Here is a 144,179-nt window from a genome sequence, read left to right on the forward strand (position 1 = left end):
AGCTTCCTGGCGTGGTGGGAACCAGGCGATGCTCCCTCCTGACTGAGTTTCATTAACTTGACGGCAGGAGCCAAAGCTCTGGTATTATACACACACACACACACACACACACACACACACACACACACACACACACACACACACACACACACACACACACACACACACACACACACACACACACACACACACACACGCGCACAACCACACACAAACAGAATAAAATATCAGACTCCACCATGCCACCATATACCCAAAATTGAATCATTTTAAAGGGGGTGGTATTAGTTACAGTAGACCAACCATAATTTAATGTTTCGGCAGTGTGTCCAATATTTTGGGTCACATGGTTAGATATTACTCTTGAGTGGATGTGATTTAGACATCAAATGGAACCAACCTTAAAGGGTTTTCCCACCTCACAGACGTGATTTCCCCTTATTTGAAGTTATCTATCAACTCTCAAGACTAAAGTAGATTACTTACTCATGAAGAGATAAACATATATTGCCACTTCAGGTCTTAAAACTACAAGAGCACATGTCAAGTTCTCAAGGACTGCAGTCGCTGACGGTTTCCACCCTTGCCTTTCATGTAATCGGGCGCAACTTTGGTTTTAGAAGTGGGGGGACATGCATTTGTATTTTTGGGGCTGATAAACACTCCAAACAGCCTACCCGACCGATTGGAGGCATCCACATGGTCCTAAAGCACACAATTGCATCGTTTTGTATCACATTCCAATGATAAAACTGGAGGAGGGGATGGACAAAAAGGCCATTTCAGAATGTGGAGGTGGACATGTCCCCCCGTCCCCAGTGAAAGTTGCGCTCCTGTATGTAATCAATAACTTAATTCATACCCAGGTGACCAGGTAAGTGAAATCTATGGCCAGTCATTGACATCAATTGATATATTTAGTGCCAAGGAGAAACAATAAGGATTTGCACATCTGATGTACTGTTGGCAGAGCCCCACCTGTTTTGAGCGTCACCTGTTAGCTCCGACTTAGAAAATACCCTTTGAACGGTCATCCAACTCGGAATTTCAAGTCAGGAAGATCACTGACGTCATGATTCGACCTTGTTTATTTTCGAGTTCCCAGTTGTCTTGAAAGCACCATAAATCCAGAGAATGCCAGACTTTGATGAAAAAGTCTGATGACAAAATTTGCCCACAAGGCCCGCCACGACACCTTCCTGTTCAAATGAGGTTGTGAGTCCCAAAAAATGTCTTGCATGCTGTTGCAAAATTATGTAATGTGCCAGGGAGATATGTATACTGTAGCTAAGAAAATAATACTAAGTGTATGTTGTGTAGTAAGCTGTCAGAAGCCCATTTGCCTTACCCTAATAATTTGGTTGCATTCCCGCTCTTAACTTAGCCTATTGTTCTGTCTTGGTATGTAGCCTTTAGAGAAATGTCATCATCTAATATTGTAAGAGCTTTCATTGTCTGCTTATATGCCCCTTTTATTTATCCTACAGTTCCTACTTGGTGTACAGGGAAAATACTGTATGAATGGCCCATGTTCTGAATTATGTTGCTGTATATTTGAAAAGGGCTGAAGAAACAGTAATATTGACTACCTCTGTCCTAGATCGCTCATTAATGTCTTAATCGAAATTACAGATTGCCTCTTGTCCGCTCTTCGTTTCCTTATGCCATAGTTTTTACATCTCAATTGTCAGTAGAAACCACATTTGTTTAAGCAAGTCAGCCATATCAGCTAGGCAGTAAATGAGGCTGAATTACCTGCTTCGCTGCCAGACAAGGCTCTGCTGATAGCCAGGTGTAGCAGTAGTAAGGATTCACTCCATGATGCCTGAATGAAAGCTCTGCTGTTGGGACAGCTTTATGTAGGCCCTAACAGTTTGTGGGCACCATTTGTAACTGTTTAAGGGCAATTCATGTATTGTTTAGTGTTGTGTTGTGTAGTGGCTTAGCTGGCATGCATAAAAAAAAGTTTGCCACACCAAGATGTACATGCTAAAATCACCACTGTGTACAGAAGTTCTCTGTCAGGTCTCTGGTCAAGTGTGAAGGCGTTACATTTGAGCCTCATGTACAGTCGTGGCCAAAAGTTTTGAGAATGACACAAAAATATTAATTTTCATGAAGTCTGCTGCCTTAGTTTGTATGATGGCAAATTGCATATACTCCAGAATGTTATGAAGTGATCAGATGAATTGCAATTAATTGCAAAGTCCCTCTTTGCCATGCAAATGAACTGAATCCCCCAATTCCACTGCATTTCAACCCTGCCACAAAAGAACCAGCTGACATCATGTCAGTGATTCTCTCATTAACACAGGTGTGAGTATTGACGAGGACAAGGCTGGAGATCATTCTGTCATGCTGATTGAGTTTGAATAACAGACTGGAAGCTTCAAAAGGAGCTGCCAGTAAGATTGCACCTGTATCAATCATTTATCGGATCATCAAGAACTTCAAGGAGAGCGGTTCAATTGTTGTGAAGAAGGCTTCAGGGCACCCAAGAAAGTCCAGCAAGCGCAAGGACCCTCTCCTAAAGTTGATTCAGCTGCGGGATCGGGGCACCACCAATACAGAGCTTGCTCAGGAATGGCAGCAGGCAGGTGTGAGTGCATCTGCATGCACAGTGAGGCGAAGACTTTTGGAGGATGGCCTGGTGTCAAGAAGGGCAGCAAAGAAGCCACTTCTCTCCAGGAAAAACAGCAGGGACAGACTGATATTCTGCAAAAGGTACAGGGATTGAACTGCTGAGAACTGGGGTAAAGTCATTTTCTGTGATGAATCCCCTTTCCGATTGTTTGGGGCATCTGGAAAAAAGCTTGTCCGGAGAAGACAAGGTGAGCGCTACCATCAGTCCTGTGTCATGCCAACAGTAAAGCATCCTGAGACCATTCATGTGTGGGGTTGCTTCTCAGCCAAGGGAGTGGGCTCACTCACATTTTTGTCTAAGAACACAGCCATGAATAAAGAATGGTACCAACACATCCTCCGAGAACAACTTCTCCCAACCATCCAGGAACAGTTTGGTGATGAACAATGCCTTTTCCAGCATGATGGAGCACCTTGCTATATGACAAAAGTGATAACTAAGTGGCTCGGGGAACAAAACATTGATATTTTGGGTCCATGGCCAGGAAACTCCCCAGACCTGAATCCCATTGAGAACTTGTGGTCAATCCTCAAGAGCGGGTGGACAAACAGAAACCCACAAATTCTGACAAACTCCAAGCATTGATTATGCAAGAATGGGCTGCCATCAGTCAGGATGTGGCCCAGAAGTTAATTGACAGCATGCCAGCAACACTACAAATATTGACTCTTTGCATCGACTTCATGTAATTGTCAATAAAAATCCTTTGACACTTATGAAATGCTTGTAATTATACTTCAGTATCCATAGTAACATCTGACAAAAATATCTACAGACACTGAAACAGCAAACTTTGTGAAAATTAATATTTGTGTAATTCTCAAAACTCTTGGCCACAACTGTAGGCCTTATGACCCAAGCTATTAAACATGCTCTCATAGTACATGATTAACATTTAGGGGTGACATTTTTGTGTGATGCGTGTTGATAGAGGTCATACAACACACACATACAGTATATGCCGACCTTCCAAGTCTGACTTACAGTCATACAGCATTGTCATACTCACTCATAGCTTTACATTCTGACTAATATGTCAGGACCCGGTTACGAACCCGGGTCTCCGGAGTGAGAAACAGTCACTTAACCAACTGAGCCACGAATAGTCGGCAGAACCCAGAAGATGAGGCAGACATAGCAGTACTTGAGACAGTGTATTTAATGAAGTAAAAAAGTGAAGTCCTTCAGGAAAACATGTAACTCCACAACCTCAAAAGGAATTCCACAAGAACAAAGGTAATCCTCCAAGACAAAAAGGTAAATCCACAAGGTGGTAGGTATAGCATAAAAAGCCTCAAAAGATACTCAAAAATAAATAAACAAGAAAAAAAACAGAATTCCACAAGAGAGTCCACCGGGATCAACAAGAGTCCACAGAATACTAGGGCTGGGTGCTAACATACAAACACAGAGTAAATAACTGAGGAAAACTAAGGGTTTAAATACAATCAGGGGAAACGAGGCACAGGTGCAAATAATAATGGGGATCAAGGGAAAACAAAATGTCAAAAAGCACAATGGGGGCATCTAGTGACCAAAAACCGGAACAACCCTGGCCAAATCCTGACAGAATCCCCCCCCCTAGGAACGGCTCCTGACGTTCCTACCAGCTCTCTCGGGGTGGAGGGCCCTGAAATGACGAATGAGGTCAGGGTCCAGTATGTCTTTGGCAGGAACCCAGGAGCGCTCCTCGGGACCGTAGCCTTCCCAGTCCACCAGATACTGCCAGGACCGCTGCACCCGGCGGGAATCCAGTATCCGATGGACGGTATAAGCCGGCTGGCCTCCAATGACACGAGGCGGAGGGGGAGGTCTGTCTGCCGGGACAGGGGGAGAAAAAACAACAGGTTTTAATAAGGAAATGTGAAACGTGGGATTAATCTTAAGGGATCTGGGTAAATGTAGGCGATAAGAAACAGGGTTAACTCTCCTGGCAACCTTAAAGGGACCGATGTATTTTTGGGACAGCTTGCGAGACTCCACCCGTAGTGGTAAGTCTCTTGTGGAGAGCCAGACTCTCTGGCCGGGGCGCAGGGTAGGCCCGTGACGGCGACGTCTGTTGGCTTGTTGTTGGTACCTCTGTGAGGAACGCATAAGATTAAGACGGGTCTTCTTCCACATAAGCCGACAGCGTCTGACGAACTTCAAGGCTGAAGGCACTCTGACTTCTGCCTCCTGGTCCGGGAACAATGGAGGGGCATAGCCAAACTGACACTCGTGCGGGGACATACCAGTGGAGGAGGAGCGCAAGGTGTTGTGCGCGTATTCGGCCCAAACAATGAAGGACGACCATGTGGACAGGTTGTTACGAGTCATACATCGGAGGGTGGTTTCCAGCTCTTGATTCATCCTCTCTGTTTGGCCGTTGGACTCCGGATGGTACCCTAAAGATAGACTGGCAGAAGCCCCCATGAGTTGGCAGAAGGCCTTCCAAAACCTTGAGGCGAACTGGGGACCTCTGTCAGAAACCATATCTTGAGGAATGCCGAAGACTCGGAACACATGATTAATTACCAACTCAGCCGTTTCCTTGGCAGAAGGTAACTTAGTCAGAGGGCCGCCTTTGAAAACCTGTCGATTATGACTAGGATAGTAGTATTGCCATGGGATGGAGGAAGGCCAGTAATAAAGTCCAATGAGATATGGGACCAGGGTCTGTGGGGAACAGGTAAAGGGTGAAGGAGTCCTTGAGGGTGGAGGTGAGAAGATTTGCCCTGGCAGCACACGGGGCAGGCATTGACGAAAGTGGCAACGTCTTCTCTTATGGTAGGCCACCAGAACTTACGCTGGATGAACTCCAAGGTGCGACCTACGCCCGGGTGACAGGTGAGGCGAGAGGAGTGCCCCCACAGAAGGACCTGAGTCCTCACTGCCTTGGGGACAAACAACCGATTGGCAGGACCTCCTTTCAGATCCGGTTCGATAGCTTGAGCTTGTCTCACGGTATCCTCAACTTGCCACGAGATCGGAGCCACGATCTTAGCAGCAGGAAGGACAGGCATGTCCGTGTCATCTCGAATGGCAGGAGCGTAGACTCGGGACAGGGCATCCAGTTTGAGATTCTTCGACCCGGGCCGATAGGTGAGGATAAACTGGAATCGATTGAAGAAAAGAGACCATCTAGCTTGTCTAGAGTTCAACCGCTTCGCCTGCTGGATATACTCCAGATTTTTGTGGTCCGTAAGCACTTGAAACGGGTGAGAAGCCCCCTCGAGCCAGTGTCTCCATTCCTTCAATGCCATCTTAACTGCTAGGAGTTCACGATCCCCCACATCGTAGTTCCTCTCAGCCAGGGTAAGCCAGTGTGAGAAGAAAGCTCACGGATGAAGCTTCTTGTCTTCACCCCTCTGAGACAGGACAGCTCCAACACCAACCTCTGAGGCGTCTACCTCTACCACAAACGGTTCATCCGTAGTCGGTAGTATCAGGATGGGAGCAGAGAGGACGCGCTGCTTGAGTCCTTGGAAGGCCGTCTCAGCTTCTCTTCCCCACAAAAACCTTGCATTGCCACCCTTGGTTAAAGCTGAGAGAGGGGCTGCCACCAAGCTGAAGTTCTTGATGAACTTGCGGTAAAAGTTTGTGAAGCCCAGGAAACGCTGAACTTCCTTAACGGATTTGGGGGTGGGCCAATCCGCTACCGCCCCTACCTTCCTGAGGTCCATTTGGACTCGACCGGGTTCCACTACAAATCCCAGGAATTGTACTCGGGATGAATGGAATTCACATTTTTCCGGCTTAACGTACAGATGGCTGTCTAGGAGGCGTTTGAGTACTTGTCTGACATGCTTTGTGTGTTCTTGAAGAGAGCTCGAAAAGATGAGGATGTCATCCAAGTAAACGAACACAAATATGTTAAGCATATCCCTAAGCACATCGTTTATGAGCGCTTGGAACACCGCTGGGGCGTTGGTCAGGCCGAAGGGCATCACCAAGTATTCATAGTGACCAGTCGGCGTGTTGAAAGCGGTCTTCCACTCGTCACCAGGTCTGATCCGCACAAGATGGTATGCGTTCCGCAGGTCAAGCTTAGTGAAAACAACTGCTTCCTGGAGCAGCTCGAAGGCTGTGGCCATAAGGGATTTACATTTTGACTAATAATTGCAGCTTTACATTCTGGCTAATAATCACAGCTTTACATTCTGACTAATACCCACAGCTTTACATTCTGACTAATACTCACAGCTTTACATTCTGACTAATAGTCACAGCTTTACATTCTGACTAATACTCACAGCTTTACATTCTGGCTAATAATCACAGCTTTACATTCTGACTAATACTCACAGCTTTACATTCTGACTAATACTCACAGCTTTACATTCTGACTAATAGTCACAGCTTTACATTCTGACTAATACTCACAGCTTTACATTCTGACTAATAGTCAATACATGGTAAGTTTATACATTAACGAGTGAAAGGGTGTTTCTTTGGACAAATGTAATGGGGATTTACAACAGTAGGAAGGATGTTTGTAATTTCAGATGGCTGAAGTAGGTATCTCTCTAAATTAGTGAAACCTTAAGTGCACTTTTGATAAATGTGTTTTTGGAGGGGAAACACACACTGCCCGTGGGTTGCTCCCTAGCCGGCCTTTTAGACCATCTAGATCAGGGGTGTCAAAACATACGGCCTGCGGGTGGTTTGAGTAAAACAAATACAAATAATAATAATAATATATATCAAAACAAATCAAATGTTATTTGTCACATGCGCCGAATACAACAGGTCTCGACCTTACAGTGAAATGCTCACTTACAAGACCTTAAATAACAATGCAGTTATAAAAAGTTACAACTAAATAAAAAAGAATAAGAAATAAAAGTAACAAATCATTATAAAGCAGCAGTAAAATAACAATAGCAAGGCTATAAACAAGGGGTACCGGTACAGAGACAATGCGCGGGGCGAGGTAATTGAGGTAATATGTACATGTAGGTATAGTTATTAAAGTGACTAAGCATAGATAATAACTGAGGGTAGCAGCAGCTTAAAGGAGGGGGAGGCAATGCAAATAGTCTGGGTAGCCATTTGATTAGATGTTCAGGAATCTTATGGCTTGGGGGTAGAAGCTGTTATGAAGCCTCTTGGACTTAGACTTGGCGCTCCCGTACCACTTGCCATGCGGTAGCAGAGCGAACAGTCTATGACTAGGGTGGCTGGAGTCTTTGACAATTTTTAGGGCCTTCCTTTGACACCACCTGGTATAGAGGTCCTGGATGGCAGGAAGCTTGGCCCCAGTGATGTACTGGGCCGTACGCACTACCCTCTGTAGTACCTTGCGGTCAGAGGCCGAGCAGTTGCCATACCAGGCAGTGATACAACCAGTCAGGATGCTCTCAATGGTGCAGCTGTAGAACCTTTTGCATAATCTGTGGAGCTGTTAGGGCAGTATGCAAATTGGAGTGGGTCTAAGATTTCTGGGATAACTATGGATAGAGTGCTGTCTTTTTCAAATATTTACAGTAAATATAACACATTTTCTGTGCTGCCCATTGAAGAACGAATGCGGCCCCCGTGCAAAATGAGTTTGACACCCCTGCTCTAGATGGAGGGGGCCCTGGGGGCTCTGCGGAGCCAGTGGAGGGTAACCAGGTTTCAACCCAGGCAGGTTCACCCACTCTGCAGACAGACAGCCCACATCAAGCCAGCGCCCTCCACAGATCCATCTTCCTCTGACACTTCATTTAGACTGCATTAATGTGGAATTAGAGCCCATTATGGGCTATTGGCATATCCTGTCAGTTGTATAGTACCAGTGGTTATCCTCCTCCTCTCCTGAGAGGGAGAGAGGGAGAGGGGGGGGGGGCGAGAGAGAGAGAGAGAGAAGGGGAGGGAGGAAGGGAGAGGGAGAGGGAGAGAGAGAGAGAGAGAGAGAGAGAGAGAGAGAGAGAGAGAGAGAGAGAGAGAGAGAGAGAGAGAGAGAGAGAGAGAGAGAGAGAGAGAGAGAGAGAGGGAGAGGCCAAACTGATTTTGAATAGGACCAGATAAAGCGTTTTCAGCCCTATAGCCACAAAGCTGCAGTGGTGATTAGATTTCTCTCTCTCATTCATCCTCAGTCATCAGTATTGCTAATCAACTAAAGGAATGCGTAGGTTTTTTTCCGCCATCTGCTTTAGTCGTCACAGAATCAAAAGAGATCATAAGGACCAACAGAACCGTTTGTACAGACATCAGCTCTATATGGCGGGCGATAAAGTTAGAAATCTGTTTTTTTGAATAGTCACCTAATTATCAAAACTCAGAGGTGGACTGTAAAAAGCCTGCTGAGTGCCTATACTATACGGCTTAATCCAGATCACTCACTACCCCTATTCACATGGGCTTACTGTATCTGCTGATAAAAGGTGAAGTAAGAACTTGGGTCCAAGTAGCGAACAGCGTTTGGTAAGGAGTGTTTGCGTGTTGTGTTTACATTCAGATGAGATCAGATCGGCTTATGAAGACACACAGTGTGCGAGAGTCACTTTGCTCCACTGAGACGTGTTTAACACCTGTCCACCAAATGTCGTGCACAACTTTGACCTCTGAGAGTCAGGGGCAGACAAACACAGAAATATCACACACGATCTGGCTCACTCTTTCATATCTATACTTAAATACATACATACAGTACCCACACACACAACATCCATGCATGCACTGTAATACTACTCCCACTCAACTCCTCATCAAGGAAATTCACACAATACTATCATTTCCATTATCAAGGGATCCATTCCTCTGCCACCATTACCCTTCCAGACTCTGGCATGAGAAGTTATTCCAAGTGGATATCAGTGTTAGAGCTGTCCATGATGTCTGAGGAGTCGATCATTGAATAGGAGTAGGGTCAGCCCTCGTCCGTCATCCCCTCCCGCCCTCGTCGCACCCCCAACTGTCTCAGGGGAGTTCATGGCGAGGGCCCCCACTGCGCCTCCCTCACTGACCAGGCTGCTGAGAGGCACAAAGATACCCTTAAGGAGCTTTGCGCTCTGGAGGAAACGTAATCTTTTTTAACGCCATCTCTGAATAGAGAATGGAGCTTGGGTAGAGGGAGGAGCCGGCTACAGAGTATCTCCCAGCCCACATGGCAGCCCAGCCCCAAATCTGAATACCTGAGCCATGGCAAAGAAGCTGAGACACTCCCGACACCAGCATAGGAATTAGCCCTCCGACAGACTGTGTTAAATCCCAACTCTTCCCCCTCCGCTCTACGCTCTCACCTAACCATAGATACTACGCCCCCCCCCCCCCTTCCTCTCTGCACGGTACATGTCCATTGGGTTTGGGGCCTGAGAGACAGAGGGTGAGAGACAGAGAGAGAGACACGCAGACAGACACAGACACCACAGACAGAATTTAAAATAAATAAATAAAGCGAGAGAGAAAGAGAGAGGAAGAGAGATAGAAAAAGAAAGAGGGAAAGAAAGAAAGAAAGTGAAGAGCTTTCATTTAAACTGTTACTGTGATGTAGATGATAGCCATTACTTCCCAGCTTAATTGTTCCTATTGAAGACACTCATTGTGCGTCCATCACCAGAGTCATTCCTCATCATGTCTTGGTTTGGCGACAAATTCAGCAGCAGAGGACAGACACAAAGAAGACATGCGGCATATAAAGAAAGAATCTCTCGTGACAGACTTGTGCAAAAAATCTCTGAGCCCATTATATTTGTTGGGAGGTGTGACAGATTACCGGCGAGGCGGACTCTTTAGTGATGAGAGGTAGAGAACCCTCTTTACCCAAACACTTTAGGAGCAGTGCTCTGACATGCTCCTTTAGCACCCGGTCAGAAGACTATTCACAAAGCAAACACAGTCAAGGGCTTCTCTCCACAAGTCAGGCCCTGCCTGGTTGGACGAGGCCACAGTGTCCCCCAACCCAACCCACCCATGTCCCCGTCTCCAGTATCTATGCTGCAATAGTCTATATCTGGTGTAATTCTCCTGTCTTATCTGGTGTCCTGTGCGCATTTAAGTACACTCCCTCTGACTCTCTCCCTCTCTCCCTCCCCTCCCGGAGGACCTGAGCACTAGGATCATGCCTCAGAACTACCTGGCCTGATGACTCCTAGCTTTCCCCAGTCCACCTAGTTGTGCTGCTGCTCCAGTTGCAACTGTTCTGCCCCCAGTTAGGGATCACTGACCTGTTCAACGGATATGTTACCTTGACCCAGACCTGCTGTTTTTAACTCTTTCTCTCTGCCGCACCTGCTGTCTCAACCTCTGAATGCTCAGCTATGAAAAGCCAACTGACATTTACTCCTGAGGTACTGACCTTTTGCATCCTCTACAACCACTGATTATTATTTGATCCTGCTGGTCATCTATGAACATTTGAACATCTTGAAGAACAAAAATGGCCATGTACTCTTATAATCTCCAACCAGCATAGCCATAAGAGGACTGGCCACCACTCAGAGCCTGGTTCCTCTCTAGGTTTCTTCCTAGTTTCCTGCCTTTCTAGGGAGTATTTCCTAGCCACTGTGCTTCTAAATCTGCATTGCTTTCTGTTTGGGGTTATAGGGTGGGTTTCTGTATAGCACTTTGTGAAATCTGCTGATGTAAAAAGGGCTTTATAAGTACATTTGATTGCTTGATTGATAAACCTCCCTGAAAAGTATTTAACCAACGTTGAAGAGCCACAAGAAAACAAGATGTGGGCAAACCTAACAGACCCCTAGTACAAAGCCCTGACCATGGTATTTTTTTGTCTATATAAATATAAAGGAAAACTTCATCCAAAGACAATCTTTTGGTATTTGTTTCATTAGTCCATTGTTGACATAATCCCAAAATATTTCTCGTCAGCAATCTAGTTTTAAAGATATGTAACTTTCAAAACACAAAAATCATGATGCAAAATGCATTAGACAGGGATGATTTTTGTGTTTTGAAAGTTGCATATCTTAAAACTTGATTACTGACAAGAAAGGAAAATGGGACAATGTCAACTAACTAAACTAATGTTAGTTAACTAACTAAACATATACCAAAAGATGGAATTTTTCATTAGCAGGAGTAAAGAGAGTGAAGGCGTGAAAGGAGATGCCGAGCTGTATTTCATGCTCAAAGTGTACACAATTATAAAAGCAATTTCTTTAAAAATGTAGAAGAAGAACATTGTAGGTTAATGTGTTGCCTTGTGGAATTCATGATGTGTCGGTCACAATACAAATGTGACAATTGTAACTTATTTTGTGTTTTGTTACCTACAGTGATCTACGGTGGCCCTAAGGAGCAAAGTAGTTTCTTGCAATTAAGATGACTTAATCCATCTCTTCAAAAACTGTCCACGTAAATGAAACATAAAGTATTATATCGTATCATATCATGTCATACTTCGTACCTTGTATCTCACATTGTGTCATATCTTTGGGCCCGTCAGACAATCAACAGAACTGATTCCATACTAGCTGGCTTATATTGCTTTCTTGGCTAGTGTAATAAATTACATTGAAGGTGATGTGAGTGTGTTTTTTGGGGGTTCCATGTAGAGCTCTCAGTAGAAAGAGTTCCACATGGAACCAAAAAGGTTCTAACTGGAACCAAAAGGGGTTCTTCAAAGGGTTATCCTATGAGGACAGCCGAAGAACCCTTTTTAGGTTCTAGACAGAACCTACAGTAAGAGTGGTAAAAGTGTGAGCGAAAAGGTGCCTCTTCAAATAATTTGCAAATGATTGAACCTTTTACTGCAGTGGGCTAAATCAGGGTCAAATCAAATCAAATCAAATCAAATTTATTTATATAGCCCTTCGTACATCAGCTGATATCTCAAAGTGCTGTACAGAAACCCAGCCTAAAACCCCAAACAGCAAACAATGCATGTGTAAAAGCACGGTGGCTAGGAAAAAACTCCCTAGAAAGGCCAAAACCTAGGAAGAAACCTAGAGAGGAACCGGGCTATGTGGGGTGGCCAGTCCTCTTCTGGCTGTGCCGGGTAGAGATTATAACAGAAAATGACCAAGATGTTCAAATGTTCATAAATGACCAGCATGGTCAAATAATAATAAGGCAGAACAGTTGAAACTGGAGCAGCAGCACAGTCAGGTGGACTGGGGACAGCAAGGAGCCATCATGTCAGGTAGTCCTGGGGCACGGTCCTAGGGCTCAGGTCCTCCGAGAGAGAGAAAGAAAGAGAGAATTAGAGAGAGCATATGTGGGGTGGCCAGTCCTCTTCTGGCTGTGCCGGGTGGAGATTATAACAGAACGTGGCCAAGATGTTCAAATGTTCATAAATGACCAGCATGGTTGAATAATAGTAAGGCAGAACAGTTGAAACTGGAGCAGGAGCATGGCCAGGTGGACTGGGGACAGCAAGGAGTCCTCATGTCAGGTAGTCCTGGGACATGGTCCTAGGGCCCAGGCCAGTTGAAACTGGAGCAGCAGCATGGCCAGGTGGACTGGGGACAGCAAGGAGTCATCATGTCAGGTAGTCCTGGGGCATGGTTCTAGGGCTCAGGTCCTCCGAGAGAGAGAAAGAAGGAGAGAAGGAGAGAATTAGAGAACGCACACTTAGATTTACACAGGACACCGAATAGGACAGGAGAAGTACTCCAGATAAACAAACTGACCCTAGCCCCCCGACACATAAACTACTGCAGCATAAATACTGGAGGCTGAGACAGGAGGGGTCAGGAGACACTGTGGCCCCATCCGAGGACACCCCCCGGACAGGGCCAAACAGGAAGGATATAACCCCACCCACTTTGCCAAAGCACAGCCCCCACACCACTAGAGGGAAATCTACAACCACCAACTTACCATCCTGAGACAAGGCCGAGTATAGCCCACAAAGATCTCCGACACGGTACAACCCAAAGGGGGGGGGGGGGAAACCCAGACAGGCCGACCACAACAGTGAATCAACCCACCCAGGTGACGCACCCCCCCCAGGGACGGCACGAGAGAGCCCCAGCAAGCCAGTGACTCAGCCCCCGTAACAGGGTTAGAGGCAGAGAATCCCACATAGAGTGTTTCTTGGTAGTCTTAAAAAATCTACTTTGAAACAAAAAGTATAATTACATACATGGTTATGGGCTTAAAAAAAAAAGTAGAAATATATTCAGATTTGAGATTGCCTCCCTATATTACACTTTATAAACATCACAGAAGACTTAAATATCACAAAACCGTTTGACACAGAAACACTGGATTTTCTGCATTTAAAAAAATATATATGTTAATTATTTGTGAAATTATGAACAATATAAATAACATTCCACCCACTAGGTTATTTGACTGCAGGGAAGGGCTACATCTCATTAATAATATACATTGGGGGGGATGCTGCAAAGAGCTGAGGTGTGTCCCAAATGGCACCCTATTCTGTATATAGTGCACTACTTTGGGTCAAAATCTCTATGTAGAGAATAGGGTACTATTTGGGACTCAGACCTGTAGTCAGAGTGAGAACTATTTCAGCTGAGCTGACATGGCTGGCGTAGATCACAGAGAAGCTCTCTCTCTCTTTCTCTCTTATAGAAGAGATTAATTGTGAATGGGCAATTATACCTGTATATAAATTTAGGATCTTAATTTGATCATTTTATTATACACGGCAGGAAATGCAAACTTGTAGTATATTTGACATTTTAAAAGGCTTCTCGTGTTTGTAATTTCCACTTAGAAATTTCTGACGTGATTTGCACAAACAAAAACTTGATCAAACCCTAAACAAATGTTAATTAATTCTAATCTACATAATAATTCATATTACCTGTTGCTGCAGGATTATTTTCCTGCTGTAGCAAACTGTCTCAAATGAAGATCCTACATCTGTAGGCTTATATAACATCTTATAAACTGATAAACAAGAGCACAATGAAAGGCGCTGATTGCTTAGAGTCCTATTTATGATTCAGTGTGAAAATGATGCTCATTGTATTGGTGGTGGAGTTGGTGGGGGGGATAATCACACAGTTAAGAAAAACAGTTCACTGAGAAATTACTCCATATACTTTTTGTTTTACTCCACCTCTAACCGTATGTAATGAAATTCACAGACCGCTGCCCAGTCTTACAACTGTGTAGTACAGTTGTGGACAAAAGTTTTGAGAATGACAGAAATATTAATTTTCACAAAGTTTGCTGTTTCAGTGTCTGTAGATATTTTTGTCAGATGTTACTATGGAAACCGAAGTAATTACAAGCATTTCATAAGTGTCAAAGGCTTTTATTGACAATTACATAAAGTTGATGCAAAGAGTCAATATTTGCAGTGTTGACATTTATTTTTCAAGACCTCTGCAATCTGCCCTGGCATGCTGTCAATGAACTTCTGGGCCACATCCTGACTGATGGCAGCCCATTCTTGCATAATCAAAGCTTGGAGTTTGTCAGAATTTGTGGGTTTTTGGTTGTCCACCCGCCTCTTGAGTATTGACCACAAGTTCTCAATGGGATTAAGGTCTGGGGAGTTTCCTGGCCATGGACCCAAAATATCAATATTTTGTTCCCCGAGCCACTTAGTTATCGCTTTTGTCATATAGCAAGGTGCTCCATCATGCTGAAAAAGGCATTGTTCGTCACCAAACTGTTCCTGGATGGTTGGGAGAAGCTGCTCTCAGAGGATGTGTCGGTACCATTCTTTATTCATGGCTGTGTTCTTAGGCAAAATTGTGAGTAAGCCCACTCCCTTGACTGAGAAGCAACCCCACACATGAATGGTCTTAGGATGCTTTACTGTTGGCATGACACAGGACTGATGGTATCGCTCACCTTGTCTTCTCCGGACAAGCTTTTTTTCTAGATGCCCCAAACAATTGGAAAGGGGATTCATCAGAGAAAATGACTTTACCCAATCCTCAACAGTCCAATCCCTGTACCTTTTGCAGAATATCAGTCTGTCCCTGATGTTTTTCCTGGAGAGAAGTGGCTTCTTTGCTGCCCTTCTTGACACCAGGCCATCCTCCAAAAGTCTTCGCCTCACTGTGCATGCAGATGCACTCACAAATGCCTGCTGCCATTCCTGAGCAATCTCTGTACTGATGGTGCCCTGATCCCGCAGCTGAATCACCTTTAGGAGACGGTCCTGGCACTTGCTGGACTTTCTTGGGCGCCCTGAAGCCTTCTTCACAACAATTGAACCACTCTCCTTGAAGTTCTTGATGATCCGATAAATGGTTGATTTAGGTGCAATCTTACTGGCAGCAATATCCTTGCATGTGAAGCCCTTTTGCTCAAAGCAATGATGACAGCATGTGTTTCCTTGCAGGTAACCATGATTGACAGAGGAAGAACAATGATTCCAAGCACCACCCTCCTTTTGAAGCTTCCAGTCTGTTATTCAAACTCAGTCAGCATGACAGAGTGATCTCCAGCCTTGTCCTCGTCAACACTCACACCTGTGTTAACGAGAGAATCACTGACATGATGTCAGCTGGTCCTTTTGTGGCAGGGATGAAATGCAGTGGAAATGTTTTTGGGGGATTCAGTTCATATTCATGGCAAATAGGGACTTTGCAATTAATTGCAATTCATCTGATCACTCTTCAAAACATTCTGGAGTATATGCAAATCGCCATCATACAAACTGAGGCAGCAAACTTCGTGAAAATTCATATTTGTGTCATTCTCAAAACTTTTGGCCACGACTGTACATGAGGCTCAAATGTAACGCCTTCACACTTGACCAGAGACCTGACAGAGAGCTTCTGTGATGTGTTGTGTGATGGACATCTCCCCTTTGCCACTTTGTGTCAACTGTGTCAACCGTGTTCTATTCTCCCCAGGGAATGAGCCCAGGGAAGAAACCTCTGTCACCACTCTGACACTATTATTTTAGATTGGGACTTAAGACGACATTTCAACAGGGAAAACAGGATAAAAGGAGGGGTCAGTAATTCAGAATTTCATTTAGCCATTCATCCCTCTGTGGAATCGCCTTGATTGGAATTAAATGTTGTTGCGTGTGTGCATGCGTGAGTGTTTGTGTGTGTATGTATGTGTGAGTGAGGAGGGTTGGAGGGGGGAATATTGGACCCCCTTTTATAAAATCCCTCGCCTCTCTAGCCTGCCTGATGGGCTCTCAAATACATTCCTCTTGAGCCTGGAGCAGAATTAGATACATTTGTTATATAATCAAATGTGAAATACAATGTCGTTTATGGTGAAAGGGGCCAGGGACTTTATTCGAGAAGGAAGGGGAGATATAATTGACTTTTTTCTCTCTCTCCCAGCAGCTCTAACCAGCCTCTTACTGCTTTCATGTCGTTTAGATGAGGGGTTAATAAGGCAGAGCGTTGAAGAGATTATGATCCGGTTGGGCAACTCAAGGAGGGGTAAGAGGGGTGGAGTTTAAAGCTTCTGAGAAAGGGTCAGGGGGTGAAAATAAGGGTGGTGGTGTGAGGTGTATAACTCTAGGATGTGGTACGTACAACCCTAGGCTGGTGGGGTGTATAACACTAGGATGTGGTACGTACAACCCTAGGCTGGTGGGGTGTACAACTCTAGGCTGGTGGGGTGTACAACTCTAGGCTGGTGGGGTGTACAACTCTACGCTGGTGGGGTGTACAACTCTAGGCTGGTGGGGTGTACAACTCTAGGCTGGTGGGGTGTATAACACTAGGATGTGGTACATACAACAGCTAGGCTGGTGGGGTGTACAACACTAGGCTGGTGGGGTGTATAACACTAGGCTGGTGGGGTGTATAACACTAGGATGTGGTACGTACAACAGCTAGGCTGGTGGGGTGTATAACACTAGGATGTGGTACATTAAACAGCTAGGCTGGTGGGGTGTATAACACTAGGATGTGGTACGTTAAACAGCTAGGCTGGTGGGGTGTATAACACTAGGCTGTTGGGGTGTATAACACTAGGCTGGTGGCGTGTATAACAATAGGCTGGTGGGGTCTATAACACTAGGCTGGTGGGGTGTATAACACTAGGCTGTTGGGGTGTATAACACTAGGCTGGTGGCGTGTATAACAATAGGCTGGTGGGGTCTATAACACTAGGCTGGTGGGGTGTATAACACTAGGCTGTTGGGGTGTATAACACTAGGCTGGTGGGGTGTATAACACTAGGCTGTTGGGGTGTATAACACTAGATACCAGAGTATCTTCTTCCATATGTTTGGGGAGTCTCCTACATGCCTTTTGGCAAACACAAAAGGCTTATTTTTTTCTTGAACCTCTCTGGGATATGTGGGACAGTAGCGTCTCACTTGGCCAAAAGCCAGAGAAAATGCAGAGCGCCAAATTCAAATAAATGACTATAAAAATCTAACTTTCATGAAATCACACATACAAGATAGCAAATTAAAGCTACACTTGTTGTGAATCCAGCCAACATGTCAGATTTCAAAAAGGCTTTTTTTTTGCTATTATCTGAGGATAGAACCATAGTAAACAAAGAGAGAAAAGCATATTTCAACCCTGCAGGCGCGACACAAAACGCATAAATAAAAATATAATTCATGCCTTACCTTTGACGAGCTTCTTTTGTTGGCACTGTCCCATAAACATCATGAATGGTCATTTTGTTTGATTAATTCCATCGATATATATCCAAAATGTCCATTTATTTGGCGCGTCTGATCCAGAAAAACACTGGTTCCAACTTGCGCAACGTGACTACAAAATATCTCAAAAGTTACCTGTAAACTTTGCCAAAACATCTCAAACTCATTTTCTAGTACAACTTTAGGTATTTGTTAAAGTAAATAATCGATAAAATTGAAGACGGGATGATCTTCATTACACTCAGGAAAAACCTCAACCAATTTCTAAAGACTGTTGACATCCAGTGGAAGCGATAGGAACGGCAAGAAGGTCCCTTAGAAATCTGGATTCCCAATGAAAACCCATTGAAATGAGTGACCTCAAAAAATAAAATCTGAATGGTTTGTCCTCGGGTTTTCGCCTGCTAAATAAGTTCTGTTATACTCACAGACATGATTCAAACAGTTTTAGAAACATCAGAGTATTTTCTATTCAAATCTACTAATATAATGCACATCTTATCTTCTGTGGATGAGTAGCAGGCAGTTGAATTTGGGCATGCATTTCATCCGGACGTGAAAATACTGCCCCCTGTCACCAAGATGTTAAAGCAATGGCTTTTTTCTGGCCACTCTTCCGTAAAGCCCAGCTCTGTGGAGTGTACGGCTTAAATTGGTCCAATGGACAGATACCCCAATCGCTGCTGTGGAGCTTTGCAGCTCCTTCAGGGTTATCTTTGGTCTCTTTGTTGCCTCTCTGATTAATGCTCTCCTTAGCTCTGTGGGAAGCTAATCAACTGATCATTAATTAATAAATAAGTAAACAAAGATATCAATTATTCATTAGCTCTGCCTACCCCTACTGTGTGTGTGTGCGTGCGTGCGTGCGTGTGTGTGCGTGTGTGCGTGTGTGCGTGTGTTGGAGGCACTATCTAAGGAGGGGGTCCCCAGTGATGATCTGACAGGCCAACCACAGTCCCTTTACATGGCCAGATGGGCCCAGTAAGACTCCTTTCAGTCTCAAGCCAGGCAAAGTGTGTGTGGTTTAAGTGGTTCGATTAGGGGTGGAGAGCAGTTGGGTACAGCCAGAGATTGGTGCAATGGGGGTAGCTACAGTAGCTTTAGCTGAGCTGACAATATCAGCAAATGCCTAATGATCCTAGCTGCTATCTTATGTTGGACGAGGTTTATGCACAGAAGCATACATGATTGATAGAGTTTCCAGATTGTGGTGGTATAGAATTGCATGTTGAAGAATTGTAGGATCTCTGTATTCTGCTAACATACACATACTGTAGAATTATTCTTGCAATCAACTTGAATCCACACATTACAATGGATGTAGACTACTTTTCCAAGGTTACGTTTGTCCCTGTTTCCAGTGATCATTACAATGGATGTAAACTACTTTTCCAAGGTTACCTTTGTCCCGGTTTCCGGTGATCATTACAATGGATGTAAACTACTTTTCCAAGGTTACCTTTGTCCCGGTTTCCGGTGATCATTACAATGGATGTAAACTACTTTTCCAAGGTTAAGTTTGTCCCGGTTTCCGGTGATCATTACAATGAATGTAGACTACATTCTCTAGGCTACCTTTGTCCCGGTTTCTGGTGATCCGTTACTATGAATGTAGACTGCATTTCCTAGGTTACATTTGTACCTGTTTCTGGTGATCCACTTGAGCAGGTATCCAGGTGAAGTGGCTGGTCTAGAGGTCCCTGTGGAGAGACTGCTGCCAACAGGCTAACTCTGCTATTCCCCAGAGGTATACGCAATGCTGTCAGAGGTACGCAGCAGATTTGAAATGGAAAATGGAAAAGAAAATGAAAAGGCCTGATTGTGACGCTAGAGGAAAGGTCAAGTGGTCACCAAATCAATAGGTTTCTTCCACTTGGGGTCTAGATTTTCCAACTGGGCTGTACATTTGGGTGATGTTTTTTTCTCGACTGAGTAGCCTCGCTTCACTGCCAAAAATAAAATGAAACCATCTAGTGTTCAGCGAAATAACAACACAATGTCAAATACAGGTAGCCTCGTCAAATAATTAACATCCAATCACATTAACCGTTACTCTCTCACGGGAATTCCACTAACGGTCCGTATGTAGCCAAACGTACAGTAGATGCTGCTCATTCCGTTTCCTCGAAAATTGATAAATGGTTTTAAAAAAGTAAGGCCCACGTCCATAGAGACACATACCAGCTCTACTGGTAGTAGTGCTACACCTGCCCCTGTTGACATCACAAGTTGTTCTGCTTCCACGAGCACATCCAATGCTAGCATCAGTAATTATACATTTGTTGTTAGCCCAGCTAGCATGGACACTGACAGTTGTGAATCTGATGTAGCCGAAGAGCTACTGACCCCTTAACCAGGAAAGCACCGAACAACAGGCAGGGACGTTGGACCATCAAAGAGGCGCAAATATGATGAGAACCACATTGATTTGGGGTTCACTTATATTGGGAGTAATGCCTTTCCTCAGCCACAGTGGGTTGGTTATATGTGCAAAAGTACTATCTCACAACTCGAAAAAACCTTCACTCTTGTGCAGACATTTAGAAATGATTTGAAAAATAAGTCACGGGAGTTTTAGTAAGACATGTATAAAAGCAACCGATACTGTTAATAAGAAGGGGCCAGAAGTGTCTTATATGGTGAGCTACCGAGTGGATAGGACAGGCAAACACCATACCATTGTGGAGGACTTAATTCTTCATGCTGGGACAATGCTGGAGGAAAAGGCCAAAAAACCTTCATCAAACAACACATCAGTGACATGGCAGGTGTCACATCCTGACCATAGAGAGATCTTATTTTCTAAGGTAGAGTAGGTTAGGCTGTGACTGAGGGGTTAGTCTAGTTTATTATTTCTATGTGGGGTTCTAGGTTTGTTTTTTTATGTTGGTGATTGATTCCCAATTAGAGGCAGCTGGTAATCATTGTCTCTAATTGGGGATCATATTTAAGCAGCTGTTTTTCCCACTTGTGTTTATGGGATATTGTTTTGAGTTAGTACACGTAGCATCTCTGTTGTCACGGTTCGGGGGTTTGAACTTGCAACCTTCCGGTTACTAGTCCAACGCTCTAACCACTAGGCTACGCTGCTGCCCCAATTTCTGATGAGCAAGTAAGGTTTTATATGTAAACAGGGGTGCCAACAGCGATTTTGGACCCCATAAAAAGATACCACATTGGGCCCCACCACCACAGGCCACATCAACCCTGCTCAGTGTCTGTAACCACACACTTGCAGAACCCACACACACCTGCAGAACCCACACACACCTGCAGAACTCCAGAAGTTTTAAATAAGTATACCTTTGCAGGCTTGCAACTCTCTTGTAGTCCAATATCTACTGTACGATATTTACTGACAGTGAGCTGTGAAAATATAACACCGTGCAGACATGCATGCAATATTCTGCATACAGTGGAATTCACTATTTGATGCAAGACTGATATGAAATGTGCTAAAGGCCATCTTTTACAGTCTAAATGTCTACATGTAATTTTAACAGAAAAATGATTGAAAATTCTCTTACCATTAATGAATAACTTAAAATAAATATAACTTAAATATACATGAACCTCTTTAACCTCAATTAACATGATCATCTATAGAATGATATAACAAACAAAATAATAAAATCAGCAGCAGACTTTTGAACTAGGTATACATACCAACTAGAAAATAAGCAGCTGTAAAAGTGGAAATGGAAAATGGAAAAGGAAATGAAAAGGCCTGATTGTGACGCTAGAGGAAAGGTCAAGTGGTCACCAAATCAATAGGTTTCTTCCACTTGGGGTCATGATTGTGCACAGCAAATTGTATGGCAATCCATGCATTACTTTGAGATAAATATTTTTCTCAGTCTGCTCTCAGCCTGTGGGCATCATGTGTGTAGTGATCCAATATCCATAGCCATGTCATTTAACAGTTGTCACTGGCCCTTGATCAGCCTTACTCACCAAGAGCCCAGCGCCGAACCCTCTTGCTAGCAGTCACTGATCAAGTCTTTCATGTCCCGCTTTCCAGCTAACTGACTTTCAATGGACAGCATGGCAAGACTGCAAAGCCTGTCCTGACAACTCTCTTGCCACCTGCAGTCACAGCCAGTGTGCAAAATATACGTAAAGCAATGCACACTTCTCACAAAATGCTATGCAGCTGCATCTTACAATTTACATTCAGGAGACCAAAAGGGGTGACAAGTTAGGGGGGAAAGTGGCAGAATATACAGTGTTCAGGTGTCTTACTTCATTATGAACCTCAGGTGTCAGATCTCTGGAATACTTCATGATCAGTGGTTGGCACACAGAAGGGACTTTATCCTGACTAATCTGCCCAACTTTCAGAACAGCAGAACATTCTTCTACAATTTTTGCAGTGGTGTAGAACCTAGTGTCCAAGTCCCTTCTGACGTCCATATCAGTAAAAAACACTGTGTTTTCCGAAACACCATTGCTGCACTGTCCTGAGCTGTCTCCTCTTGAGAGGTCTCATCATGGAATCTCTTCCTTTTCCTCTGGAGGCTGTGTTCCTTGCTAAATTGACGTGCAGCATCCACTACAGCCTGGGATTTAGAACTGGCCATGACCAGGAGTCCCATATGGCGGCGCATAATTGGCCCAGGGTCGTCCGGGTTAGGGAAGTTTTGGCCGGAGGGAATTTACTTGGCTCATCAAGCAACTCCTTGTGGTGGGCCAGGTGTCTGCAGGCTGACTTCAGTCGTCAGTTGAACGGTGTTTCCTCCGACACATTGTTGCAGCTGGCTTCCGGGTTCAGCAAGTGGGTGTTAAGAAGCGTGACTTTGGCAGGTTATGTTTCGGGGGACTCGCCATTGCCTCTCCTGAGCCCATTGGGGAGTTGCAGCGATGAGACAAGATAGTAATCACGAAATTAGAGAGAAAAAAGGGGTAACAATTACAACAACCCCCCCCCAAAAAAATGTTTTACTAATAATATATCCCTTATGTTCCTTCCATAATACACTGTACAGTGAAGCTTATAGGGGTTTGGACAGCTTCAAATAGTTATGTTCTGTGGCTGATTGTAGGCAGTGGCGATTTTAGCATGTACATTGTAGTGGGAAAAAACAAGTGGGATGCATGCCAGCAAAACCACTACACTACACAACACAACACTAAACAATACATTAATTGCACTAAAATGGTGACTAACTGTGCCCACAAACTGGGCCTACATAAAGCTGTCCCAGCAGCAGTCCCAACATCTTACCACTGTCAAGTCAGCGAAGCCTCGTCTGCCAGCGAAACAGTTAATTCAGCCTCATTTACTGCCTTTAAAAAAACATAGCTGATATGGCTGACTTGCTTAAACAAATGTGGTTTCTAATGACAGTTGAGATGTACAAGCTATGGCATAAGTGGACGAGAAGAGGATAAGAGGCAATCCGTAATTTCGATGAAGACTTTAATGAGAAAGCTGATGGATGTACTCAATATAACTATTTCCTTAGCACTTTTGAAATGTACAGCAACAGAATTCAGAACATGAGCCGTTCTTACAGTGTTCTCCCTGTACACCAAGTCAGAACCGTGGGATAAATAATGGTGGCATATAAAAGCAGACAGTGAAAGCTCTTACAATATTCGATGATTTCATTTCTTTAAAACAGGATATAGGCTACATGTGCACCACTAACTCAGAACAGTAGGCAAAATTACTTACTTCTGTCAATCTTTACTAACGGCATGGCTTTGACTGAAGCCACAATATAGCAGGGGGTGTAAAGCCTATAACACATACGTTTTTCCAGCAGCAGACGATGATCAATAATCAATCAAAAGCCGGACTGAAGAGTAACAAGACAGCCCACACAATTTTTTTATCATCAATTTCTCTCATCCAATCGTTAGTAATTTGTGTAAGTGCTGTGCTTGTTGAATGTCCTTCCCCAGAAGCGTGTTGAAAGTCTGTAAAATAACATTGTATCTGGTCAAACACAATGTTTTCCAAAACCTTACTAAGGGTTGGTAACAGGTTGATTAGACAGCTATTTGAGTCAGTAAAGGGGACTTTACTATTATTAGGTAGCGGAAGGACTTTTGCTTCCCTCCAGGCCTGAGGGTATGCACTTTCTAGTAGGCTTAAATTGAAGGTGTGGCAATATCATCAGCTATTATCCTCAGTAATTTTCCATCCAAGATGTCAGACCCCCGTGGCTTGTCATTGTTGATAGACAACACTACTTTTTTTACCTCTTCCACACTCACTTCACGGAATTCAAAATTACAACGCTTGTCTTTCATAATTTGGTAAGATATACTTGGATGTGTAGTGTCAGCGTTTGTTGCAGGCATGTCATGCCTAAATTTGCTCATCTTGCCAATTAAAAAATCATTAAAGTAGTTGGTAATATCAGTCGGTTTTGTGATGAATGAGCCATCTGATTCAATGAATGATGGAGCTGATGGAGCTGAGATGAGGTTCAATTCTCTAAATGTCTTGGACAAGATGACTCACTGATGCTGTAAAGCACTTTTGATCAGATTTAGCAACAATAGCCAGATTTTGAGGGCTGAGAGGTAGTTGGGTAGGTGGTATTATATTATTATATTATTATTATAATATTATTATCACACCAGTTTTGTCCCATTCCTTCAATTTAGAAAATACTTTCCAAGTGCTCCCAAATCCGATAAAAGAGTAGGAGAAAATCAACTTTCCCACGTAAATGTTCTCAGCGTTATGACGCTGACATGCTCACAGAAAGGATCATGTCCGGATGGCTTTGGTGAGACTATGTGGGAGTTGGAGGTGTAAACTCACCCTTAACTTTTTGAGGATGTGAGGATCTATGAGGATCTATGAGGATGCTTTAGAGAACTAACCAAATAACATGGTAAACAGTCATAAAAAAATAAAATGTAACAATAATAAATCATATTAATAGAAATAAATAACAGCACAATCTTATAAATGCATGCTCATATTTAGAAAGTCCTAGCAAGGCTGTAAGCATGTCAGCCCAGCCTGCTCAGTTCATTGGATTCAATTGTTCAAAAGAAATTTGAAAAAATGAAGAAAAAACAACTCGCAAGACCAGTCCTTTTTTGATGTCCATTACATGTAATCCATATTTCATGTCGGTCCTCATTATGTCCTGTTGTATGCCGACAAAACCAGAAGGAAAAAGGAACATAGTTTCTAATGGCCATTAATGACTACAAGTAAAAATGTGTCTTAGGCATCACATTACATCCTGTTGTATTCCTTTTGCGCCGTGCCATGGTTGTGCCTATCTATCCACGCTTTTGGGTTTGGATAAGTTCTAGTATTGGTTTCCTTACCGTAAGCAGTCCAAGGACAAAGTAATACAGGTAAGGAAACCAATATGTTGAATGTTGGGTGAACTTTCCTTTCAAAGAGGTGTACACTAATTATGATAAACACAGAGCCCAAATGACACACACTCTTATTTCTAGCCTGACATTCCATAATCTGTTGGTGGTCTGCCTATCCCTTTCCCCTCTTCCCCCTCCCCTCTTTTCTGTGGTGACTGACTCTTGGGTACAGCTAGTCCCAGTGCAGTCACTCTCCCCTGGTTGATAGTTTAATTACCCCAGATAAATCCATTGGCAATTTGTCATGCTGTGTCTGTGTCTCTTCCCTCCCTTTGCTCCCCCTCTCTGGTTCTAAGCCCCTGTAATGAATTACTGTTCACCAGGTCTATGAAGAGAATCTCCAGCACATTATCCCATAATTACCCCACACTAGTAGAGGCTCTGATTCTGGCCAGCAGAGGGCACTCTGGGAAGTGAAGTCCTCACATAGTTGAAGTAAATCTAATCAAGTGTCAGCCAATTTTTTGTTATGTGTTCTGAAGGGTTTTTATGGGATAAAATGTTTGCTGCCTTGTCTGGCTATTCTTTCTGTCAGATGTTAAGTCCAATGGAGTTTCAGTCAGCGACCATCGACCATCTCCTTGTCCAATGGATCCAAAATGGAGAGGTAGTTTGAAAGCCTGTTGGCTGGGGCAGGGATCAAATAGAAGCGGCCTTGTTCTCCTTCTCTACCTCTTGTTTGGCAGAGAAGCCACCTTGTTTTCCATCTCTTCCTCGTGTTTGGCAGAGTAGGGTCTAAATGGTTCTCCTGTAGAGTGTTTGGGCCACGGCAGAAAATGGAGGCCTAACTCCCTATCTCACTCCCAGAGTAATTTGCAGATTCTATACGGGGGCGTGTCACCGCGGACCAAAGATGAAAATTGGAATTGGCAGCCGACATGGAACAGGGTCAGGGGATTTGATCTCAACACACACATATTGTGTGATGGGGGCACATCTTGTTTACAAGGGGGTCTGTTAAATCAATGGAATTAGGGGTGTATAATAGCCGAGGAATGTCATTCCAGTCTTTGCAACATGATACAGAACTCTGCTAGATGTCTTAATGTTTTTAACATTCTCTGGAACATCTCCACATCCTAGGTACACTCCACTGATTTCACTCTGATTATAGAATGAACTGATCCAAATATAAACGTGGATTTGTGGGAGGGTTTAGACACAGGTCAGAGTGTTTTGGGGATTCAGAGTGATGAAGCAGATTTACTAAACAGTGTGTGTACTGGGACAGAAAGGTTCCCGTAGTGCTTGGTCTCGAACTGAGAAAAGAGCAATGAAAAGGGTCTCTAGATCACACAGCATCGGCCATCTTTAACATATGCCTAGATGTCGCTTTCTCACAAATGTGCGAGATCTCATCACTTATTTAATAGCCTTTTCAGTGTAGCCTAAATAATGTTTTCCAGAATACCTTTTCGATATTTACCCGACTTTATCTGGGGTACTAAATCTTATGCTTGAACAAAATCCTCTATGGTAGCTTTGGGATCCTGGTGTCCGTTTTTTTGTCAGTGTGGAGGTGAAAGCCTGTCAGAAATGGTTAGCTTCTCCAGTGAAACTACTTATTTGCATCTTATAGCTCCAGGTCTTGCCCTGTGTCTGCACCATTTCTTTCTATCCTCTTGTTTCTCTCCTTTTGTTTAGATAAAGCGAAGGATTAGGGAAGATTTGCCCCCATAAAGTAGTGGTTTGATAGGCTTTTATCCCTCCATGTTGCTAAAGCTGTGTCTCCCCTGGATTAGGCTGCCACAATAGAAACCCTTGTGCTAGGCTGCAGCCCGAGGGTGGACAACCAAACACTGGCTTTGGGAGAAAGGGTGGAAACAAACCTGCCAACTTCGATATGTCAAGTTGGCCAGAGGAACCGTTCGCCAGAGTGGCTGTGGAGCATGTATGGTGGTGTGTTGATCAGTGCTTCGCCATTCCAGTCCTGGAGGGCTGAAAAACTTCTGTTTTTTTATACTCTCCTTCTTATCAGGGATTCATTCAAACCTGGAACATCAGGTGGGTGCAATTAACTACCAGGTAGAAACAAAAAACAGAAGTGTTTCAGCCCTTCAGGCAGATCTAGAATCTACAGGATCCATTGGAGTCAAACCCTTCAAGGGTGCTACTGACACAGAATATCCAATACCCATTACTAGTACCCAATATGACTTAAAATCAACCTTGCTGGTTACACTATACATTACAGAGCTAATAGGGGCACCAGGGCCCTATTTATGTCAGTTATTATGAGTATTAACACCAATGATTCTCAACCTACGCACCTGTTGAGATGAGTTCTGTGGTTACCCTAAGAGTTGTACTGCCCAGGAATCCTATGGCAAAATGATGCCTTATATCTTTCATATTTAAAATAATCAACAGGGCAACGGACGCTAGGAGCTAACCGAATCCCATTGTGATGCAGGGAGGGACAGTATTTGGTAGGCAGACACTATTTGGCATGAAAGGCCCATATTTATAAAGTGCCTCCCGAGTGCTGATCTAGGATCGGTTATATTTTAGATCATGATGAATATGATTATTATAGACAGGGATGACCTGATCCTAGATCAGCTCTGCTTGATAAACACGTGCCCAGATTTTCTACGGTTTGACATCTTTTGTATGCAAGCATGCAGTGTCACTTGTGTCTCTTAAAGGTCAAATGCAGCCATTGTATCTCAATATTAAATCATTTATGGGTAACAATTAAGTACATTTACTGTGATTGTTTTCATTTAAAATCGTCAAAAAAAAACAAAAAAAGCTTCTTGGCAAAAAGCAATTTCTCAAGTCAGAATTTTGCTAGGACTGTCTGGGAATGGTTTGAGGGACTTAAATGTAAATGTAAATGGGAGGGGAAAAGATTATTGGCAGTGTAACCTAAAGTAGCAGGCGTAAAATAAACTACACTGCTCAAAAAAATAAAGGGAACACTAAAATAACACATCCTAGATCTGAATGAATGAAATATTCTTATTAAATACTTTTTTCTTTACATAGTCGCATGTGCTGATAACAAAATCACACAAAAATTATCAATGGAAATCAAATTTATAAACCCATGGAGGTCTGGATTTGGAGTCACACTCAAAATTAAAGTGGAAAACCACACTACAGGCTGATCCAACTTTGATGTAATGTCCTTAAAACAAGTCAAAATGAGGCTCAGTAGTGTGTGTGGCCTCCACGTGCCTGTATGGCCTCCCTACAACGCCTGGGCATGCTCCTGATGAGGTGGCAGATGGTCTCCTGAGGGATCTACTCCCAGACCTGGACTAAAGCATCAACTACTGGACAGTCTGTGGTGCAACGTGGCGTTGGTGGATGGAGCGAGACATGATGTCCCAGATGTGCTCAATTGGATTCAGGTCTGCGGAACGGGCGGGCAAGTCCATAGCATCAATGCCTTCCTCTTGCAGGAACTGCTGACACTCTCCAGCCACATGAGGTCTAGCATCGTCTTGCATTAGGAGGATCCCAGGGCCAACCGCATCAGCATATGGTCTCACAAGGGGTCTGAGGATCTCATCTTGGTACCTAATGGCAGTCAGGCTACCTCTGGCGAGCACATGGAGGGCTGTGCGCCCCCCCCCCCAAAGAAATGCCACCCCACACCATGACTGACCCACCTCCAAACGGGTCATGCTGGAGGATGTTGCAGGCAGCAGAATGTTCTCCATGGCGTCTCCAGACTGTCACGTCTGTCACATGTACTCAGTGTGAACCTGCTTTCATCTGTGAAGAGCACAGGGCGCCAGTGGCGAATTTGCCAATCTTGATGTTCTCTGGCAAATGCCAAACGTCCTGCATGGTGTTGCACTGTAAGCACAACCCCCACCTGTGGACGTTGGGCCCTCATACCACCCTCATGGAGTCTTTTTCTGACTGTTTGAGCAGACACATGCACATTTGTGGTCTGCTGGAGGTCATTTTGCAGGGCTCTGGCAGTGCTCCTCCTGCTCCTCCTTGCACAAAGGTGGAGGTATTGGTCCTGCTGCTGGGTTGTTGCCCTCCTACGGCCTCTTCCACGTCTCCTGATGTACTGGCCTGTCTCCTGGTAGCGCCTCCATGCTCTGGACACTACGCTGACAGACACAGCAAACCTTCTTGCCACAGCTCGCATTGATGTGCCATCCTGGATGAGCTGCACTACCTGAGCCACTTGTGTGGGTTGTAGACTCCGTCTCATGCTACCACTAGAGTGAAAGCACCGCCAGCATTCAAAAGTGACCAAGACATCAGCCAGGAAGCATAGGAACTGAGAAGTGGTCTGTGGTCACCACCTGCAGAACCACTCCTTTATTGGGGGTGTCTTGCTAATTGCCTATAATTTCCACCTGTTGTCTATTCCATTTGCACAACAGCATGTGAAATTTATTGTCAATCAGTGTTGCTTCCTAAGTGGACCGTTTGATTTCACAGAAGTGTGATTGACTTGGAGTTACATTGTGTTGTTGAAGTGTTCCCTTTAATTTTTTGAGCAGTGTATATACCCTACATACCGGTCATCACGAAAATCTAAATAACTTTTGCCGGAGGTTCTCTTCTGCCCTGTTTGACCAATCCAAGACGGAGTGTCACCTTGTTAACATCCAAGAGCGGAAGTCATGTCACAGGCTCTCTTTACATTTCCCCTGAAAACGGGAACATCCGGTTGTTGGGGACTCAGCTGAGGCTATTGGTAGAGATAGTTTAAACTCTTTCTTATTGGTCTATCAACTAATTTACCACCTGTTGATGTCACCAGCAGTGGAACTATAGGAGGACAGGCTCATTGTGATGGCTGGAATCAAATGAATGGAACGGAGTCAAACGTGGTTTCCATACGTTTGATGTGTTTGATACCGTTTCATTTATTCCATTTCAGCCTACAAAAAGTCTGTCCTCCTATAGATCCTCCCACCAGTCTCCTCTGGTCACGAGGCAGGCCAAAACTCCCTCCCACCAGTCTCCTCTGGTCACGAGGCGGGCCAAAACTCCCTCCCACCAGTCTCCTCTGGTCACGAGGCGGGCCAAAACTCCCTCCCACCAGTCTCCTCTGGTCACGAGGCGGGCCAAAACTCCCTCCCACCAGTCTCCTCTGGTCACGAGGCGGGCCAAAACTCCCTCCCACCAGTCTCCTCTGGTCACGAGGCGGGCCAAAACTCCCTCCCACCAGTCTCCTCTGGTCACAAGGCGGGCCAAAACTCCCTCCCACAAGTCTCCTCTGGTCACGAGGCGGGCCAAAACTCCCTCCCACCAGTCTCCTCTGGTCACGTGGCAGGCCAAAACTCCCACACCAGTCTCCTCTGGTCACGAGGCGGGCCAAAACATTTCAGGCAGTCTTTTCAAACAGTTCTTACACCTAAAGGAATACATCATAATTTTCACATTATTATTCCAACCTCATAATGTGGAAATATAACACAGAAAAATCACACAAAGTGTCAATACAGGGCTAAGATTGAATCTTACTACACCGGCTCCAACGCTCGTCCTATGTGGCAGGGCTTGCAAACTATTACAGACTACAAAGGGAAGCACAGCTGCGAGCTGCCCAGTGATACGAGCCTACCAGACAGGATAAATCACTTCTATGCTCGCGTCGAGGCAAGCAACACTGAGGAATGCATGAGAGCATCAGCTGTTCCGGACGACTGTGTGATCACTCTCTCCATATCCGACTTGAGTAAGATCATTAAACAGGTCAACATTCACAAGGCTGCAGGGCCAGATGGATTACCAGGACGTGTGCTCCGGGCATATGCTGACCAACTGGCAGGTGTCTTTACTGACATTTTCAACATGTCTGTGATTGAGTCTGTAATACCAACATGTTTCAAGCAGACCGCCATAGTCCCTGTGCTCAAGAACACAAAGGCAACCTGCCTAAATGACTACAGACCCGTAGCACTCAAATCCGCAGCCATGAAGTGCTTTGAAAGGTTGGTAATGACTCACAACGAAATTATCCCAGAAACCCTAGACCCACCCTACTTTGCATACCGCCCAAACAGCTCCACAGATGATGCAATCTCTATTGCACTCCACACTGCTCTTTCCCACCTGGACAAAAGGAACACTTATGTGACAATGCTATTCATCAACTACAGCTCAGCGTTCAACACCATAGTACCCTCAAAGCTCATCACTAAGCTAAGGATCCTGGGACTAAACACCTCCCTCTGCAACTGGATCCTGGACTTCCTTACGGGCCGCTCCCAGGTAGTGAGGGTAGGTAGCGACACATCTGCTAGACTAAGGAGATGATTGTGGACTACAGGAAAAGGAGGACCGAGCACACCCCCATTCTCATCGATGGGGCTGTAGTGGAGCAGGTTGAGAGCTTCAAGTTCCTCGGTGTCCACATCAACAACAAACTAGAGTGGTCCAAACACACCAAGACAGTCGTGAAGAAGGCACGACAAAGCCTATCCCCCCTCAGGAAACTAAAAAGATTTGGCATGGGTCCTGAGATCCTCAAAAGGTTCTACAGCTGCAACATCGAGAGCATCCTGAATGGTTGCATCACTGCCTGGTAGGGCAATTGCTCGGCCTCCGACCGCAAGGCACTACAGAGGGTAGTGCGTACGGCCCAGTACATCACTTCTACACCTGCATTGCTTGCTGTTTGGGGTTTTAGGCTGGGTTTCTGTACAGCACTTTGATATATCAGCTGATGCAAGAAGGGCTTTATAAATACATTTGATTTGATTTTGATTTGATCACTGGGGCTATGCTGCCTGCCATCCAGGACCTCTACACCAGGCGGTGTCAGAGGAATGCCTTAAAAATTGTCAAAGACCCCAGCCATAGACTGTTCTCTCCACTACCGCACGGCAAGCGGTACCAGAGTGCCAAGTCTAGGACAAAAAGGCTCCTCGACAGTTTACTCCCCAGGCCATAAGACTCCTGAACAGGTAATCAAATGGCTACCCAGACTATTTGCATTGTGTGCCCCCCCCAAACCCTCCCCACAAACCCTCTTTTTAACGCTGCTACTCTGCTTCTTATATGCATAGTCACTTTAACCATACCTACATGTACATACTACCACAATAAGCCTGACTAACCGGTGTCACTTTAACCATACCTACATGTACATACTACCACAATAAGCCTGACTAACCGGTGTCACTTTAACCATACCTACATGTACATACTACCACAATAAGCCTGACTAACCGGTGTCACTTTAACCATACCTACATGTACATACTACCACAATAAGCCTGACTAACCGGTGTCACTTTAACCATACCTACATGTACATACTACCACAATAAGCCTGACTAACCGGTGTCACTTTAACCATACCTACATGTACATACTACCACAATAAGCCTGACTAACCGGTGTCACTTTAACCATACCTACATGTACATACTACCACAATAAGCCTGACTAACCGGTGTCACTTTAACCATACCTACATGTACATACTACCACAATAAGCCTGACTAACCGGTGTCACTTTAACCATACCTACATGTACATACTACCACAATAAGCCTGACTAACCGGTGTCACTTTAACCATACCTACATGTACATACTACCACAATAAGCCTGACTAACCGGTGTCACTTTAACCATACCTACATGTACATACTACCACAATAAGCCTGACTAACCGGTGTCACTTTAACCATACCTACATGTACATACTACCACAATAAGCCTGACTAACCGGTGTCACTTTAACCATACCTACATGTACATACTACCACAATAAGCCTGACTAACCGGTGTCACTTTAACCATACCTACATGTACATACTACCACAATAAGCCTGACTAACCGGTGTCACTTTAACCATACCTACATGTACATACTACCACAATAAGCCTGACTAACCGACTAACCGTGTCACTTTAACCATACCTACATGTACATACTACCACAATAAGCCTGACTAACCGGTGTCACTTTAACCATACCTACATGTACATACTACCACAATAAGCCTGACTAACCGGTGTCACTTTAACCATACCTACATGTACATACTACCACAATAAGCCTGACTAACCGGTGTCACTTTAACCATACCTACATGTACATACTACCACAATAAGCCTGACTAACCGGTGTCACTTTAACCATACCTACATGTACATACTACCACAATAAGCCTGACTAACCGGTGTCACTTTAACCATACCTACATGTACATACTACCACAATAAGCCTGACTAACCGGTGTCACTTTAACCATACCTACATGTACATACTACCACAATAAGCCTGACTAACCGGTGTCACTTTAACCATACCTACATGTACATACTACCACAATAAGCCTACCTAACCATACCTACATGTACATACTACCACAATAAGCCTGACTAACCGGTGTCACTTTAACCATACCTACATGTACATACTACCACAATAAGCCTGACTAACCGCCTGTGTCACTTTAACCATACCTACATGTACATACTACCACAATAAGCCTGACTAACCGGTGTCACTTTAACCATACCTACATGTACATACATAAGCCTGACTAACCGGTGTACCTATGTACATACTACCACAATAAGCCTGACTAACCGGTGTCACTTTAACCATACCTACATGTACATACTACCACAATAAGCCTGACTAACCGGTGTCACTTTAACCATACCTACATGTACATACTACCACAATAAGCCTGACTAACCGGTGTCACTTTAACCATACCTACATGTACATACTACCACAATAAGCCTGACTAACCGGTGTCACTTTAACCATACCTACATGTACATACTACCACAATAAGCCTGACTAACCCTGGTGTCACTTTAACCATACCTACATGTACATACTACCACAATAAGCCTGACTAACCGGTGTCACTTTAACCATACCTACATGTACATACTACCACAATAAGCCTGACTAACCGGTGTCACTTTAACCATACCTACATGTACATACTACCACAATAAGCCTGACTAACCGGTGTCACTTTAACCATACCTACATGTACATACTACCACAATAAGCCTGACTAACCGGTGTCACTTTAACCATACCTACATGTACATACTACCACAATAAGCCTGACTAACCGGTGTCACTTTAACCATACCTACATGTACATACTACCACAATAAGCCTGACTAACCGGTGTCACTTTAACCATACCTACATGTACATACTACCACAATAAGCCTGACTAACCGGTGTCACTTTAACCATACCTACATGTACATACTACCACAATAAGCCTGACTAACCGGTGTCACTTTAACCATACCTACATGTACATACTACCACAATAAGCCTGACTAACCGGTGTCTGTATAGAGCCTCGCTCATTTTATAGCCTCGCTACTGTATATAGCATGTCTTTTTACTGTTTTATTTCTGTACCTACCTATTGTTCACCTAACACATTTTTTGTACTATTGGTTAGAGCCTGTAAGTTAGCATTTCACTGTAAGGTCACTGTGCACCGAACACCTGTTGTATTTGGTGCACGTGACAAATAAACTTGATTTTAAAACAAGAGAACAATGTGATTTGTTAATGAGGAGTCAAATGTTACCAGAAACCAAGGACTGTGAATGATTGCAAGCCACACGAAATCTATGAAAACACTTACCTTTAGACTCCCATTTTAAAATGTGCACTTCATGGATGAAACATGCAGAATCATGTGTGTTTCAAGTTTTCAATTAAATGCTTACTTGCAGGTTCCTTCTCGACAATGCAACAAGAGTAAGAAATAGAAAAAGTTACAAATACGAACATAAAGTAAATGGATCAGTAGAATATAATAAACATTTTGTAACGGCTGTTGGAAGGAGTGGTACGTGTTCATCTTTATTAATTAAACTGAACACTGATTAACAAAAACAACAAGAATAAATGAAACAAGAACAGTTCTGTCTGGTGCAGACAGAAAACAACTACCCACAAAACTCATGTGGGAAAAAGCTACCTAAGTATGGTTCTCAATCAGAGACAACGATAAAAGAGCTGCCTCTGATTGAGAACCACACGGCCAAACAACAAAGAAATACAAAACATAAAAACTGAACATAGAATGCCCACCTTAGTCACATCCTGGCCTAACCAAAATAGAGAATAAAAGCCTCTATAGCCAGAGCGTGACACATTTCAGCATAACTTTAATACAGGAAGGTACAATTTATAGAACAGTATTTACAGGTGTTTCAAATGCGCAGTATTTCATAATAATAAGAGTCTGGTAGCAGTAGTTGTGATGTGTGTGTAGCATGTATGCATCAGTCAAAGGTTTGGACAACACAACTACTCAAAGGTTTTTCTTTACTATTATTTTACAATGTAGAAAATAGTCAAAATAAAGACATCAAAACTATGAAATAACACATATGGAATCATGTAGTAACATAAAAAGTGTTAAATGAAAATATATTTTATATTCTTCAAAGTAGCCACCCTTTGCCTTGATGACAGCTTTGCAAACTCTTGGCATTCTCTCAACCAGCTTCACCTGGAATGCTTTTCCAACGGTCTCGAAGGAGTTCCCACATATGCTTATTACTTCTTGGTTGTTTTTCCTTCACTCTGCGGTCCAACTCATCCCAAACCATCTTAATCCAATTTGTAAGTCGCTCTGGATAAGAGCGTCTGCTAAATGACTTAAATGTAAATGTAAATGTTAATTGGGTTGAGGTCGGATGATTGTGGAGGCCAGGTAATCTGATGCAGCACTCCGTCACTCTCCTCCTTGGTCAAATAGCTCTTACACAGCCTGGAGGTGTGTTTGGTCATTGTCCTGTTGAAAAACAAATGGTAGTTTACATTTACATTTACATTTAAGTCATTTAGCAGACGCTCTTATCCAGAGCGACTTACAAATTGGTTCTACTCAGCACAAACCAGATGGGCTAGCGTATCGCTGCAAAATGCTGTGGTAGCCATGCTGGTTAAGTGTGCCTAGAATTCTAAATAAATCACTGACAGTGTCACCAGCAATTCCCCTCCACACCATAACACATCCTCCTCCATGCTTTACAGTATGAAATACACATGTGGGGATAATCCATTCACCCACATCGCGTCTCACAAAGACACGGCAGTTGGGACCCAGCAATTAAGGTCCTTTTCACACAGTCTGCTCTGAACAGTTGATGTTGAGACGTGTCTGTTACTTGAACTCTGTGAAGCATTTATTTGAGCTGCAATTTCTGAGGATGGTAACTCTAAAGAACTTATCCTCTGCAGGGTCTTCCATTCCTGTGGCGTTCCTCATGAGAGCCAGTTTCATCATAGCTCTTGAAGGTTTTTGTGACTGCACTTGAAGAAACTTTCAAAGTTCTTGACATTTTCGGATTGACTGACCTTCATACCTTAAAGTAATGATGGACTGTCATTTCTCTTTGCTTATTTGAGCTGTTCTTGCCATAATATGGACTTGGTCTTTTACCAAATAGGGCTATCTTCTGTATACCCCTCCTACCTTGTCACAACACAACTTATTGGCTCAAACGCATTAAGTGTCACGCCCTGATCTGTTTCACCTGTCTTTGAGCTTGTCTCCACCCCCCTCCAGGTGTCACCCATCTTCCCCATTATCCCCTGTGTATTTATACCTGTGTTCTCCGTTTGTCTGTTGCCAGTTCGTTTTGTTTCGTCAAGCCTACCAGCGGTTTGCCCCACTACTCGGGATTACCAACCTCTGCCTGACCCTGAGCCCACCTGCTGTTCTGGTGCCTTACACCCTCTCTGAATTATTGACCCCTGCCTGCCTTGACCTGTCGTTTGCCTGCCCCAATTGTAATAAACATTGTTACTTTGGCAGTCTGCATTTGGGTCTGACCTTAAACGTGATATTAAGAAGGAAAGAATTTGCGGAAATTAACTTTAAGAAAGCACAGCTGTTAATTGAAATGCATTCCAGGTGAATACCTCATGAAGCTGGTTGAGAGAATGCCAGGAGTGTGCAAAGCTGTCATCTCGGCAAAGGGTGACTATTTGAAGAATCTCAAATGAAATATATTTTGATTAGTTTAACACTTTTTTGGTTACTACATGATTCCATGTGTGTTATTTCATAGTTTATGTATTCACTATTATTCTACAATGTAGAAAATAGTATAAAAAAGTATTATTTTTTAAATTAAATTAGTAGGTGTTCTAAAACTTTTGACCGGTAGTGTATGTCTGTGTGTGTGTGTGCGTAGGTAAGTGGATGTGTTCTAAGGTGTGGAGAGTCAGTGCAGTTAGTCCAGTTCAGCTCTGTGCCTGTTGGTATCAGACCTTATGCTCTTATACGGTCTTGACGGAAGCGAGTGAACAGCTCACGGCTGGGGTGTGTTGGGTCCTTGATGAAGCTGCAGGATTTCAACTGGCATCGTTTCGAGTAGATGACCTGGATAGGTGGGAGCAAGGTCCCAGTGATGTACTGGGCTGTCTTCACCACCCGCTGGAGGGCCTTGCAGTCGTGGAGGGAGCAATTCTCATAGCAGGCCGTGATTCAACAAGTTGCAACCACTCAGGACGCTCTCGATGGTGCATCGGAAGTGGAGACGCTGTTGCGCCCTCTTGACAAGAGTGGTGGTGTTGTCAACAATCAACAATCAACTTCTTTGCTTTACTGACGTTGATGGAGAGGTTGTTGTCATGGCACCACAATGACAGTTCACTTACCTCCTTGGAGTTAGTGTCTCGCAAAGCCATGCAGTCATGGCTCGTACCTGTGTTAAGGGTCAGTGTGGAGGAGGTGCTGTTTCCAATCTTCACAGCCTGTGGTCTGCCCTTCAAGAAGTCCAGGATCCAGTTGCAGAGGGTGGTGTCCAGACCCAGGGCTCTGAGCTTGGTGTCACTTGGGTTGCAAAAACCTCAATGACTCAATGTGCTTTGAGAGACTCCATTTTCCACTCTATTAATGCAAAATATCAGTCTAAAATGTGCTCTATTTTTGAGCTGTAAAATTAAACGCCTATGCGTAATAAACATGATTAAACTGTAAACATTTAGTGTTAAAACACATTTAGTGTTTTACCGCTCGAGTTAGTTTATTGTAAGTCGCTCTGGATAAGAGCGTCTGCTAAATGACTTAAATGTAATGTAAATGTTAAGGCATGTGCTGCCCAAAGTCCTGATATGACTGGATACAGTTTTAGATCCTGAAAGCAGGCAGATGAAGAAGAGCAAAGACACGGACCATTCGAGGCTTCAACATGATAAAGTCTGAACTGACCAGATGCCGGGTATGCAGAAAACAATGAGCCCTCGAGCAATAAAGCCCTTAAATTGAATTGTATTGAGAGAGAAATATCGCTGTAGGCCTAATATAAATTAGTCTTCGTCGTGACCCTTGGCTTTAAACCCCTTCGACGCGCTGGACATTAGCCCGCATTAAGTTCTGTAGAAAGCTGATTTGAGGAAGAGCAGCTGGGGGGGTTATACCTTCTCGCTTTAATTGCTTTAGAAAGTGTACCCACAAAGAGACACTGCCCAGATTTGCCTCCCGTTTACGTTCTTATTTCCATCAGTTCACAAATTAATCCGATTTCTCTCGCAGACCCAAATACTCCGTGATATATGTGATGACAAGGGGGTCGGCTTGAAGGAATAAAAACGTTACCCAAAATAACAACAAACAATGAAACGAATGCATTCATACGAATTAACTCCCAATTCAGCTTTATTGATGCATTGCCAAACGTGTTGTCGTTATTTTCATTAGGTCTATTAACCCTATAGATAGTCTAATTATCACTTAATAGGCTTATTAGTTGAATATTGAAAATTACTATTAGGCCTAAATCATTGTCATCATTATAATAAGGGATTATCATGGCTATTAAGTCACCAAGACCCATCAAGACTCAAATCGGGAACAATTGTTTTCGACAATAAATCAAAGATTTAAAACAAGAGAATAGCAAAACATTTACATTTACATTTAAGTCATTTAGCAGACGCTCTTATCCAGAGCGACTTACAAATTGGTGCATTCACCTTATGACATCCAGTGGAACAGTCACTTTACAATAGTGCACCCATTCTGATGTTGAATAAACCTCTCATTAAAATGACTGGCTCTGCCTAGATCATTGTTGTAGTAGATAGACCTAATATGATAAAGTATCACAAATAAACATGATTCATAGAGATATTGAACAGTCCATCTGTTGCGCGTAATGATCTCCAGCGCGCGCAGTAACTCGTCCTGCCAACCTGCTCAATCCACCAGGCTATGCCAAAACGGTTTATTCATTCCACAACAATTTAATATCGTTACCACTATTTGCATCATAAGTTTCCCAATTGTCTCATGTAGTCAATCAAGATGTGAGAATTGCACGACCTACAAATAAAATACAACAACATATTCACCTAGAGTGTATTTTAAAAATAATTTCTCCGGCATAGTTGTTATTGACAATTCACCTCTTGGCTGGATTGTGACTGTGTCACGAGTGCCTACACGTTTTCTTTCCGTGTAAAGTCGAAACTTCTACGTATGAATATAACCATAGATCAAATTGAGTGTAAGACCCCCCCCCCGTCACTTTCTCTCCTCTTGGAGAAATTCAACAAAATATGCAAGCACTACATTAGAAGGCGACCCTTAATTCCAGCCTAAACGGGTTTTCTCCAGAATAAATCGTTTCTAAAAACCTTGAAGGAGAGAGGGACATTATTGTTTTAATCCTCTTAGTAGCAGTCATTTTAAGACCGTTTTTGGGAGGCTGAAATGGCGTCTTGTCTCTGCAATCCTAAACTAAATCCCTTGGGTCCGGGAGAGTTTCTAAAGGCAGCACCCTAGCATCTATTAGCCAGCTCTCCACCGCAGTCTCCTCTGCAAGTGGCTCGACAAAGTCGAAAAGCAAATCAAATTAAAGCATGAGTAACTTAATAGCCCTTTAAACACCTCAAACCCAGCATGCAAACCATTGTAATTGAAAGCGTCATTGAAGCCATTGGCACTTCTTGAATGAACAATCATAAATTCTTATTTACCACAGATTTGAATGAACCCATTATTAGTATTATTATTGCTATGATTATATGTAGGCTATTATAATGTTACATGTGTTTACAACATGACATGGAAGATTTTAGTCAATATTCCGTGTTCCATTTGAAAATAGACTGCACATTGACCAAATATATACACACAGTAGGCTACAAAGGACCGACATGCAAAACAATTACCAAATGTATATTTGAATTAAGATAATGAGTCTCAAGGAAACACATATTTCTGCATATCAAAATATAGACTGAGCAACATGCGGGTTTCCCCAATGCATGACCTCTACGTACAATTAAAAGTTTATGGCCTAAGGAAATGAAATTAAAATATGTTGGTGTAGGCCTATATGGCGAGAATAATAATAATATTGATATTTTGATAGGCTTAATTATACTATGATTATAACATTAATGTCCAGGAAATTATAAATAAATTAATAGTTTAAATCGGTAATGAGAAAGCTTGGAGTAGAAGAAACCTCTTTTGGTTGACACAGCAAAGATCCATTTGAAATCCTGCATGACCTCACCAGGCGCTCGAGCTCCTTAAAGCCCATTCGTCGTGCGCGAGCCCGTTAGATGGCAACTCTCGGTATTCTCAAACGACTGGAGAGTGAGAGCACCGCGCACGACGAATGGGAAAACGGACTACAGTATTCCTGAGGAGTTTGAGTTTTAAAAAATGAGTATACAGGACTAAACAGCACGGAATTGAGAAGTAATATACAAGGTGATACTTTGAAAGCTAATATTCCATTTGAAAATAGCCGGACATAGGCTATAGGCCAAGGCCCCACGGGCAGCGTACATAAGAGGTAAGAGCTTTTTGAAAGGCATGCATCTGTATAAACAATCAAGTTGGACCTGTTAGTAAAGTAAAATGATGTGTGTCTGTCACAATTCCAGTTTTATTGCATTTCCTTGCAACTTTAAACCTCTTCCATTTAAACATGGGAGCAATATATTGCCCGGGTCTTCTCATTATGTATGGAATGCAAGCATTTCGCTACATTCGCATTAACATCTTCTAATCATGTGTATGTGACCAATAACATTTTATTTGAAAAGTCTAAACTGAAACTTAGACTTCAACATTATTTCATGACATTTTTTAAATCTCCGGAATAGTTTCTTAATTTAAATTATCCACGTCTACCGGGGGTAATTTTGGGCAAAACTTGAAAAAAGGGTCGATGTAGAAGAAAGAGTGTGTCGCCTGTACAGGCATATCAGCGGGCCGATATTTAGCCTCTACTGTGTTTGGGATAGAACTAAATCCACGGCAATTAGCATAATGACTGTTAAATCAGCTCCCCGACTTTGTCCACATCGAGAGATTCATATTTTTAGTGATGAAAATTATTTAAAACCTCAATAAAGCAATTGTAAACAATATGTAGGCGACAGGCAATGACACTTATGAGGAACAGTCATATTCAAAAAAGGACATTATTAAATCACACACACACACCTAGTAGTTGAAACCTATTTGCACCTACATTAGACGAGTAGCCAACAGGCGTTCCCTATGCATATATTTAACCTAAGCCTCCGGGTTGTGGGGCGGGAGCCGCCATAGACCAGGAGAAACGGCTCCCATGCAACTCCAGTACTCAGGGAGCTAAATAAATATTTTGATAAGCACCTTCTGTCCCGTTCCTGGCCAAAGTAAAGTGTTCCCTAATGGCCTATGGCATATTCCAGTTTATTGTAAATCATTGCATTGTAAATAATAATAATAATAATAAAATATATGACAGTAAAAAATAAGCCTATGATTTAAGTCTGTATTTTAGGCCTATGATAATCTCTGTAAATTTGTACTGTATTATTATCAAGACAAAAAATTAGACAATTTATAATAGGTATAAATTATAAATCAAGATATGTATAGCATTCAGACATAGATCTTAGTAAATGTTCATGCTCCTGCATTTGGTGACAATAAGAACGTGACTTTATGTAAGGTATATCCAGGTTATCAGCGTTCATTCTGATTATTATTATTATTATTATTATATTAAGCTTTTATTACAAATTTTTATGTAACTTCGATCATTCTACATTTCTGCATGATCAATTACACGCTGAAATGATAAGGTCTTGATAGCGATCTGATACTATGATTTTGGTACTGTATTTAGCTTTATTGTTGGGGTACAAATTCCCGCTGTCACCCTTCGGGCTTTTCATTCCCAAGAGCATATAAAACAAAATAATACCGTCGGCTGTATAATCTTTTCGACATACGTTTCAACTCGATGTAAGCCTACTAGACGAATAAAATAAATACATCCAAAAGTGGCATATTTTAATCCACATTTTTGAGGGATTAAAATTATATTCAAACAAATATTATTGTAGGCCTAGATAGTTTTTACAGAACTGTTAAAAAAAATGAACGCAATATGAACGCACATGAAGCTAGACCAACTTGTTTCACAATGAAATAAAACACTAAAACATGATTCGTTTTGACTTGTTTAATTCTCAGGATGCGATTAAATTCGGAACGCACTGACCAACTTCTGATGTATGTGGTAGGTAGCCTTTTCAACAGCAGGCTTGTGGCATTTTCTATCGTAATCTATAGGCGTAATCTGTGTAAATAAAAATGGTTAGTTATGCTATTATGCACGCTATTGTGCTACACGTTATGGATAATGACAATAATTAGGCAATTTATAGGACTCAATGAAAATATTATAATATCATTTACTAAATGGGTCTGGTCACACCAATTTATTTTGTGTGTTTTTTCAGAGAAAAGTCCCTGATTAATTTCTGATCATTGTGTAGTTTTCTGTTGACGTTTTTAAATTCCGCTAGCGCTGAAGGGGACCTATAGTTTGCCTATTTAGTAGGCCCACGTCGCTTAGCTATTCAGGCACAACGTCAAGTGCGACATTAAATTAATGAATATCAATATCAGCATTAATGTTGCGATAACACAGGAGAGTAGGCTAATTATTTCACACAGCCCCTCGGGCTTTAGTGGGGGGGACTCTCATGGGAAGGACTGGTTAAATAGCGAGCTCTCCGTGGGAAAAGGGGTTTATAGGTTTAGTGGCTGGCTAGGTTTCTCAATGCCGTCATATAATAATGTCACTCTCAGCTTGAATCTTCTTAAAGAAACATATTTACAGTTATAGACATATAATAACTGATGTAATATTGGATCATGTCCAAATGCAGCTTCACCATTAGGATATTTGAAATCCGCTACTGACAGTTTTAATAAAATGGGCGGCAGGTATCCTAGGTTAGAGTGTTGGGCCAGTGATTGAAATACCTGAGACGACAAGGTGAAAAATCTGTATGTTGCCTTGAGCAAGGCACTTAACACTAATTTGTTCCAGGGGCGCCTTACTACTATGACTGACCCTGTAAAAACACATGTCACTGCACCTATCCGGTGTATGTGACAATAAAACACCTTAAATTAATGGAAATAGAAAACGAAGTTTAATATAAATACATAGCCTGCATAAATACAAGTGTAATACAAAAATGTTCGATAATAGTTTAACATTTACATTACATTTAAGTCATTTAGCAGACGCTCTTATCCAGAGCGACTTACTTGATGTTTAAATCTAGGCCTATATTTGCAGCCCAATAATTGCTTGCAGGTACATAAATCAAACACTGATATTACTGGTTTGACTAATTCAACAATAACGAATTGTTTGAAACAACAATTTATCCCTCTGTATTTACAGGTGACGCAGCCATGCAGCACTACGGAGTGAATGGATATTCTCTCCACGCCATGAACTCACTAAATGCCATGTACAATCTTCACCAGCAGGCGGCGCAGCATGCCCAGCACGCGCCCGACTACCGGCCGTCCGTGCACGCGCTCACGCTGGCAGAGAGACTGGCTGGTAAGAACTGGTTGCACATTTATTCATTCTACTGCGTAAATCTGTCCATAAATCAGGCTATCATGCTGTGTGATGGACAAAAATTGTCTTATGTTCAAAATGTGTTGAGTTCAATGCAATAAATTGTTACATTGTTTCAGAAAGGCTTATTGATAATCACTATATGACCTGTTCCTCAATTAAATTGGCCCAATCTCTTTTCCTTCAACGGCTGCACATTTCAAGACATAATCCTCGAGGCCCGGTATGGCTCCCAGCACAGGAAGCAGCGACGCAGTCGCACAGCCTTCACTGCCCAGCAGCTGGAGGCCCTGGAAAAGACCTTCCAGAAGACCCACTACCCAGACGTGGTGATGCGCGAACGCCTGGCCATGTGTACCAACTTACCAGAGGCCCGTGTGCAGGTGAGGATACTACTTAGACAAAATAAATAAACTATTTCACCTGCATCTTAACTTTCAGTATTGGTTGTGTAGAAGAGGGGGAGTGTGGGTGATGAAGAGAAATGCTTACTTAACTGTCTTCATTGCTGGGGGAACATAGGACCATGCTAAAGATCTCCAACGTTGCTGGGGGAACATAGGACCATGCTAAAGATCTCCAACGTTGCTGGGGGAACATAGGACCATGCTAAAGATCTCCAACGTTGCTGGGGGAACATAGGACCATGCTAAAGATCTCCAACGTTGCTGGGGGAACATAGCACCATGCTAAAGATCTCCAACGTTGCTGGGGGAACATAGCACCATGCTAAAGATCTCCAACGTTGCTGGGGGAACATAGCACCATGCTAAAGATCTCCAACGTTGCTGGGGGAACATAGCACCATGCTAAAGATCTCCAACGTTGCTGGGGGAACATAGCACCATGCTAAAGATCTCCAACGTTGCTGGGGAACATAGCACCATGCTAAAGATCTCCAACGTTGCTGGGGGAACATAGCACCATGCTAAAGATCTCCAACGTTGCTGGGGGAACATAGCACCATGCTAAAGATCTCCAACGTTGCTGGGGGAACATAGCACCATGCTAAAGATCTCCAACGTTGCTGGGGGAACATAGGACCATGCTAAAGATCTCCAACGTTGCTGGGGAACATAGGACCATGCTAAAGATCTCCAACGTTGCTGGGGAACATAGGACCATGCTAAAGATCTCCAACGTTGCTGGGGAACATAGGACCATGCTAAAGATCTCCAACGTTGCTGGGGAACATAGGACCATGCTAAAGATCTCCAACGTTGCTGGGGGAACATAGCACCATGCTAAAGATCTCCAACGTTGCTGGGGGAACATAGCACCATGCTAAAGATCTCCAACGTTGCTGGGGGAACATAGCACCATGCTAAAGATCTCCAACGTTGCTGGGGGAACATAGGACCATGCTAAAGATCTCCAACGTTGCTGGGGGAACATAGGACCATGCTAAAGATCTCCAACGTTGCTGGGGGAACATAGGACCATGCTAAAGATCTCCAACGTGGCTGGGGGAACATAGCACCATGCTAAAGATCTCCAACGTTGCTGGTCTCAGCTGCTTTTTTTGTTGCTTCTGGCCATGACAAGTGGATGTTTTTGAGTTCTGCTGTCAAGGACTTCAAATGCAATTCGTTAAAATGATGTTAGTGAGATTTTTTTTTTTAATTTACAGGATTGACACACCAAAGCCATGTAACAAATCACCAAAATTGACATTATCAGAAGCCTTGGCTATTAGAGAATTATAGTTTATTACAAAGTGATGAAATTGTGTTTATTACTGTATAACAACTGAAATCCGTCCTCTCACCAGGTGTGGTTCAAGAACCGCCGCGCCAAGTTCCGCAAGAAGCAGCGCAGCCTGCAGAAAGAGCAGCTCCAGAAACAGAAGGAGGCCAACAGAGAGGGAGGTGACGAGGAAAAGGTCAAGACCACCGACCCTTCCACCCAGACATCTCCATCTCCATCCTCCCTCTCGGAGACCATGCGGCCCCAGCCTGCGGAGATGAGTGTGGAGGTGAACATCACCTCCCCGGAGGCCTCGGACAGCGAGTCGGCTGCAGAGGACAACGGTGAGGGAGATGAGGAGCTGAAGTGGGAGAGGCTGCAGGATACTCAGCAGCATCAGCATCAGGGGGAGGTGCAGCAGGGGGGTGCAGGGCTGCAGCCGGGAGGAGGATCTCCATCCTGCAAACGCTTCAGCCCCACACCAGGTGAGAAATCCCATAGACAAATGGGCCATTAGACATATGTATTTATTATACTGTAGATGCACATATGTCAATTTTTGTTAGTGTGCTCATCCCTTATCTGCAGGACTTCAATGTATTCTATATTATTAGGAATTAGTCTTGAAAGCGGAAAAATACATCTTTCTCTCTAAAATAATAAAAACTATAACCTCTCTCTATACTATATAATCTCTCTCTCTCAGACTCTCCCTCCCTCCCCTCCTCTAGCGGTGGCGGTGGCAGCAGTGTGTCCCAAGGCTCCTACGCCTCGTCCCCCCTCAGCCTCTTCCGTCTGCAGGAGCAGTTCCGCCAGCACATGGCTGCAACCAACAACGTGGTCCACTACCCCTCCTTCGACATGGGTACCCCCTCCTCCCTGCCCTACCTGGGCATGAACGTCAACATGCCCTCCCCCCTGGGCTCTCTGCCCTGCCAATCGTACTACCAGTCTCTGTCCCAGGCATCCATGTCCCAAGTGTCCATGTCCCAGGCCCAGCAGGTGTGGAATTGCCCCTTGACGAGTCTCCAGGCCCCTCCGAGCAGCCTACCCAGCCTCAACAGCAAGACCACCAGCATCAAGAACCTGCGTCTGAGGGCCAAGCAGCACGCTGCCTCCCTGGGCCTGGACACGCTACCCAACTGACCCCCTGGACACGCTACCCAACTGACCCCCTGGACACGCTACCCAACTGACCCCCTGGACACGCTACCCAACTGACCCCCTGGACACGCTACCCAACTGACCCCCTGGACACGCTACCCAACTGACCCCCTGGACACGCTACCCAACTGACCCCCTGGACACGCTGCCCAACTGACCCCCACAGTCAGATGTTATGACCCTTTCTACAGACTGGACATTATAGACACTGCATCAGTTCTGTACACTGGGACTGCATGGGACTGGACATTACAGATACTGCATCAGTTTTGTACAATGGGACTGCATGGGACTGGACATTAGATAAGAACCCTACCGGACTATACTTATTTGACACCCTTGCAGGTGAGATACATAGACCCAGTGCAATCTCACTACTATACTGAACAAAAATATAAATGGAACATGTAAAGTGTTGGTCCCATGTTTCATGAGTTCAAATTAAATATCCCAGAAATTTTCCATACGCACAAAAAGCAAATTTCATGGTCAAATTTGTTTGCATCCCTGTTAATGAGCATTTCTCCTTTGCCAAGATAATCCATCCACCTGATAGGTGTGGCATATCAATAAGATGATTAAACAGCATGATTATTACACAGGTGCATCTTTTTCTGGGGACAATAAAAGGTCACTCTAAAATGTGCAGTTTTGTCACACAACACAATGCCACAGATGTCTCAAGTTGAGGGAGTGTGCAATTGGCATGCTGACTACAAGAATGTCCACTAGAGCGGTTGTCAGAGAATTCAATGTTAATTTCTCTACCATAAGCCACCTCGAACATTGTTTTAGAGAAAAAAAAGAAAAAGTAATTCTGACTGGTTAGGCCTGGCTCCCCATTGCCTTCCCAGGCCCACCCATGGCTGCACCCCTGCCCAGTCATGGGAAATCCATAAATGAGGGCCCAATGAACTGATTTAAATTGACTGATTTCCTTATATGAACTGTAACTGGGTAAAAATCATTTAAATTGATGCCTGTTCGGTTGATATTTTTGTTCAGTATACTTCCTACCAAACCAGTTGGATCAGACTTCAAATGCTACACTCCTAAATCACAAAGCTGTCATCTCATATGGGGCAAATGCATTATGACCGTCCACAGTATATCTGATGATCTCAACACTAGAAGTGGTGAGGGTGACCATAATATTAAAGATGAGCTTTGCATGCATCCTGAGACAGAGATTACAACATCACAAAGATAGAAATGGTACAAAGATTGAATCAAGATTCCAGCCTCAGATGAAAACTCCCATTCAAATATTTACAACAGGACAGACTGGCCAGTTCAATAGCCTACAAATCCCACAATGCCCTGCACCTGGCAGATGGACAGTACTTCCTGTTTTAGTGCTACCCCCTCCATGTTTGTTTCCATCCCATCTTTTATATTATTATACATTTATTTAACTAGGCAAGTCAGTTAAGAACAAATTCTTGTTTAGGGGGAGAACGACATATTTTTACCTTGTCAGCTCGGGGATTTGAACTTGCAGCCTTCCGGTTACTAGTCCAATGCTCTAACCACTAGGCTACCCTGCCGCCCCTACCCTTCTTGGTTAGGGAGTGTAAGTTGGTGTCTCCTTTTGTGTCGGAGTACTTACAAGAGACATTCAACCTATTTTTGAATTGTTCCATTGTGGCTTAATGCAAAGGACCCCCCAGTAGAATGAGCCAATACCTGCTCGGTACAGATTAGTCTATGGAATCCTACAGGGGGAACAGAGCGACCTTCAAATATGAAACTGTTCAACCTATGTTATGTTCACCTGGGTGCCAGAGGCTGTTTCTGCGTTCAAGAGCGTTGGTACATCCTTAAAAAGACAAGAAAAAAAACTTGGTGTTGTTGACTAAAGCAGAAACGGACTGGCACCCAGGCCATAGCTACAGTATATGCATTTAATCATTGTAGATACCAGACGTGTACTTGTCCATTTTTTACTTAAATGAGAGTCATTTATCTGTTAAAATGCAAGGGAATAAACCACATGTTTGAAGACTGATTGGTTAATGAGATTATTATTTTAGAGGTTTATTAAAATTATGCAAATTACAATTTATGAATGGTTTTAACCAAACAATTTTGTGAACACATCACAGGCTACAGAGTACAAACTGGTTTGAACTCTTGCATTGTATGGGGAAGACGGCTTTAAAACTACTGTATCGGCACAAGAGTGCACACACGTACGAACACACACACACGCACCGCACACAAAGACTTCCTAAAAGTTACAACTTTATGAGAGACCATTCAGTATGAAATTAATACAATACAAACAACACAGAGCAAAAATATAAATGCAACATTGTGTTAAAGGATTCGTTTTTTCCGTTTATGTTTTGGCGGTTGGACTTTAGCAGGTATAGAGAATTAGCACGTAGGGCACGCAGATCGGTGTCACCTCGTTAGTCAGTATGTGTTTCACCTGTGCTGGTTGCCACAGTGGGGAGTGGGGAGGTGTTTCGCCTGTTCTGTCCCAGGTGCTATTTAAGCGAAGCGTACCAGTTGTTTGGATAGATGCGGAGGATTAACACTGTTAGTTGGCGCTATCTATTTTGAGTTCTAAACAAACAATCCTTTATCCGACTTTGTTTTGCTTTACCTTTTTGGTTTGCTTCCTGTCTTTAAGTTTGGTGTGAGTTTCTTTCGTTTGCCTCTTCTTGTGCAAATTTAAAGGGCGTTCATGGTGGTCTTCTAGGTTCCAGATGTTGTTGCTAGTCAACTTTCAGTGGACACCCCCCATGTGTCTTTCAGAACCCCTCCTAAAACCCCACCCGTTTTGTTTTGGTTGTTGGTCAGTGACTGTTAATTCCCCCTTCTGTTTGAGCAACATTGTGTTCTTGCTGGGGAATGTAACGAAATGTGAATGTGTTTTCTTGAGCTAAAATATCCCAAAAATGTTCACATACACACAAAAAGCTTATTTCTCTCAATGTGTGCACAAATTAGTTTTACATCCTTGTTACTCAACATTTCTCCATTGCCAAGATAATCCAGCCACCTGGCAGGTGTGGCATATCAAGAAGCTGATTAAACAGCATGATCATTACAGGTGCACCTTGTGCTGGGGAGAAAACGCTACTCTAAAATGTGCAGTTTTGTCACAACACACTGCCACAGATGCCTCAAATTGAGGGAGCGTGCAATTGGCATGCTGACTGCAGGAATGTCCACTAGAGCTGTTGCCAGATAATTTAATGTTAATTTCTCTACCATAAGCCCCCTCCAACATTGTTTTAGAGAATTTGGCAGTACATCCAGTACGTCCTCACAACTGCAGACCATGTGTAACCAGCCCAGGTCCTCCACATCCAGCTTCTTCACCTGTGGGATCATCTGAGATCAGCCACTCAGACTGCTGATGATGAATTTCTGCACAAACTATCAGAAACAGTCTCAAGGAGGCGCATCTGTGTGTTCTTCGTCCTCACCGCGGTCTGACTGCAGTTTGGCGTCGTAACTCACTACTGTGGGCAACGCTCACTTTTGATGGCCACTGGCACGCTGGAGAAGTGTGCTCTGCATGGATAAATTCCGGTTTCAACTGTACTGGGCAGATAGCGTGTATGGCGTTGTGTGAGCAAGCCGTTAGCTTATGTCAACATTGTGAACAGAGTGCCCCGTGGTGGCGGCGGGGTAATGGCCTGCCCATACCATAACCCCACCATGTGGCACTCTGTTCACAACATTGACATCAGCAAACTGCTTGCCCACACAACGCCATACACACACTTCGTATTCCAAGTCAGTGTAAGCTACGGCCAACAAACACGATGGCAATTTGAATGCACAGAGATACCATGACGAGATCCTGAGGCTCATTATCGTGCCATTCATCCGCCGCCATCACCTCATGTTTCAGCATGATAATGCATAGCCCCATGTTGCAAGGATCTGTGCACAATTCCTGGAAGCTGAAAATGTCCCAGTTCTCACCAGACATGTCACGTATTGAGCATGTTTGGGATGTTCTGGATCGACGTGTATGACAGCAGGTTCCAGTTCCCGACAATATCCAGCAACTTCGCACAACCATTGTAGAAGAGTGGAACAACATATTTTACAGGTCACAATCAGCAGCCTGATCAACTATGTGATAGAGATGTCACGCTGCACGGGGTCAAATGGTGGTCACACCAGCTACTCTGGTTTTCTGATCTGTGCCCCTACCTTTTTTTTAAGGTATCTGTGACCAAACAGATGCATATCTATATTCCCAGACATGTGAAACCCATAGATTAGGGCCTAATGAATTTATTTCAATTGACTGATTTCCTTATATGAACTGTAACTGAAATGGTTGAATTTTGCATTTATATTTTTGTTCAGTGTAACTACGCATCCCTCCCAAATACATGATCACTGTTAACACAATACACAGTTAACTTTCCATGTTACGCAAACATGCACAGAGCTGAAGTCCTGGTTTCAGGACTCTTCTCAAACAGAACACACACACACAGCCCATGCCACTTGTCCACCGAATGCAGAGTAACTAATCCTAAAGGAAATGACTGAAGCACAGTGTCAGGCTCTAAAGAGTCCCCAATCCCCTTCCTCCACGTCCCTTCTCGGCCCTGTCAGTCAAGGTTTGGCTACACCGAAACAGAATGCTTTGCCATAAGAAGGATTACCTTGGGTTGGGATATCGATGGATTAAGTAAGAATAGAATAAGATGAAATAGAACTGAAAGGGTTCCTAGAGTTCACCATGGTCCACCCTCAACCCATAAAATCAGAAATCGCTGTCCCACTTATGTAATGGAAGGATATCAAGTTGCAGAGTACATAAAAACGATTTAAAAAAAATAAAAATAAAAACTTCCTCTGTCATTTCAAATTTTTTGTTGATATTAAAAATCCTGCCAGAGAAATATTGGGTTGTTCAAGCCTGTGATTATGTGGTCATGTTACGTTAATCAGTGGGGTTTGTGTATGTACACACATTTGTATATCACGAGTTTGTGTGTGGACTGGTTAATGTGAATGCTGTGTGTGTGTGTGTGTGTACACGACACTGCTAAGCCGCCGAAGGAAGGTTTCCATGAGCTCTTTGATGTGTATCTGGGTAATGTGCTATTAGGAGGGATTTTCCTAGTTGACAGCTCAGAGAATGTGTGGATGGAATTGCGATGCCAGCAGTCTAAGAGAATGTTGGAAACAGGATTAGGCTCATATTCTGGCAGCGCCTGTCACTTCATCAATGGGCTAAGGTTCCCTGGGTGACAGCCCTCCTTCTCTGCCCAGCTAAAACCTTTAGTGGGCCCATAAAGGGAGTGAAAGAGGGGGGGGGGGGGGACACAATGATTAAATGAATGGTGCGCTATTATTTGGGTTGTGCTGGGACTGTGCTGGGATCAGGGGGGGTATTGTGTTGGGAGGTCTAGGGGGGCATGGATTTGGAGGAAGGGGTGGGGAGGGGGTACTGGATGAATGACTGGAGTCTGGGAAATTATGCTGCATTCATAACATCTCGTAAATTGGTAAATACCAGCAAGCGACTAGGAAAAATCCACTTGAACACCCCTCAAACGGGTACATTCTAGTGGGAAACATATCTATCATCTCTGAGCGTTGACTTCTCCCACATCCTAAACTCTGACATGACATATTAAAAGGAAATGACCTACATAACAGCATTTTTGGCATTTAAATGCAACAAAAGATTATTTATAAAAACAATCCATTCTGAATTTTTAACACTTAATCGTTTACGAGCATGACAGCTGTACTTTCAGTTCATGGTTGACGCAGCTCGTTTGCCATCAGCGTTCAACGAGTTCAAAGCCCGTGAAGGCACAACAGCCCGTGAAGGCACAACAGCCCGTGAAGGCACAACAACCCGTGAAGGCACAACATATTGCGACCCAGTTTACAAGCAGTATTTCCAGAGTTTCCCCGATGCCACATTACACATGCACACACAAAAACACAGACCTGGCTGTTCATAAGGGAGGGCTGTTACACTGATGCTATCGGACACGGAGGAGGCAGGCAGTGTCCCCATAAGGAGAAACCGCAGCAGGTGTATGGTGAAGAACAGTGTCCTGTGAATGTTGACTTCTAGTAAAACATTCCCTTGTATCAAACTATCAATCATGCATGTAATACATTTGTTGTTGAATGATGAATAGTTTCATACACGTAGTTGTCTGAGCTTTATAGCGGTCTGAATAATCCAGTGATCTCAAATCACTGATGTTTGGTCCATTCAGGAAAGTCAGTAGTGACCAATTAGATGAGTTGAGTATACAGATGTAGGATCTGAATTTGATCACCCTGTTGCAGGATAATTTTCCTGCAATGCATGTCCTTTTCAACGTGTAGGGTACTTGGAAGTAAAAAAAAAAAAAAAAAGGTTTCTGAAGGTCATATTTTCCACTGATATTTCAGACTTGATTTTCCCTTACGAATGCATTAACCTCTACAAAAATGTCCATTAAATTATAAAACCACATTTCCTGTTGCTGCAGGATTATTTTCCTGCTGTAGCAAACGAGCTCAAATTATGATCCTATGTCCATACTCAACTAGATGGTTTGTGTCAAATTTACTCAGATCGTTTACTTGATGGGATGTGTTTCTCCATATGACGAGAGGAAATAGAATAGTTCATATAACAAACAATGAACAGACTATATAAAAATATGTTTTGTTACAAACACACGGATAGATGCAGTGAAATGTGTTGTTCTACAGGGTCTGCCATAGTAGTAAGGTGCCCCTGGAGCAAATTAGGGTTAAGTGCCTTGCGGAAGGGCACATTGACAGATTATCAACATATTTTCTTCCCAGGTTGTCGGCTCGGGTATTCGAACCAGCTTCCTTTTGGATACTGGTCCAACTCTCTAAGCGTTAGACTACCAGCCATGACTGCAGGATTACTTCACAGACTTCTCCGCTGAGAATGAGAAAAGTCACCATGACAGGGGTCATAGGTTAGCGATGCTCCATTCAGCACCACCCACTCTACCCCCACAAGGACCGGGTCCATATGCCTGGGACTCTTTGCCAGTGAACTTCTCTCTACATAGTTCTCCTTGTTTAACACTAATGCTATCTGAATATACAACCACTTTTGTTATAAAGACACAATCCCACACATGACCACTTGTTTGCATTCAGCACAGGTCCTTAGAATTAGAACATCTTAGTTACTGAGGATCGGATGCTGACTCTCAGCACAACTCACTCAAACTCCATTAATTTGTTTCCTGACTTAATTTATTAAAATAAAAAAATTCAGACTTTGAACGTTACAGGATGTAAAAGTCGGCATACCGGATGCATTTCTGCCTACTTGAACAGCAATAGATGAGATAAATATGAAAACAGGAAATGACCACAGGAATCGAAAGAACATTGCTCAGAGATGCACAAAAACGATATGACATTCAAAAAGGGTGAATCTTTCCATTAAGCAAGATCACCCCAACAAAAAAAAGTCTACAACCTCTCCTCACAACTTGACCTCACAAGCCTGGACTTAAAACTATGACTTCAAGGACAGAAGAACGTCAAAAGGGTTATTAATGTTAGGCCTGGTTAAGGTCTACTTTCCTAGACCTGCTACTATTTTCCCTTTAAAGCAGGGGTCCAACTCAATTTCTGGAGGGCTGTACGTCTGCTGGTTTTAGTTATGTCCTTTCAATTTGTGTTCAATTAAGACCTAGACAACCAGGTGAGGGGAGTTCCTAACTAATCAGTGACCTTAAACTCTCTGGGATGTGGGACAGTAGCGTCTCACTTGGCCAAAAGCTAGAGAAAATGCAGAGCGCCAAATTCAAATAAATTACTATAAAAAAATCAAACTTTCATGAAATCACACATGCAAGATAGAAAATTAAAGCTACATGTGTTGTGAATCCAGCCAACATGTCAGATTTCAAAAAGGCTTTTCGGCGAAAGAAAACGATGCTATTATCTGAGGATAGCACCTCCACAAACAAACGAGAGAAAACATTTCAACCCTGCAGGCACGACACAGACAAGAGGTTTTTGGCATTGTTAAGGGTCAACCATTCAAAGACTCAATCAAGGACACTCAGTGACAGTTGTGCTTGCTTCGTGTGTATTGCTGTCTCTACCTTCTTGCTCTTTGTACCATGTTTTGTGCTGCTAACATGTCATGTTGCTACCATCCTGTGTTTCCTTGTGTTGCTGCCATGCTACATAGTTTTCTTAGGTCTCTCTTTATGTAGTGATGCGTGTTTTGTCCTATATTTTAAATTGTGTGTTTTATTTTTAATCCCAGCCCCCATCCCCGCAGGAGAGCTTTTGTCTTCTGGTAGGCTGTCATTGTAAATAAGAATGTTCTTATTTGACTTGCCTAGTTAAATAAAAGTTAAATAAATAAAATACATACACACAAAGCCATGCTCCGTTTGTTTTTATGACATAGGCTTTGGTACAGCTGTCTAATAAGAATTGCCTAGTTGCCTTGTCTGTTCTAACAATTCTCACAGGCAAAGTATAATGATTCAAGTGATTGCTCGTGATGCACGCCCCTCAAACTATACAAATGTAACATCCTGAGCGTACCAGACTTGAAACAACGATACAGACGTAGCTGTGCCATTCAATGTATTATATGAGCGGCACTGGTGCTCCCAAGTCAAAATTCCACAGGTCACATTTATAAGTGTGTGTTCCCAAAAATAATCAATAGAATTTTTGTTTGCTGCACACCTGAGAGTTCAAGGCGCCACTGCACATCGGTTGAAAACCACTGCAATAGAGCATCACCAATACCAACTGATCCTAGACCTGCTACTGGGCCAACTTCTCCTACAGAAGAACCAACAAGACCACCAGCGGCACATAGCAACTCCCAGGTCTGCTCACCAGTTTGAAACAATACTTTCACAATACAGTGTAAGGAGTTCGACAAGTTCTATAATTCTCAGAACTACAGACTAGCATGCAAAAGCTAAATCCTGCTCTGAAAAGTGGACGAGCCGGCCTGTATCTGCAGGCTTCACTAGCAGCTCCTCAGCTTTGTACAGCCGAGATGCTCTTCTTTCTCCCCCTGACTTGGATGCTAATCCTGACACGCACTGTCTGCATTTTTGACTGTATGTGTTTAAGCGCATTTGCAGAGCATTTATCTCCGCAATGTAAACCAATTTGGCTAAAAGGGCTGCATGCCAAGCATGCCGCCAGAGGGAAGATAGGGAAAACTCTCAAACCTAGCAGATTGTGCAAGAGGTGCAAGTGATGGTGAGGTAGTGAGAAGAGAGGGAGAGGAGGACGAGAAGAGGGGGGGTGTTGATGAACGCCTGAAAGCAGCAGAAAAAGGGAAGTGGAACAAACTTTAGAAATAAATAAGTGTCCTCTTGTCCAGAGTGGAAGCTTTTCAACGTTGGAATAGTGGCTCTTAAAACCATTAGAATCTGGATCACGGAATTGTTGAGTCACAGAATCTTAGGAAATCATTCAGAACTCTCGGCTAATCCCGTCACAGAGAGATTTTCAGGCAAATACTTTCAAGATATCCCAGCCCCTATGCAAGAAGAAGCACAGTGCCTGGGCTGGTGCATTGAAGCTCCCATATGCCACTTGTGCTACTCCATGTACACCTGTGTCAGCTGTTTGGTAATCTCCCCCATTCTGCTCCTCCTCCCTCCACATGCTCCCTCTTCTGATTGGAGAGTAATGGTGGTTGAAATGGACCAAAGTCCTAAAAGCTGCCAATCTCACTCTGATGTCCCTTTGGAAGTGGCTTTCAGGTCTCAGAGGCAGAACTCAGCACTTTGAACATGCAGGAGCCAGGAGTCATGTTGCGACAGACATGACCTGCGAGTCTACGGCACTAGAAAGACCACAGGGCTTCTTCGTCCCTGAAATGGCACATTAAGACAGAATCGTATTAGTTTAGTTGGTGCGATATCGTGTTTTATCATGAATGGGTTGTTATGGCTTTTGAAGTACCTGATTTCATAAGCCTGAGGTTTCTGTAAATGAGGTGTTTGGACCTCTAACCACTGGGCCATGACATGAGGACCCTGCTAGATGGTCTGATATGTTGTGTTTTCTTGGTCTGGAGCCAGGTGAAGCCACAGTTGAATGTTGAGCTCTAACTTTTCTCTAACTCTTGTTTGAAAACTCCCCCAGTAGTACAGTGTCCATATCAGAACAGCCTTAGTCTCAGTCCTGCTGAGATGGACAACGTACCTCAGGATTCAGTCTGAGTAAATGCCGTAAAGGTGTTTGTCCAACCATGCCCAGACCATAGGTTGATCATCAGTACAGGCTTGTTATAAGCAGAATGTGTGGTGTGGTAGCAGGTACTTCTACCTCTGAGCATGATAGTAGGGAACCACTACAGGAGCTATATTAAAAAACACACAAGTCATTAACTACAATCAGCTAACATTATTAAAACAATGACATCATCCTGATTATAGTTTGAAGTCAAGCGTTTAAGTAGAACCATTTTAATAATATATATATATATATATAGAGATAGAGAGAGGTGTCACTGTAGGTAAGAGACCCGTGTTTGGAAGACACTTGACCTCAACATGATAAATGTGCTCATTCCTAAAGCTTGCACACGAGAACAGCATCACAGAGGGCTATATTAAATTATTGTTTAATTTGAGATACAAAAAACAGACATTTACATTTTAGTCATTTAGCAGACACTTATCCAGAGCGACTTACAGTTAGTGCAGCCATCTTAAGATAGCTAGGTGGGACAACCACATATCACAGGCATTGAAAGGACATTTTTCCTAAATAAAGTAGCTATAAGTAGAGTCAGGGGTAGAAGTCAAACTAATTTTCCTATATAATGATGAATGCATATGTTGATTATAATTGACAAATACCAAGTAATGTCTTACTTCATTAGGGTTTCCTTACATTATAAGTGGTGGGGGGGGGTTAATCAACTGAGGTAAACATAATATTTCAATTTCCTTGAGTGTGTAAGGAAAATATTACTTCCCATGTACTTAAATTACTATTTAAAGGTCTGGTGCGCTGATAGCAGCCAAGAACAACCCTTAGTGTTTCTCAGTGCACTTGGATCAGTCTTCACTCCAATCTGCTTTCTTAGACATTTAGGTTTACCTGGGCCAGGGGGCCTACTCAAGTTACCTCGCATCACAAGAACAACGTTATATTGAATTTGTACTACTTCTAAAACCCAGGAACATTTATGTACATAAACGTTTTAACTGTTTGATCAAACAGGTCCCCGTTACCATCTCTCCCTCTCTGTCGACCTCTCATTTCTTATCCTCTCTGACCAGCATCTCAACCTCTCTCATGAATCGCAGACAGAGCTCATCCTGCCAGGGCAGGGCCACACACTGGACGGCCACAGGAAGCCCCTCTCCACCAGTCACTGCCTGTAGACACACACAGCATGTCAAGCACATTAGTCCCAATCAATGATGTGCAGATCAGGGCCCGTACTCATAAATCATTTCATCAGAGTAGGAGTGCTGATCTAGGAAGTTGCCCACAGTCCATTCCTCGTATTCTAAAAGGCTAAACTGATCCTATATCAGCACTCCTTCTCCGAGATGCTTTTTGACCATGGGCCCAGTGATCTCTGCAACACAACAACCAGGACCTCCATCTACTGGTTAAATGTGGAACTGCAGCCTAAGATTCACAGGTTAGTAACTACATGAATACATACATTAATGAACAATTATGAGACCATAGTGTTGTATCATGTGATTAGGCTACAGGTTGTGCCAGCTGCAATGGGTAGAATGGCTACTTCAAGTCAAGATGTAAATATATTTGGAAAGGGCTAAATGTACTGTAAATATTTTAGGAGGAAGAGTTTGTGACTACCTTTTTGTAGAGCTTGTCCCAGAGGTCCCCATAGTTTCCCTTGTAGTGCCTGAGTTCTTCCTCATCCTCTGCTGTAACCGTGGAGACAGGAACCACCCCAGCAGGGAAGTTAAGGAGATTGTAGATAATAGTGTAGGTGAGTGTACCTGGAAAGAGAGAAGGAGAAACAACTTAAATCACACCACTATCTTGTTACGCATTGGAAAATATGGCATGATTAAGTCAAAAGAAAAGTCTCAAACCCCCAAAGGTTAAGTAAATCTTTGAGTGACTCCTAAGTAAATTATACAAGTGGCCTTGGACAACAAAATCAACTCTAAGCAAAAACAGTTAACTTCTATGCTATAAAAGATAAACCTAAACCTCATTTCATAAAGGTGTTAATTTGCCAGAGAGAGGAGAGGTGGGTACAGACTGGTAAGCTGGCCACAGAGAGAGGAGAGATGGGTACATACTGGTAAGCTGGCCAGAGAGAGGAGAGATGGGTACATACTGGTAAGCTGGCCAGAGAGAGGAGAGATGGGTACATACTGGTAAGCTGGCCAGGGTAGTTATGGATGTAGGCTGGACCAACCATGGGACACAGCAGCACATCCAGCTCACACCTCCTCCACTCTGCAATCACCTCATGTATGTAGTCCTTAGAGAACAGATAGAGAGCAACATTTCCCTCAGAACATTGACACTCACAGTCTTCTCACCAAAGCAAGATGTGTTTTCCAGAACAGAAATATAAAACGCAACAATTGCATATATTTTACTGAGTTACAGTTCATATGAGGAAATCAGTCAATTGAAATAAATTCATTAGACCCTAATCTTTGAATTTCACACGACTCGGAATACAGATATTCATGTTGGTCTCAGATACCTTAATAAAAAAGGTAGGGGCATGGATCAGAAAACCACCATTTGCCTCATGCAGCGCGACACATCTCCTTCACATAAGAGTTGATCAGGCTGTTGATTATGGCCTGTGGAATGTTGTCTCACTCCTCTTCAATGGCTGTGTGAAGATGCTGGATATTGGAACACGCTGTCGTACACGTCGATCCAGAGCATCCCAAACACGCTCAACAGGTGACATGTCTGGTGAGTATGCAGGCCATGGAAGAACTGGGACATTTTCAGCTTCCAGGAATTGTGTACAGATCCTTGCGACATGGTGCCGTGCATTAACATGCTGAAACATGATGGGTATGGTGGCGGACGAATGGCACGACAATGGGCCTCAGGACTTCGTCACGGTATTGCTAAGCATTCAAATTGCCATTGATAAAATGCAATTGTGTTCATCGTCCGTAGCTTATGCCTGCCCATACCATAACCCCACCATGGAGCACTCTGTTCACATCAGAAAACCACTCGCACACAACGCTATACATGTGGTCTGCAGTTGTGAGGCTGGTTGGAAACACTGCTAAATTCTCTAAAACATTGGAAGCAGCTTATGGTACAGAAATGATCATTATCTAGCAACAACAACAACTGGTGGAACCAACAAGCCAATTACATGCATCCTCAAAACTTGAGACATTGGTGGCATTTGTTTGTGTGACAAAACTGCACATTTTAGAGTGGCCTTTTATTGGCCAAAGCACAAGGTGCACCTGCATAATGATCCTGCAGTTTAATCAGCTTCTAGATATGTCACACCTGTCAGGTGGATGGATTATCGTGGAAAAAGAGAAATGCTCACTAATAGGGATGTAAACAAATTTGTGCACGAAGTACATTAGTACCTAGTTTGGGAAACAGACGCCTCACAAGTCCTCAACTGGCAGCTTCATTAAATAGTACCCGCAAAACACCAGTCTCAACGTCAACAGTGAAGAGGCTCCTCTGGGATGCTGGCCTTCTAGGCAGAGTTCCTCTGTCCAGTCTCAACGTCAACAGTGAAGAGGCTCCTCTGGGATGCTGGCCTTCTAGGCAGAGTTCCTCTGTCCAGTCTCAACATCAACAGTGAAGAGGCTCCTCCGGGGTGCTGGCCTTCTAGGCAGAGTTCCTCTGTCCAGCCTCAACATCAACAGTGAAGAGGCTCCTCTGGGATGCTGGCCTTCTAGGCAAAGTTCCTCTGTCCAGTCTCAACAGTGAAGAGGCTCCTCTGGGATGCTGGCCTTCTAGGCAGAGTTCCTCTGTCCAGTCTCAACATCAACAGTGAAGAGGCTCCTCCGGGGTGCTGGCCTTCTAGGCAGAGTTCCTCTGTCCAGTGTGTGTTCTTTTGCCCATCTTTTCCTTTTATTGGCCAGACTGAGATATGGCATTTTCTTTGCAACTATGCCTAGAAGGCCAGCACCTCAGAGTCACCCATTCACTGTTGACGTTGAGACTGATGCTTTGCGGGTACTATTTAATGAAGCTGCCAGCTGATAATGGGCCTCTGTATGCATATGTAGATATTCCATTAAAAAAAAAAACATTTCCAGCTACAATAGTCATTTACATGATTAACAATGTCAACTGTATTTCTGATCAATTTGATGTTATTTAACGGCATTTTTTTTCTTTCTTTTCTTTCAAAAACAAGGAAATTTCAATGTGACTTCAAACTTTTGAACAGTAGTGTACATATTACCTCAACTACCGTCACTGCATCTTGCCTATGCCGCTCTGTACCGTCACTCATTCATATATCTTTATGTACATATTCTTTATCCCCTTACACTTGTGTGTATAAGACAGTCGTTTTGGAATTGTTAGTTAGATTACTTGTTGGTTATTACTGCATTGTCGGAAATAGAAGGACAAGCATTTCGCTACACTCGCATTAACATCTGCTAACCATGTGTATGTGACAAATAAAATTGGATTTGAACTAACCGGTGCCCCCACACATTAACTCTGTACCAGTATTTGTGTCGTCTTGGCTGTGTGCTTAGGGTCGTTGTTCTGTTGGAAGGTGAACCTCACCCCAGTCTAAGGTCCTGAGCGCTCTGGAGCAAGTTTTCATCCAGGATCCAGGACAGTCATTTCTTTGCCTTTCCCTCTAAAACTGAAAATCCTCATGCCAAGTGTCTTGCTCTGTACATCTTTCCCTCGATCCTGACTAGTTTCCCAGTCCTTGAAAAACATCCCCACAGCATGATGCTGCCACCACCATGCTTCACCGTAAGGATAAGGATGGTGCCAGGTTTCCTCCAGATGTGACACTTGGCATTCAGGCCAAATTGATCAAGCTTGGTTTCATCAGACCAGAGAATCTTGATTCTCCCTGACCAAGGCCTTTCTCCCCCGATTGCTCAGTTTGGCCGGGCGGCCAGCTCCAGGAAGTCTTGATGGTTCTAAACTTCTTCCATTTAAGAATGGAGGGCATCGTGTTCTTGGGGACCTTCAATTCTGCAGACATTTTTTGGTACTCTTCCCCAGATTTGTGCCTCAACACAATTCTTTGAGCTCTACGGACAATTCCTTCAACCTCATGGCTTGGTTTTATACTTTGACATGCACTTTCAAATGTGGGACATAATATAGACAGGTGTGAGCCTTTCCAAATCATGTCAAATCAATTGAATTTACCACAGGTGGACTCCAATCAAGTTGTACAAACTTCTCAAGGATGATCAATGGAAACAGGATGCACCTGAGCTCAATTTAAAGTCCCATAGCAAAGGGTCTGAATACTTATGTAAATAAGTAGTTTAAAAAAATATGTATACATTAGCAAAAATGTACTTCTGCTTTGTCATTATGGGGTATTGTATGTAGATTAAGGAAAAATAACATTATTTAAACCATTTTAGAATAAGGCTCTAACATAAAGTGTGGAAAAAGTTGAGGGGTCTGAATACTTACCCGAATGCACTGTATATAACACAAACATAATATTGTCTATGACTTGTTCAATCGAATGCAAAATCATTTTTAATAGACAAAGATAAAAGCTGTGAAATAATATTAATATGGCCTATGTAATCAAAACAAAGAATAATTGTGCACACACATGAGAGTCGCCCACAAAAGAGTTTGCTTCTGCTGCAGCCGTCGCTGTAAAATATAACTCATGGAACGGTCACTTCGTTGACCTCTAGACTGACATGTGAACCACACTGATTACCAAATGTATACCTACTTCCACATCCGCGTGATGTCTCCACAGATCTTGCACGGAGCTGGTGAAACAGGAAATGGAGTAATTCATTATGGTTACTTCTGTATTTCATAAACACTGTTACTGATAGAAACCTGGAGAACAGGGCTGATCAGACAGCTCACCCAACTCCACGCAGGCTATCCAGAGAGGCAGCAATGCGGGGAAACTGAGGGAGGAAAACGTGTCAGAAATATTCACAGTCGACCAAATTCTCCAGCACTTTAGACCAAATGCAAACTACTCTTAACACCCTTATACCCCTGTTAACTCCTGAGGACAGGTGCACATCATTTGGCGGATGCATGACCCCTATGTCTCTATACTGAATTTCCTTAAGCCCCCAGAAACTATTTTGAATTGAAAAATGCCTGTGGAATATAATCAAAACAAAAGCACTGATGCTACAGTTTCATTAATTGAATATGAAGAAGAAAGACGCACTCCTCCACAGGAATTACAATGACGCAGAACTGTGAAGGAGTCATTGGGCGGGGGAATGGTTTCTCCAACCTTCCCCTTCACTTACTATAGGCTTGAGGAGAATGGAGAGGATTTTCTTCACAGTGCGAGGCAGACTGTAGGGGATAATCTGATCCCTGAGACATGGGTCAACAGGCCCCCCTTTCCTGAAAAAACACAAAAACCGGGATTCTTTTATTGACAACATATTTTAGTGTACTGGATAGTTCATTTCACTCCCAGGGACATTCATTGGGGTAGTTTTGCTAAACTCGTTGGGATTACTAGGATTACTCATGTTCATTAGGCCCAAAATGGAAGTAAACAGGTTGAAACAGGGAACAATACATTTTTTATTTAACTAGATAAGTCGGTTAAGAACAGATTCCTATTTACAATGACTGCCTACACCGGCCAAACCCGGACGATGCTGGGCCAATTGGGCTCTGCCCTATGGGACTACCAATCACGGACGGTTGTAATACAGCCTGAATTCAAACCAGAGTGTCTGTAGTGACGCCTCAAGCACTGAGACTCAGTGCCTTAGACCGCTGCGCTACTCCGGAGGCAACCAATATGGACTTGTCTAATGAGAAACACACATTTTTGTTTTTCCGTTTCTAAATATTTTGCTACGGTGTGCCTTACTGAACACAACCCAGGGAAATTTGACTCACAGGTGACTAAGCAAGGTAGTGCATCCGTCGCCTAAGAGACCCCTGACAACCAGCTCATGCATGGCATAGATCAGCCTTGGGGGACTGAAGGAAACCAACTAGAGAGAGGGGAGCGAGAGAGATGGGGGGAGAGAAAGGAATGCAATTTGCAATTACATATCATTAGTCATAGATCAAACTAATTATGCTTATTTTTATGTTTCTGTCATTCAGCAGTCCAAGTCAACACTGTCTGATAAGTGTTCAACCAAGCTCTGATCTGGATTATCACAAATAGATCAGACTGGGGCTGAGGGGTACTCACCGTGTGCCCTGCTTTCTCCAGCAGGGCCTTGGTCTCCCTCAGGGCTCGGCCCATGCTTGGAGAGGGCATGGCATAGCCGTCATTCTCATAGTAACCGATCCTCAGGGGCTTGGAGCTCTGGTATACCTGGAAGAGAACAGAGGAAGAACATAGAAAGATTTTCCATCTGCTATCACAAAATATAATAGTAATATATACTGAATAGAAATATAATAGTAATATATACTGAATAGAAATATAATAGTAATATATACTGAATAGAAATATAATAGTAATATTTACTGAACAAAAATATAATCGTAATATATACTATATAAACGCAACATGTAAATTGCTGGTCCCATGTTTCATGTGCTAAAATAAAAGATAACAGAAATGTTCCATAAGCACCAAACAAAAGTTGTGCACATATTAGTTTATATTCCTGTAATCAACATTTATCCTTTGCCAAGATAATACATCCACCTGACAGGTGTGGCAAAACAAGAAGGTGATTAAACAGCATGATAATTACACAGGTGAACCGTGTGCTGAGAACAATAAAAGGACACTAAAAATGTGCAGTTGTCACACATAGGGCTGTGGGGGGGGGACGAAATTGTCACCCAGTGATTGTCGAGCAAATAAGTGTCGGTCTCACTGTAATTGACGGTTAATTAGCAAACACATTTAACATATCCTGGCTTCCACACATCCATCCATTATTTTAGACAGGTCTAAAGAAGCATGATGTGAAGAAAATATAGTCTACTTCAGAAGAACAGAATGGCTTACTGTGAGTTGTCCTTACGTTTGGTCCTGATCTAGCTATGGGCTAACACTAGTTCATTTAGCAGACAAGATTTGCTTAGTATTCCGTGGCATTATTTTATATAATGAAGAATACAAGTGAACAAAGCTGAATAAAATAGAAAGGATATTTTCTCAAAACGATGGAGTGCACTCAAATTTCCCAGTGGCATCCCCTTTGTGTGGCCATAATACATCCCTAAAATATATTTTTGCAGCCCTTCTCCCTAAATGCTGCCTGCTCCGAAGCACCTCTCATCTCACTCACACGATCAGGTGTTTCTCACAGGCTACAAGTGAAGACAGACACATCAGGGAGGCAACTGCGTGCATCTGCGTGCAATTCCAAGGTGCATATTGAAGATATTGGAAGAACAGTCCACATTTACTTTTCGTCAGCCAACATTTACTTTTCGTCAGCCAACAAGACGAGTCGGCCTAACGAACAGCAGAAGCACTAGCCTCTGTCAATCTACTATCCCCCATGCTACAAAAGTTGACCTATTCTATTCTGTGCGAGAAATAAATATTCCCAACATAGTCTGGGACAGTTGTGTCATGCGATATATCCCAAATTAATACAACCAACACTTTTTTTAAACAATGTGGCTGACAACAGATTAGAACACAGCTTTAAAATATTGATAAACTATTAGGCTATTTCTTCACATTATGCATTGATGCACAATGCATTGCATTGATGTCACAGTGAGTAGAGGGACAATAGGGTGCCAAGTACCAGGCTACTAATCTCATCAGCAGCATCAGAGCTTGGAGAAGCCTAATTACCGTGACTAAACAGTCACATGGAATTTGACTGCCTTCATGACTAGTGACCGCCAGTGTGGCGGTAATTCGGTCACCGCAACAGCCCTATGCACACAACACAATGAAAGACATCAGAAGTTGAAGGAGCGAGCAATTGGCATGCTGACTGCAGAATGTCCTCCACAGCTGTTGCCATATAATTGAATGCTCATTTCTCTACAATAAGCCACCTCCGTCATTTTGGAGAATTTGGCAGTACATCCAACCGGCCTCAAGCCCAGAAGCTAAGATATGCATATTATTAGTACATTTTCTAAAACTGTTTGAATTATGTCTGTGAGTATAACAGAACTCATATGGCAGGCAAAAACCTGAGAAAAAAATCCAACTAGGAAGTGGTAAATATGAGGTTTGTAGTTTTTCAACTCTTTGCCTATCCAAGATAGTGTAAATTTGGTCCGATTGCACTTCCCAATGCTTCCACTAGATGTCAACAGTCTTTAGAACCTTGTTTCAGGCTTCTACTGTGAAGGAGGAGAGAATAAGAGCTGTTTGACTAAGAGGTCTGGCAGAAGGTCATGAGCTCAGTCTCACTTTTCTGGTTTAAGCATTCAACTTTCAAATAACTCTTTGTTGACTGTTGCTAGGTGCTATGGTCCGCCATCAGCACCAAGCCTGTTAAAGACCTGGAGAATAAACCCTCCTCCTCACAGCTGCGTCTCCCTCTTTTTCCCCTACCCCGCTACAAAGTTTCTCCCTGCAGGCAGTCACTGAGTCCGAGGTGCTAAAGGAGCTCCTGAAACTTTAGATGGTTTAGACCATTTCTTCTTTAAGGTTGCTGCCCCTATCATCGACTAGCCTGTCTCCTTTCTGGGGAGGTTCCTATTTGCTTGGAAGGCAGCCACCATTCATCATTTATTTAAAAGGGTGAGATCAAGCTGATCCTAAATTTTATAGGCCTACCTATTTTGCCCTGTTTATCAAAAGTGGTGGAAAAACTTGTCAATCAACTGACTGGCTTTCTTGTCTATAATATTCTCTCTGGTATGCAATCTGGTTTCCGTTAAGGTTATGGATGTGTCACTGCAACCTTAAAGGTCCTCAATTATGTCACCTCCGCACTTGATTCTAAGCAATGTTGTGATACTATTTTTATTGACTTGGCCAAAGCTTTTGATACGGTAGACCCTGCCATTCTTGTGGGCCGGCTAAGGAGTACTGGTGTCTGAGGGGTCTTTGCCCTGGTTTGCTAACTACCTCTCTCGGAGTGCAGTGTATAAAATCAGAAAATCTGCTGTCTCAGCCACTGCCTGTCACCAAGGGTGTACCCCAAATTTCAATCCTAGGCCCCACCCTCAATTTACATCAACAACATAGATTATACAGTCTTATACTCAGCAGGCTCCTCCCCGGATTTTGTGTTAAATGCTCTACAACAAGCTTTCTCTACTTACCCGGGTTCTGAACACCTCCAAAACAAAGGTCATGTGGTTTGATAAGAAGAATGCCCCCATCTAATTACTACAGCCGAGGGGTCAGAGCTTGAGGTAGTCACCTCATACAAGTACTTGGGAGTATGGCTAGATGATACACTGTCCTCTCAGCACATATCAAAGCTGCATGCGAGAGTTAAATCTAGACTTGGTTTCCTCTATCATAATTGCTCCTCTTTCACCCCAGCTGCCGAACTAACCCTGATCCAGATGACCATCCTACCCATGTTAGATTACGGAGACTTATAGATCAGCAGTTAAAGGTGCATTCGAACAAAGAGATGTTCTTTACCATTTGGTCATCAGATTTGCCACCAATGCTCCTAGGACACATCACTGCACACTATACTCATCTGTAAACTGGTCATCTCTGTATACCTGTCACAATACCTAGTGGTTGATGCTTATATATATATATATATTAAACCCTCTTAGGCCTCACTCCCCCCTATCTGAGATACAGTTGGAGTAAGAAGTTTACATACACTAAGTTGACTGTGCCTTTAAACAGCTTGGAAAATTCCAGAAAATGGTGTCATGGCTTTAGAAGCTTCTGATAGGCTAATTGACATTTGAGTCAATTGGAGGTGAACCTGTGGATGTATTTCAAGGCCAACCTTCAAAGGCAGTGTCTCTTTGCTTGACATCATGGGAAAATTAAAAGAAATCAGCCAAGAACCTGTAGAAGTCTGAGTCTTCCTTGGGAGCATTTTCCAAACGCCTGAAGGTACCACATTCATCTGTACAAACAATAGTACGCAAGTATAAACACCATGGGACCACGCAGCCGTCATACCGCTCAGAAAGGAGACGCATTCTGTCTCCTAGAGATGAACACACTTCGGTGCGAAAAGTCTAAATCAATCCCAGGAAAACAGCAAAGGACCTTGTGAAGATGCTGGAGGAAACAGGTACAAAAGTATCTATATCCACAGTAAAACTAATCTTATATCAGCATAACCTGAAAGGCTGCTCAGCAAGGAAGAAGCCACTCCTCCAAAACCACCATAAAAAAAGCCAGACTACAGTTTAACTGCACATGGGGACAAAGATCATACTTTTTGGAGAAATGTCCTCTGGTCTGATGAAACAAAAATAGAACTGTTTGGCCATAATGACCATCGTTATGTTTGGAGGAAAAAGGGGGAGGCTTGCAAGCCGAAGTACACCATCCCAACCGGAAAGCACAGGGGTGGCAGCATCATGTTGTGGGGGTGCTTTGCTGCAGGAGGGACTGGTGCACTTCACAAAATAGATGGCATCATGAGGTAGGAAAGTTATGTGGATATGTTGAAGCAGCATCTCAAGACATCAGTCAGGAAGTTAAAGCTTGGTCGCAAATGGGTCTTCCAAATGGACAATGACCAAGTATACTTCCAAAGTTTTGGAACAATTGCTTAAGGACAAAGTCAAGGTATTGGAGTGGCCATCACAAAGCCCTGACCTCAATCTTATGGAAAATGTGTGGGCAGAACTGAAAAAGCGTGTGCGAGCGACGAGGCCTACAAACCTGACTCAGTTACACCAGCTCTGTCAGGAGGAATGGGCCAGAATTCACCCAACTTAATGTGGGAAGCTTGTGGAAGGCTACCCAAAACATTTTACCCAAGTTAAACAATTTAAAGGCAATGCTACTGATTGAGTGCATGTAACCTTCTGACCCACTGGGAATGTGAGGAAAGAAATAAAAGCTTCAATAAATCACTATTATTATTTTGACATTTCACATTCTTAAAATAAAGTGGTGATCCTAACTGACCTAAGACAGGGATTTTTTACTCTGATTAAATGTCAGGAATTGTGAAAAACTGAGTTTAAATGTATTCGGCTAAGGTGTCTGTATCTACTGCAGTCCTCATCCTCCACATACAACACCCGTTATCCAGTCACTTTCTGCTAAAGGTCCCCAAAGCACACACATCCCTGGGTCGCTCCTCTTTTCAGTTCACTGCAGCTAGCGACTGGAATAAGCTGCAACAAACACTCAAACTGGACAGTTTTATCTCAATCTCTTCATTCAAAGACTCAATCATGGAAACTTATTAAGTTGTGGCTGCTTTGTGTGATGTATTGTTGTCTCTACCTTCTTGCCCTTTGTGCTGTTGTCTGTGCCCAATAATGTTTGTACCCTGTTTTGTGTTGCTACCATGCTGTGTTGTAATGTGTTGCTGCCTTAGGTCTCTCTTTATGTTTTGGTATTTGGTCATTGTAAATAAAAAATAAAATGTCTTAACTGACTTGCCTAGTTAAATACAGGTTAAATAAAACGTGTTTTTTTCAGTACATGGGAATTTAACTGCAAAAGGTAGTTATGTGCACTACGTCACCACACACAGCCTTTTATCCACAACAAGTCATTTTTGATGTAAACAAATCCCTGGTGGGGAAAATGTTTTGTTTTTATACAGATTTTACACAATTCACATGAAAAGCTGTCACCAATTGGATGGAAACCTAGCTAATGATACATATTCTATGATAAGAGAAACTTCACCCTGGAGCCTAAGTACAGATCATCTCCCACAATCTTAACCATTAATGGGGGAAGTGCAAAACTGACCCAAGACCAGCATCTGGGGGGGGGGCAACTTCTCCCTATGATAGAGAACCCACCTGTTGGTTGAATGGGATGGGTGGTACCGTGGGGTCCAGTCTGAACATGTGGTCACAGAGCAGAGCCTGCATACAGAGAGCCAGGCTGTCTACGTCTCTTGCCATGGGCCCAAGGGACGACAGCACTAGAACAAGCACAACACAAACCACATGTGTTATCGTGACAGTGGAAAGTCAGTCACTGAAAGCTAACAAAACCATTAGTTACCATGTCGTTACTATACCAGAGTTACTGTATATATTGCATTAAGCACCCTTTTGAAATAATTACTATATGTTCCACAGAATCAAAGCAGTGCTCACTTTTCTTTTGGAAATGCTTTTTTTGTAGACCTTATGAAGGACTGACAGAAGGGTCAAGTAAAATGTTATCCATTTATTTACTATGCATGAGCAGGGATAAAAGTGACATATTTGAGCCGTACCGGACTTTTGGCCCCGGATACAGGAGCTAGCACCTCGCAAACTAAAAAACAAAAACAAAAAGGAACAAAGAAAGTCAGTCAATATCTAACCAAGCCTGGGAGTCTTGTGACGTACTCTTTCTTTGAACTGTGCTCAAGGTTAAGAGCATTGTAAATGATAACATGTTAGGCTGAGTCACCATGAGGCACACAGTTTCACTAACACACACTGACAGATACATTTGATAAAAACACGAAGGAACACTGACAGACATACTAAGAGTAACAGACCCAATAACACACCCACCCACCTCAGCCTGTTGGCCGTGGGCTTGAAGCCACAGATGCCACAGAAGGATGATGGGATGCGGATGCTGCCCCCGATGTCGGACCCTAAGCCCAGAACCGAGCCCCCTCCTCCGATCAGCGCCCCTTCCCCACCAGACGAGCCCCCTGACGTCTTCTGGGGGTTGTGGGGGTTCAGAGTCAGCCCATAGATAGGGTTACCACAGTCAAAGCTGGAAATGAGGACAATAAACATGTTTAAAGGACTGCTTGCTAACATGACACATGGTATGACCAACCAGCTTTACTCTGGGTGCGGACTAGCCTGGTCTTAGGGCTTCGACGAGGACCACGTCCATACATTCCTCAATCACATTACTCAAGTCAAAGCTCTTGCACTAAATTACATGGCTTACTGTGGTGCACGTCTCACCTACTACAGTGTGTCAATGTAGTTTAAGTGCATGTGGCGATCAGTCACCAGTTGACATTGTTTGGTATCCAAATAATATTCTGAAACTCATTTGTTGCATTCACTAAAATAACTATATACTTTTGCAGGCCTTGGGGCACGTTGGTCTTGACGAAGGGAATGGCGCCTTGTCTCTTCAGCACTTCAACTAGCACACTGTCCCCTGTGGCAGGCAGGTCCAATTTACAGATTACGCCACACGTAGAGTCATGACCCTAAACACAAAAACAAGAGGAAAAACTAAAACAAGGAAATCATTCATGTAAAAATATATTATTTCAGTAGACGTGCACATCTCTGAACCATGTTACCGGTAGGGCTATTGTCACGCGAGATTCAACTATACTGAACAAAAATATTAACGCAACATGAAACAATTTCAATGATTTTACTGAGTTACAGTTCATATAAGGAAATCAGTCAATTTAATTAAATAGGCCCTAATCTATGGATTTCACATGACTGGAAAGGGGCGCAGGGAGGACATAGGCCCACCCAATGGGGAGCCAGGCACAGCCAATCAGAATGAGTTTTTCCCTACAAAAGGCTTTATTACAGACATAAATACTCCTCAGTTTCATCAGCTGTCCAGGTGGCTGGTCTCAGATGATCCCGCAGGTGAAGAAGCCGGACGTGGAGGTCCTGGGCTGGTGTGGTTACATGTGGTCTGCGGTTGTGAGGCCGGTTGGACGTCCTGACAAATTCTTTAAAATGACGTTGGAGGCGGCTTATGGTAGAGAAATTAACATTCAATTCTCTGACAACAACTCTGGTGGACATTCCTGCAGTCAGCATGCCAAATACACCTTCCCTCAAAGCATCTGTGGCCTTGTGTTATGTGACAACTGCACATTTTAGAATAGCCTTTTGTCCCCAGCACAAGGTGCACCTGTGTAATGATCATGCTGTTAAATCAGCTTCTTGATAGGCCACACCTGTCAGGTGGATGGATTATTTTGGCATAAAATAAATGTTCACTAACAGGGATGTAAACACATTTGTACACAAACTGAGAGAAATGTGCGTTTTGTTCATATGGAAAATGTATGCAATATCTTATTTCAGCTCATGAAACATGGCACCAACACTTTACATGTTGCATTTATATATTTTTTCAGTATAGAAGCACAATCTCTGAACCCAGATCCATGTTACCGGTTGGGCTTATGTCATGAGAGTCAACTCGAAGCAAACAAACATGTTACAGACAGGCCTACTGTGGAGCAGCTTCCTGCACACAGATTAAGCCTTGTCCTAAAAAGCATACTCTATGGAGAATCTCCATTTAAAAGTGTTTTAGTCCAGAACTAGGTACAGGGGAAAAGGGCAATGAAACACCTAATCAACACTACCTTGTATCCAATATTTTCCTTGATGCTGACAGGGACCCCATAAAGGAGACCATCCTTGTGAGAGTCAACATCCTCCAGCTGATCCCAACTTTCCAGCAGGACCTCAGTGCAACAGTTCAGTCTCCTATTCACCTCCAAGGTCTGTGGGGAAACAGCATGGGATAAATCAATGGGACTGCTTTGGTAGATTGATAGGCCTAGTAGCATGGTCCCAGATCTGTTTGTGTTGTCAACTCCTATGGTCATGGTAACAAGAGCACAAACAGATCCCAAACAGATCTGGGACCAGGCTAGATTGATTACCACGCCCCACAATAAATGTTGCCTAATAGGTGATAGGCCTTCAATACAACAACATGCATTCTTTTATACAATACAGCAGCAATTGTTTTGTGAACACTGCACAAATGATCCAGGCATGTCATCATACACTATGTACAATACATTAAGGACACCTGATCTGTCCATGACAGACTGACCAGGTGAAAGCTATGATCCCTTATTGATGTCCCTTGTTAAATCCACTTCAATCAGTGTAGATAAAGGGGAGGAGACAGTTTAACGAAGGATTTTTAAGCATAGAGACAATTGAGACATGGATTGTGTATGTGTGCCATTCAAAGGGTGAATGGGCAAGACAAAATATTTAAGTGCCTTTGAATGGGTATGGTAGTAGGTACCAGGCAAACCAGTTTGTGTACAGAACTGCAACACTGCTGGGGCTTTCACAATCAACAGTTTCCAATGTGTATCAAGAAAGGTCCCCCACTCAAAGGACATCCAGCCAACATGGGCCAGCATCCCTGCGGAAACACTTTTGACACATTGTAGAGTCCATGCCCTGACAAAATGAGGCTGTTCTGAGTGCAAAAGGGGGTACAACTCGACTTTAGGAAGGTGTTCCTAATGTTTTGTACGCTCAGTGTAAACATATAGACCTTCAAGGCTGTCAGCTGTGACAATCGATTTAAATACATTAAAGTCAGTTAATGGTTTGAGTAGGATATGACCCGTCAAAGATCACCGACTTAGGGATCAAAACTAGATCAAATGCTTGCAATAAAAACAAAACTATTGGGGAAAAATGTCCACAAAATCCACAACATGCACATTAGAAATAGCTGGTATAAGCTATATGTGAATACTGTGGGTGTTGATTGAATTGTGCATTACCTTTTCCATGTATGAGTGGAACACAGCTTGTGGAGTTAGTGTTCCGTCCTTCAGTTGTTTGGACAGCTCAGCCAGGGACAGTGAGATGATGAGAGAGGTGTCTGTTTCAGGGTGCTGACATGGGATTCAAGGAAGGAGAGTATGAACATTGGGTAGGCCTATACCACCAGATGTCTCTAACTACACTTTCTGAAAATAAAAATGAAATGTCATGTTATGTTATCTCAGTCAGTGGGCTAGTCGTGTATGGGGTCCTCTGAATACCCCCTACTCCTCCTTTCACTTGATGCATGCATGGCTAAGTGAAAACTGGTTTGAACTTGGAGTGAGTTTGACATGAAATTGATCAGTTGTGATCTAGTACTAGAGTGTCTGACAGCAAGTTCTAGTCACAGCTGTGTCTGACTAAGCCGTGTTGAATGTTCATGCGTTGTTAGCTAGCTTTCGCTTAGCCTATTCATAGAGGCAGAATCCACCCTCGGATTCAGCAAATTTTTGCGAAACTAAAGTCAAATTTACCGACTCGTTGAACTGACAGACAGCATGCTCTGCTCGTTGCAGCGACTTTTCTCTTCGCACTTTTGCCTTCTGAATTTTCTTCCACGACTGTTGGTGTCGGAACCATTTCAACAAAAGGACCAAGGCACTTGCACCGCATGCAGTGACTGTCAGAATCACTGTCCATTTCGGCTTTGCTCCAAAAATAAGTTGTTTATAGTTATCCATTCGGTCCATGACGCCTTTGTTAAAGCTATCCACCTCGCACAACATACTTTCTAAACCAATGTGGGAACGTTCCATGTATCATAAATATACATGGTGTGTGATTGCGGCCCGTAAATCGGGGCGTCCCTTACATGTAGTTTATTTATGTATCTACAGAAACGCCCCCTATCGAGCATCCATCCCATTGGTTCCGAGCACGCCATCTTCCAACTTGTGTGATACTTGATATTCGGGATTTCCCCTGATTGTCTATGCGATTAAAATGTGTGTCAAAAGGGAAATAAAACTATTATCTGAGTGTTTCCAGTGGCGAAAGACATGGTCTACCGGAGTCCTAGCTAGCTAACAAATTAGTAGTGTCCTTCGCTCCGGGCTGCCGATCACCTGCCCTCGTGGTTAACAGAACTGCAGGAAAGAAGTACACTGTCTACGGGTGTGCTAGGTATCGTTAGCTACCGAGGTAAAGCTGGTTGTCGCAGAATCATCAAGCTAGATATGATATATTCTATAAATGTCTAGTATACTTTTACGACCTTTGTTTTGAGTAGAAATGCCAGTGTTGACTTGATAGAAATACATCAAATCTATAAAATGCCATTTTAAAGCGGTATAAATCAATAACTAATTCACTGTTTGTCACAGAAACATCAAACTAGGTATGATTTATTCTATACATGTCTAGCATACTTTTACAACCTTTTTTGTGGGAAAAAAATCAGTTTTGATTTGATAGAGGGCATGTAGTACGTCTAGAGGGCGTGTGGTCAAAGTTCTAACGAGTCTGTTATACCCTATTAGAAGGGACCCGGCAGAAGATTCTGCATCTTCATTCATATTAAATTAGATTACAGGAAGAAACTACGGGATGAAGGGGTCAGGCCTGACTAACAAAGAAGATAGGTGGATGGATCAAGAGAACCAAGAGGATCAACATGGACATTCCAAGGCGGAGATAAGGAAAACTAAGAGTGAACCATAACATACATTTTTACTGTATATATATGTAAAAATGTATATATATTAGCATGGGTATTGAAAGATATCAGAGGGTGGATAACAACAAAAATCACTAATATAAGAAGTACATGTTTGATTATGATTTGCCTCTGAACTGTATGTGAACACCTCTGCAATCTACTGGCACTAACCATTAAAACTAGGACTTCAACCAGGCTCTACACTCAGTTGCCACTTTATTAGGTTCACCACCCTGATTCACAAAAATACATTGCTCCTACATACAGCAAGTCCAGCGGTCTTGGCTTACTAGGCACTAAAGCATGCGGAGAAGTATTCAGGTATTCTGTTACTGTTTGTTTGAACTTTAGAATGTGCAAAATGACAACACAGTCTGTGATGGTCTACAAAACTGTTTTTTTATTATAATTCCAACACTCAGCTTTTACTGACTGTAATAAACTCCAACTGGACTTAAGAACTTGAACAGTCTATCACCTTCCCCAGTTTCATCAACAGTTTTGAATTCACGCTGTTCCAGATGCAAAGGGGGTTTGTACCTAATAAAATGACCACTATCTATAGACTTTCCAGAATGTGTTCTAGGAATACCCGGGGTTATTAAACATTTGGCTGTAAGTGTTGAACAGTTGAATCCATTACCTCAAGGGAAAAAGACTGAAAAAGGAAATACTGATCATGGAAAATACATTTTGGGAGGTTTAATGTACTTTGATGTAGGTTTGATGTACCTACTGTAGTTATTGTAATTAATGTTACAAATATTTCTAAATTCCGCATGGTGATATCATGGAACCTTGCTGTTTTTATGTCTTGGCCTCTAGGGGGAGGTGTTATTTTTATTTTGGTCACTAGATTTGTAAGTAGCTCTGGATAAGAGCGTCTGCTAAATGACTTAAATGTAATGTAAATGTAGATGGCAGCAGTGGTGTGTGTGCGATGTTTTAGACTGATCTAGTGATTGAGACTGCCCATATGTGCCTAAATATAACTGTGCACTCTCCTCAAACAATAGCATGGTATTATATCACTGTAATAGCTACTGTAAATTGGACAGTGCGGTTAGATTAACAAGAATTTAAGCTTTCTGCCAATATCGGATATGTCTATGTCCTGGGAAATGTTCTTGTTACTTACAACCTCATGCTAATCAAATTAGCCTATGTTAGCTCAACCGTCTCGTGGAGGACCTACCGATCCTGTAGAGGTTCAAATGTATTTTTCTTTTGGAAACCTTGATAAGTATGTAACTTCTCGAGTCTTGGTCGTGGCACTTCCCTACAGTGCCTCGCTCCACTCATATTCCCCAGGTGCTCTCATTTGTTGACTTCTGTAACCATAAAAGCCTTGGTTTCATGCATGTTAACATTAGAAGCCTCCTCCCTAAGTTTGTTTTATTCACTGCTTTAGAACACTCTGCCAACCCGGATGTCCTAGCTGTGTCTGAATCCTGGCTTAGGAAGACCACCAAAAACCCTGAAATTTCCATTCCTAACTATAACATTTTCCGACAAGATAGAACTGCAAAAGGAGGCAGAGTTGCAATCTACTGCAGAAATAGCCTGCAGAGTTCTGTCTTACTAACCAGGTCTGTACCCAAACAATTCGAGCTTCTACTTCTAAAAATCCACCTTTCCAGAAACAAGTCTCTCACCGTTGACGCTTGCTATAGACCACCCTCTGACCCCAGCTGTGCCCTGGACACCATATGTGAATTGATTGCCCCCCATCTATCTTCAAAGCTCGTGCTGCTAGGTAACCTGGACTGGGACTTGCTTAACACCCCAGCCATCCTACAATCTAAGCTTGATGCCCTTAATCTCACACAAATGATCAATGAACCTACCAGGTACAATGCCAAATCCGTAAACACGGGCACCCTCATAGATATCATCCTAACCAACATGACCTCAAAATACACCTCTGCTGTTTTCAACCAAGATCTCAGCGATCACTGCCTTATTGCCTGCATCCGTAATGGGTCTGCGGTCAAACGACCACCCCTCATCACTGTCAAATGCTCCCTAAAACACTTCAGCGAGCAGGCCTTTCTAATCGACCTGGCCTGGGTAACCTGGAAGGATATTGACCTCATCCCGTCAGTAGAGGATGCCTGGTTATTCTTTAAAAGTGCCTTCCTCACCATTTAAATAAGTATGCCCCATTCAAATAAATGTTGAACCAGGAACAGATATAAGCCCTTGGTTCACTCCAGACCTGACTGCCCTTGACCAGCACAAAAACAGCCTGTGGCATACTGCATTAGCATCGAATAGCCCTTGTGATATGCACATTTTCAGGGAAGTTAGGAACCAATATGCACAGGCAGTTAGGAAAGCTAAGGCTAGCTTTCTCAAACAGAAATTTGCATCCTGTAGTACAAACTCAAAAACGTTCTAGGACACTGTAAAGTCCATGGAGAATAAGAGCACATCCTCCCAGCAGCCCACTGCACTGAGGCTAGGAAACACTGTCACCACCAATAAATCCACTATAATTGAGAATTTCAATTAGCATTTTTCTACGGCTGGCCATTCTTTCCACCTGGCTATCCCTACCCCGGTCAACTGCCCTGCACCCCCCACAGCAACTCGCCCAAGCCTCCTCCATTTCTCCTTCACCAAAATCCAAATAGCTGATGTTCTAAAAGAGCTGCAAAATGTGGACCCCTACAAATCAGCCAGGCTAGACAATCTGGACCCTCTCTTCCTAAAATTATCTGCCAAAATTGTTGCAACCCCTATTACTAGCCTGTTCAACCTCTCTTTCGTATCGTCTGAGATTCCAAAAGATTGGACAGCTACCGCGATCATCCCCCTCTTCAAAGGGGGAGACACTCTAAACCCAAACTGCTACAGACCTATATCTATCCTACCCTGCCTTTCTAAGGTCTTCGAAAGCCAAGTTAACAAACAGATTACCGACCATTTCGAATCGCACCGTACCTTCTCCGCTATGCAATCTGGTTTCCGAGCTGGTTATGGGTGCACCACAGCCACACTCAAGATCCTAAATGGTATCATAAGCGCCATCGACCTGGCCAAGGCTTTCGACTCTGTCAATCACCACATTCTTATCGACAGACTCAACAGCCTTGGTTTCTCAAATGACTGCCTCGACTGGTTCACCAACTACTTCTCTGATAGAGTTCAGTGTGTCAGATCGGAGGGCCTGTTGTCCGGGCCTCTGGCAGTCTCTATGGGGGTGCCATAGGGTTAATTTCTCGGGCCAAATCTCTTCTCTGTATACATCAATGATGTCGCTCTTGCTGCTGGTGATTCTCTGATCCACGTCTATGCAAACGACACCATTCTGTATACTTCTGGCCCTTCTTTGGACACTGTGTTAACTAACCTCCAGACGAGCATCAATGCCATACAACTCTCCTTCCGTGGTCTCCAACTGCTCTTAAATGCAAGTAAAACTAAATGCATGCTCTTCAACCAATCGCTGCCCACCCATCCAGCATCACTATTCTGGACAGTTCTGACTTAGAATATGTGGACAACTACAAATACCTAGGTGTCTGGCTAGACTGTAAACTCTCCTTCCAGACTCACATTAAGCATCTCCAATCCAAAATGAAATCTAGAATCGGCTTCGTATTTCGCAACAAAGCATCCTTCACTCATGCTGCCAAACATACCCTCGTAAAACTGACCATCCTACCGATCCTCGACTTCAGCGATGTCATTTAAAAAATAGCCTCCATCACTCTACTCAACAAATTGGATGCAGTCCATCACAGTGCCATCCATTTTGTCACCAAAGCCCCATATACTACCCAATATTGCGACCTGTACTCTCTCGTTGGCTGGCCCTCGCCAAACCCACTGGCTCCAGGTCATCTACAAGTCTCTGCTAGGTAAAGCCCTACCTTATCTCAGCTCACTGGTCACCATAGCAAATCAAATCAAATGTATTTATATAGCCCTTCGTACATCAGCTGATCTCTCAAAGTGCTGTACAGAAACCCAGTCTAAAACCCCAAACAGCAAGCAATGCAGGTGTAGAAGCACGGTGGCTAGGAAAAACTCCCTAGAAAGGCCAAAACCTAGAGAGGAACCAGGCTATGTGGGGTGGCCAGTCCTCTTCTGTCTGTGCCGGGTGGAGATTATAACAGAACATGGCCAAGATGTTCAAATGTTCATAAATGACCAGCATGGTCAAATAATAATAATCACACGCAGAACAGTTGAAACTGGAGCAGCAGCACGGCCAGGTGGACTGGGGACAGCAAGGAGTCATCATGTCAAGTAGTCCTGAGGTATGGTCCTAGGGCTCAGGTCCTCCGAGAGAGAGAAAGAAAGAGAGAAAGAGAGAATTAGAGAGAGCATACTTAAATTCACACAGGACACCGGATAGGACAGGAGAAGTACTCCAGATATAACAAACTGACCCTAGCCCCCGACACATAAACTACTGCAGCATAAATACTGGAGGCTGAGACAGGAGGGGTCAGGAGACACTGTGGCCCCATCCGATGACACCCCCAGACGGGGCCAAACAGGAAGGATATAACCCCACCCACTTTGCCAAAGCACAGCCCCCACACCACTAGAGGGATATCCTAGGGACGGTATGCAAGAGCCCTAGTAAGCCAGTGACTCAGCCCCTGTAATAGGGTTAGAGTCAGAGAATCCCAGTGGAAAGAGGGGAACCGGCCAGGCAGAGACAGCAAGGGCGGTTCGTTGCTCAGAGCCTTTCCATTCACCTTCACACTCCTGGGCCAGACTACACTCAATCATATGACCCACTGAAGAGATGAGTCTTCAGTAAAGACTTAAAGGTTGAGACCGAGTTTGCGTCTCTCACATGGGTAGGCAGACCATTCCATAAAAATGGAGCTCTATAGGAGAAAGCCCTGCCTCCAGCTGTTTGCTTAGAAATTCTAGGGACAATTGGGAGGCCTGCGTCTTGTGACCGTAGCGTACGTGTACGTATGTACGGCAGGACCAAATCAGAGAGAAAGGTAGGAGCAAGCCCATATAATGCTTTGTAGGTTAGCAGTAAAACCTTGAAATCAGCCCTTGCCTTGACAGGAAGCCAGTGGAGGGAGTAATATGATCAAATTTTGTGGTTCCAGTCAAGATTCTAGCAGACGTATTTAGCACTAACTGAAGTTTATTTAGTGCTTTATTCAGGTAGCCGGAAAGTAGAGCATTGCAGTAGTCTAACCTAGAAGTGACAAAAGCATGGATTAATTTTTCTGCATCATTTTTTGACAGAAAGTTTCAGACTTTTGCAATGTTACGTAGATGGAAAAAAGCTGTCCTTGAAACAGTCTTGATATGTCCTTCAAAAGAGAGATCAGGGTCCAGAGTATCGACGAGGTCCTTCACAGTTTTATTTGAGACGACTGTACAACCATTAAGATTGATTGTCAGATTCAACAGAAGATCTCTTTGTTTCTTGGGATCTAGAACAAGCATCTCTGTTTTGTCCGAGTTTACAAGTAGAAAGTTTGCAGCCATCCACTTCCTTATGTCTGAAACACATGCTTCTAGCGGAGAATTTGGACATGAACAAATGGGACGGAAGAAAAAGTGGGTCAAAAAATGTTTTTACTTATTTTAAACATTGATCAGCTGGATGTGTCCATTTGTATTCCATACATTGCCAATTGCAGAATGACTCTCTTGAACAATGAACTCCCTACTTATATTGCAGTCTTGGCAATGTAGACCAGCCTTCCAATTTCAGTTCAAGGCAAGGAACCATTTGACTGGCATCTAACCATATTCAGATTGGAAGCAATTATAATCTCATAAAAATGCACACTGTTTAGCACTAAAATACAATTCCAAGGTTGCAATTGGTGAGCGTTTAATCTTGAAAAAGCTTGACATGTTCTTTTTGTTTTACGACCAAAAAAAACGCCTCGCTCAGGAGAACCCTTTGCTACAGGGTGTGGGAAGGGCACAGACAGTGAGAGAACAATGTAGTATGCAACGGTGGTGGACAGATTGTGTCTTTGAAGCACAACCGTTTATAACTATGGGTTCCAGAAAACATCTTTAAATGTGTCAACAATGCACAACAAATGTGGTCCTCTTTTTTTTCCAGTCTTCAATGCGAAGCTAGACTGCTCAATGTGTGCTTTGCATCATCCACAGAAAAATGATGACCATCTGGGTTTGTTTTTGTGGAATTTTTATTCAAAGACTGACATTATTGTAATGTTTGATATTACAACATTGATGTGTGATACCTTTTTTTTATCAACACAAGTTGTTTGCAAATGTATGACTCTATTACTATATGATTTATATTGCCTGAATACTCAACGATGATTAACACCTCAGTTATGTGCTTCTGTCAGGGTTGTGGTCAAATGCATGTAATTTAAATTCAATTTTGCAATTGAATAAAAATCCTATTTAATTTGAAAATGTTCCTCATTGCAAAAGCACGTAACAGAATTAGGGTATTCCAGAACTGTAATTTACATGTAAATAAACATAACCCTGTTTTATGTTTTTAATAATGCAGATAGAATGCTCCGTGTGCCAGAGATGGCACCATTCAGTTTGTCTTGGGATGACAAAGAAGACCTTCAACAAAGCCAAAATAGAAAATTATTGAAAGGGGCTTTTTTGCTGTTAAATTAGAGACGTATAAATAAATTACTGGTGTGCCTTGTAACTACTTTAAAATGTGGAACTGTTGCAATAAAATGCTAACATTGAGTTGACATACAATTTAAGATTGTAAACATTGTCTAACTTCATATATAACAAATTTAACTTGAAACTAACATATCTTTAAAGTTTTGCAAATAAATGCATATTTTCACTTTTTTCATCTTTAAATGCAATATTTGAGATGATGTATTTCTATCAAATCAAAACTTGAAAATGTATGATAGACATGTATAGAATAAATCATACATCGTTTGATGTTTCTGCGACAAACAGTGAATTAACGTTAGTTATTGATTTTTACCGCTTTAAATGGCATTTTATAGATTTTATGTATTTCTATCAAGTCAAAACTGGAATTTCTACTCAAAACAAAGGTCCTAATAGTATGGTTGACATTTGTAGAACAAATCATAACTTGCTTAATGATTCTGTGACAAACGGTGAATGAGTTATTGATTTTTACATTCTTAAATGGCTTTTGGCGAATGTGCGAATATAACATCAACTTCACCTCGATTCGTTAGCTAGCTACCTATCTCGTCTGCTGTGTACTGGGGTCCTAACTAGCTAGCAAAATGTCCTTCGCTCCCGCTTGTTGTATACCTGTCCTCGCCGTCGTTAATAACATAACTTCGGGAAACAGTGCCCGATGAGCGGGGGCGAGGTTCACCGGTGTGTTAGCTAACGTTACCTATCCTGCCTGCTGTGTACAGGAGTCGTAGTTTTCCAACTCGCAAGTTATTACCCAGTGTCCTAAACGCCTGCCAAACAACTGACATCGTTAACAGAACTGCGGGGGCGAAGGACGTGTCTATCTTCTGTTGTCCTAACTATCAAGCTGCTGTTGCGCCCCCGCCTCTTATTCTGTGGGGTTTACTGTAATGTACTTGAGCGCTCCCGCATGTGAACCGGAGTCCTATTTTAGAAATGGACCTTTAGAAGTATATAAAGGGGGCAGGAACGCCCTGAATTGCGGGAGCCCAGGAGACAAAATAAGGAAGTAGCTAACTAGCAGAAGAAGCCTAGTTTTGCCTGTGTACGGTAGAGGACGCAGTTGATGGTCCAGTTCATAGATCCTATTAAGTTAGTATACTAATTCCGAATTCTATGATCCAGTTTGCCTTCGGATGATTGCCTGGCTACCCAGTCTCATTGCTCTGGCCAAACGCCACGCCACATTCTTCTCTGCAATGAAGTAGCTATGTAGCGATCAGTAGAGGCAGACACTCGGATGGGGAACCTGTGATACATATTTCATTTTTAATTTTTTATTTCACCTTTATTTAACCAGGTAGGCTAGTTGAGAACAAGTTCTCATTTGCAACTGCGACCTGACCAAGATAAAGCATAGCAGTGTGAACAGACAACACAGAGTTACACATGGAGCAAACAATTAACAAGTCAATAACAGTAGAAAAAAAGGAGAGTCTATATACAATGTGTGCAAAGGGCATGAGGAGGTAGGCGAATAATTACAATTTTGCAGATTAACACTGGAGTGATAAATGATCAGATGATCATGTACAGGTAGAGATATTGGTGTGCAAAAGAGCAGAAAAGTAAATAAATAAAAACTGTGGGGATGAGGTAGGTGAAAATGGGTGGGCTATTTACCAATAGACTAAATAGATGCAGCGATCGGTTAGCTGCTCAGATAGCTGATGTTTGAAGTTGGTGAGGGAGATAAAAGTCTCCAACTTCAGCGATTTTTGCAATTCGTTCCAGTCACAGGCAGCAGAGTACTGGAACGAAAGGCGGCCGAATGAGGTGTTGGCTTTAGGGATGATCAGTGAGATACACCTGCTGGAGCGCGTGCTACGGATGGGTGTTGCCATCGTGACCAGTGAACTGAGATAGCTGTGTAGCTCAGTTGGTAGAGCATGGCGCTTGTAACGCCAGGGTAGTGGGTTCTATCCCCGGGACCACCCATACGTAGAATGTATGCACACATGACTGTAAGTCGCTTTGGATAAAAGCGTCTGCTAAATGGCATATATTATTATTATTATAGATAAGGCGGAGCTTTACCTAGCATGGCCTTGTAGATGACCTGGAGCCAGTGGGTCTGGCGACGAATATGTGGCGAGGGCCAGCCGACTAGAGCATACAAGTCGCAGTGGTGGGTGGTATAAGGTGCTTTAGTGACAAAACGGATGGCACTGTGATAAACTGCATCCAGTTTGCTGAGTAGAGTGTTGGAAGCAATTTTGTAGATGACATCGCCGAAGTCGAGGATCGGTAGGATAGTCAGTTTTACTAGGGTAAGCTTGGCAGCGTGAGTGAAGGAGGCTTTGTTGCGGAATAGAAAGCCGACTCTTGATTTGATTTTCGATTGGAGATGTTTGATATGAGTCTGGAAGGAGAGTTTGCAGTCTAGCCAGACACCTAGGTACTTATAGATGTCCACATATTCAAGGTCGGAACCATCCAGGGTGGTGATGCTAGTCGGGCATGCGGGTGCAGGCAGCGATCGGTTGAAAAACATGCATTTGGTTTTACTAGCGTTTAAGAGCAGTTGGAGGCCACGGAAGGAGTGTTGTATGGCATTGAAGCTCGTTTGGAGGTTAGATAGCACAGTGTCCAATGACGGGCCGAAAGTATATAGAATGGTGTCGCCTGCATAGAGGTGGATCAGGGAATCGCCCGCAGCAAGAGCAACATCATTGATATTTTCAGAGAAAAGAGTCGGCCCGAGAATTGAACCCTTTGGCACCCCCATAGAGACTGCCAGAGGACCGGACAGCATGCCCTCCGATTTGACACACTGAACTCTGTCTGCAAATTAATTGGTGAAACAGGCAAGGCAGTCATCCGAAAAACCGAGGCTACTGAGTCTGCCGATAAGAATATGGTGATTGACAGAGTCGAAAGCCTTGGCAGGGTCGATGAAGACGGCTGCACAGTACTGTCTTTTATCGATGGCGGTTATGATACCGTTTAGTACCTTGAGTGTGGCTGAGGTGCACCCGTGACCGGCTCGGAAACCAGATTGGCACATTAGGCTACTCTTGTGTCATATAGTATGATTGTATCTTATCAGGGACTGGTGATTGCATGAAGGCATGCAATACAATAGGTTTTCATTATGTGAAATTGCGTTTAAGCTAAACATAAAACGATTGTAATGCTTTGCAATTGTCCAGTTTAGACCAAATTAATGTATGCTGCACTTGTCAAATTGATGCATCATTCCGTCTCAATAGCTATACCGCCAGCTGATAGACAAGATTAGACGCATCATCCAATATATTAAATCCAACCACAGAAAACACTGATTCAACACTTAATTTATAATTTATTCACATGAACAAATACAGTGTGTATGAGGTTACAACTTAGACTCAGAGGAATCCTTTAAAACCAGGTACTTGTCACTTAAGTTAAATGGTAGTTGTCTATATCTGACAAGGAACTTCTGCCAGTAGTGCAGGGAGCTGGAGGGACTTTACTTGACAGAATGGAAGACTTTGTGAGCCACCTGTAGGACAGAAATTAAAGGACAAGTTATTGCAAACCGTCTTGTACAAATGTATGCAAAGTGAGTGACACTTGTCTCCTAAAGTAGCTAGTCATCCCATCCAAAGTTGGGAGTATTTTCTATTCATTCCTCCTGTCTGACGATAGAAAGCACCCAGACTTATCACCAAATGAGGTTCGGTCCACTCATATGTCCCTGTTTCTCCACAGCCTTCTCCTCCATCCTGCTATTCAAATCAAATCAAATTTTATTTGTCACATACACATGGTTAGCAGATGTTAATGCGAGTGTAGCGAAATGCTTGTGCTTCTAGTTCCGACAATGCAGTAATAACCAACAAGTAATCTAACTAACAATTCCAAAACTACTGTCTTATACATAGTGTAAGGGGATAAAGAATATGTACATAAAGATATATGAATGAGTGATGGTACAGAGCAGCATAGGCAAGATACAGTATATGGTAACGAGTACAGTATATACATAGGAGATGAGTATGTAAACAAAGTGGCATAGTTAACCTCTTCAGTCGACCCTCTACTTTTTCAAACATTCTGTTAAAAATCGCGCAACATTTCAGCGCCCTGCTACTCATGCCAGGAATATAGTATATGCATATGATTAGTATTTGTGGATAGAAAACACTCAGACGTTTATAAAACTGGTTAAATCACGGCTGTGACTTTAACAGAACGTGCGTTTCATTGAAAAGTGTAGGAAAATCTGATCACTGAAAGTGGAAAAATATATCCATCCGCCGCTTCAACCCATTGTTATGGGCGAAAGACATTAAATAGGGCTGAGGTTGCAGTACCTACAGCTTCCACACAATGTCAACAGTCTTGTCATTTGCCAATTGTTTGTTTCTTGGTCAAACGAACAAGAGACAGGCTTTTTCTTCAGGTCTCCGACCGGATATTTTGGTTGAGAAATACACGGACAGTATTTCAAGACGGACCCCTATAGAAAACACTTCGTCTCGTGATTAATTTGATCGCTTATTAACGTTTAGTAATACCTAAAGTTGCATTACAAAAGTATTTCGAAGTGTTTTGTGAAAGTTTATCGTAGACTTTTTGAATTTTAAAAATGACGTTATGTTACGCTATTTTTTTCCGTTTATCACACAGTCTTCATAGATCGATATCTAGGCTATATATGGACCGATTTAATCGAAAAAAAAGACCCAATAGTGATTATGGGACATCTAGGAGTGCCAACAAAGAAGATGGTCAAAGGTAATGAATGTTTTATATTTTATTTGTGCGGTTTGTGTAGCGCCGACTATGCTAATTATTTTGTTTACGTCCCCTGCGGGTCTTTTGGGGTGTTACATGCTATCAAATAATAGCTTCTCATGCTTTGCCGAAAAGCATTTTAAAAATCTGACTTGTTGCCTGGATTCACAACGAGTGTAGCTTTAATTCAATTCCCTGCATGTGTATTTTAATGAACATTTGAGTTTTAACTAATACTATTAGCATTTAGCGTAGCACATTTGCATTTCCAGAGCTCTAGATGGGACGCCTGCGTGCCAGGTAGGAGCAAGAGGTTAAAGTGGCTAGTAATACATGTATTACATAAGGATGCAGTCGATTACATAAGGATGCAATCGATGATATAGAGTACAGTATATACGTATGCATATGAGATGAATAATGTAGGGTAAGTAACATTATATAAGGTAGCATTGTTTAAAGTGGCTAGTGATATATTTACATAATTTCCCATCAATTCCCATTATTAAAGTGGCTGGAGTTGAGTCAGTGTCAGTGTGTTGGCAGCAGCCACTCAATGTTAGTGGTGGCTGTTGAACAGTCTGATGGCCTTGAGATAGAAGCTGTTTTTCAGTCTCTCGGTCCCAGCTTTGATGCACCTGTACTGACCTCGCCTTCTGGATGATAGCGGGGTGAACAGGCAGTGGTTCGGGTGGTTGATGTCCTTGAGGCGGCAGGGTAGCCTAGTGGTTAGAGCGTTGGACTAGTAACCGGAAGGTTGTGAGTTCAAACCCCCGAGCTGACAAGGTACAAATATGTCGTTCTGCCCCTGAACACGCAGTTAACCCACTGTTCCCAGGCCGTCATTGAAAATAAGAATGTGTTCTTAACTGACTTGCCTGGTTAAATAAAGGTAAAATCTAAATAAAAAAATATCTTTATGGCCTTCCTGTAACATCGGGTGGTGTAGGTGTCCTGGAGGGCAGGTAGTTTGCCCCCGGTGATGCGTTGTGCCTTACGGTTGAGAGCCTTACGGTTGAGGGCGGAGCAGTTGCTGTACTCTCGATTGTGCATCTGTAGAAGTTTGTGAGTGCTTTTGGTGACAAGCCAAATTTCTTCAGCCTCCTGAGGTTGAAGAGGCGCTGCTGCGCCTTTACAATGCTGTCTGTGTGAGTGGACCAATTCAGTTTGTCTGTGATGTGTATGCCGAGGAACTTAAAACTTGCTACCCTCTCCACTACTGTTCCATCGATGTGGATAGGGGGGTGTTCCCTCTGCTGTTTCCTGAAGTCCACAATCATCTCCTTAGTTTTGTTGACATTGAGTGTGAGGTTATTTTCCTGACACCACACTCCGAGGGCCCTCACCTCCTCCCTGTAGGCCGTCTCGTCGTTGTTGGTAATCAAGCCTACCACTGTTGTGTCGTCCGCAAACTTGATGATTGAGTTGGAGGCATGCGTGGCCACGCAGTCGTGGGTGAGGAGAGGGCTCAGAACGCACCCTTGTGGGGCCCCAGTGTTGAGGATCAGCGGGGAGGAGATGTTGTTGCCTACCCTCACCACCTGGGGGCGGCCCGTCAGGAAGTCCAGTACCCAGTTGCACAGGGCAGGGTCGAGACCCAGGGTCTCGAGCTTGATGACGAGCTTGGAGGGTACTATGGTGTTGAATGCCGAGCTGTAGTCGATGAACAGCATTCTCACATAGGTATTCCTCTTGTCCAGATGGGTTAGGGCAGTGTGCAGTGTGGTTGAGATTGCATCGTCTGTGGACCTATTTGGGCGGTAAGCAAATTGGAGTGGGTCTAGGGTGTCAGGTAGGGTGGAGGTGATATGGTCCTTGACTAGTCTCCCAAAGCACTTCATGATGACGGAAGTGAGTGCTACGGGGCGGTAGTCGTTTAGCTCAGTTACTTTAGCTTTCTTGGGAACAGGAACAATGGTGGCCCTCTTGAAGCATGTGGGAACAGCAGACTGGTATAGGGATTGATTGAATATGTCCATAAACACACCGGCCAGCTGGCCTGCGCATGCTCTGAGGGCGCGGCTGGGGATGCCGTCTGGGCCTGCAGCCTTGCGAGGGTTAACACGTTTAAATGTCTTACTCACCTCGGCTGCAGTGAAGGGGAGACCGCATGTTTCCGTTGCAGGCCGTGTCAGTGCCACTCTATTGTCCTCAAAGCGGGCAAAAAAGTTATTTAGTCTGCCTGGGAGCAAGACATCCTGGTCCGTGACTGGGCTGGATTTCTTCCTGTAGTCCGTGATTGACTGTAGACCCTGCCACATGCCTCTTGTGTCTGACCCGTTGAATTGAGATTCTACTTTGTCTCTGTACTGACGCTTAGCTTGTTTGATAGCCTTGCGGAGGGAATAGCTGCACTGTTTGTATTCGGTCATGTTACCAGACACCTTGCCCTGATTAAAAGCAGTGGTTCGCGCTTTCAGTTTCACGCGAATGCTGCCATCAATCCACGGTTTCTGGTTAGGGAATGTTTTAATAGTTGCTATGGGAACGACATCTTCAACGCACGTTCTAATGAACTCGCACACCGAATCAGCGTATTCGTCAATATTGTTATCTGACGCAATACGAAACATATCCCAGACCACGTGATGGAAGCAGTCTTGGAGTGTGGAGTCAGCTTGGTCGGACCAGCGTTGGACAGACCTCAGCGTGGGAGCCTCTTCAACTACTGTTCTCAAATTCGAACATCTCCAATCATGAGGAACTTAATGAAGGAGGAGCATGCGATAGAGTAAATCCACTGACCCCTGGATATAATCTTGCTTGTAGAAGTTCAAATGTTGAGTCATCTAATTTACCCATGCATCAGTTGTGGTGGTACACCTGGATGATTAGCCCAATGCTGACAGTAATACTAGGCTATTATTTTCCCTAGAGATATAGGGAGGGAGTATACTACTACGCATCTCAATAGTCTTAAGTCGCTTTCTCTCCATCATCTGCACTGACGTGAAGGAACTGGACAGGTGAATGCAAACACCCAGTATGGTTTCAACCACAGTTCTGTCAACTGTTTTCAGAACAGTACAGATGAAGGAGAGGAGACAAGGAGAGGAAACCACTATATACTATTGAGATGAACCCACTGATATCACTCTCCTGTCAGTCTGACAGCCAGCCTCAGTGTCATGTTCATTATTGGCAGACAGAGAGATCTACCTCCAGCCTACATACAGTACCAGTCTGTAATATCTCTGTTTCAAGCAGACCACCATAGTCCCCGTGCACAGAAACGCCAAGGTAGCCTGTCTAAATGACTTTCACCTCGTAGTACTCACATCTGTAGCCATGTAATGCATTGAAAGGCTGGTCATGGCTCACATCGACACCATCATCCCAGACACCCTGGACCCACTCCAATTCACATACCGCCCCAACAGATCCACAGATGATGCAATCTCTATTGCACTCCACACTACCCTCTCCCACCTGGACAAAAGGAACACCTATGTGAGAATGCTATTCATTGACTACAGCTCAGCGTTCAACACCATAGTGCCCTGAAAGCTCATCAATAAGCTAAGGACCCTGGGACTAAACACCTCCCTCTGCAAATGGATCCTGGACTTCCTGACGGGCCACCCCCAGGGGGTAAGGGTAGGCAACGACAACACGGGGTCCCCTCAGGGGTGCGTGCTCAGTCCCCTCCTGTACCCCGTTCACTCATAACTGCACGACTCCAACACCGTCATTAAGTTTGCTGAAGACACTTCAGCGATGGACCTGATCACCAACGACGATGAGACAGACTACAGGGAGGAGGTCAGTGACGAGGCAGGTGTGTTGCCAGGACAACAGCCTCTCTCTCGACATCAGCAAGACAAAGTGGCTGATCATGGACTACATGAAATGGATGGCCAAGCACGCCCCCATCCACATCGACGGGCTATAGTGGAGAGGGTCGAGAACTTCCAAGTTCCTCAGTGTCCACATCACTAATGAATTAACATGGTTCACACACACCAACACAGTCATTAAGAAGGCATGACAACGCCTCTTCCCCCTCAGGAGGCTGAAAAGATTTGTCATGTGCCCTCAGATCCTCAAAAAGTTCTACAGCTGCACCATTGAAAGCAACTTGACTGGCTGCGTCACCGATTGGTACGGCTACTGCTTGGCATCCAACCACAAGGCGCTACAGAGGGTACTGCGTACGTCCCAGTACCTCACAGTGGCCGAGCTCCCTGCCTTCTAGGACCTCTAAGCGGTGTCAGATGAAGGCCCTAAAAATGGTCAAGGACTCCAGGCACCCAAATCACTGATTATTGTACTTTTAAATTTGAATTGAAAACATGGCTAAAATCTATCCAAACCTGTACACGAGTTATCTGTGGTTCATATGTAAGACTACAGTTGATGATAGTGTTGTTGTTGTCATTAGAATTATATATTATTGGATGTAATGTATTGGTATTTTGTATTGTTTTAGTGAGTTTTTGTATTGTGGCTGTGTAATTGTCCTTAACTGCCCAGGGACTACAAATGCAAATGATCTTTTGGCCATCCCCAGCACATTTACATGGCTGTTGCATTATTGTAATATTGATGTTGATTAATGTGCATTGTCCCCTATAAATAAATAACACAATACATCAGACTGTTCCCTCTGCTACTGCACGGCAAGCGGTACCGATGCACCAAGTGTGGAACCAACAAGACCCTGAACAGCTTCTACCCTCAAGCCATAAGATATAACTAAATAGTTAATCATATAGCTACCCGAACTATCTGCATTGACCCTCTTTTGCAGTAACTCTTGACTCACATACGCTGCTGCTGCTACCTATTATCTATCCTGTTTCCTAGTCACTTTACCCCTACCTATATGTACAGTTGAAGTAAGAAGTTTACATACACTTAGGCTGGAGTCATTAAAACTAGTTTTTCAACCACTCCCCAAATTTCTTGTTAACAAACAATAGTTTTGGCAAGTCGGTTAGGACAAGTCATTTTTCCAACAATTGTTTACAGACAGATAATTTAACTTATAATTCACTGTATCACAATTCCAGTGGGTCAGAAGTTCACATACACTAAGTTGACTGTGCCTTTAAACAGCTTGGAAAATTTCAGAAAATTATGTCATGGCTTTAGAAGTTTCTGACAGGCTAATTGACATAATTTGAGTCAATTGGAGATGTACCTGTGGTTATATTTCAAGGCCTACCTTCAAACTCAGTGCCTCTTTGCTTGACATCATGGGAAAATCAAAAGAAATCAGCTAAGACCTCAGAAAAATATTTGTAGACCTCCACAAGTCTGGTTCATCCTTGGAAGCAATTTCCAAATGCCTGAAGGTACCACGTTCATCTGTACAAACAATAGTACGCAAGTATAAACACCATGGGACAATCCTACCACCATGGGTCGTCATACCGCTCAGGAAGGAGATGCGTTCTGTCTCCTACAGATGAACGTACTTTGGTGCGAAAAGTGCATCTTAATCCCAGAACAGCAAAGGACCTTGTGAAGATGCTGGAGGAAACGGGTACAAAAGTATCTATATCCACAGTAAAAACCAGTCCTATATTGACATAACCTGAAAGGCCGCTCAGCAAGGAAGAAGCCACTACTCCAAAAACGCCATAAAAACGCCAGACTACAGTTTACAACTTCACATGGGGAGAAATGCCCTCTGGTCTGATGAAACAAAAATAGAACTGTTTGGACATAATGACCATTGTTATGTTTGGAGGAAAAAGGGGGAGGCTTACAAACCAAAGAACACCATCCGAACCATGACGCACAGGGGTAGCAGCATCATGTAGTGGGGGTGCATTGCTGCAGGAGGGACTGGTACACTTCACAAAATAGATGGCAATATGAGGTAGGAAAATGTTGTGGATATATTGATGCAGCATCTCAAGACATCAGTCAGGAAGTTAAATCTTAGTTGCAAATAGGTCTTCCAAATGGACAATGACCAAGTATACATACGTAGAATGTATGCACACATGACTGTAAGTCGCTTTGGATAAAAGCGTCTGCTAAATGGCATATATTATTATTATTATTACTTCCAAAGTTTTGGAACAATTGCTTAAGGACAAAGTCAAGGTATTGGAGTGGCCATCACAAAGCCCTGACCTCAATCCTATAGAATATTTGTGGGCAGAACTGAAAAAGTGTGTGCAAGCAAGGAGGCCTACAAGTCTGACTCAGTTACACCAGCTCTGTCAGGAGGAATGGGCCAGAATTCACCCAACTTATTGTGGAAAGCTTGTGCAAGGCTACCCAAACCATTTGACCCAAGTTGAACAATTTAAAGGCAATGCTACCAAATACTAATTGAGTGTATGTAAACTCCTGACCCACTGGTAATGTGATGAAAATAAATAAAACCTGAAATAAATCACTATTATTCTGACATTTCACATTTTTAAAATAAAGTGGTGATCCTAACTGACCTAAATTTTTTACTAGGATTATATGTCAGGAATTGTGAAAAAAAATATTTGAAATGTAATTGGCTAAGGTGTATGTAAACTTCCGACTTCAACTGTGCATATCTACCTCAATTAGCTCGTACCCCTGCACATAAACTCTGTACTGGTAGCCTGTGTATATAGCCAGGTTATCGTTACTCATTGTGTATTTATTCCTTGTGTTTTTTCTATATTTTTTTCTCTGCATTGTTGGGAAAGGCCCGTAAGTAAGCATTTCACTGTTAGTCTGCACCCGTTGTTTACGAAGCATATGACAAATAACTTTTGATTTGAGTAGGCTCTACCAAGACCTGCAGGCATTATCAATGGAGTCACATGCACTCTCATGCCTGCTTGTATGTATTCCCTTGCACCCCCTTCTTCACTGTTGGTGAAAGTGTATGGGTAGATCTGACATACACAGTGGTCCCGCGCATGGAGGAAGTCAAAAAGCTCCTCGGTGCAGTCCTCTCTGGTTTCGGACTTGGAGCCAACCCTGGATTCACAGTCCTCCAGTTTCGCCCTGGCGTGGACGCAGTGCTCTGCCTGTGCACACTTGTCCCGCACCACCTCAAGGGGGTCCTGGAACAGATAAACGAAGGTCAATAAGTACACAAACCATCTACTCCCCTAGCCTGGTCTCAGATCTGTTTGTGCTATAGCCAACATGTCTGGCATAACAAACGACCATAGACTTGGCTATAGCTCAAACAGATCTGGGACTAGGCTATTAATTCCCTCCAGTTAGCTATGTTAGAACATATGATGTGGGTTTTAGAACAAATGCAAGGTGGGCAAATTATTCTGCATCAAACCAAATCGATTCATACCACCATATCTTCCTCCTCCTCCTCTTCCTCCTCCTCCTGAAAGAAAAACACATTTTAAACCACTCGAAACATTACACCGATGTTACACACTGGGCAATATACTAAGCTAGCTAGCGCGTACTATTTATTACCACTGGTTGATCGAAAGCAACCTAGCAGATTATTGGCTAACTAGCTAGCGAGTATGCTAACGAATCTGCTAGCCACTTTGGCTCTCTCAAGTTTGGCCTCTAACAAATGAGCCCGTTCATTATTTAACGAGATATTGAATACAACATGGTGAGTTCACGTCTTACATCTTCAGGTTCCCCGTTCAGGATCATTTTCTCCTCGAAAACCATGACGTTTATGCTCTTGACCTGGTATGACCCACTGTTAGATGATGAATTAGATGTTGGAGGACGGACCAGTCCAGGTCACTCACCGGATGTTATCGTGTCGTCACATTACTTCCGGTGTCCACTAGTTACCACAGCCACAAAGTCGAAATTGGTTATATTATATCGTAGACATATTTTTGTTATTCCTTTTTGGTCTTAATTTAAGGTTAGGCATAAGGTTATCAGTGGGTTACAATTAGGGCTAGGTTTAAGATCACATTTTAAGAAGATAAATTGTAGAAATGGGCGAGGTTTATAACTTTGTGGCTATGGTAACTGGTGACGACCCGCTACTTCTTCTATGTTTAATAATGGCATCTAGTTGAGTCACTGTACGCTACTGCTGCATTGTGCAACGGAGTAGTTACATACCTTTTAAAGGGACTCAGTCGCGTACAGGACAGCCATTTCACATCTAGACCTATTTCCCAAATTCAAAATTCCTCCCCAAAATCCTAAATGAAACACCCCAAAAATGGTTTAAGAACAGAGTGAGATCTCCAAGATCAATGGGCAAAGTCCAAGAAATAAAATCAAAATTTGATTGGCCCTTCTAGTGTCCATATTCAAATGATGTGAGGATCAGAGCAACAATATTGTTTTTACTTCACCTTTATTTAACCAGGTAGGCCAGTCGAGAACAAGTTCTCATTTACAACTGCGACCTGGCCAAGATAAAGCAAAGCAGTGCGACAAAAACAACACAGAGTTACACATAAACAAACGTACAGTCAATAACACAATAGAAAAATCTATGTACAGTGTGTGCAAATGTAGAAGACTAGGGAGGTTAGGCAATAAATAGGCCATAGAGGCGAAAAAAAATACAATTTAGCATAAACACTGGAGTGATAGATGTGCAGATAATGATGTGCAAGTAGAGATACCGGGGTGCAAAAGAGCAAGAGGATAAATAACAATATGGGGATGAGGTAGATTGGCTGTGTACTGGTACAGTGGTCAGTAAGCTGCTCTGACAGCTGATGCTTAAAGTTAGAGAGGGAGATATAAGACTCCAGATTCAGTGATTTTTGCAGTTCGTTCTAGTCATTGGCAGCAGAAAACTGGAAGGAAAGGCGGCCAAAGCAAGTGTTGGTCAGTGAAATATACCTGCTGGAGCGCGTGCTACGGGTGGGTGTTGCTATGTTGACCATTGAACTGAGACTTATAGATGAGCTGGAGCCAGTGGGTTTGGCGACGAATATGTATTGAGGGCCAGCCAACGAGAGCATACAGGTCGCAGTGGTGGGTAGTATATGGGGCTTTGGTGACAAAACGGATGGCACTGTGATAGATTACATCCAGTTTGCTGAGTAGAGTGTTGGAGGCTATTTTGTAAATGAAATCGCCGAAGTCCAGAATCGGTAGGATAGTCATTGTTACAAGGGTATTTTTGGCAGCATGAGTGAAGGAGGCTTTGTTTGCGAAATAGGAAGCCAATTCTAGATTTAATTTTGAATTGGAGATGCTTCATTTTGAATTGGAGATAATAGCTGTTGTCATATCGATCCCGTTAACGGGATCTCAGGCCTAAGAAGTTAAGTCTGGATGGAGTCTGGATGGAGAGTTTACAGTCTAACCAGACACCGAGATATTTGTAGTTGTCCATATATTCTAAGTCAGAACCGTCCAGAGTAATGATGCTAATCGGGCGGGCGGGTGCGGGCAACAATCGGTTGAAGAGCATGCATTTAGGTTTACTTGCATTTAGAAGAATTTGGAGGTCACGGAAGGAGTGTTGTATGGCATTGATGCTCGTTTGAAGGTTTGTTAACACAGTGTCCAAAGAAGGGCCAGATAGAAACAGAATGGTGTCGTCTGCGTAGAGGTGGATCAGAGAATCACCAGCATCAAGGGCGACATCATTGATGTATAGAGGAAAGAGTCGGCCCAAGAAATGATCCCTGTGGCACCCCCATACCAGAGGTCCAGACAACAGGCCCTCCGATTTGACACACTGAACTCTATCTGAGAAGTAGTTGGTGAACCAGACGAGGCAGTCATTTGAGAAACCAAGGCTGTTGAGTCTGGCGATAAGAATGCTGTGATTGACAGAGTCGAAAGCCATGGCCAGTTCGATGAAGACGGCTGCACACTACTATCTTTTATCGATGGCGGTTGTGATATCGTTTAGGATCTTGAGCGTGACTGAGTTGCACCCATGACAAGCTCAGAAACCAGATTCCATAGTGGAGAAGGTACAGTGGGATTTGAAATGGTCGGTGATCTGTTTGTTAACTTGGCTTTCGAAGACCTTAGAAAGGCAGGGTAGGATAGATATAGGTCTGTAGCAGTTTGGGTCTAGAGTGTCTCCCCCTTTGAAGAGGGGGATGATCGCGGCAGCTTTCCAATCTTTGTGAATCTCAGACAAAACGAGTGGTTGAATAGGCTAGTAATAGGGGTTGCAACAATTTTGGAGGATACTTTTAGGAAGAGAGGGTCCAGATTGTCGAGCCCAGCTGATCCAGATTTCAGAACTTCAGCTGTCTGGATTTGGGTGAAGGAGAGGCGGGGGGTAGGGGGGGGCTTGGGCAAGTTGCTGCAGGGTGTGCAGAGATGTTGGCTGGGGTAGGGGTAGCCAGGTGGAAAGCATGGCCAGCCATAGGAAAATGCTTATAGAAATTACCCTTAATCGTAGATTTATCGGTGGTGACAATGTTTCCTATCCTCAGTGTAGTGGGCAGCTGGGAGGAGGTGCTCTTATTCTCCATGGACTTTAGAGTGTCCCAAATTTTGAGGGAATTAGTGTTACAGGATGCAAATTTCTGCTTGAACAAGTTGGCCTTTGCTTTCCTGACTGACTGTGTGTATTGGTTCCTGACTTCCCTGAACAGTTGCATATCGCGGGGACTATTCGATGCTATTGCAGTCCGCTACAGGATGTTTTTGTGCTGGTCGAGGGCAGTCAGGTCTGGAGTGAACCAAGGGCTATATCTGTTCTTAGTTCTGCATTTTTTGAACGGAGCATGCTTATCTAAGATGGTGAGGATAATTACTTTTAAAGAATGACCAGGCATCCTCAACTGACGGGATGAGGTCAATATCCTTCCAGGATACCCGGGCCAGGTCGATTAAAAAGGCCTGCTCACAGAAGTGTTTTTAGGGAGCGTTTGACAGTGATTAGGGGTGGTCGTTTGACTGCTGGCCCGTAACAGATACAGGCAATGAGGCAGTGATCGCTGAGATCCTGTTTGAAGACAGCGGAGGTGTATTTGGAGGGCCAGTTGGTCAGGATAACATCTATGAGGGTGCCCTTGTTTGCAGATTTGGGGTTGTACCTGGTGGGTTCCTTGATGATTTGATGATTTGACTTCTATTTCTGACTCAGATCGCGCTGCAAGTCCTGCCCCTCCCATCTACTCATTGGTTTATAGAAGCAGGTACCCACGTGCCATCTCCCCGGTATCTTATTCGTGCCATCTCCTCATTGATAGGATGCAGCATCATCTGGATATGTATGCAACAAAAGTTCAACATTCACCTTCTGTTACCATTTCCGTCAAGCCGTCTACACATACAGTTTGACTCATACGTTCGATAAATCCAACTTATGCGTCAATCACACCAACAGCGTCGTTGCATTTTGGTACACCAGAATTACATTCTGAAAACACTGCATTTACTTTGCAGCATTGCATTGCAGAGGCAGTTGCAGTGCATTTGGTGTGGTGCATACAGTGGATTTATTGAACATATGTGTCAAACTGTATGCATAGAGGAGGGAGCAGAAGGTGAATGTTGAACTTTTGTTGCATACATATCCAGATGATGCTGCATCCTATTTTGAGCAGCGTGTTCAAAGAGTTATGCACCACACCTAACGCACTGCAACTGCCTCTGCAACACAATACTGCAAGGCAAACGCAGCATGTAATTGGAAATGAATGTAATTCTGATGTACCAAAATGCGATGACTTATAAGGGCACAGAGCGAGACCCAGTTGCAGACATGGGAAGCAGACGGTTTGAGTCTCTTGATATTTATTATAATCCAAAGGGCAGGCAAGAGAATGGTCGTGGACAGGCAAAAGATCATAAACTAGGTCATCCAGGAGGTACAGAATGGCAGGCAGGCTCGAGGTCAGAGCAGGCAGTATGGTAAGGCAGGCTGGTTCAGAGTCAAGGGTCAAAACTGGGAGGACTAGCAAAAACAGAAATAAGGAAGAAAAAAACCAGGAGCACAGAAAACCACACTGATTGATTTGACCAGACGAACTGGCAACAGACAAACAGGACACAGGAATAAGTACCCAGGGACTAATGGGGAAAACAGGTGACACCTGGAGGTGGGTGGAGACAATCACAAAGACAGGTGAAACAGATCAGGGTGTGACAATGACGCTGTCGGTGTGTTCGAAGTGTAAATCATGTAACGCTAATTCATTTAAAAAATATTTTGTCAGTATACCATGAAGAATAAAGGGATATAGTTCACAAACTGCATAAGAAACTGCAGTCTATAGCATTATGTTCACACAATGAAGTACAGTAATTAGCTAATACTGATTAAGCCCTGAATGCTGATTGGCTGACAGACATGTTATATCAGACCGTATACCACGGGTATGACAAAACATGTATTTTTACTGCTCTAATTATGTTGGTAACCAGTTTATAATAGCAATAAGGCTCCTCGGAGGGTTGTGGTATATGGCCAATCTACCACGGCAAAGGTCTGTGTCCAGGCACTCCGCGATGCGTAACACCAGCCCTTAGCAGTGGTATATCGGCCATATACCAGAAACGTCAGAGGAGCCTTATTGCTTAAATCTACCCTCCTGTCTCTCCTCCAGGTAAACTAATGTGCCTGGGAGAGAGCTTGACCAGGATGGAGCTATTCCTCTTCTTCACCTTCATACAGAGGTTCTTGTTCTCCATGCCGCCCAGAGTGAAGCCTGTGATGGGACGACAACTTTGGCATCACCCTGTCACCCGTTCCCCATGACATCTGTGCCACCCCGCACCAATGAGAGGACACGGATCCATTGAGATGGTATGGTTTCTTCACGCCACAGTAACAGTTAACATAATTACATGAGATTTTTCACTCATCATCAATAAGCTCATAATAATCATACACCCTGTTTTGGGAAGTAAATAAGTAAAGTAAACACATTTTGTATATAATGACTTCCAGAAATATAATTTCCAGTAAAAAAAATTAAGAAAGAATTTGAATGCAATTCTAATACACCACTCTTACAATATAAACATCGTGATGCACCAGCTGAATGCTGGAATTCTCTCTCACCTCTACCAAATATTTTCTCAGTTAGAGTACAAAATATTTTAGACAGGCTTGACAAACAATGCTATTTATCTTCATCAACCAGTTCATGCAGGGCCTAGTCCTACACAAATTCATATCAATCGTATTTTCTTGATTCCTCACATCCTCCCTCCTCGTCTCCTTCTCAAGGCACATTCCTCCAATGTATTTTGAGAAGGAGGCAAGGAGACAGAACACAAGGACTCAACTAAATACAATAGAGATTCACCCAAGGTGTCTCATCGAGGCAAGGCACAGATTTTGAAGGGCTTTGGTCCACTGGTGATGCCCACCTGGCCCTCCAGGCCCAGCTCCCAGCCCCGTGGAGGTGTGAAGGTGAACCTCTGGAGCAGAAAGGTGAAGAACAGAAACAGCTCCATCCTGGCCAGCTGCTCCCCTGGACACATCCTCTTACCTGAGAGAGAGTAGAGCACACACACAGATACCTTTAACATGAGGATGGAGTGTGTGTGTGTGTGTGTGTGTGTGTGTGTGTGTGTGTGTGTGTGTGTGTGTGTGTGTGTGTGTGTGTGTGTGTGTGTGTGTGTGTGTGTGTGTGTGTGTGTGTGTGTGTGTGTGTGTGTGTGTGTGTGTGTGTGTGTGTGTGTGTGTGTGTGTGTGTGTGTGTGTGTGTGTGTGTGTGTGTGTGTGTTCTCCATTCTTCCACCCTCCGTGTCTTGGCAGAATCTATGGAAAATGAAAACCCGAACAATTCTGTTTAAAGACCCTGCAGTAGCACATTTGATTTTGAACAACCATTTCTCTGGTAGGGAGGATTGAAGGAAGATAGCTTTGTGATACACGTTTGGGAGACTAATTAAGGGTTTCTGTTATGAATTAACAGTAACATTTGACATTTTAAAGGGTAATAGAAACAGAAAGTACATCTAAGCAAAGAGATGTATTCAATCCACTAATACTAAACATGTGCATTTAACATTAACACATCTCTACATTTAGTATTTTGATCATTGACAAGGTTTATTTGAGCTATGGTCAGCGCCATTTTAAATTGCCATAGTAACGACTGACGCCAGTGCCTCACTGGCAGGAATCATCAAATTGTCTGTGGTCTTGAGGCGTCATTGCATTTCGGCACACCAGAATTACATTGATTTCCAATGAAACGCTGCATTTGCCTTGCTCCATTGTGTTGCAGAGGCAGTTGCAGTGCTTTCGGTGTGGTGCAAACGGAGTGGTGCAAACTATACTGTTACTAGCTGCCTAGTGTAGTTACCATTCCTTTCCAATAGATGGGAGCAACAGCTAGTTGAAGTCACTGCTCTAGCGAGAGGGACACGGGATTAGTGTGTGTTGAGAGTTATTTTATAAGCAAGTTTCTGGTTAAGCTTGAACCTGTTGTTATAGTGGACAAGCTAACCAATACTATTTTTTACAAAAGGTGCAGGCAATATGTCTTTAAAAAAGGATAGATTTACTAAATTAACTGGTTTTATTCAAACTATGTTAATGCCTATGCTTCTGGGTATGCGCGCCTTAGGGAAGAAACGACACACACCGTACACCTCGTCTAATTCTCCCTTGTGCCCATAGTGTGAACTGGCGATAAACTGCCAGCCTGTATGGTAAGCAAGTGTAACGGATGTGAAACGGCTAGCTTAGTTAGCGGTGTGCGCTAAATAGCGTTTCAATCGGTTACGTCACTTGCTCTGAGACCTTGAAGTAGTAGTTCCCCTTGCTCTGCAAGGGCCGCGGCTTTTGTGGAGCGATGGGTAACGATGCTTCGTGAGTGACTGTTGTTGATGTGTGCAGAGGGTCCCTGGTTCGCGCCCGGGTATGGGCGAGGGGACGGTCTAAAGTTATTCTGTTACATTGATGCTGTTGACCCGGATTACTGGTTGCTGCGGAAAAAGGAGGGTGAGTGTAACGGATGTGAAACGGCTAGCTTAGTTAGCGGTGTGCGCTAAATAGCGTTTCAATCGGTTACGTCACTTGCTCTGAGACCTTGAAGTAGTAGTTCCCCGCGGCTTTTGTGGAGCGATGGGTAACGATGCTTCGTGGGTGACTGTTGTGTGCGGAAGGTCCCTGGTTCGCGCCTGGGTATGGGCGAGGGGACGTAAAGTTATACTGTTACACAAACAAAATCATTGAAGTTTGTCTGATACCGAAATTAAATCACAATGTATCTATGAGCACGCCCTGTTATTGGTTAGAATGAGATTTCATAAATCATGATGCTGTCTGCCATTATTAGAACTCCGGTCGTCTAATCGATGGTAAATGTCTTACCATCGCGCTGGTGAAACACATCGTTATAAGATACTGATTATATATTGTAACGACCCTCGGTTTATGAGCATGGAAATCAACCTTGCCACACGAGCATGCTTTTGTGGCACAGTCGATAGCGCGCCAGTCCTCGGACTAGAAGGTCAAGGGTTTCATTACAATATATTGAGCACCTAACCACTACTGATATTAAACTTACATTATTTCATTCTCTGTAATAAACTAATTCTCAGACTCGGAGCTACTCTGTAAATTTAGCTATTTTTGGGAGTTCCAAAATTCTCTCCTGCCAGTGATGCATCAATGCTAATATGGCGATGTACAGTTCCAATTCTAGTGTTTCCATTCCCCTTTAAACGCATGTTCATAATACATTACCTATAGAAAATGGGATAAAATTGTCTTTTTTGACAAATTTTCCATTTTTATCCAGGAAATGTCCAGGATTGAACTGGTTAGGGGTTGCATACTCATCTCTGTCCTGTAGGATTGGTTTTAACATTGGAAGCACCATCATTCCCTGTGCAAAACAGAAGAGTCAATTTGTCAAACATCATTGCCAGTAAAACCTTCAGTGTGAAGTCAACATGCACTATTGAACCAGCACGCATCAACTCAAACATTCAGTTGATCACGTACTTCAGCAGTAGAATCACAACATATCCATCGACCCTACACCCACCTTGGGCACTAGATAGCCCGCCACGGTGGTGTCCTTATTGGCCACTCTGGGAGGCGTGAAGGGGACGATGTTCCCAAACCTCTGGATCTCATGGATCACAGCGTAGGTATATGGCATGTCGGCTCGGTCATCCATTGAGGGCTGGCGTGCCGAACCTATGACCTCATCGATCTCCGCTTGCACCTTCTCTACGGACAGAGTCAGAATGAGGAAGTTAATGATTGGCTAGGACAGATGGCTGCATAGCGCATGCAATATAATGGATTAACAAAGCCATAAAACAAGTCATTTTCCTGGTAAACACTAGGCTATTATAACAGAGTATTGTTAGGGCCTGTTTACGCTTAGCGCCTATTTCCTGAACACAGATGAAGCCTAGTTCTGGATTAAAAAACATGCTCAATGAAAATGTTCTGTTGTATCTGGGAAACCAGGCATTTGAAACCAACATTTTTTAATACTAATAGATGTGTTCCTGCCAGTGTCACACTTTGAATGTCGGGGTACTTGGCCATGTACAGCATTGCCCAGAGAAGGGTGTTGGATGTTGTTTCTGTCCCGGCACCAAACAGATCCACCACGCAGTGCAGCAGGTTCTCCTCAGTGAAGCCAGCCGCCCCATCCTGATTCTGTAGGGGGAATGGTCATCAGGTGATGTTAAGTTGAGGGCAAATCATCATGCATTGTCAGGCTGTGGGGAGTTTGCTGACAAAGTCATATTAAACCACAAATGTACAATTTTCTTGACAAAATTTGCCCAAAATATGACAAACTATATTAACACGGCTATCGTAATTCTAAAGAAATGAGAGTAGATCACAGGGAGTAACTGTTAAAGATAGAATAGAGCTGAAAAGGTCAGGCTGTGGTATTACCTTCTCTATCTCTTCCAGGTAACAGTCTATGTAGTCTCTGGGGTTGGACGGGTTCCTGTCCTCTTTGTGTTTCTCTACTTCCTCCTTGATAAACTGCTTTATGGTACCAAGGTTGATAAAGGCTGATTGGTGCCTCCCAGGTAAATAGTGCAGCAATGTGGGAAACTGATTATACATCTGTCGAAAGAACATGAAATTAGCCTGAGATGGTAGATTTCCTGATTACAATGTGTGTCCTTGCAGATGCTGTGCCCTATAATTCACTTTGCCAAAGAGATACACTGATCACCCAACAGAGAATAGCAGACACGTCTGTGTCGTTGTAACCATACCCGTCCACAGAAGGTAGCAGGCAGCTGGAAAATGTCCTCAGAGCATTTCAGCATGTGTTGGAAGTGGTGGTCGTTGTATTCAAACCTACAACCAAACACCAGGGTGCAAACGATGTTGGCCACTGCATTGTTGGTGATGTCTTCAGGGTTAAAGGGCAGGCCTGAAACAGTTCAGAGGTTGGGTTAAAGTTGGTTGATAAATGAAGATGTCTTACTCAGACAGTTTAGACACAGATGGAACAATGAGCCAGATATTTCACCGGATGTATAAGTGAAGCAGCTGGTTGACTTTTCCAAACAAAAACAAATACGGTGATGAGAGGAAGCCCAGTGGCCATCAGTGGGAGATCATGGACTGAGATGGATTGTGGCCAACATTATGAAACATTTGATCTCAATACAGTTTTCTGTTCCAAAAACTAAAATCTGTTATGACCAGATTGGACTCAGTTTTGTAGATTTTACCCTTTGCAAAAAAAGGGAAAAAAAGTATTGTTTAGAACTAGTGCAAGGGTGAATTGAGTTATTGCACATGCACACTTCACAGAGTAGGCGTTCCCCAATGCTTGTTCATAGGATTCATTTACAAGTAGAGAGAGGATACCTTGATCAGAGACTGTTGGAAATTAAAGCTAAGAAACATCTGGACTTCACAATAGCAACGTTTTGGGTTTGAACGCCAGATAGCAATTAACAATACAACAACTAGCCATTCTGGATAAGAGTGCCAGTTAAACAACTGAGACTGTGGTTTATTTCCTGGTTTGGGCACCATAAAAGTGTAGCATAAACGCTGACTTCACCTCTCTCTGCCAAGTAGACATCACACAGGAAGTGGCTTTCCTGGAGGATGGAGGTCTCCAGAGTCTTCTTCCCCACTCCAAAGTATTTGAGTGTGGACACGGCAAAGCGCCTCTGCTGCCGCCACATGTGACCGTTAGAGGAGATCAGGCCTAGATAACCAACCGAGACATAGACAATGACAGAATTACTAAGATTAAATATAACTAAATAGGACCCAATATGATTGTGTGGTTCTGCCTGATGGGTCATTCTTGAATTGTGGTGGTAAATGCTTTCCGTTAACTTTGGCACCATTTTGTAAAAGCACAAAAACGTGACAAATAATACATCTACTGCTGTTATTTAATGTGAAACCCAATGTAAGTCCTTTATACTGAAAAACTTTTATTTTTATGTATTGTAGAAAATACTGAGGGTTAGCTAATTGGGGTGGCAGGGTAGCCTAGTGGTTAGAGTATAGGGGCGGCAGGGTAGCCTAGTGGTTAAAGGGTTGGACTAGTAAACGAAAAGCTTCAAGTTCATATCCCCGAGCTGACAAGGTACAAATCTGTTGTTCTGCTGCTGAATAGGCAGTTAACCCACTGTTCCTAGGCCGTCATTGAAAATAAGAATTTGTTCTTAACTGACTTGCCTAGTTAAATAAAGGTAAAATGTACTTGTCCCACTGGTGATATGTAGAAATGCTTTGGAGATATTATTTTGAATGCTAGACAGTGAAAAAAAAGTATTCATGTTCATCGTATAGAGGAGAATACATTCTTCTTTTAATAAAGAAAGAACACTAAACTAACAAAACAACCGTGACGCTATATAGAACGGACGAGTGCTGACATGCAACTACACAGACAACAACCCACAAAACCAAAATGGCAAGGATCCCCAATCAGAGACAACGATAAACAGCTGCCTCTGATTGGGAACCAATTCAGGCCACCATAAACCTACATTACCTAGACATACAACAACCCATAGATATACAAAAACCCTAGACAGGACAAAACACACATACCCACCCTGACCAAAATAATACATAAAACTTAGATAACTAAGGTCATAGATGACAATTAAAGATATTGTACAGATCAATAAAAACAAAGAAGGTTATTAAAACACTTTTTTTTACTAGCAGAATGTGTTTCCTTCAGTGTTATGTCATTGTTATTACCGCCGTGAAAATCACTGATTACAAAGATATACAGGATCTTGAGCATCATCTCAAGTGGCAAACTGTTAATGGGGGAGGGGTCTATATTAAATAAAATGATGTCATAAATGTGAGGATTCCATTGATCATGTGGTGTGTCTAAATCCAAAGCCTCACTTGGTGTCAATTTAAATAAAGAGAAACAACATTGTGAGCAAAATGATTAATCATATCACTTTAGTAAATGTTTTTTAAAGGATTGTGACCTCCATTCTATAAAATGTACCAAAAATGTCTCATTGGTGTTATTACTCTTACTGGTGGCACAATGTCATAATGGTCAAACTTATTTCAATTAATTAAACCAATGTTTCCCAAACTTGGCCCTGGGGCCCCACCTGGGTGCACATTTTGGTTTGTGTACCCGGGGGGGACCCAGGAGTTTGGGAACCCCTGCATTAAGCTACCATATTAGCCTACCCAAGCCTCTGCTTATCCTGTCGTTCAGGGGGTAAGATGGCCGATCGGTGAAGGCATCGGCCTGATCCACAAAGGCTTCCTTAAAGCCTCGGAGACCTGAGAGGAGCACACAGCGGTTCCCTCCACCCAGGTCTAGTGTAGTCACATCCCCGTAGGTCTCTACAAACTGTAGAAAACACACTTTAGTGAGCATGTCACACTAAGCACACTAATTACATCATAATTTATTCGATCGGTTATTTACAAAAGAAACAGATGATTACAGAATGACTAGATCCAATTGGTCACTGAGTATAGCATATTTTGTTCTTGTGGAAAAGCCTATGGAGATGTGGGGAAAAAAATGTGTTATCTAGAACCTCAAAGGGTTCTTCGGCTGTCCCCATAGGTTAACTCTTTAAAGAGCCCTTTTTGCATCCAGGTAGAACCTTTTTGGGTTCCATGTACAACCCTTTCCCCAGAATGTTGTACATGGAAAGCAAAAGACTTCAAGCTGTAACCTTTTTTTCTAAGAGTGTATAATTTGAGCAGTTACACACGACCTTATCTCTCACGTGTCCTTACCTTTTTAAAGGAGCCTATGTGGTCCTTGATGCTGATATTCAGCATATTCCCAACAAAAGGCAGGGGGAAGGGGCCTGGTGGGTAGTTCTTAGGCGGCAGATCATGGATGTACTTGGTCACCAACAGAACCAAGAGGAACAGGAGGACCCCCTTGGTATCGATCCACTGTCCCACCAGACAGACTAACGCCTCCAACATGGTGGAAACTCTCACTGAACTCTCTGGTAATGCGTACAGAGGCAGTAGAAACCCTGAGTATAAGTCTTTACTCTTAAGGCATGTATTAGAAGATCACATGTGGTCAGCGGACAAAACCGTAAACTTTTCTCTAGAATAAACAAGTCTTATTCTTTATTCTGTAAGAGAACATAAATCCATGGAGGACTGCAGTGATATAGAGCAGAGTTCAACAACTTCTAGCTTTCACAAATGTAAACACATTCCTTGCCTCTCCGGCCAAACCAATGAGGAAAAGGTTTCCTAAAATGGTACTTACATTTGTAGTTTTGTGTGACCCAGATGTCTCAGCCTGTTCAGACGCACTTTTACTGGGGCAAGAATTCAGTCTGGGATATTCGTACATTTGTTACGCAATAGCTGCACAATGAAGGTCTCTGTGATATGCTAGTTACACAAGGGAATATTTGCCTGCAATGTGCCAATACAGACTACTACATTCTATTTCCTAATATTTTCACGTGTAGACAATCGACATAGAGAAACTTTCACTTTATTATATCATTGATGATTTTCAATACATTAAATATCACAAACTATAAGCACGTGAGAGCTATATTACATAACAATACACAACAGCACTATCCATGTAGTAAAGGTCAAATCCAAACTCGGTTCACAAGATCAAAAATAATCAACTAAACTGTGAAGGGCTCTCTTGCATTACATAACATGTTTTTCAAAACATTATTTTCCCTTCCTACAGAAATCTTCCCTCGCTGTCACCCTCCTCAGGTGAAGAGAACCTGCCCAGAAACAGAATGGATTGGGTCTGGTTGTGTCTAATGAAGAAAATAAAGGGGTGGTCTGCCGTGAAGTAATGCATGTTACTGAAACCGTACATTTTGCCCTCTGCCCCTGTGGACGCGCCTGCCTCTGTGCCTCTCTCGTTCACGTCTACGAAGGCCTTGTGGGTTACATTGGATAGGTAGACTTCCTCTTCCATCGCTGCACTCATCCCAGATAGGTCTGCTCTGTCCTGGTCGAACACATCCACCATGCCCAGCGAGGCCAGGGGTGTGTTCAGCTGATAGTCCTCCTGCAGTTTAAACTTGGGGATTGAAACCTGGACTTTGGTCCTTGTGCCCATTTTCTGCCGTTTGGTCCACTTGTGGATCCTCTCCGGTGTCAGCTCTCTCCCCAGCTGTGTCAGACAGTGGAGAATGACAAACAGGGGATGATGTAACCACAGGAGGTTGGTGGCACCTTAATTGGGGAGGACGGCCATGTGGTAATGGCTGGATCGGTATACGTGGAAAAGTATCAACAACATCAAACACATGGTTTCAATGTGTTTGATTCCATTCACTCCGTTCCAGCCACTATTATGAGGCATCCACCCCTCCACTGGATATTAAACAGCACAACTCTATATTGGCGGTATATGGACCTTGCTGCCAGTCTTACATACAGTATGTTACGCATTTAAAAGCTAAGAAGAGATATCTTTTTGTAGTCAGTTTGTGGAGTAATTTGTTTTGTGACATATTACTTTCCAAGCAATTAAATGACAGCAGAGGTTTTCACTATATCTACATATGAGTAGAGGCTGTTGAGAGGAGGACGGCACATAATAATGGCTGGAACGGAGCAAATGAAAAGGCATCAAGCCATGTTTGATGTATTTGATACCATTCCACTGATTCCGCTCCAGCCATTATCATGAGCCCGTCGTCCCCAATTAAGGTGCCACCAACATCCTGTGCTTCATACTGGAAAAGTTGTGGATGTATGATCCACAGAGTATTGAACCATGGTCTTCCACGCAACACAAGACTAATAGTCCTCTGAGCTGTCGTGACTTGACTTTAACATTAATCTGAAGACTGTTATTTATCTAAATTACTGAAATATGTTTAATTGTTACCTAATTAAATTAATCATGTAACGAGTAGCTCATTAGGATCTGGGGCACCATGAGAGCGGTTCTTTAAAGAGTTACAATCTCCCCAATTAAACTCTAAAGGGTCTTTACCTATCACATCTATAAACAGTCAACTAATTAATCATAACCTCGTATCATATCGTCATTCTGAACAGTCGTAACCTCATTGCATCTGCAAAAAACACGAACCTTACTTCAGTACTACACAAATTGGTATATTTATTTACTAGCTAATTAAATGGTAAAAAACAGGTCCCTAGCGGAATGACAACAACGTGGCTGCTTGTTACAAAAGAGATGGAGAGAGAGGGAGAAAGGAGGACAGAGTCACTTAACATTGGAACATTCAGAAAGTACTCTCACATACAGAAACCATATACTTTGCACACGAACCGCCGCCTTCTTTGAGTAAGAAATCATATGAATGCATTTTCATGAAATGCCTTGGTTCGCCGGATCTCTCTCTTGGAAAGGGAGTTGGGCCTTTTCGCGGCACACTTGTAAGGCTCTGATTGTTCAAAAGAGTTCCAACAAGTCTTCTACTGTTGTTCTCCTCTGCAGTCATCTGGTATCTGGTGACTTGTCGTGTAGTCCTGAACAGAACTACATAGTTTATTTTTCTTCCATTTGAAGATGCTTCTTTGAACATAGGCTAGTCAGACGTGTAGATGGTTCCCAATGGGGTCATGAGAGTAGCGTAATATGATTGTTTGAGCAGAGTATTAGAATGGTCCTACTTAAATTTGCTTTCGAAGATACTTTACTTAGGACAGCTAATCAGCCATACCAGAGATTGTCCGGGAGGTGACTTTATCGTCTCTACCTCATGTTGAGATTCACAGTTCAAACCACTTTAAATGTGCAGCTGCAGCTTTATGCTTTTCTGGTCTAGTATGTTAATTTCTTGACTCATCATTTATACAGTTGTCCGTCAGGCTGACACACTCTCTGACCTCACTCTGGGGGCGTGACTTGTCACTTGTATAAAGTTTTATGTAAAATAATTATCTCTTATAGTTTCTCAAATCACATTCCTCTCTTAACAGAAACACTTTAATCATTTTTCATATTACATGCACAACGCATAGTATGGAAACTTCGTATAAGTAGTGAGTATATTTTCCAAGTTACAGTATTTCCTTCATAACATTTTTAATGACATCACAAAATAACAAACAAAATTACATTAGTGTTCTGTAGATCGCCTCTGACCTTTCCCCACGTTCTATGTTAGAAATATTGTTCCAGTATTTGCTTTTGAATGTGTTAGAGTTTCGTCAAGAAAGGTCTCTTGAAACAAAGGACATGCCTTGGTGAATATTGGAGAGGGAGACCTGAATCTTTGTTAGTTGAGAATAATCTGTTAATTGAATGATTAGAATATTCCGCCCTGAAACATATAATTGTATGGAATTGATTAGAATGTATGAAATCATAATCAATAAATGTGTAGTCCTAGTCAGAATTAGGGTAAAACAATATGTCTTTATGGTATTTTAAAACACAGACTGTCTGAGCTCGGTGCCGACCTGACTAGAGATTTGGGAGAGAACGGGGAGTATGTCTCAAGGACAAGGTCACTAATCTCTGTCGCCTGGGTAGTGAGACAGACAGTGTGTGTAGCAGGACATTCTGTGCGTCTGTTTGTGTGTATGTGTGTGCGTCTGTTTGTGTGTGTGTGTGTGGTTTGAATGTATGGGCGTGAGAAGTCAGTATAAAATGAAGGTCTTTGTATTGTGCACGCCAGAACGTTTCCGTGAATAAACCTTTTTACATTTACATTACATTTAAGTCATTTAGCAGATGCTCTTATCCAGAGCGACTTACAAATTGGTGCATTCACCTTATGACATCCAGTGGAACAGTAGTTTTTGACTATTTAGCTGTGTCACAAATATTACCGAAGGTGACTCCCCTTCTTGTTCGGGTGGCGCTCGGCGGTCGTCGTCGCCGGTCTACTAGCTATCGCCGATCTGTTGTTCTGTGTTCGTTTAGTTTTGTCTAATTGGTAGCACCTGTTTCTAGTTTGATTGTTAGGATAGGGTATATATAGTCTGTTTAGCCCGCTTCTGTTTCGTGCGGGCTTGTTCGTCTGTTTTGTTGGTTGAGTGTATTTTGTTGTATTTTGGGTTACACGCTGTCCGGTTATATTTCTGTTCATTTGTGTTTTCACTTTGTACATGTTGTGTTTCGGGACATTAAAGCGTGTTGTTTTTCCCACATCTTTGCTCTCTGCGCCTGACTCCACACCTCTTCACTCATAACAGTGACAGAAGCCCGCACCTCGATATGGAGTCAGCAGGAGCAGCGACCACTCCTCTTCCCACTATGGAGGAGAGAGTCCAACATCACACATCCATCCTCCATCGCCTAGGATCAGCGATGGAACGGATGATGGAGAGGATGGATCGTTGGGAGAGGAATGGTTTCCCTACTACTCCACCGACCCTCCCACCAGCAACTCTACCATCTGCCCCATCTGGATCCGGTTCCAGCGCTCTGCTCATGACGCCTCCGAGGAAATACGATGGAACAGCGACAGGGTGCCAGGGATTCCTGCTGCAATTAGACCTCTACCTGTCCACCGTTCGACCGGCCCTCTCAGAGGAGGAGAGAGTAGGGGTCCTCATCACCTGCCTGTCTGGTAGAGCCCTGGAGTGGGCTAATGCGGTCTGGAACGGGCCCGACTCGGCAAGAGACAACTACTCAGAGTTCATCCGCCGTTTCAGGGCCGTGTTCGATCACCCTCCAGAGGGTCGTGCGGCAGGTGAGAGATTGTTCCATCTGAGACAGGGGAAGAGGAGCGCGCAGGACTTCGCGCTGGAGTTCCGGACCTTGGCTGCGGGAGCAGGGTGGAACGACAGGGCCCTGATAGACCATTACAGGTGTAGCCTGAGAGAGGACGTCCGTAGGGAGCTGGCCTGTCGGGATACTACACTTGGTCTGGATGGACTGATAGACCTGTCGATCCGGTTGGACCATCTGCTAGCTGCTCGTGGACGTTCTGAAAGGGTCTTGTCAGTTCTACCTCCTGATCCTCCTGCCCCTATTCCGATGGAGTTAGGAGGTACCGCATCAAGGAGATCGGAGGAGGAAGCTCCTCCTGTACCAGTTGTGGCCGGAGAGGGCACACGTCTGGTCGGTGCTGGAGGAATTCATCTGGGAATCATGAGGGCAGGCAGAATACTCATCGGTCACCCCAGGTGAGTAAGCACCACACTCTCCCAGAGTTTCCTGTTGGTCACATGTTTCTATTAATTTGTTTCCTAAATTATTCTCCTTCTCTCCAGCATAAGGCACTGGTAGATTCAGGCGCAGCTGGAAACTTTATAGATCGCGGACTCGCTCAGAGGTTGAGGATTCCGTTAGTTAAAGTAAACCCCCCTTTTCCCGTGCACTCTTTAGATAGTCGACCATTAGGGTCAGGGCTGGTGAAGAAAGCCACAATTTCGTTGGAGATGATTATGCAGGGGAATCACAAGGAGCGAATTAGTTTGTTCCTTATCGATTCACCTGCGTTTCCAGTTATTCTGGGGATTCCCTGGTTGGCTATTCATAATCTTACGATTTCGTGGAAACAGGGAACTCTACAGGGGTGGTCTGATGAGTGTTCAGGCAGGTGTGTAGGGGTTTCCATCGGTGCTACAACGGTGGAGAGTCCAGACCAGGTTTCCACCGTGCGCATTCCAGCTGAGTATGATGATTTGGCTATCGTTTTCAGTAAAAAGAAAGCGACCCAATTACCACCCCATAGGCAGGGGGATTGCGTGATAAATCTCCAGGTTAACGCTGCACTTCCCAGGAGTCATGTGTATCCTTTGTCTCAGGAGGAGAAGGAGGCTATGGAAAATTATATCACTGAGGCTCTGGGACAGGGGTACATTCGGCCCTCCATGTCACCTGTCTCTTCGAGTTTCTTTTTTGTGAAGAAAAAAGATGGTGGTTTGCGTCCGTGTATTGATTATAGAGGTCTAAATTCCATCACAGTGGGTTTTAGTTACCCACTACCTCTCATTGCTACGGTAGTGGAATCATTTCACGGAGCTCAGTTCTTCACTAAACTGGATCTCAGGAGTGCTTATAATTTGGTGCGTATTCGGAAGGGAGATGAGTGGAAAACTGCATTTAGTACTACGTCGGGCCATTATGAGTATCGCGTCATGCCATACGGTTTAAAGAATGCTCCAGCTATATTTCAATCCTTCGTGGATGAAATACTCAGAGACCTGCACGGACAGGGTGTAGTGGTTTATATTGACGATATTTTGATCTACTCCGCTACACGCACTGCGCATGTATCTCTTGTGCGTAAAGTTCTTAGACGACTGCTGGAGCATGACCTGTATGTGAAGGCGGAGAAATGTGAGTTTTTCAAACAATCAGTTTCCTTCCTGGGTTATCGTATTTCTAGCTCTGGTTTGGTAATGGAGAGTGATCACGTTAAGGCCGTGCGTAATTGGCCGACTCCGACCACGGTAAAGGAGGTGCAGCGGTTCTTGGGATTTGCTAATTACTACCGGAGGTTTATCCGGGGTTTTGGTCAGATAGCTGCCCCTATTACCTCACTGCTGAAGGGGGGACCGGTGCGTTTACAGTGGTCAGCAGAGGCGAACGGAGCTTTTCATAAGTTGAAGGCGATGTTTATTAAAGCGCCGGTGTTGGCACATCCGGACCCTTCTTTGGCGTTTATAGTAGAGGTGGACGCATCCGAGGCTGGGGTTGGAGCTGTGCTCTCACAGCGTTCGGGTGTGCCACCGAAGCTCCGCCCCTGTGCTTTTTTTTCTAAGAAACTCGGGCCAGCGGAGCGGAATTATGATGTGGGGGATAGGGAGTTGTTGGCTATGGTTAAGGCCCTGAAGGTGTGGAGACACTGGCTTGAGGGGGCTAAGCACCCTTTCCTTATCTGGACTGACCATCGTAACCTGGAGTATATCCGATCAGCTAGGAGAATGAATCCTCGTCAGGCAAGGTGGGCCATGTTTTTCACCAGATTTAATTTCACTGTCTCATATAGACCAGGTTCCCTCAACACTAAGGCTGACGCGCTGTCAAGACTTTACGACACTGAGGACAGGTCCATCGATCCTACTCCCATCATTCCGGCAGCTAAGCTGGTGGCACCGGTAGTATGGGATGTGGACGCGGACATCGAGCGGGCACTAAGGGGGGAACCTACGCCTCCACAGTGTCCGGAGGGTCGTAGGTACGTGCCGCTGGCTGTTCGTGATCAATTGATTCGATGGGCTCATTGTCTACCCTCGTCGGGTCACCCAGGTGTTTATAGGACCATGAGAGGTCTTGAGAGGAAGTACTGGTGGCCCACTTTGAGGAGGGATGTGCGATTCTATGTTTCCTCCTGTTCGGTGTGCGCCCAGAGTAAGGCTCCTAGACACCTGCCAAGAGGTAAATTACAACCTCTTCCCATTCCACAACGGCCGTGGACCCATCTTTCGGTGGATTTTCTTACTGACCTTCCCCCCTCTCAGGGTAACACTACTATCCTGGTCGTTGTGGATCGGTTCTCTAAGTCCTGCCGTCTTATCCCATTGCCCGGTCTCCCTACGGCCCTACAGACTGCGGAAGCTCTTTTCACCCATGTCTTCCGGCACTACGGGGTGCCCGAGGATATAGTTTCTGATCGGGGCCCCCAATTTATCTCCCGTGTTTGGAGAGCATTTATGGAACGTCTGGGGGTCTCGGTCAGCCTTACCTCAGGGTATCACCCGGAGAGTAATGGTCAGGTGGAGAGAGTCAACCAGGAGGTGGGTAGGTTTCTGCGGTCGTATTGCCAGGACCGGCCAGGCGAGTGGGCAAGATATATTCCCTGGGCAGAAATAGCCCAGAATTCACTAAGCCACTCTTCTACCAACATGTCACCATTTGAGTGCGTGTTGGGGTACCAGCCGGTCTTGGCACCGTGGCATCAGAGCCAGACTGAGGCTCCTGCGGTGGAGGAGTGGGTACAGCGCTCTAAGGAGACCTGGAGGGCAGTCCAGGAGTCATTACGCCAAGCTAGTATAAGGCAGAAGAAGAGCGCTGACCGTCACCGCAGTGAGGCCCCCGTGTTTGCACCTGGGGACAGGGTCTGGCTCTCGACCCGTAACCTGCCTCTCCACTTGCCCTGCCGGAAGCTGGGTCCGCAGTGTATAGGGCCATTTAAAGTCCTGAGGAGAATAAATGAGGTTTGTTATCGATTATCACTTCCTTCGTATTATCGTATTAACCCCTCATTTCATGTGTCTCTTCTCAGGCCGGTGGTAGCTGGTCCCATGCAGGAGAATGAGGTACCGGAGGTTCCTCCACCCCTCTGGACATCGAGGGGTCCCCGGCGTACAAGATACGAGCTATTCTGGACTCGAGACGCCGGGTGAGAGGCTTGCAGTACCTCGTCGACTGGGAGGGGTACGGTCCGGAGGAGAGGTGCTGGGTTCCGGCGAGGGATATTCTAGACCCATCCATGTTGAGTGAATTTCATCGCCTCCGCCCGGATCGCCCAGCGCCTCGGCCTCCGGGTCGTCCCCGAGGCCGACGTCGGCGCGCTGCGGGAGCTGCGCGTCAGGAGGGGGGTACTGTCACGAATATTACCGAAGGTGACTCCCCTTCTTGTTCGGGTGGCGCTCGGCGGTCGTCGTCGCCGGTCTACTAGCTATCGCCGATCCGTTGTTCTGTGTTCGTTTAGTTTTGTCTAATTGGTAGCACCTGTTTCTAGTTTGATTGTTAGGATAGGGTATATATAGTCTGTTTAGCCCGCTTCTGTTTCGTGCGGGCTTGTTCGTCTGTTTTGTTGGTTGAGTGTATTTTGTTGTATTTTGGGTTACACGCTGTCCGGTTATATTTCTGTTCATTTGTGTTTTCACTTTGTACATGTTGTGTTTCGGGACATTAAAGCGTGTTGTTTTTCCCACATCTTTGCTCTCTGCGCCTGACTCCACACCTCTTCACTCATAACAGTGACAAGCTGGGCCTCCGTCTGTTTCATTCGACCAGGATCTTACAAATTCTGGTTTGCAGACTGAGAGTAATATAATTAAATTGGGTTATGTACCTTGAGAACATAATTCTCTTATCAATCTTCTCCCCTTGATTTACGACAGGACGTGAGTTGTTAATCACCACTAGCTCTTTCCTTCCTCTGATTGAAGTTATTCATTGCATACCTGATCTGACCTATTTAGATTCTCATGGATAGTCATGACAGAGCTAAAGGCTGGGTCAACAGTGGTTTTGGCTACACCTACCTCCAGTAACTGGTCAGGGTAATTGGAATCTGCAGGCAGAAGGAAGAACATGCTCAGCTCCTCCCCTTTATATGGAAGCTCCAGGATTTGGAGTTTGAACTGGGGTATGTAGTTGTATGGTAACTTCTTGACTTGAACCATCATCTGCACCTGTCTTTTCTCATTCTGAAACCACACAAAAGAGGCAGGGTCATACATTCAATAATCACACACAGTACAAATGACCATAGATTCTGCCAAGACACAGAGGGTGGAAGAGTGGAGAACAAACACACACACACACACACGCACGCACGCACGCGCGCACACACACACACACACACGCACACACACACACGTAATCAAGAACCATGTTTAAGGACTGTATTTCCACAAGTTTTATGGCTTGAACAATTGGTGGGGCTGGTTGCAGACAGTGGATTTTCCACACTGATTTCAGAAGTATGTTTTTATGACTCAAATGGAGTCATGGAGATTTTCAGACACTGTAGTTCTCTCACCTCATTGACTTGAAAGGTGTGTTCCATGGTATCAGCTTCATGGAACTCACTTATCCATTGTGCTTTAAAGTAGACTGCATTCACAAGAACCAACCTGGTCATGCTGCTTAGAGTGCCAGGTTTCAACATCACTTTAATTTTATCTGTAGATAAAGAACACAAATAATTAACGGATCCAACTACTGAAGTTGGAGCAGACACATCCTTACATTAATGTACAATAGTTAGATTTTACACTCCTGATTTACACCAGTCATCTTACTGTCAGTTTTCTTTTCCACCCAGCTGTTGATTTGTGCTCTGGACTCCTCTGCAGCCCCTATGAAGTCCATAGCCTTCAGCTCTGCATGGTAGAACTTCTGTGTGGCTTCAATGAACTCCTAGAGGAAGCCTAAAGAGTCACTAAACTAAAGCAGCTAAGCGTTTTACCAAACAGTCTAGAGTAGAATATTTCCAATGGTCATGAATTTATTTCCTATATTTACACAATTCTCAAGTTAGGGGAAAGAGGAATGGCAACATTTGCAAACAAGGCAGTGATATTCAGTAGGGTTACTGCCTGCTGCTAGATATTTGGGAAGTAGCTGGTCTAACTCACTGGGAAGAAGTTGAAAGTCTCTTCTCCACACAGGCAGTTGACCAGTTTCAATTGGTATGAAGCTGAGGGTTTGTTGATTTTTGAGCCGAGTTTTTGAAATTCAGAGTGGACATCAGGGGCAGTGTCGAGACACAGGGTCTAGGAATAGTAGAATGAGTGAGTAGTATCTCCTACACACACTTACCAGGTTGAGTGCTGTGGCAAAGACAGACAGGGCTGGTAAATTATTATATACACATAGAACAAAATTGGTTGCTGGTGTGTGTGTGTGTGTGTGTGTGTGTCTGTGTGTGTGTGTGTGTGTGTGTGTGTGTGTGTGTGTGTGTGTGTGTGTGTGTGTGTGTGTGTGTGTGTGTGTGTGTGTGTGTGTGTGTGTGTGTGTGTGTGTGTGTGTGTGTGTGTGTGTGTGTGTGTGTGTGTGTGTGTGTGTGTGTGTGTGTGTGTGTGGGTGGGTGTGTAGGGCTACCTTTGCCATCTGTTTGGCGGTGTCTCCTTTGGCCCCCAGATAGACCATGGCCAGAGCTGAACTGATGCTCAGAGGGGAGAAAAATATGTTTCCATCTGCATGGTTTTCACTCAGTGTACGGTAAAGGTCCAGAGCAAACGCTGTGTTTGAGTTCCGAACAGTGGATGAAGGGTTGGTGAAAGGTATTGCCTCACCGTCTTTGGACTTATTTGGACTTTGTTGCCGAACGCAGCCACTGAAACCAGATCCCATCTCAACTCTGCGAAGAATTATGGATGAGAAAGGCTACTCATCCATAATTGTTGTAATGACAGATGTCTGTCTGTAAACAATAGCTGGTTGCGGGAGAGATAAATATAGTCTACTTACATTGGTGTTTGTCGTTGCTCTGAAACCCCTTTTCCTTCTTCCGTTTATTGAGGACACTTCTTTTCTAAGTGGGAGTGGTTGCAGGAGAAGGAGATGAGGATGTGGTTTCACTTTTCTCATTGGTTCCCTCTCCCATCGACTCTGTGTCAGTATCATAATCCTGGTTTAGTTACCACTTTACAAGCTATAGAAATAGGCCTCATTGTAAATATACATGTATCTATGTGGGTCTTACAGGCACTAAATGGTATTTTGACCAACCATATCAGATCTTTCCACTTCAGATCTTTTTCAAAGCTGATCTGATTTTCTATTCCCAAAACTAGATTATGAACAAAGTTGACTAAGTTTTGTAGGCTTTACCCTTTAAAAGTTTATTAAAACCGAGTTGTTTAAAGGACTACAAATGGTAATTGAGTTTTTGCACACACGCACTTCAGAGTAGGCGTTCCCTAACGGAATTATGCAAATACATGCTAGAACGCGCCAATAGGATCTCTCAGGCTCGTACTTGACTCTGCCCCCCTTCTTGCTTGTTTTGCCCACTATGACTCATTTGTTCCCATTAGAAACGACAGGTTGTGGTCTATCTTGGTTGAGCTATAAACATCTTTGGTCGGGCGTTGCCAAGATGTACACTCGTTTGAATTATTAAATGGCGACATCATGTGGCCAAGGCAGAAATACACACAATGAAAGCAAGGAGGAAAGAGTTTATGAATCTATTTCTTTATTTCAAATCCCTAAGGTCGATGTCCGCGCCCCCCGCTGAAATCGAATTAGCATAATACAAACATCTCCATACAAATCCATCAGTTTAAACTAGAAATATCTGTTTTTTTGCATTGGATGCATCTCAATCCCCCCTGGAAAGATGAGACTCACTAACACGATGGTGTTTTGCTATACGACCCCCACAAGCTTGTTGGGACTCCTCTGAAGTCGATCTGCCAATTTATGTCTGTAGCGTCCGAACAGTTTGGGCTCTACGCTAATATGACCCCTTTGTGGGTGAGACTCTCAAATGTTACATGTCGGTTGTTTTGCTCAAGGACTAGGACTCACAAGACTCACAAGAATGGAAATATATAGAGACTTTTTGGTGGCAAAAAATAATGTCCAAAATAATAACAAATGTTTCCTGATCTTTCTTAAATCTTTCAGATATTTTTCATGTAGTGATACTTTAAAGGGTCTTAAAATTCAAAATGCACATGACCAAGGGTGCTCCATTCTTAAAGGGGACATCAGTAATTAACAGAACATAACACTTGGTTCTTTAAACAATTCCATATAGCTTAGGGGAACCCCTGTCCCCACCCACCTTCATTAATACCAAGCAATAGACTTGCAGCGGGGTCTATGTCCTATCTCCGCTGGATTCTTTCCTCCATGACCCAGAAACCGATAAGTGTTGGTGGAGTGTGTCAATTTGTTAGTAAGCAAAAGGAAAACGGCTCTCCCCTAATCGACACCCTCCTTTTAGCGTGGAAGGCAAGTGTAGGCTATCTTACCAATAGAGATAGATAGAGAACTCATGTTTGTATCTGGGGAACCACTACTTCAAGGTCTCAGAGCAAGTGACGTCACTGATTGAAACGTCACCGATTGAAACGCTATTTAGCGCGCACCGCTAACTAAGCTAGCCATTTCACATCCGTTACACTAGTGATGTGTAGATCAGCAGTTTTTACACCTGCAACCGCCTGCAATTGCTTATAACCCATCGGAAACCGCAAGACTATATGTCAAAAAGTGAAAATCTGAGGCCCGCACCCGACCCTAACCAGCTAATATAGAAAATGAACTGCAGGCTACAATCCGAGACAGCGTAATATTTTTTTTGACAGGGGATGCATGATTTTTGTGCCTAATTTATATATGTTTCTGCTTATAATTTCCTACATTTTGGTAGGCTACTTGTTAGTCAACTTGTCTATAAATAGATACAGTGCATTCTGAAATGATATTTTTTACACATTTTGTTACAGCCTTATTCTAAAATGGATTAAATTGTTTCCCCCCCATCATTTATCTACACATAATACCCCATAATGACAAAGCAAAACAGGTTTTTAGATTTAAAAAAAAGTTTCTCCCATTCCTCTCTGCAGATCTTCTCAAGCTCTGTCAGGTTGGATGGGGAGCTTTGCTGCACAGCTATTTTTAGCTCTCTCCAGAGATGTTTGATCGGGTTCAAGTCCGGGCTCTGGCTGGGCCACTCAGAGACAATCAGAGACTTGTCCCAAAGCCCCTCCTGCGTTGTTTTGGCTGTGTGCTTAGGGTCGTTGTCTTGTTGGAAGGTGAGCCTTCGCCTCAGTCTGAGGTCCTGAGCGCTCTGGAGCAGGTTTTCATCAAGGATCTCTCTATACTTCTCTCTGTTCATCTTTCCCCGATCCTGACTAGTCTCCAAGTCCCTGCCACTGAAAAACATCCCCACAGCATGATGCTGCCACCACCATGCTTCACCATAGGGATGGTGCCAGGTTACCTCCAGATGCTTGGCATTCAGTCCAATGAGTTCTATTTCGGTCTCTTCAGACCAGAGAAACTTGTTTCTCATGGTCTGAGTTCTTTAGGTACATTTTGGAAAACTCCAAGCGGGCTGTCATGAGCTTTTACTGATGAGTGGCTTCAGTCTGGCAACTCTACCATAAAGGCCTGATTGGTGGAGTGCTGCAGAGATGGTTGTCCTTCTGGAAGGTTCTCCCATCTCTACAGAGGAACTCTGGAGCTCTGTCAGAGTAACCATTGGGTTCTTGGTCACCTCCCTGACCAAGGACCTTTTCCCCCGATTGCTCAGTTTGACCGGGCGGCCAGCTCTAGTAAGAGTCTTGGTAGTTCCAAACTTCTTCCATTTAAGAATGGTGGAGGCCACTTTGTTCTTGGGGACCTTCAATGTTGCAGACATTTTTTGATACCCTTCCCCAGATCTGTGCCTCGACATCATTCCGTCTCGGTTTTTGCTTAGACATGCACTTCCAACTGTGGGACGTTATATAGAAAGGTTTATGCCTTTCCAAATCATGTCCAATCAATTGAGTTTATCACAGGTGGACTCCAATCAAGTTGTAGAAACATCTCAAGGATGATAAATGGAAACAGGATGCATGCACCTGAGCTCAATTTCGAGTCTCACAGCAAAGGGTCTGAATACTTATTGTTATAATGTATATACAGTTGAAGTCGGAAGTTTACATACACTTAGGTTGGAGTTATTAAAACTTGTTTTTCAACCACTCCACAAATTTCTTGTTAACTAACGAATGGGTCTTCCAAATGGACAATGACCCCAAGCATACTTACAAAGTTGTGGCAAAATGGCTCAAGGACAACAAAGTCAAGGTATTGGAGTGGCCATCACAAAGCCCTGTCCTCAAGCCTATAGATAATTTGTGGGCAGAACTGACAAAGCATGTGCGAGCAAGAAGGCCTACAAACCTGACCCAGTTACACCAGCTCTATCAGGAGGAATGGGCCAAAATTCACCCAACTTATTGTGGAAGGCTAAAAATGTTTGACCCAAGTTCAACAATTTAAAGGCAGTGCTACCAAATATGAATTGAGTGTATTGAAACTTCTGACCCACTGGGAATGTGATGAAAGAAATAAAAGCTGAAATAAATCATTGTCTCTACTATTATTCTGACATTTGACATTCTTAAAATAAAGTGGTGCTCCTAACTGACCTAAGATAGGGAATTTTTACTAGGATTAAATGTCAGGAATTGTGAAAAACTGAGTTTAAATGTATTTAGCTAAGGTGTATGTAAACTTCTGACTTCAACTGTATATATACATATATATTTTTTTAATACATTTGCAAAAATGGCTAAAACCTGTTTTTGCTTTGTCATTACGAGGTATAGTGTGTAGATTGATGAGGAAAATGTGCAAAATTTCCAAATTACATCCGTTTGACTGGTTGTAAAGATATTAAGACGATGTGAGAGGTTATAGACCTACAGTCAGTGTCCAGATTTCAGTTTCCATTTAAACCCATCCGAACAGTAGACTACAGTTCCCTTGATGTGCCATTGGCCTATTTAATGTCCCCATCTTGTGACTGTCTAATTTGTATAGCGCCTCACAATTATCACGCTCCTACAATCCTCTTTAACTACTTCACCAAATCATTCCCAAACATTACTTTTCTGGCCCTCACTTATCTTTATTTTAAACTCTCAATTTTGCAGCTTTTCTCTTATTGAATTCAACTCCGATGTTGTCCTTTTTGCCTAAGTGGATCGACAACCTTTTTCTGCCCGCTCCCAAAAACATATGATTTGGCGTGTAGGCTATTTCGTGTGAGTAAAATTAGATGGTGCGTCATCAGCACTCCATTATTGGTTAGACCGGCCATAGCCAGGTGCACCGCTGGTTAACATAAAGGGTTAGGAACTAACGTAGCAGGTTAGGATAATTAAGGTGGCAGGTTGAGAGAATTAAGTTAAGGTTAGGAAAGGAGTTAGGTGTAGCTAAAATGCTACAGTTGTCAACAATCGACATGTTGTGCAACTCAATCAGTTATTAAGTTAAGGTTAGGAAAGGAGTTAGGTTTAGCTAAAATGCTACAGTTGTCAACAATCGACATGTTGTGCAACTCAATCAGTCAGGCAAAAGGGTATTGAGTGGCAACAAATATGCCCAATTAGCTGATTCGCTTTTCCATACATCCTGTTCTGTTCATCCGCCCACTTCTGTTGACACGCCCACTTCCCGACACTCCATATATACAATTACCCATTTAAAAAAAAAAAAATCAGCTATTGTTCTCTTGAAGGAGTAAAGTATGCGAACAGACAAAAAGTATACGCTACTTATCCCCTTGTCTATAAAATGTCTTGCACAACTAGCTACATTTGTTTTGAATCACTTTATACATGTATTTTGTAAACGTCATTTGCGTGACTGACTGATCTACAAATAAAATGGAGTAGTTATTTATGATTTATGAATATTTATTTTTGTTGATCAGTCTGCCGGCAGTTGCCTGCAATGTCAACTGCTATGTCAATCAAGCCCTCTCATTTAATACAAGCGTTTTTTAAAAACACTTTCCCTCTCCTCTACTACCTTTAACGTGAGGTCAGAGAGGAAGGCTCAGACAGGACGCAGGAGTTGAGCAAATTTAATTGAGAAAAGGAAAGGCCACTGACTCTCGGTTGTTGGATCGACAATGTCCATAATGAACGTGCTCTTGTGTTATATATATATATTTTTTTCATCAAGCAATTCAGTATTAAATTGCACTTTATATGAATTAATTCATGAATTAAACTTTAACTTGAAAACATAAGGATAGCAAGACAAACTTAAAATAAAAAAGTAAACCAATGTTTGACGTCATAATCAGTTCTCTGAGACTTGATTATGATGTAATATGAACAGTGTCGGGACAACAACCCGAGTCATTGATCTTCTTCACTGACTGTAGACTGGGAACATTATACAAGATTTAGGTAATATTTTCTAAATGTGATGTCCTTGGTTTTATCATATGCGCATGTTTAGCCTATTTTCCCATACTTTTATTAATTGTTTTCACCTCGCAAGATGCAAAGGAAAGTTGCTACGATTATTAATTAATCATTCAATAGAAAGGGGGGGAACTGTTGCTGACCAGATATTGCCACATGGTGACGCGTAAAAAAAGACGAGAGCTCCTAAGAGGCAGTCTTAACTCAAAATAAGAGGGTGTTTTGTAACTGTCTGTATGGCCCGTGGACTCCTCCTCCACCTAACTGTCAGTAGCAACGTTCTGGTTGAGTCCCGTTTGCCTTGTGCTAGCAAATACTGTAGCAGATTTTTTTTCTGTGAAAGTGTTACGAAGAGCCAACAAAGGGGTTGGCTCTTTATACCCCGTCCTGTCTACCACTAAATTGTTGTTCGGAAATGTTTAGGGCTGCTGGTTGCAATTGGCCAAGTTATCGTTCCATTTGAGAGAGGTTACATTTGACAGCTCGCCACCTGGGACAGGGAGCTTTGCCTCTGCCTTACCCATGATGGCGACCCAAGAAGCGGGTAAGTCTGGACAAAATATATCCGTTTGTTTACACCAAGTTTGTTTATGCATGTTTAATGGTACAAGCTAGTTACAGTAGCTATGCCGTGAACTCGTGACGTGCTGTAACTAACAGTTTGCAAGGCAGATTAATTACTTTTTTCTCATATGGGGATGATGCTGTTTGTGTCCGTGAGACGGCAGCTGAAGTGTCAGTATCTTGTTGATAAAACAACGCGTATTGATGTTCACAACACGCACGAGTTTCTCTTTGACACACAGCCTTTTGAGAAACCGTTTCCAAGCTTCTAGGGGCACAGTCAACACATTTCCTATTATTTAGATGGCAATTATGTGCTGTTTGCTTTAAAATGACTCAGCCGAGTTTTTTTCTCTCTCGGTCTCTTTCTCTCTCCGTGTTGTGGTCTATTTTTCTATGTAGCCTGGCTGTGTGTATGGCAGTAGTCATGCTACCTCTGCCAGCAATGCCTCCATGACCTGCCCCTCCCTTAACAGGAACACAGAACGTTCAAACCAGAACTCTCCTCTCTGATGTTCTAGGTGGAACATCATCCAATTTACTAATGAGGATCAGCTTCAAGCTGTTACTGAAACACACGTGTCTTTGTTTATGTGTATTTTATACGGCTGTTCTCCAAATCAAATCAAATCAAATCAAATTTTATTTGTCACATACACATGGTTAGCAGATGTTAATGCGAGTGTAGCGAAATGCTTGTGCTTCTAGTTCCGACAATGCAGTGATAACCAACAAGTAATCTAACTAACAATTCCAAAACTACTGTCTTATACACAGTGTAAGGGGATAAGGAACATGTACATAAGGATATATGAATGAGTGATGGTACAGAGCAGCATACAGTAGATGGTATCGAGTACAGTATATACATATGAGATGAGTGTGTAGACAAAGTAAACAAAGTGGCATAGTTAAAGTGGCTAGTGATACATGTGTTACATAAGGATGCAGTCGATGTTGTAGAGTACAGTATATACATATGCATATGAGATGAATAATGTAGGGTAAGTAACATTATATAAGGTAGCATTGTTTAAAGTGGCTAGTGATATATTTACATCATTTCCATCAATTCCCATTATTAAAATGGCTGGAGTTGGGTCAGTGTCAATGACAGTGTGTTGGCAGCAGCCACTCAATGTTAGTGGTGGCTATTTAACAGTCTGATGGCCTTGAGATAGAAGCTGTTTTTCAGTCTCTCGGTCCCAGCTTTGATGCACCTGTACTGACCTCGCCTTCTGGATGATAGCGGGGTGAACAGGCAGTGGTTCGGGTGGTTGATGTCCTTGATGATCTTTATGGCCTTCCTGTAACAACGGGTGGTGTAGGTGTCCTGGAGGGCAGGTAGTTTGCCCCCGGTGATGCGTTGTGCAGTCCTCACTACCCTCTGGAGAGCCTTACGGTTGAGGGCGGAGCAGTTGCCGTACCAGGCGGTGATACAGCCCGCCAGGATGCTCTCGATTGTGCATCTGTAGAAGTTTGTGAGTGCTTTTGGTGACAAGCCAAATTTTTCAGCCTCCTGAGGTTGAATAGGCGCTGCTGCGCCTTCTTCACGACGCTGTCAGTGTGAGTGGACCAATTCAGTTTGTCTGTGATGTGTATGCCGAGGAACTTAAAACTAGCTACCCTCTCCACTACTGTTCCATCGATGTGGATAGGGGGGTGTTCCCTCTGCTGTTTCCTGAAGTCCACAATCATCTCCTTAGTTTTGTTGACGTTGAGTGTGAGGTTATTTTCCTGACACCACACTCCAAGGGCCCTCACCTCCTCCCTGTAGGCCGTCTCGTCGTTGTTGGTAATCAAGCCTACCACTGTTGTGTCGTCCGCAAACTTGATGATTGAGTTGGAGGCGTGCGTGGCCACGCAGTCGTGGGTGAACAGGGAGTACAGGAGACTCCTGTGTGTGTCAGGTCTAATGCTCTTTTGTAGTGTGTGGACTGTATTTGTGTCCCCATGTAATTATAGGCTAGCAAGCTACGAAAAAATAAAATATTCAGACCCCTTTACTTTTTCCACATTTTGTTACTTTACAGCTTTATTAATTTTTTTTAGAACTCAATCTACACACAATACCCCATAATGACAACGTTTTTAGACATTTTTGCAAATAAAACACAACTTTATATAAGTATTCAGACCCTTTGCTATCAGACTCGAAATTGAGCTCAGGTGCACCCTGTTTCCATTGATCATCCTTGATGTTTGATTGGAGTCCACCTGTGCTAAATTCCATTGATTGGACATGATTTTAGAAAGGCACACATCTGTCTATATAAGGTCCCACAGGTGACGGGGCATGTCAGAGCAAAAACCAAGCCATGAGGTCCAAGGAATTGTCGGTAGAGCTTTGAGACAGGGTGATGTCGAGGCACAGATCTGGGGAAGGGTACAAAAAATGTCTGCAGCATTGAAGGACCCCAAGAACACAGTGGCCTCAATCATTCTTAAATTTAAGAAGTTTGGAACCACCAAGACTCTTCCTGGAGCTGGCCGCCCGACCAAACTGAGCAATCGGGGGAGAAGGGCCTTGGTCAGGGAGGTGACCAAGAACCCGATGGTCACTCTGACAGAGCTCCAGAATTCCTCTGTAGAGATGGGAGAATCTTCCAAAAGAACAACCTCTGCAGCACTCCACCAATCAGGCCTTTATGGTAGAGTGGCAAAACATAAGCCACTCCTCAAAAGACCCATGACAGCCTGCTTGGAGTTTGCCAAAAGGCACCTAAAGGACTCGGACCATTAGAAACAAGATTCTCTCGTTTGATGAAACCAAGATTGAACTATTTGGCTGCATGCCAAGCGTCACGTCTGGAGGAAACCTGGCATCATCCCTACGGTGGCAGCATCATGCTGTGGGGATGTGTTTCAGCGGCAGGGACTGGAGACCAGTCCAGGATCGAGGGAAAGATGAGATCCTTGATGAAAACCTGCTCCAGAGTGTTCAGGACCCCAGACTGGGGCAAAGGTTCACCTTCCAACAGGACAACGGCTCTAAGCAAAGGCCAAAACAACGCAGGAGGGGCTTTGGGCCAAGTCTCTGATTGTCCCTGAGTGGCCCAGCCAGAGCCCGGACTTGAACCTGATCAAACATCTCTGGAGAGACCTGAAAGTAGCTGTGCAGCAACACTCTCCATCCAACCTGACAGACAGCGCTTGAGAAGAATGGGAGAAACTCTCCAAATACAGGTGTGCCAAGCTTGCAGCGTCGTACCCAAGAAGAATCGAGGCTGTAATCACTGCCAAAGGTGCTTCAACAATGTACTGAGAAAAGGGTCTGGATACTTATGTTAATAATACTTATGCAAATAATACATTTGAGAAATTCTAACTTGTTTTTGTTTAATCAATTTAATGAATTTATAGAATAAGGCTGTAATGTAACATAATGTGGTGGGAAAAGTTGTGGTCTAAATACTTTCCGAATGCACTGTAGAGAGGGGTTGATTAGATTGCTGGATCAGGTAAAGAAAGAGGGGAGGAGAGCTTAGTGAAGGAGGGAACTGAAGGCTATTGTAATGAGAAGAGGATTGGGAAGCGGGATAAATCGCTGAGACGGCAAGAGACGCCATTTTCAGTGGAATAGAGGATTTGAGAGAATTAGCCTATGGTACAATATGTTCAGTGATGCTAAAGCTTCTTTTCACACCAGAGGAAGGTAATGTATTCCAGACTCCATTGCATAACAATGAGAATGCTATTAATGTAGGCTACTTTAACCTGGCTGACTGGATGTTTTTACCCAATCTCATGGTGTTGGCTTGATCACTTGACCTCCTACATCAGTGTCTTTTTGTCTGTCAGTAACCATGGAAAAGGACAGACACTGCTCTATGCCCTAGCAACCTAAACTTGTTGTTAGTTGTTTACTGTAGTGTTGTCAAAGCTGCGGATAGTGTGGGCCATCTTCTTTTTTTCTCAACTCTGTTGTCTGAATTTGCATATCACTCACGTGTCTGACTTCCTGTCTCACCACACACCACATCCTCTTACACCTTATGCCATGCCTTTACCCTGTATTTTGGCTTCTCTGCAGTACTGCACTACTCGAGCCACATGACTTGAGTCACAAATTTGATAACTTGAGACTTGAGTCCTGATTCTTGAGGCTCCAAGTCAACTTTGACTTGAGACTGACTTAATTATCTTGCCAGGTTTTGTCTCTGTGGATTGCTCTCCACGCAACCAGAGACCGTACCGCACTTGCAAAAAACAGATTGGGTAGTGAAACGCACACACTGCTCTCTGATTGGAGCAGCAAACTCAATCAAAACAGGTCTGAGCTAGTGCAGTGAGACTGTTTTGTGTGAAGCTGAATGGAGAAAATTACATACAGTGCAAGTCAAAAGTTTGGACACCTACTCATTCAACAGTTTTAATTTCATTTGGACTATTTTCTACATTGTAGAATAATAGTTAATCAAATCAAATAATCAAATCACATGCGTTGAATACAACATCTTACAGTGATGCTTACTTGCGAGCCCCTTAGCAACAATGCAGTTTCAAAAAATACAGATAAGAATAAGAGGTAAAAGTAACAAGTAATTAAAGAGCAGCAGTGAAATAACATTAGCGAGACTATATACAGGGATCACCGATACAGAGTCAAATTGTGGGGACACCGGTTATTTGAGGTAGTATGTACATGTAGGTAGAGTTATTAAAGTGACTATGCATAGATGACAACAGAGAGTAGCAATGGTGTGGGGGGAGGGAGTAGCCATTTGCTGGGTAGCCATTTGATTAGATGTTCAGGAGTCTTATGGCTTGGGGGTAGAAGCTGTTTAGAAGCCTCTTGGACCTAGACTTGGCGCTCCGGTACCTCTTGCCGTGCAGTAGTAGAGAGAACAGTCTATGACTAGGGTGGCTGGAGTCTTTGACAATTTTTAGGGCCTTCCTCTGACACCACCTACCGCTGTAGAACCTTTGAGGATCTGAGGACCCATGCCAAATCTTTTCAATCTACTGAGGGGGAATAGGTTTTGTTGTGCCATCTTCACAACTATCTTGGTGTGCTTGGACCATGTTAGTTTGTTGGTGATGTGGACACCAAGGAACTTGAAGCTCTCATCCTGCTCCACTGCAGCACCGTCGGTGAGAATGGGGCTGTGCTCGGTCCTCTTTTTCCTGTAGTCCACAACCATCTCCTTTGTCTTGATCGCGTTGATGGAGATGTTGTTATCCTGGCACCACACGGCCAGGTCTCTGACCTCCCTATAGGCTGTCTCGTTGTTGTCGGTCATCGGCAAATTTAATGATGGTGTTGGAGTCGTGCCAGGCCGTGCAGTCATGAGTGAACAGGGAGTACAGGAGGGGACTGAGCACGCACCCCTGACGGGGCCCCTGTGTTGAGGATCAGCGTGGCGCATGTGTTGTTACCTACCCTTACCACCTGGGGGCTGCCCATTAGGAAGTCCAGGATCCAGTTGCATAGGGAGGTGTTTAATCCCAGGGTCCTTAGCTTATTGATGACCTTTGAGGACACTATGGTGTGGAACACTGAGCTGTAGTCAATGAATAGCATTCTCACATAGGTGTTGCTTTGGTTCAGGTGGGAAAGGGCAGTGTGGAGTGCAATGGAGATTGCATCATCTTTGGATCTGTTGGGGTGGTATGCAAATTTGAGTGGGTCTAGGGTTTCTGGGATGATGGTGTTGATGAGGGCCATGACCAGCCTTTCAAGGAATTTCATGGCTACAGATGTGAGTGCTACGGGTCAATAGTCATTTAGGCAGGTTACCTTAGTGTTCTTGGGCATAGGGACTATGGTGGTCTGCTTAAAACATGTTGGTATTACAAACTCGGACAGGGAGAGGTTGAAAATGTCAGTGAAGACACTTGCCAGTTGGTCAGCGCATGATTGGAGTACACGTCCTGGTAATCCATCGGGCCCTGTGGCCTTGTGAATGTTGACCTGTTTAAAGGTCTTACTTACGTCGGCTGCGGAGAGCTTTATCAAACAGTCTTCCGTAACAGCTCTCATGCATGTTTCAGTGTTATTCACCTCGAAGCTAGCATAGAAGTAGTTTAGGTCGTCTGGTAAGCTCGTGTCGCTGGGCAGCTCTCGGCTGTGCTTCCCTTTGTAGTCTGTAATGGTTTGCAAGCCCAGCCACATCTGACGAGCGTCAGAGCCGGTGTTCGACTCGATCTTAGTCCTGTATTGACGCTTTGCCTGTGTGATGGTTCGTCTGCAAGCATAGCAGGATTTCTTATAAGCTTCCGGGTTAGGATCCCGCTCCTTGAATGCGGCAGCTCTGGCCTTTAGCTCAGTGTGGATGCTGCCTGTAAACATTGGCTTCTGTTTGGGGTATGTACTGTGGGGACGACGTCATCGATGCACTTATTGATGAAGCCAATGACTGATGTGGTGTACTCCTCAATGCCATCGGAGGTATTCCAGAAAATATTCCAGTCTGGGCTAGCAAAACAGTCCTGTAGCATAGCATCTGCTTCATCTGACCACTTTTTTTATTGATCTAGTCACGGGTGCTTCCTGCTTTTTTTGCTTGTAAGCAGGAATCGGGTGGATAGAATTTATGGCCAGATTTGCCAAATGAAGGCTTTGTATGTGTCTGTGTGTGGAGTATAGGTGGTCCAGAGTTCTTTTTCCTCTGATTGCACATTTAACGTGCTGATAGAAATTTGGTAAAACAGATTGAACTTTCTCTGCATTAAAGTCCCTGGCTACTAGGAGCGCCGCTTCTCGGTGAGCATTTTCTTTTTTGCTTATGACTGAATACAGCTCATTAATGTGGTCTTAGTGCCAGCCTCTGACTATGGTGGTATGTAAACAGCTACGAAAAATACAGATGGAGGTAGGTAGTGTGGTCTACAGTTTATCATGAGATAAACGTCAGGCGAGCAATAGACTTCCTTAGATATCGTGCACCAGCTGTTTTATTTTTTATTTTTTACAAAAATACATAGTCCGCCGCCCCTTGTCTTAGACGTTGCTGTTCTATCCTGCCGGCACAACGTATAACCAGCCAGCTGTATGTCGTTCAGCCACGACTCTGAAGCATAAGATGTTAGTTTTTAATGTCCCGTTGGTAGTTTAATCTTCCGCGTAACTTGTTGATTGCACATTTGCAAGCAGAGTGGAGGAAGTGGAGGTTTATTGGATCGCCTGCGAATTCTCAGAAGGCAGCTGGATCTTCGGCACCGCTTTTTCCGCCTCTTCACACAGATCATGGGTATCGGGGCCTGTTCCTGAGGAAGCAGTGTGTCCTTTGCGTCGGGCTCGTTAGAGTGGTGAAAGGAAAAAGAGCATTCTGCTAGTCCGTGGTGAGTAATCGCAGTCCTGATGTCCAGAAGTTTTCGGTCATAAGAGATGGTAGCGGCAACATTATTTACAAGATAAGTGACAACGCAAATAAGAAAAAACACAATTGGCTGGGGGCACGTAAAACGTCTGCCATCTTCTCCAGCGCCATTGTAACCGGAAGACATCAAAACTATGAAATAACACATGTAGTAGCCAAACAATTGTTAAACAAATCAAAATATATTTGAGATTCTTCAAAGTAGCCACCCTTTGCCTTGATGGCAGTTTTGCACACTCTTGGCATTCTCTCAACCAGCTTCACCTGGAATGCATTTCCAACAGTCTTGAAGGAGTTCCCATTACTGACACCAGCAAAGCACCCCCACTCCATTACACCTCCTCCATGCTTCACGGTGGGAACCACACATGCTGAGATCATCCGTTCACCTACTGTGCGTCTCACAAAGACATGGCGGTTTGAACCAAAAATCTCAAATTGGGACTCAGCAGACCAAAGGACAGATTTCCTCTGGTTTAATGTCCATTACTCGTGTTTCTTGGCCCAAGCAAGTATCTTCTTATCGTTGTCCTTTAGGAGTGGTTTCTTTGCAGCAATTTGACCATGAAGGAATGATTCATGCAATCTCCTCTGAACAATTGATGTTGAGATGTCTGTAACTTAAACTTTGAAGCATGTATTTGGGCTGCAATCTGAAGTGTAGTTAACTCTAATGAACTTATCCTCTGCAGCAGAGGTAACTGAAATTTTCCGAATTGACTGACCTTTGTCTTAACGTATTTTTTTTTTGTTTTTTTTTTTGCTTATTTGAGCTGTTGAAGTCTATATCAAGATCTTTTACCAAATAGGGCTATCTTCTGTATACCATACCTACCATGTAACAACACAACTGATTGGCTCAAACGCATTAAGAAGGAAAAAATATCCACAAATGTACTTTTAACAAGGCACACCTGTTAATTGAAATGTTTGGGCACATTGTAGAATAATAGTGAAGACATCAACTGTGAAATAACACATGGAATAGTAACCCAAAAAGTGTTATACAATCTAAATATACTTTATATTTGGATTCTTCAAAGTAGCCACCATTTGCCTTGACAACTTTGCACATTTGTGGCATTCTCTCAACCAGCTTCATGAGGTGTAATGTATTTCAATTAACAGGTGTACCTTGTTAAAATTACATTTGTGGAACTTCTTTCCTTCTTACTGCATTTGAGCAAATCAGTTGTGTTGTGACAAGGTATCGGTGGTATACAGAAGGTGACTCCAAACTTTTGACTGGTACTGTACATATGAGATGAGTAAAGCAGTATGTAAACATTTCTTAAAGTAACTTGTGTTCTGTTAATAAAGTGTCCAGTGATTCAATGTCTATGTATATAGACCAGCAGCCTCTAAGGTGCAGGGTTGCGTAACCGGGTGGTAGCCGGCTAGTGATGGATATTTTACAGTCTGATGGCCTTGAGATGGAAGCTGTTTTTCAGTCCCAGCTTTGATGCACCTGTACTGACCTCTCCTTCTGCCAGTGAGCAAATGCTAATCTGTGCTAGCTCTGTTTTGAAAGTTGAAGTTGGGGTGCATGAGAGAGCAGTGTGAGGTGCTGTAGATTAACTGGATTAGAGATTATACAGGAGAGCATCTGTCAGAGAGCCTCTCTCCTACCACCAGCTCTGGGCTACTGCTACCACCAGCTCTGGGCTACTGCTACCACCAGCTCTGGGCTACTGCTACCACCAGCTCTGGGCTACTGCTACCACCAGCTCTGGGCTACTGCTACCACCAGCTCTGGGCTACTGCTACCACCAGCTCTGGGCTACTGCTACCACCAGCTCTGGGCTAGCGCTATGCTACCTCTTGGGAACCTCAATTCCCTTTTTACTGTAACTTTACATCTTATCTATTTTTAACAACATATAAAAGCCTAATGACTGTTACAAAGTGTTATATTATTGATTTGCTGTGTGTGTGGGATTCCTCCTGTTAAAGCAGTTCGTATAACACAGTATCCTGTATGAGGTATTGTCTCTGTCTCTCTCTGTCAGACATGTCGCGGCGCAGTATGAGGCTGGTTTTAGGGGGATACTACCACCAGTCATCAGACGATGATGAGTCCTCCTCAGTTTCCTACAGGGAGAGCCCCGTGAGGTGTGTTTGTGTTTCATGTTGTACCGTATAGCGTAATACAGTAGACCTGACAAAGTTGCTTTAACAAAGCCCTCTCGCTCTCTCTCTCGCTCTCTCTCGCTCTCTCTCAGGGTTTTTACTAAGAGGAAGACAGGTGGTCGTAAAGTGGCGGCCTCTCGTACCTCCAGCCGGGCCAACAGCGTGGCTAGCACCGCTAGCAGCAAGGGTAGTACAGTGGAGCCACCCATCAATGCTGAGGACTACATTGGTACGGTTCACACCACTTCCTGCATCCACAGTCCTATTGACACTCTGTCCTACTCACTCAGTTACTTTCATTGTCTAGGCCTATACTGTATAGCTTTGTATTGCAGCTGCCTCTTTGTCTATGGTTATAGTTAGCTATTATGGCTATTCAAAACTAACCATCTAACTCTCTTTGTCCCCGCACCCCCTGCCCTTCAGGCGTCTCAAGCTTGGTTCAGAGAAGGAAGACCTTCCAGGAACCTCTTGCCCCAGCCCCCAGCCTGAACCTGGCTCCCAGCCCCATGGGCTTCTCGACCTGCCAGACCGGCCTGAACCAGGCCAAGAGCCAGAGCAGCGCCATGGACAGCTCTGGATACTCCTCTTCAGAGGCAAGACGTTACAGAGGATACTCTGGAGACTCCTCCTTAGGCGAACAAAGGGCTAGCGCCAGCCAGAGATCTGGCACTAACAGGACAAGTGCTCGTGCCAATTGGAGTGAGTACTCTGTGTGTGCTAGCGTAGCATTAGCTGGTCTCTATGCTTGTAGCTTGTTTGTTAGCATTAGCTTTATCTCTCTCTCTCTTCCTGTAGCCCCTCCGTTTATCCCGGCTGATGTGGGGAAGGCCATTCTAATTGCCATCCTCCTCATCCTATTGACCTTCGGTGAGTGACATCACACTACAGAATCAGACAGTCTATAGTTCTATAGAACTTCCATGAAAAGAACCAACATCACTGTTACTTTATTGGTGCCAGCAGTACATTGTCCACAGAAGAAATGCCTAACCATAGTACTTACTGACAATTTAAATAACAGAAGTACAACACACACACACCCGTTGTTGACGAGCAAAAATGTTCAAAATATTGTCTGTGTAGCCTGTCCTGTATGATAATGTGCTCCTTAGTGTATTCAAGTCTATTCTACCCCTTTCTGCTAGGCTGCTGGCTCCTTGCCCCCTTGGTATGGGCCACCCTGACTTCAGCCCTGAATGCTATCACTATGACCCTGAACCGATCTGTCATCACCCCAACTCCGCCACCTCTCTTCACTATGCCACCTGTCAAGGCTATGGTAGGATCTGATGGGACCACATACCCGGCAATAATCTCTCTTTCTCTTGATTTGACGCTCTGCATGTGTACTCCTGGATTGTACAGTTAAAAGCTTGTTTGTTGAAACTCTTTCTGCAGGAGGGAGCTTCGGTATTGCATTCTGCTCTGGAAGCCAAGATGAACACCATCCTGGTAAGAGAGACAAAGAGAGAATGCACAAACTATACTGCATTTGGGTGTATTCATTTGGTTTTAACTCACTTGTGTGCGTGTTCTCCCGCAGAGAGAAATTGAAATTCTTAAGAAGAAGGAACACCAGCAGAAATTTGTAACCGAGGTGAGTGCTCTATAGTGCAGTATTATGTGGAATGGGGTATCATAAGGTCCTATAACAGTCTAGTATGGAGAACAGGGTTTCAGTTATAGATGTCTGTAGTAGTGTAATAGGGAGTCCTCTTATAGGGCTCTATAATAGTGCAGTATTTGGGAAATAGTGTTTTCATTTTTTATGTAATATATACACATACACACTACTGTTGAAAAGTTTAGGGTCACTTAGAAATGTCCTTGTTTTTGATAGAAAAGCAAAAAAATAGTCTAAAATAACATCAAATTGATCAGAAATATAGTGTGGACATTGTTAATGTTGTAAATGACTATTGTAGCTGGAAACTGCAGATTTTTTTATGGAATATCTACATAGGCCCATTATCGGCAATCATCACTTCTGTGTTCCAATGGCATGATGTGTTAGCTGTTAGCAGTTGTTATTCTTCAATAACACAAACCCCAAAGCAAATCGGGAGAAAAATGTATTTATTTGAAAAGGACAAATCATAGATGCTACGCTGGGAGGTAGATGTTCATTCCCCCTGTTGTCCTCAGCTTTTCTCCACAGAACAAATAACAGGATGTAATTTATAACCCCCCAACCTAGCTTGGGGTTGACCAATCAGAAGTCCTTGTAGTACAACTGGGCCAATTGCCATATAACAAATATCCTGCTCCAGACTCAATGTACAGAACGTAGCTCTGAGTTCAGGACTGACATTCCACAGATTCTAAACAGCTGTTGAACTGAAAACCAACTCCTATTTACATTGACAATTCCCTATTGATCATAGTACTCCATTTAGTTTAGTACGCGTGTCCTCATCCTCTGCGTTGTGTGTTTATCTTCAAAATATTATTGTATAGCTAATCTAAGTTTATCATTTTAAAATACTAATTGATCATTAGAAAACCATTTTGCAATTATGTTAGCACAGTTAAACTGTAGTACTGATTTAAAGAATCAATAAAACTGGCCTTCTGTAGACTAGTTGAGAATCTGTAGAATCAGCATTTGTGGCTTCGATTACAGGCTCAAAATGGCCAGAAACAAAGAACTAACTTCTGAAATTCGTCAGTCTATTCTTGTTCTGAGAAATTAAGGCTATTCCATTTGTGAAATTGCCAAGAAACTGAAGATCTCGCACAACGCCTGTGTACTACTCCCTTCACAGAACGGTGCAAACTGGCCCTAACCAGAATAGAAAGGGGAGTGGGAGGCCCCGATGCACAACTGAGGAAGAGGACGAGTACATTAGTGTCTAGTTTGAGAAACGGACGCCTCACAAGTCCTCAACTGGCAGCTTCATTAAATAGTACCCGCAAAACACCCGTCTCAACATCAACAGTGAAGCAGCTACCCCAGGATGCTGGCCTTCTAGGAGGAGGTGTGATGGTGTGGGGGTGATTTGCTGGTGACACCGTCTGTGATTTAGAATTCAAAGCACACATAACCAGCATGGCTACCACAGCATTCTGCAGCGATACGCCATCCCATCTGGTTTGCGCTTAGTGGGACTATCATTTATTTTTCAACAGGACAATGACCCGACACACCTCCAGGCTGTGTAAGGGATATTTTACCAAGAAGGAGAGTGATGGAGTGGTGCATCAGATGACTTGGCCTCCACAATCACCCGCCCTCAACCCAATTGAGATTGTTTGGGATGAGTTGGACCGCAGAGTGTAGGAAAAGCAGACAATTTTTTACAATTTTATTTTACCTTTATTTAACTAGGCTAGTCAGTTAAGAGCAAATTCTTATTTACAATGACGGCCAAACCCGGACGACGCTGAGTTAATTGTGCGCCTCCCTATAGGACTCTCAATCATGGCTGGGTGTGATTCAGCCTGGATTCAAACCAGGGACTATAGTGACGCCTCTTGCACTGAGATGCAGTGCCTTAGATCGCTGTGCCACTCGGGAGCGCAGCATATGTGGCAACTCCTTCAAAACTGTTGGAAAAGTATTCCAGGGGAAGCTGGTTGAGAGAATGCCAAGAGAAGAGTCCAGGCAAAGGGTGTCTACTTTGAAGAATCTAAATGTAAAACATATTTTGATTTCTTTAACACTTATTTTTGGTAACTACATGATTCCATGTGTTATTTCATAGTTTTGATGTCTTCACTATTATTCTACAATGTAGAAAATAGTAAAAATAAAGAAAAACCCTGGACTGAGTAGGCGTGTCAATTTTTTGACTGGTACTGTATATATGTATCTTATCTATAGAATTGTTGTATATTTACGTATATGTTTGAGATGTTGTGCTCGTCTATCCCAACAGATGGTAGAGAGACTGCAGACAGACTTGGCAGACGTGAGAACAGACATGAGGGATGTGAGAGTGAGAGTGGACAGGTGAGTGTGTGTGTCAGGCCCCAATACAGAACCTGCCCCCTAGCTTCTGTCCCTAGCCCCTACCTCCTAGCATCTACCTCCTGTCCTTAGCCCTAGCTCCTGTCCCATGCTCCCTAGGCACTTGGGAAGATTTGAAAGGAGTGAAAACATACTCCCATACTTTTTCTGTTAACCAATCTAATGTCCAAACCTTGTTTGCAAAAAAACTTTGGATTTAAGATTTCCTCTCTGTTTCTTCATAGGTTTTGGCCTTTCTAGGGAGTTTTTCCTAGCCAATGTGCTTCAACACCTGCATTGCTTGCTGTTTGGGGTTTTAGGCTGGGTTTCTCTACAGCACTTTGAGATATAAGCTGATGTACAAAGGGCTATATAAATACATTTGAAATTTGATTTGATTTGAAGACAATCTTGACTTAGCCTTTAAAAAAATATATATCTCTGTTTCTCAATTAAGTTCTATTTTTTTCTATTGTAGTGTGAATCCATTGGATTGGGAGCATCGTTTGAGCGAGCAGACAGCCGGCTTCATCAGTCAGGTGGGCGAGCTGAAGGACCAACACACACACGTCAAGCAGCGAGTCGCTGCCCTGGAGGACCAGAGTGCCACGGTAATGTACAAAACACGCAAACTCAAGTCAAATTTGTAGCACTGAACTTTTGCACTTTAAGTGCTTCTGCATAAGAGATGGTGCTAAATAACTCAAATGTGAATGGTAGTCCAAAATGGCACCCAATTCCCTACATAGTGCACTACATTTCCCATTTTAGTCATTTAGCAGATTCTCTCCTCCAGAGCGACTTACAATTACTTTTGTCCAGAGCCCTATGGTAGTGCACTATATAGGGAATGGGGTGCTGTTTGGGACACAATAATTGATGAGCCATTGATGAGCCTTCCTAACCTAATGGATGTGGTTTCTCTGTGTTGTGTAGCTGGGGAAGCAGGTCTACTCTGTTCAGAACCAGCCTCCTCCAGCTCCCAACGCCAACACACACCTGACCCCTGAGCTCGAAGAGGCCATGGCCAAATGGCTGCATGAGAATGAGCCACGGATGGTGAAAGAGGTTGTGAAGAACTGCAGTCCCCTATTGGCTGACAGGATGCCGGACTTTGCCTTGGAGTCCCAAGGTGCCAGTGTTGTGAGCACACGGTGTTCCGAGACGTACCGTACCCGCTCGGCATGCGTGTCCTTCCTGGGTGTACCCCTCTGGTACCCCTCTGAGAACCCCCGCACTGTTATCCAGGGTCAGGCGGTGCAAGCTGGGAAGTGCTGGGCGTTCTACGGAGCGCAGGGCACCCTGGTCATCGCCCTATCTCATCCTGCCCACATCACCCATGTCACACTGGAGCACCTCCCGGTCTCCAACGCGCCCACCGGACGCATCGACAGCGCGCCCAAGGCCTTCTCTGTCTACGTGAGTCATCTGTGACCTCTAGCCCTTCCCTGACACTCTAGTCAGTGCACAACTTTTTCCCAGAGCCACATCTACATAATCTACTGTTGAAGATTCCCTACAGAGGTGTTTAGAGCAGTATGGTGAATATCTTTAACGCTGATTACTCATTTCTGTCTTTTAAAATCTGTCTCATCGCTTTCTCTCTCTCTGTGCAGGGTATGTCCACTGAGACAGAAGACGGCACCTGGCTGGGAACCTTCACTTATGACCAGCATGGAGGGGCAATCCAGACCTTCCAACTGCCTGTGAGTCCCATCCATTTAAACTTTGCCTCAGTTGTATTCATTAGTACACACCGTTTCAAAATGAAGCAAAACATTTTGCTACAGAAAATTAGTGTTTCTTATTGGACAAGTTCAGGTAGTCCCTCTTTCAGTTTGGTTCCTAGTGAACACGACCTCCGGTTAGGATGACTAGGTTATTTTTAGGGGGCGTGAGACATTAGTCGGGCTCGATGTTTATGCAACAGACTATAGCTGAAATAAGCCTGGAACAGAACTGGACCAGGACCATAGAACAAAGTTCAAACTACCTAGCTAGTAGCTACTGTTGACCCTAATGCAGTATCCATTCAGTCATCAGTTGCGTTGCTTGTTCTAACCCTTTACCCTTCCTGTTCTCTATGTCAGAATCCTACCAGGGCCATCTATTATTTTGTGGAGCTGCGCGTTCTGAGTAACTGGGGTCACCTGGAGTACACATGCGTGTACCGCTTCCGTGTGCACGGACACATGGCCTCCTCCTCCAAGTGAGAGACGTTCATCGTCCACCTCAACCACAGACCCCCGAGGCTTCGCTTTCATATCAGAGCAACGTTCTTTTTGCATCTCAACATTATGACGGACCATTCTAAATAAATTTCTTTATTTGGCGTAATCAGGATGGCTTCCTAAACTGGCTTCTGCCGGGTGTGAGGTTAGAGGTCTGCAAGGTTTTGTTACAATTTGCAGTTTCATTTCTGGCAGAGGTATTGACCTGGCTAATAGGAGTGTGGGGATGGGTTTTTCAGAGTTTCAAATTGAACTTGTGTGTGTGTGTGTGTGTGTGTGTGTGTGTGTGTGTGTGTGTGTGTGTGTGTGCTTTTGAGCATTGATTATTTGTTTGCATTTTAACGCCCAGCCACAGCGGACAAAGATTTCAGATTGTGCTTTGTGTGTTTGTGACAATCCCTCCTGGGTTACTGGGCTCTTTATTTTGTTTAATTTCATCTGTCTTAAAATGATATACAAAGGTTTAATTATGGTTAAAAAGAACGTTGTTGGATGTATATATTGCAAGAATCAAGATGTATTGTTCATTATTTTATTAGTCCGATAAGAATAGGATGTAATATGTTTAAATGATTTTTCCGTTGGCCTGAATGGTTAAGTCTCGACCCACCTTGCCAATAGGCTTCCTATTACAGGATGAACTATATGATTGTAGATGCTTTCTACTTTGCATTTGGTAATGCACTGGTGTTTCAATGTCCTTTATAATAATAGAGACGAGAGAAATAGACAGGAGCACGCTGGTGTTTCAATGTCCTTTATAATAATCGAGACTAGAGGGAAATAGACAGGAGCACCTGGTGTTTCAATGTCCTTTATAATAATAGAGACTAGAGAGAAATAGACAGGAGCACACTGGTGTTTCAATGTCCTTTATAATAATAGAGACTAGAGAGAAATAGACAGGAGCACACTGGTGTTTCAATGTCCTTTATAATAATAGAGACCTGAGAGAAATAGACAGGAGCACACTGGTGTTTCAATGTCCTTTATAATAATAGAGACCTGAGAGAAATAGACAGGAGCACGCTGGTGTTTCAATGTCCTTTATAATAATCGAGACTAGAGGGAAATAGACAGGAGCACGCTGGTGTTTCAATGTCCTTTATAATAATAGAGACTAGAGAGAAATAGACAGGAGCACACTGGTGTTTCAATGTCCTTTATAATAATAGAGACTAGAGAGAAATAGACAGGAGCACACTGGTGTTTCAATGTCCTTTATAATAATAGAGACCTGATAATAATAGAGACCTGAGAGAATAGACAGGAGCACACTGGTATTTCAATGTCCTTTATAATAATAGAGACCTGAGAGAAATAGACACTGAGGTTGCAACGTATTATCTTTCACATTTAAAAAAAAAACGTTTTTCCTTTTTTCCCAATTTCATGGTATCTAATTGGTAGTTACTGTCTTGTCTCATCGCTGCATCTCCCGTATGGGCGAGGGTCGAGAGCCGCGCGTCTTCCGAAACACAACCCAACCGCACTGCTTCTTGACACAATGCCCACTAAACCCGAAAGCCAGCCGCACTAATGTGTCGGAGGAAACGCCATACACCTGGCGACCGTGTCAGCGTGCACTGCGCCTGGCCCGCGACAGGCCAATTGTGTGCCGGCTGCGACAGAGCCTGGACTCTAACCTAGAATCTTTAGTGGCACAGCTAGCACTGCAATGCAGTGCCTTAGACCACTGTGCCACTCGGGAGGCCTGGAACATATTGTCTGAATTCAAAAATACAGCTTAGTTTATATGACTTGCAGCATTTAATTTGTCTTAATTTGTCTTTTTACCAATGTTGATCAGTTTAATAGTAAATACATAATTGCTCTTACCAATTTTACTGCAATACTTGAATAACTTTCACCTCAAAAGCAATGCGTCCATTGCAATGATGTCTAAATGTCAGGCTTTTCTACTTCTAAACATTTGTAAATAGCAAAAAAGTAACCTTGTACTTTTTGCTAGTGTTTGATGCAAATAATCAGGAACTTTTTTTATTTCATGTTTTAAATCATTATGTTTACAATTACAGTATTATGTGCAGCAGTGGTAGCTATAGACTAACAAACGACTGATCACAAAAATACCCTATACAGTATGATTAGCTCTCAATAGCATTTTATTTCGGTATTGTGTTTTTCTGATGTTACAGCAGTGAAACATCATACTTAACGCTCGGTCAATTTGAAGTTTGTCCAACTACAACAGAATTTAAGTAAATAATTTCCCCATAGGAATGTAGTTCAATACCTGAAATGACTGGCTATGTATCCACCTCATTTTCGAATGCTTTTAAAATACGGAAGCCATATGCGCAAACTATGGTTACAACAATACAGTACCAGTCAAAAGTTTGGAGACACCTACTCATTGAAGGCTTTTAATTTGTACTATTTTCTACGTTGTGGAATAATAGTGAAGACATCAAAACTATGAAATAACACACATGGAATCATATAGTAACCAAAAAAGTAATTAACATATCAAAATATATTTGAGTTTCTTCAAAGTAGCCACTCTTTGCCTTGATGACAGCTTTGCACACTCTTGGCATTCTCTCAACCAGCTTCACCTGGAATGCTTTTCCAACAGTCTTTTATAGGATTTCCCACATATGCTGAGCACTTGTTGGCTGCTTTTCCTTCACTCGGGGCGGCAGGTATTAATAGTATTTAATCTCTCCTCAGACTAATATTATTCTGTTGGTCCTGTGGGTACCTTTGCCACTGTTCCACCCCTTGTGTGTTGCGCTGTCACCGAAAGTTGCGCAATCGAATCCCCGAGCTGACAAGATAAAAATCTGTCATTCTGCCCACTGTTCCTAGGCAGTTTATTGTAAATAAGAATTTGTTCTTAACTGACTTGCCTAGTTAAATAAATGTTTTTTTAAAACAAGACAAACATCCCAAACATCTCAATTGGGTTGAGGTTGGGTGATTGTGGAGGCCAAGTCATCTGATGCAGCACTCCATCACTCTCCTTGATCAAATAGCCCTTACACAGCCTGAAGGTGTATTGGGTCATTTTTCTGTTAAAAAACAAATGATTGTCCCACTAAGCGCAAACCAGATGGGATTGCGTATCGCTGCAGAATGCTGGAGTAGCCATGCTGGTTAAGTGTGCCTTGAATTCTAAATAAATCACAGATCTTGTCACCAGTAAAGCACCCCCACACCATCACACCTCCTCCTCCATACAGATCATACGTTCACCTACTCTGCCTCTCACAAACACACGGCGGTTAGAACCAAAAATCACAAATTTGAACTCATAAGACCAAAGGAACAGATTTACACCGGTCTATTGTCAATTGCTTGTGTTTCTTGGCCCAAACAAGTCTCTTCTTATTGGTGTCCTTTACTAGTGTTTTTTTTTTTGTTGCAGCAATTCGACCATGAAGGCCTGATTCACGCAGTCTGCTCTGAACAGTTGAGATTTGTCTGTTTCTTGAACTCTGTGAAGCATTTATTTGGGCTGCAATTTCTGAGGCTGGTAACTCTAATGAAATTATCCTCTGCAGCAGGTAACTTTGGGTCTTTCCTGTGGCGGTCCTCTTGAGAGCCAATTTCATCATAGCGTTTGATGGTTTTTGCAACTGAGTTCTTAATGTTCCATATTGACTAACCTTCATGTCTTTAAAGTAATGATGGACTGTCATTTCTCTGCTTATTTTAGCTGTTCTTGCCATAATATGAACTTGGTATTTTGGCAAATAGGGCTATGTTCTGTATACCATCCCTACCTGGTCACAACACAACCGATTGGCTCAAACACATTAAGAAGGAAAGACATTCCACAAATGAACTTTTAATGCACACCTGTTATTTGAAATGCATTCCAGGTGACTACCTCATGAAGCTGGTTGAGAGAATTCCAAGAGTGTGCAAGGCTGTCATCAAGGCAAAGGGTGGGTACTTTGAAGAATCTCAAATCTAAAATATATTTAGACTTGTTTAACACTGTTTTGGTTACTACATGATTCCATATGTGTTATTTCAAAGTTGTGATGTCTTCACTATTATTCTACAGTGTAGAAAGTAGTAACAATGAAGAAACCCTGGAATGAGTAGGTGTTTCCAAACTTTTGCCTGGGACATACATACATTTATATACTGACTATGACATATACTCTGAAATTGAACATACACATTCTTTGGGGTTACTTTTCTGCAATAGTGCTCTTTGACAGAGTGGCATTTTGACAGGTACATGATCAGATGTTTAGAATTGGGACATACTGTACTTAACCAAGT

The 144,179-nt window shown here is 43.4% G+C and overlaps 6 protein-coding genes across 8 annotated transcripts; 2 read left to right on the top strand and 4 right to left on the bottom strand.

Annotated features, from left to right (window-relative positions):
- The first annotated feature begins 40,981 nt into the window (after window positions 1-40,981).
- Window positions 40,982-47,612, top strand: LOC123991239 (diencephalon/mesencephalon homeobox protein 1-B-like). The gene is made up of 5 exons (XM_046292630.1): window positions 40,982-41,203; window positions 44,111-44,275; window positions 44,501-44,679; window positions 46,068-46,467; window positions 46,689-47,612. Exons 2-5 carry the CDS (start codon window positions 44,122-44,124, stop codon window positions 47,126-47,128), a joined length of 1,173 nt encoding a protein of 390 aa, XP_046148586.1. The 5' UTR covers window positions 40,982-41,203; window positions 44,111-44,121; the 3' UTR covers window positions 47,129-47,612.
- Window positions 47,613-57,733: 10,121 nt separating this feature from the next.
- On the bottom strand, window positions 57,734-74,695 carry LOC123997527 (fatty-acid amide hydrolase 1-like). The gene is made up of 15 exons (XM_046301867.1): window positions 74,368-74,695; window positions 73,849-73,962; window positions 72,676-72,816; window positions 71,405-71,538; window positions 70,878-71,084; window positions 70,588-70,628; window positions 70,163-70,287; window positions 64,500-64,625; window positions 64,196-64,293; window positions 63,586-63,685; window positions 63,182-63,225; window positions 63,039-63,078; window positions 59,501-59,609; window positions 58,970-59,115; window positions 57,734-58,512 (listed from the first exon to the last, which is right to left on the bottom strand). Exons 1-15 carry the CDS (start codon window positions 74,647-74,649, stop codon window positions 58,390-58,392), a joined length of 1,830 nt encoding a protein of 609 aa, XP_046157823.1. The 5' UTR covers window positions 74,650-74,695; the 3' UTR covers window positions 57,734-58,389.
- A 10,783-nt stretch (window positions 74,696-85,478) lies between these two features.
- On the bottom strand, window positions 85,479-94,589 carry LOC123997535 (cytochrome b-c1 complex subunit 6, mitochondrial-like). The gene is made up of 4 exons (XM_046301881.1): window positions 94,464-94,589; window positions 94,168-94,203; window positions 93,758-93,919; window positions 85,479-85,674 (listed from the first exon to the last, which is right to left on the bottom strand). The coding sequence occupies exons 1-4, from the start codon at window positions 94,506-94,508 to the stop codon at window positions 85,642-85,644; spliced, it is 276 nt and encodes a 91-aa protein (XP_046157837.1). The 5' UTR covers window positions 94,509-94,589; the 3' UTR covers window positions 85,479-85,641.
- Window positions 94,590-98,511: 3,922 nt separating this feature from the next.
- On the bottom strand, window positions 98,512-107,585 carry LOC123997540 (cytochrome P450 2J4-like). 2 transcript variants are annotated; one of them, XM_046301904.1, is made up of 10 exons: window positions 107,444-107,585; window positions 106,948-107,168; window positions 106,384-106,549; window positions 104,759-104,908; window positions 103,956-104,116; window positions 103,624-103,800; window positions 103,239-103,377; window positions 102,749-102,936; window positions 102,445-102,586; window positions 98,512-100,231 (listed from the first exon to the last, which is right to left on the bottom strand). In XM_046301904.1, the coding sequence occupies exons 2-10, from the start codon at window positions 107,143-107,145 to the stop codon at window positions 100,056-100,058; spliced, it is 1,497 nt and encodes a 498-aa protein (XP_046157860.1). In that variant the 5' UTR covers window positions 107,146-107,168; window positions 107,444-107,585; the 3' UTR covers window positions 98,512-100,055. The 2 variants fall into 2 exon arrangements, with proteins under 2 accessions (XP_046157860.1, XP_046157851.1); XM_046301895.1 differs by having other exon boundaries at window positions 102,749-102,934; window positions 103,198-103,377.
- A 76-nt stretch (window positions 107,586-107,661) lies between these two features.
- LOC123997552 (leukocyte elastase inhibitor-like) lies at window positions 107,662-118,369 on the bottom strand. Of its 2 annotated transcripts, XM_046301916.1 has the most exons (7): window positions 118,241-118,369; window positions 117,872-118,130; window positions 117,406-117,543; window positions 117,070-117,187; window positions 116,808-116,950; window positions 116,308-116,472; window positions 107,662-108,328 (listed from the first exon to the last, which is right to left on the bottom strand). In XM_046301916.1, exons 2-7 carry the CDS (start codon window positions 118,121-118,123, stop codon window positions 107,885-107,887), a joined length of 1,260 nt encoding a protein of 419 aa, XP_046157872.1. In that variant the 5' UTR covers window positions 118,124-118,130; window positions 118,241-118,369; the 3' UTR covers window positions 107,662-107,884. The 2 variants fall into 2 exon arrangements, with proteins under 2 accessions (XP_046157872.1, XP_046157881.1); XM_046301925.1 differs by lacking the exon at window positions 117,406-117,543 and having other exon boundaries at window positions 117,872-118,279.
- Window positions 118,370-123,955: 5,586 nt separating this feature from the next.
- On the top strand, window positions 123,956-140,469 carry LOC123991244 (SUN domain-containing protein 2-like). Its single transcript, XM_046292644.1, has 13 exons — window positions 123,956-124,264; window positions 133,616-133,718; window positions 133,829-133,965; window positions 134,163-134,438; window positions 134,535-134,606; window positions 134,885-135,018; window positions 135,138-135,191; window positions 135,283-135,336; window positions 137,618-137,691; window positions 138,167-138,299; window positions 138,625-139,107; window positions 139,305-139,394; window positions 139,779-140,469. Exons 1-13 carry the CDS (start codon window positions 124,243-124,245, stop codon window positions 139,899-139,901), a joined length of 1,755 nt encoding a protein of 584 aa, XP_046148600.1. The 5' UTR covers window positions 123,956-124,242; the 3' UTR covers window positions 139,902-140,469.
- The last annotated feature ends 3,710 nt before the right edge of the window (window positions 140,470-144,179 follow it).

This window comes from Oncorhynchus gorbuscha, linkage group LG02 (assembly GCF_021184085.1).
Source record: "Oncorhynchus gorbuscha isolate QuinsamMale2020 ecotype Even-year linkage group LG02, OgorEven_v1.0, whole genome shotgun sequence".
In the NCBI taxonomy this organism is placed as follows: domain Eukaryota; kingdom Metazoa; phylum Chordata; class Actinopteri; order Salmoniformes; family Salmonidae; genus Oncorhynchus; species Oncorhynchus gorbuscha.

What these genes read in the sequence shown, in the direction of transcription:
- LOC123991239 (XM_046292630.1), top strand. Translation starts at nt 44,122, where the DNA reads ATGCAGCACTACGGAGTGAATGGATATTCTCTCCACGCCATGAACTCA. An exon ending in GCTGGCAGAGAGACTGGCTG is followed by an intron (nt 44,276 to 44,500) that starts GTAAGAACTGGT and finishes GCACATTTCAAG; the next exon opens with ACATAATCCTCGAGGCCCGG. An exon ending in TACCAGAGGCCCGTGTGCAG is followed by an intron (nt 44,680 to 46,067) that starts GTGAGGATACTA and finishes TCCTCTCACCAG; the next exon opens with GTGTGGTTCAAGAACCGCCG.
- LOC123997527 (XM_046301867.1), bottom strand. Translation starts at nt 74,649, where the DNA reads ATGGAACGTTCCCACATTGGTTTAGAAAGTATGTTGTGCGAGGTGGAT. An exon ending in GATAGCCTGCGTGGAGTTGG is followed by an intron (nt 63,079 to 63,181) that starts GTGAGCTGTCTG and finishes CTGTTTCACCAG; the next exon opens with CTCCGTGCAAGATCTGTGGA. An exon ending in GGGACAAGCTCTACAAAAAG is followed by an intron (nt 58,513 to 58,969) that starts GTAGTCACAAAC and finishes GTGTGTCTACAG; the next exon opens with GCAGTGACTGGTGGAGAGGG.
- LOC123997535 (XM_046301881.1), bottom strand. Translation starts at nt 94,508, where the DNA reads ATGGTTTTCGAGGAGAAAATGATCCTGAACGGGGAACCTGAAGAT. An exon ending in TGAACGGGGAACCTGAAGAT is followed by an intron (nt 94,204 to 94,463) that starts GTAAGACGTGAA and finishes TTTTTCTTTCAG; the next exon opens with GAGGAGGAGGAAGAGGAGGA. An exon ending in TCCATGCGCGGGACCACTGT is followed by an intron (nt 85,675 to 93,757) that starts GTATGTCAGATC and finishes TCTGTCCTACAG; the next exon opens with GTGGCTCACAAAGTCTTCCA.
- LOC123997540 (XM_046301895.1), bottom strand. Translation starts at nt 107,145, where the DNA reads ATGTTGGAGGCGTTAGTCTGTCTGGTGGGACAGTGGATCGATACCAAG. An exon ending in CTGCTACCTTCTGTGGACGG is followed by an intron (nt 103,801 to 103,955) that starts GTATGGTTACAA and finishes TTCTTTCGACAG; the next exon opens with ATGTATAATCAGTTTCCCAC. An exon ending in ATCTATTAGTATTAAAAAAT is followed by an intron (nt 102,935 to 103,197) that starts GTTGGTTTCAAA and finishes CTGTCCGTAGAG; the next exon opens with AAGGTGCAAGCGGAGATCGA.
- LOC123997552 (XM_046301916.1), bottom strand. Translation starts at nt 118,123, where the DNA reads ATGGGATCTGGTTTCAGTGGCTGCGTTCGGCAACAAAGTCCAAATAAG. An exon ending in CCGCCAAACAGATGGCAAAG is followed by an intron (nt 117,544 to 117,871) that starts GTAGCCCTACAC and finishes TACTATTCCTAG; the next exon opens with ACCCTGTGTCTCGACACTGC. An exon ending in GGTGGAAAAGAAAACTGACA is followed by an intron (nt 116,951 to 117,069) that starts GTAAGATGACTG and finishes CTTTATCTACAG; the next exon opens with ATAAAATTAAAGTGATGTTG.
- LOC123991244 (XM_046292644.1), top strand. Translation starts at nt 124,243, where the DNA reads ATGATGGCGACCCAAGAAGCGG. An exon ending in GTGAGAGTGAGAGTGGACAG is followed by an intron (nt 137,692 to 138,166) that starts GTGAGTGTGTGT and finishes TTTCTATTGTAG; the next exon opens with TGTGAATCCATTGGATTGGG. An exon ending in CCAAGGCCTTCTCTGTCTAC is followed by an intron (nt 139,108 to 139,304) that starts GTGAGTCATCTG and finishes CTCTCTGTGCAG; the next exon opens with GGTATGTCCACTGAGACAGA.